Genomic DNA, 144179 nt, shown 5'->3' with positions numbered 1-144179 from the left:
TGGTGTGGTTCCTGTCCCCTAGACACACCAGCTGAAGCACTGCATGGCACCTTTTAGCCTGACTCATTGAATAGCCCTTTGAACACTTAGGGGGTACTTGATGTTCATAGGACAATTCAGCATAGGAAGAGGGCATGGAGGAGGGGGTAGAGCTAACAAATCTCACATCATCACCAGCTGTATGGAGACGTGGGGGCACAACAAGATGCAGCACTGAGCCCTGTCCTGCATCCTTCCGTGTTGCAAGCAAAGTTACCCAGTGTGCTTTGAATGAAATATATCGCCCCGCCCATGCTTGCTGGACCACATGCCAGCAGTAATGTAGACATTGCGGCTGACTGCCTTGCCCAACGATGCCATCACATCGTAATGGTGGAGAGCTGGAATGGCCTTACGTGAAAAGAAATAGCAACTGGGAACCTGCCATTGTGGTTACAGCACATTCTGTAAATTCATGGAAGGGGGCAGAAGTTGTAGAGTCAGCAGCTTTGACAAGCTTGCATTTAGAAGCTGGGCATGTACTGTCAAAAGAATTTCTGCACCTGTTTGACAGGTGCATATATTGCAATTTTTTCGACAGCAAGGCCAATTCTTCCTTTCATCAAGATTACCCCTATAGGGTTACGATGTGAGGGCACCACCGACACCCAAAGAACAATTTTTCCGCACCCATTACAGAAGTAGAAATCCAAAGTCTGTGGTAGAGACACCAGAATTTATCCAAAAAATCTCTAATCTTGTTCCCCGTGCACTACATTGTGGCCTCATCATACAGACTGGCTCCCCAAGCCATTGCTTACAAAATAAAAAAGCTTGCAGGGAAAATTTCATTTTTTGGGCTTTATAAATGCAATTATTGTTGCAGCATCTTCTATACACAGTAGAGATGTGCCACTTTACAGGTGGACTAAGGGGACCCCTCTAGGCACTATATTGAAAGGAATTTTTCATTTTTATACTTTCACTGTAAGCATCAATAAATCACTGCTCATTTAAAAAGAATGTTTTTTATAAACTTTTTTTCATTAAGACATGTCCCCCAGTGCAGTACCCGGACCCCCATAACCATTGAATGCCCAATTACTAGCATATAAGCCTTCAAAATTGGCACTTTTGATTTTTCACGTTCGGGTCCCATAGATTTCAATGGGGTTCATGATTCGGATCCAAACTTTCCCAATGTTTGAAAGTTCTGGTTCGGCCCATCCCTAGACATGAGACTTTTGGCAGCAGAGGTGGAGCAAGCAGGAATATCAAATATCCTTTTACAGAAGGCTACAAACTCGGGGTAATTCTGGACAATGGGTTTTTGTGTCTCCCATAGTGGGTCTGCCCAAGCCAGGGCTTTCTCAGGAAGCAAAGAAATAATAAAGCCTACTTTCTGTTAGTAAGCCTGGAGCTAAATCTCAAAATATATTCCGGCCTGGTTGAGAAACCCTCTGCAGTGAGCTTGATCACCCCCAAAACTCTGGGGAAGCAGAGCATAACCAGTCATACATCTTAAAGTGGTAGTGTTAGAGGTGGTTGCCTGAACCGAGACAGGAGCAGCAGCAGGGATGGCTTGCACCACTGGATATACTAGAGCAGCCAGAGTAGGAGCATCCAGATGAGCAGTTCGAATCAGGAGCGTTTGGGTGGATTGCCTGTATCTTCTGAATTCATGGCCCTTGCGTAATGTCAGGAACCATAAACCAGACAGAAACAAAGTGCAATTAAAATCACACCTTTAATGAAATGGCAAAAATAACACAGTTCAGGTACGTAACCCAAAACAGAAGCCAAGGTTTGGATACCAGAGCTTGTAATCAGATGAGCCGGGTCAGGAAACCAGATGTCTGCGTAGTGAGGAGCCAAAAATCAGGAACAGGAATTGAAGGGAAGTCAGCTAGACCAAGTCATACACAGGAACACAGGAAGAAATGCACTTAGAGATCACAGACCACACAAGGGCAAGGAAGAAATTAGCTAAGCTGTTTAAATGGCAAAAAAGGTCTGGTAGTAGGCTGGACTAATGAGGCAGGTTAATGATAACCAGGTGAGTCACTGTGGTAACAATGAGTGGCTGGTAATTATCCGACAGCTGAGTAGCTTCTGGGCACTGAAAGAAAAGAGCTGCTCACTAGGTTCACATCTATGCAGCTGTACTTGATATGTTTTTCAGGCACATTTTGCACTGCGCTTTATGTTTTTAAACCTGCGTTTTTTATACGTTTTTGCGGTGGTGAAGAAGACAGCAGCGGTGAGGAAGAAGGCAGCTCCATGGGATAAGATAGCACAAGAAGAAGACAACGCCAGAAGGTGGTGGCACCGGGAGATGACGGCTCCCGGAAATGACGGTTTAGGGAGAAGATGGCTCCGGGCTTCTTATTTAATGATAGACTTTTTAAGGCTTTTTAAAATGTCACTTTTTTTTGGTGAATGGGTAGGGGTAAAATGTACCCGATACCCATTCACATGGGGGGGGCGGGATCTATGGGCCTCTTTGTTCCTGGGGGCTTCCAGATTCTAATAAGCCCCCCACCTGCAGACCCCGCCAACCACTGGCCAGGGTTGTTGGGAGGAGGCCCTTATCCTCATCAACATGGGGGCAAGGTGCTTTGGGGTGAGCCCCCACCCCCCCATGTTGAGGGAATGCAGCCTGGTATAGTTCAGGAGGGTGTGGGGAGGGGGTGCGCTCGCTCGTCTTCTACCTTTCCTGACCTACTGGGCGGCATGCTCGGATGAGGGTTTGCTATGGATTTTGGGGGGGACCCAACGCCAAATTAAAAAAAAAATTTGGCATGGGGGGTCCCCTCCAAATCCATACTAGACCGGACGGACCTGGTATGGACCTGGGGGGGAACCTTACGCTGTTTTTTTCAAATTTTGTTTGCCGGTTATTTGTTTTTTTTACATTCAGATTTCACCGGGCAAGCCCACTGACAGCTTATGACTCATTGGTTGTTAAGGATGCGGTGGCAGGCTTCCCGGCCCCCAGTTTAGCAACCAGCTATATACAGTGTTAAAATAAATGCAAAACACATCAAAAATTGCATCACAAACACAACACTTTATCCTTTATTTATGGAAAAAATGTTTAGCCCCAGGAATATTACAGGCACAGAGAGAAGTGCAAATAGGGTACGCTAAAGATTGAGTAAAAAATCTATGAGTTTTATTAATACAAATATACACAATACAATATAAATGTACAAAAATCACCTAAAACAGTGGAATAAAACACCTAGCAATGTAATGGGACAACCGCTAAACTTGGAACACACCGCAGATCAAGACTAGAGGTCAAGCTGATGGGGTGTGTATATCAAGATACCCAACATGTTTCGGAAAGCAAAAGGGATTTTTTGACATGTATATTTCCTTCTTCAGGGGTTACAAGAAAGCGTGCCGTTCCATTTCTATTGAAAAAGAAGGGAGGGAAGTATATCAGTATTAGAGTAACATTTACTATTAATTGCAATAAACTGATTTGGCATAGCAACAATATGGTACATGTAATCGATGGAATTAATGTATCCTGTACTTACAGATCTGTGTTTTAGTTCAACAATACAAGTCAGTAGGCGAAACATCAGGCCCTGGATGTTGCTGAGCTGCACTTCAAAAATGCATTCATATAGATTGGGGTATTTGAAAAATCAGTCCCATGTAGCTGGAGTGCAAACTAGAACAGTTGCAACTGGATAAATGGAGACAGGTCCGGTAGTCGCCCTGAAGCGATCCAACAAAGCTCACGGGGATAACCCCTAACTAATGGAGAAGAATGTCTAGTTAAAAAATATAACAAAATATATGTATAAGGAAAGTAGTATGGTTATATATTAACAGTCCTCCATTGGGTTACGTGAACATAAATTAGTCACAACCCAAAGGAGGGCAATACATTAAAAGAATACGAGAGTAGTAGAAGCTGAGAAATGAACAGATTGCATTACCTGTGATTCAGATGTCATACCACATTCACAGAGATCCCTGGCATTTCCTGGCTGTGTAGCAATTAATGCTCACACTGACAGGAATATATAAGCCCAGGGATCAGAGACAAGCAATCAGAGCTCTGTATTGTTAAGGTCATGGTGGGGGAGAGAGAAAACACAGGTGCCTGGGATCATCAACTGATGTCTCCCCAGATCACCTGTGGCTCAATACCGATCCCTGTTTCCATCTCCAGTGGGAATCCCCCGGGCGATTCGGCGTCACCGCATCTAGCGCGGTGGCGTCAGACGTCGACATGGCTGCCGGCACGGTGGTGGGCGGATGCACTGGACGATGGAGGTGTCCAGTGCGCAAATGCGGAGAACAACTGTCTCCACAGAAGCATTCGCCCATGCAACCCAGAATGGGAAGCTGCCCCAGAATGGCATATAATACCACTGTGGGGCCCCTGTGTGCTGGGGAGCCTCGGTGAGCCACCAAGTGCAGTACAATCTAGACCTGTGAAAAAAATGAAGTGACAAATGCAGCAAAGTTTTCCCAGGGCCCTCGGTTATCGTCTGAACAGTTATATCTGTTATTTGACCGTAATGACTGGTGTCTGTAACAAGAAAAAACAGACAAGTGTCACAATATAATCAATACAATATAATATTTGAATATACTGATGCGCAATAACAATAAGCAACAAGCCTATAATTGTATAGAATAAGGTTCAGAGAACAATACATGTAACCATATATACAATATTATACTGTCACAATTAAAGAAGGAAGGAAGGAAGGGGAGGAGAGAAAAAGGGGGCCACATATGTGTATTTACAAATCTTTGTTGTAGGATCCTGAAGTGAAGACCGGTAAAAAGGGCTTGAGATTAAAGGCCTCATTGAGGCCAGGGGGCAATGTGGCATTAATATTGAATATCCACCTGAGTTCTCGTTGTAGGAGGAGTTTGTCAAGGTCTCCTCCACGAGAACTGGGGTGTACCCGATCCAAGACCAATACCTTTATCTTGGGGCAAATACCATTGTGGGTCTGTAAGACATGTCTGCTTAAAGGTACGTCAGGGTTGCTGGTCTGCTGGTCTGCATAGCTTTGATGTGACGATATAATCTTTGCCATAGATTCTGTACGGTCTTACCCACATAAAAGCAATTTCAGCTGCATGTTAATAGGTAGACAACTGCGCTGGTTTGGCAGTTTGAAAAATGTTTGGGTATGAATCGCATTCCATTCAGTAGATATATATTTCTTCTTGGGTCCATGTATTTGCAGTATGTGCATGAGCCACAAGGAAATATTCCTAATGTTTTACATGGATCTCCTCTCTTCGATCCCTGAAACTCGCTTTTTACCAATAAATCACTCAGGGAGGTGGCACGTCTATATGTTATGTTGGTAGCAGAGGGTACATAAGGTCCCACCACGGGATCTGAAGTCAAAAGGTGCCAATATTTTCTACAAATTTGTGTGATTGAAGTATGATCACTCGAATAAGTGGTGATGATACGATTGTGGGTCTCCGAGGGTTTCTTTTTAACGGTCAGCAAATCATGTCTGTTTTTATTCTCTGCCTGCTTGAAGGCCTTCTTGAGGCATTTGTGACTATACCCCCTTTCCAATAGATGTTGCTTCAAATTATTTGCTTCTCGCTTGAAATCTGAAGAAATTGGAACAGTTGCGCTTAATTCATAAGTATTGTCCATATGGTATGGACTCAACTAGGGGTCTGGGGTGGAAGCTGGACGAGTGGAGGATGGTGTTGCCTGCAGTGGTTTTCCTGTATAGTTTACAAGATAACATATTTGTATCATTTTTAAATATCTCAACATCCAAGAATGTAACCTTGGATGGATCGGAGATCATAGTAAACTTTAGATTAAATTTGTTTTTATTTAAAGCCGATAGGCACTCGTCCAGCAATTTGGAAGGTCCATCCCAGACGATGAAGATGTCATCTATGTACCTGTGCCACATGACAATGTGGCACAGGTACATAGAGAGATCCTCATCGCAGAAAATAGTCCGCTCCCATTCCCCCAGGTACAGATTGGCGTAGCCAGGGGCAGAGCAGGTGTCCCTGGCTACGCCCTGTACCTGGAGGAAAAGTCGATCATCAAATGAAAAGACATTATGTTTCAGTATATAAGCCAAAGAAAGGAGTATAAAGTCATTAAATGAATTTTCATGGTGACTGGTTTGTGAAAAGACTCTTTGCATACATGCAAGTCCCTTGGAATGGGGTATCAAACTGTAGAGAGCTTCCACGTCGATACTTGCAAGTATGCAACCCTCAGAGACCTGTACGCCCTCAATAATCTGTAGCAAATATCACGTATGTATGAAGGTATGGAGAGAACAAAGGGTCTCATATGCTCATCCACAAGGCGTGACAAATTTTCTGTGATAGCCCCATTGCCAGAGATTATTGGTCTCCCTGGGGGATCCGTGGTGTGTTTGTGAATCTTGGGGAGTGAGTAAAAAGTTGCTAACCTAGGATAAGGGGTATGAATGAATTTGAAAGTTTGTTTAGAAATTACCTTGTTTTGGAATGCCTCATCCACAAATGCATAAAATTTACTATTGAATGCCTCAACAACATCAGGACCGACTGGGCGGTACCAGTCACGGTTACTTAAGATTTTCATACACATATGACTATATTTGTCATTGTCCATCAGGACTATGTTTCCCCCTTTGTCGGATGCATTTATAGTGATTTCATGATTGCTTAACAAACTTTTGAGAGCGATTTTTCTAATTTTTTGTAAGATTTAAGTAGGGGATGTGGATTTCAAACTTTTGATTTCTTGACAGGTCATTTTTAAGAATGTTGATACATCCTGATTGAAGCTGGGTGCAGGGTATAGCGAGGATGTTTTTTTAAGGGAGGATTTTTTCCCCGGAAGCGGTGGCTCCCTTGAGGAGGCATTCTAAATCAATAGTGTCAATAAGGTCCTTAGGTTCACTCCGCTCGAGTAACGAGTTGAGATTATCCAAGGCTCGCCTCTCACTTAGGGTTTGAAAACCCTCCATGTCAGGTTTGGTTTTTTCAAACATACTTTTTAAGAGGAGTTTACGTGTGTATAGGTGAAGATCTTTAATCACTTCAAATTTGTACATCTTGTTTGTTGGAACAAAGGTGAGGCCTGAAACTTCATCTTGTGTGAGGGAGTGAGAGGAAAGATTAACAATATTAAGATTAGTGGGGTGGTATGGTGCTAGAGTGGCATTCGTGACCTGGGATTTGGGAAGTTTCCCTTTTTTTTAGGGAAAAACATAGTCAGAATTTTGGGGGTGATAAGAGTTGGCACATCCATTCCAATTGCCTGTCCTGCTCCCGCGCCAACAAAATTTATCCTTTATTTAGTTTATCCAGTTCTCCAACACCCTTTTTTGTGAACAGTGCCCAAAATTGAGCAGCCTTTTCTAGATGAGGTCTTACTAAAGATTTGTACAGGAGAAAAATAATTCTCTCTGGAATCTATACCTTTTTTATTACAAGAAAGTAATAAACTTTCTAACTTTAGAAACTGCAGTTTGGCATTGCATGCTATCATTAATGCTGCGTACACACGAGCGGAACGTCTGTCAGAAAAAGTCCGATGGGAGCTTTTCATCGTATATTCCGAGCGTGTGTATGCCTCATCTGACTTTTTCCGTCGAAAATTCAGACGGACTTAGATAGAGAACATATATATATATATATATTTTTCTGACTGAACTAATTACTATCGGAAAAAAACGCTCGTCTGTATGCTGTTCAGACGCACCAAAAACGATGCATGCTCTGAAGCAAGTACGAGACGGAAGCGCTCGGTCTGGTAAAACTAGCGTTCGTAATCGAGATAGCACATTCCTCACAATGCAAATTCTGCGATCTTAAATGCAGCGCATTCTTTTGTGCTTTATAATGCTAGAATAATGAATTTGTTTTGCTGCTGATATTCACACAGAGTTCGCACAAACTTATTTCTTTATTATTTTGCGTAATCTCATGACTAATCTTTTATTTTTTTAAAGCCAGATCTCCATAATAATGTTTAGAATTATTTTTTATGTTCATCTTTTTTTATTATTTTTTCTTTCATCAAGATCTCCTTTTTTTGGATTATTGAAAAATTATTTTCTAGTGATCTCCATAATTTTTTTTGTCAAGTTACCACAATAACATTATTATCTTGTATTTTTTAACCTCAAGGAGGCTGGTTGGTGTCCCTTGTTAATTTGACATTGTATTTTTGAAATGTACCTGCCTACTCACAAAGAAACTGTCCTATTTTTAGAAAAACACATAGGCAAGTATTTTCAGAAAATAAAATATCCATTTATTCTGGCTAACAAAATAAAGAGGAAGGCAGTGCTGGAGAAACCTTTGGTATTTGCGAAGCCTTTTGGCCCCCAGGGCACACATCAAGTCTGTGGAAAAAAAAATTGCTATCTTGAGGAGTCCATACAATTTGGAGCCCAATCAATATATGTCCCCAGGCTGTGGTACTAAACCAGCCTGTGTCTTCTGTCAGACCAGACTGAACCCAGGCTATCACTATCTTCTCTTCACTGCAGTCTTCCCTCCACGCTTCCCTGCAACCTTCCCTGCAGCCTTCAATGCAGCTTTTCCTGCAGCCTTCCTTGGAGGCTGTGGCTCGGGTGGTGACAGGAGGAGGAGGAGGATGGGCGAGCTCATATACGTGGCTGTTCTCAGTCAGCTGGCCCCTCAACCCCTTCTGAAGGGCCTCACCAAAAATTCCCTCACAGAGGAAGCGTTGGCCCTCCTCCAATTTCATCAATCTAGTAGCTAGATAGCAGCCATAGGCCTCTTCAGCGTCGGGGGGCTTCTGAGGACATCACTTGCTTCCTTAATGAGTCCCAATGCTGCCTCCTCCGTGATCATCCCCTTCCTGGGCCTTTTTGTTGTAAGGCGGAGGGGAGGCACCTGGGATTGGGTGAGGCTCCTACTGGGCCCAGCCACCTCCTGGCTGACACTAGGCCCGCCCACCTCCTGGCTGATACTAAGCCCACCCACCTCCTGGCTGACACTGGGCCCACCCACCTCCTGGCTGACACTGGGCACGGCCTCCTCCTGGGTGACACTGGGCCCGCCCACCTCCTGGCTGACACTGGGCACGGCCTCCTCCTGGGTGACACTGGGCCCGCCCACCTCCTGGCTGACACTGGGCCCGCCCACCTCCTGGCTGACACTGGGCCCGCCCACCTCCTGGCTGACACTGGGCACGGCCTCCTCCTGGGTGACACTGGGCACGGCCTCCTCCTGCCTGCCACTTTCCAGACCCTCCTCCTGGCTGAGCTCATCCTGTGTATAAAAAAGGGACATAGTGTTAGTTTTTGCTTCATCAATCACACACAATTTGTAGCTCATGACTTGCAAATTGAATGCTAATAAATAGAAAAGACTATCATTCTGACCCCAACATTTTTCATTCTTGTCCCAAACATTTTTAGCCACTACTGTCAATTGATATGTAAATCTCTTTTTTTTTAAATCATTAATTTGTTATCAATTATAACATCTAGTTAACATCATTAATATTAGGACAATAAATATGTATAAAAATAATATACCTGGCTCCAGCTGGGTGCATCCACTTCTTCCAGAATGGAAGGCCCAGGTTGTTCCTTGTCAGCCTCTGTTGAGGGAAGGGTGGAGGGAAGGCTGCAGGGAAGGGAAGAAAGTGATTCCCTGGCTTCAGTCTGGTCATCCAGAAACCGCAGTTTGTCGAAGCACCACAGCCTGGGTACATACACTTGCGCTGCTGCTGCTCCTGATCTGAGTGATTTCTGGATCTTATTATGCTCCTTCTTATACATGTTCCTCAAGATCCCAATTTTCTTTTCCAAGAACAGGATGGTTGCATCGGGCACCCGAGTCTTCACAAATTTCAGAAGTTTCTCCAGCGTTGACCTCCTAGCTTGTTTATTATAATATAAGCTGTGTTTCACCTCCTACAAATTCCTCATCTCCCTGTACCTGTCTATAAAACTGGCCATGAATTCTAGGTCCTTAAAGTGATTCATAAGACAATACAAGACAATACACAAGACAAAAACACTAATGTCAGCCTAAACTCTCATAATCTTATCCCAATATAGGCCTCAATCTTGAAGCAGTATAGGCCACCGATGGGCCAAGTTCAAATTTTACCTTTGTTTAGGACGCTCGCCACTTCCGTTCCTCTTTCCACACAGAACATACGTACGACACATGCGTGTTAGCTTGATATACACTGCGCATGCGTGAAACTCCGCCCGCGTCGCCCGCCCCTGACGTTCTTTCTAGAATATTCCCCGCCCCTTCTCTTTAGGCGCTCAGTAGGAGCGACTTGGCGGAGAAAGAGCAGGTGTGTGTTAATTCCAATAACGAGGAGGAGGAAAGCCCGGAGGCAGAAACGTCCCGATCCCGGAGGAGAAGATTTAAGGCCTCAAATATGGCCTTTGTAAAGATGGTGGACCAATTGAGGAGGAACGACTATGATGGGAAGCATGGACCGTACACCAACCCTAATGAGAGAAAGGCCAAGATCATGACTATAGTTGTGAAGAGTCTGCACAGGAATTTTGGGGTATGACGATCCAAGGAGCAATTGAGGAAACGCTGATCAGACCTGAAACTGAGGGAGCAGAATCAGTATAGAAGAATCAAGAGAGTGCTTCTAAAAAGTAAGTAGTTGTCCTGTGTTCCTATTATTATTATTACTTGCATGCTGCGCCGTGTGATTTTTTTAGCTGTTGTACAGTTTAAAATGGCGTCTTTCATGTTCGTGGGCACAGTAATCGGTCGTTGGAAACATTGTTCGCTCATTAAATACGATGTTTTGGGCAGATACAGGTTAAATACATTTGGTCATGCCTATTTGTCTAAAAATACGTTTTGTACATTGCTGTCTAGGAGTGAAATGCAAGCTTAATTCAGTGTAATGTAAGGTGATGACACTCAGCAGCTGTTTACACATCTGGACTCAGGAGCACTAGTGTGGGACACAACAACAAATTTTTTAGGGTGTCCCACACAGGTGCTCCAGTGGATACTTGGGGTGTCTCCATGTGTGAAAATTGTCAGAAAAAGGTAAGTATTCCAGCTTTGGTAAGGTAAAAAATCATGTCTTCAGCTTGGAACTCTGCCCAAAACAGACAATTGTACCCCACTTCCCAGCAATGTTTCATATTCCTATTTCTAGACTCAAATATCTGTGTGCTAAGTATACCTTTTGTTTCATTCTCATAGAGGAGAAAAGACTCAGAGGACACCACTCAGAGGACACCAGGAACCCCACACCTCAAAAAGAAGGGGAACTCAGAACAACACCACACCCCAAGGATCTGGAGGAAGGAGAGGTGGAGGAAGTTGGTGAGATTGTCACCACAACAGGTGAGTGTCTGACACCCCAGCTTCAGGTAATATATGTATGCCTGCATATTTATAATACATGTTTTTCCTCAAATTTTTAGGTGATGTGCTGGTTGTCGAAGAGCAAGCTGAACATTTCACAAATGACAGTGCACAAAGGCTAATCCAGGACATCATAGTGTGGAATGGTGAAATTGACATCATAAGGAATAAACTCAATGTTATGAAACAACAAAGGAAGAACATGATTGATGTGTTGGGGAGAATCTGAATTTCTTCAAAATGCCACCATTTTAACATTTGTTGGACTTTACAAAAACTTTTTTTTGACATTTTAAAAGCCAAATTTTGAAGATGTACACAGTGTGTCAACATGTGCTATCTGCCATCAGGGGATATTAATGTACGTGCTTTGTGGGTGCAACCCCTTCCTCGTAACTCTAGTAGGTGAGAGGAAGGGGTTGCACCCCCAAAACATGTCCATTGATCCCCCATGATGGGAGATAGCACATGTTTACATTAGGCATGGGATCAGGAAGGAAATACCCATTTTGACTCCCAAATTGTGTGCATCTTCAAAATTTGGCTTTTACAGGGGTGACATCAACCCATCTGATGAAGGCAATATCAAGACATTTTTGACACTATAATGTCTGATATTGCCTTCAGTTTTTCTACGTTGAACTTTGTAAGTTCCAGAGTTGGGTATGTTATGTTTAGAAACATGCGTGTTTATAACAAAAAAAAAAATTGTAAAAAACTTGAGGAAGAAAAAAAAAATTTTACAGCAAAATTTTATAACGCACACGTGAATGTGGATAGAGTAAAAAGTTTGCTAATCAACAATGTGTGGCTTCTTCTTTCAATGCTCAATACCAATTTTTGAAGTAATTTTGTGTTTACTGTGACAATGGGGCTTATTTACTAAAGGAAAATCCACTTGACACTACAAGTGCACTAGGAGAACCTAGGAGACAGCCAAAAAGAAACACAAGCAATAAAGAAAAATCAAGATTTTATCAGATATTTTTTTTTTTATTAAAAAAATATTTACACATTGTCTGGCATAGTACTGGCCCCCCTACCCATAAATTAATTTACATATTTCTGCCGAACTTCATGGGCGCTTTGGGGTGCCAAGCCAGGATGGCCAGTATCCAGGCCCATCAGGGGATTCGCAGGAAGTCCGGCCTCAGGCCTAACTGAGGCAAGATAATTGTGGACATTTTTCCTTTAAAAAATGTGCAATATGCAGCAGGATAAGATGATGTGGTTGATTTTGTAGTCTGCTATGTGTATTGCTGTCAGAAACAGGCGGAACCGGCTGGCCATTATCCCGAAGGCATTCTCAACGACTCTTCGGGCTCTGGCCAGCCGGTTCTTAAAAACCCTTCTCTCCGGGTTGAGGGTTCTCTGGGGGAATGGCCTCATCAGGTGCTCGCCCAGACCGAATGCCTTATCAGCAATAAAGACGAACGGGAGTCCTTCAACGTTGTCCGCATCAGGTGGCAATGCCAGGCTACCAGTCTGGAGACATTTATAGAACTCGGTCTGGGCGAAGACTCCTCCATCCGACATCCAGGCATTCTTCCCCACGTCCACATGGAGGAACTCATATTGTGCTGACACCACCGCCATCAATACTATACTATTAAACCCCTTACAGTTATAATAGTAAGACCCCGAATGGGGTGGTGGCACAATGTGGACGTGCTTCCCATCTATAGCCCCTCCACAGTTGGGAAAGTCCCAACGGTCGGCAAAATGGGATGCCACAGTCTGCCATTCCTGTGGCATTGAAGGAAACTGTGGAGTCAAAACAGAAAAAAAAAATTTGTACTTTTGCACATAACATTGCAAGCAGATTAGACACAAACATTCTTGCCCAAAATCAGTATAACATTTATTTTAAGGAGTATTTAAAGACAAAAATATTAGGTCCACTTATCAGATTCCTCACCCCCTCTGATGGCCCATTGTAAAAATTTTAGGGCAAGGGAGGGTTCCAGCTGAGTTTGGGGCCCAAAAAAAAGCCTATGGCACTCTGCCTGAATTTAAGGACAACAATAACATTTGTACACATTTTAGGGGGTGTTTTGGGTAAAGCACTACAATGGAGCTGACAAAATACATTGTTAAGTGACTAGGCTAGGTATATATGGGCTCAGTATAGCATGATGGGGAGGTTAGTGAAGGCAAATATGCATGTAGGCCAAAAAAGGAGCATTAAAAGCTTACAGCATGCATGGGGACAAAGGGGACATTCACAGGAATGATGAAAGAAATACAATACATTAGCAAACATTAAATACATAGAATGTCATGTTAAAGGAGAAAACTTACCTTAATATAGTCCTTCTGCAGGACCTGAATGATAGCAGAACAGGTCTCTGGGATAATGATCCCCAGAGCCTGGGGGAGATGCCTGTTAAGAACTTGAGGCCCTGCAGGCTTCTCCCAGTCGCCAAGTACCGCAAAGTGGCGACTAGCCTCTGCTCCGGAGTAATGGCTGGCCTCATGCAGGTATTCTGCCTGCTAATATAAGGGGTCAGCAAAGCCAACATACGGTGAAAAATGGGGTCCGTCATCCTGAGAAAGTTTCTGAAATCATCAGGATTATTCTCCTGGATCTCACGAAGCAAAGGCATATGAGAGAATTGGTCACGCTGGGGCAATCAATTCTTGGTCCATGAACTCCTCCCCACCCTGTTCATGGACTGGGCTTGGGGCAAAGCAAAAACCCCAACACCAAGCCCCAACACAGCACGAACTCTTGGATGACTACGTCCCTGCAACATGACTTCAAAACGGTCGGCTGGTCAGAACGAGCTAACAGAACGCACTGAAGAACAGCAAGGCCTGTGAAGAGCGAGCTGAAAATCAGAAACGAGCAGACAAGAACACACTGAAAAACAAAAGCGAACTGACTACACGCACTGAAAAGCAGATACAAACCCACAAGCACAAACTGAAGAGCAGTAACGGACTAAAAAAGCACGAAAGCTGAAAAGCGCGAATCGTCTCTCACCAAACTTCTACTAACACAAGATAAACACGAGATTAGCAGGAGTCCAAAGGGTGATGCACTGGCTATTGCACTTCCTTTTTCTAGTCCCGTCGTACGTGTTGTATGTCCCCCTGTTCTTGACGGTCGGACTTTGGTGTGACCGTGTGTATGCAAGACAGCTTGAGCGGATTTCTGTTGGAGAGTTTATTCCAACGGCAAAACCGCTCGTGTGCACGTGGCATTAAGTCTATGATATACCAGAACACCAATATCTTTCTCCACCATATTATAATGTCAAACTTATTTTTATAGTTTTAAAGTTGAAAACTTTTAACCCACAAAACTTTATTGCGTTATGTCAATAAAATTATACTTTAACAGTATGTATATGACTCTTTGGTTATTGATTGAGAGGTAGTACCTTTGTCAAAGTCTAATTTTTTCTTTGGATACATATTCAGAACTCAAAGACTACAAATAAAATCAGACCATTGCATCCCTTGTGGTCCTAATGCAAACACTGTCAAACTCATTCCACTATTAATAGCATACAGAGTGCAGTGGTCAGGAGTTTGCCATATATAGCCTAGCATACAGAGTGCAGTGAGCAGGAGTATGAAATGCACAACAAAGTGTATACAGTACATGGTACAAGAATGCATGTCCTGTAGGGCTCAGGAGTGGGTAAAACTAGGCACAAATTTGAAATTCGTCTGGTTCACCAGGAAAAATAAGATCAATTTCTACCAACAAATATAAAGAAAAATTGTAGTTCCATATGTGCTATAGAGTAAATGGAAAAGCACTCTGCCTACTCCTTGCAAATAAAGGATCTGACATGTCAGAGGGTAAAAGTTACTGTATTAACCTGTGGGTGGGTGCAGAAAAACACTCAGGGGTAGATTTACAAAAATTGATACACTGGTGCAGTTGTGCATGGTAGACAAGCAACTTCTAACTTCAGCTTGTTCAATTAAGCTTTGGCAATGGAACTTGGAAGCTGATTGGTTTCTATGCAGAGCTGGAACAGATTTTGCACTCTCCAGCTGTAGTAAATAAACCCCTCCGAGTCCAAGTACAGAGAAACCGAAATATACTGTAACTGGAGCTCAGCAATACAGAACAGGCCTGGCGGGAAGGCAACCCGACCGGGAGCACTCACAGCAGGAGACAGCGGTGTGTCAGTAGAAGCAGGCATAAGGTGTGCCAAGGGCTTCTGTCTCGAGGGGTGGAATGTACCCTGGCCGGTCCATACCCAAGTGGGAAGGCTTCCAGATAGGATGGCATGTCTCTGCACTTTCCCTAGTCTTAAGGAACCACTCCCTAGCGTTAAGCACATTCCTTGCCAGATGGATGACCTGTCCCCACTTTAGCCACATGTAAAATGTGTGCCAGCCCAGGAAGCTAGGGTCCGAAATATACACTGCCTGACCCAAGATGGCCACCAAAGTCACATGGGTCTCTCTGTGACCGAGAAAACCATAGAGCAGCTAGGTTCTTCTTGACTTCCTCCTCAACCCGCATTGTTGTTGCAGATGGGCACCACCTGCAGTGAAGAAAATAGCACCTGCCTACAAACCCTTTATGATTCAGATTACAAGAAGAAATCATATTGAAGCTGATTATCCAAAGTGAAGGGATGTAGATTTTTCAAACTGCCAACTTTGCCCCAGGGGGAAGAAAATCATAGGTTAAAGATGACAAATGTCAGTGGAGACACTAGGTATCCCTGAACAGGGATATTGATGATAAAAGATGGAGAGTTATCCAGGTGGCCAATTTCAGGGAGGGCAAAGGCCTTTCTTTTAAGCACTATGTAATTTACATACATTTGGTAAGTATTTAGTTGAAGAGACAAGATTTAGGCATCTCAGGCTTAGTACAAAAAAGTGGAACTTGAGGACAATGTGCCCAGGAGGGCCATCTGACTGCCTTCAGGTAAGGGCCCTATGGAACATGACAAACTAACTCTTTGAAGGGAGCCAGAATTGAGCCTTTGGGGTCAGTGATACTCTCCAAGAGTCCTTGTGAGAGCTGGTGAGATGACAACTGCCCCCCCCCCCCCCCCTCTTCTGCACACAAGCCTACAGGACCTGTCAGAGGGTTGTAATCAGTAAGGTATTAGTTCCTCTGTTCTCCTGGTCCAAAATCTGTCTATTCAAATGATAAATTGCGAACATCTGTATAGTTCTCTAATCACTAAATAAATATGAACTTCTGTCTACTACTGGCCAATTAAATGCTAAAATAATGGTGAGATCAGCTTGCCTCTTTATTTTCATATCACACCAGGTCATCCTTCCTGAGTTTGCCCCAGCCTGTGACTGGACAGTAAAAGCAGCAGTGATGATCGTCGCTTTCAGTTTTATCATTTTTGTTCCTATTCCAGTTACATATTTGCATATTATATAAGGATGTGATTGCCTGCCACTATGCTGTAGACATTTTGTTTAGTGCTTGGTACACTTTCAATAAATCTGTGTTTTGTGCAAATATACCAAAGCAAAAGGGTCATTAAACATCATCCTTCCAACAGCACTTTATTACCTTTTTTTATTTGCTTACCTGCCACTCCCTTCTACTGTCAGGGTTGAGAAAATTAAACCCAGAGTCACGCTAGTCAGGGGACTGTCTACAGGACCTGTGGAACAGCACTAGGCCACAAGGTACCAGCACTGTCACATGAGAGGAAAATAAATTAGTTCATCCTAAGAAGTACTGGTTCTTTTCTTGGCTACCAGCGGCTCAACAGATTGCCCACTGAGCAATGGAAGGGTGAGTGTGCCGTTGGGAAAAGGGGGTATTAGGGCTCATTCAGACAGGTGTTAAGACTCATCCTCTGTGCTGAGCTATTTTCTTCTGCCTGTGCATCAACCTCAGACCTGTGAGCAGGCAATCCATAGAAGTGGATGCAAAGGCAGCAGCTGCATGGACGCAGATGCATGTCAAAATTCAACTTGCAGGCACAAGCGGGTGCACAGATCTGAACTGAAGTGTGCATTAGGATTCATGCACCTGCTCCTTTCTGCATACCATTGAAATTTGCACTCCTCTCTTTCTTCATATTGGGCCAATGGTAAATTGTATGTCAGTTCATCAAGTTGCTTCCTGTTGAAGACTTTCATTCAACTTCCAAGTAAAGGGTGAATTCAATCCCCTAGAAAATTGCAATCAAGGAAAAACATGGGAATGGTCAGATCAAAATTTATTTTCAATATTAGATTGGGGAAACCAAGATAAAGCGTAGTATGAAACCCAAAAATTCAGCCATATGAATTATGTACACCAAAGTAATCTGTAAAGTCTTTCATCTGCAGATGTTGAATACGCCAGATGTCTACTAGCTGCATTGCATATAGCCATTTTTCAAATTTTGTCATCGCTAACATTGAGCATGGGGTTTTGCCAGAGGTGCAGTCCAGCACAGAGTCCAGAAAAAATTGAATTCTACCTCTAAAATCACCCTCAGCAAAATCCCCCACCGGAGAGAGCAAAGACAAAAGAAATAGGACCTGTTGTTGATTAGATAGCTATATATTAGCCATTATGATTGGTTTCTGCAACAAAAACCCTTTTATGAAAACATATCTCCTCTTTGGATCACTGTATTGCTGAGCTATTTCAAATGGAAGGTAGGTATGGATCCTCTCTCTCTCTTTTTGATTTTTGCATAGTGTAGTCCATTTAGTAAAATATTTGTGAATCGAGGTATGTTTAATCTGCTTTAAATGTAATAAATGTAATACTTAGAAAACGTACCATTGTTTATTTTTGATCAAGTTATATAATTGTTTTAAAACCTGCAAGCTCCTGTACCTGCCATCTGTTCTATGGTAGCTGTAGTGAACAAGGTTTATTTGTTGAACCGGCCCCTTGTGCTTTCACCGCCATTGCTTCTATTATAATACTATAAAAAGAACAAGTGTACTACTAAGGGTATAATGGCCAAAAATGTGATGGTGACATCAGTGCAGAATTTGGACAGAAGACAATGTAGAATTCTTTGTGTGTTTTTGATACACAATGAATAAGAACTGTGCATTAATCACAAAGGCCTTGAGCTGTCTATGAGATTGTTACAGGCGTTGCATGGTACGGGCTGGGTAAAGCACACATAGGAGTGAATGCAAATTATGCCTGGAGTCGATACACAGATAAGGAGTACGTTAGCAGCCTTGTGATTTGTTTGAAAGTGACACTGTGTTAAAGAGACATGTTACACTGAGACCTGAAGTCCTGAAGTCAGTCCCTCAAGTTGCTTCAGAAGAGACAAAATTACCAAAAGTCCTAAACTAATTAAAATAAAGTAACAAGTACATTATTATTATTATTATTATTATTATTATTATCCTAAAGTAAGAAGTAATTATTGTGACACCTCTTATAGTTTAATCGGGCAGGTTTGGCACATTGGTGGTACTACACAAGAAGTATTACACCAAATTAGGGACAAAGGTGGGAGGTTTGAGCTGGAGTATAGGGGATTTTTAGCCTAGGATTAACCCTTAACTCAGTGTTTGTCAAGACACCACCTGTTTTGAGTGGTAGTGCTGAGCGTTTCTTTCAGCAAATACATCCAGATTGCGCATACAGGCTTTCCTGTAGGGACAGTGGATTTCATGTGTGGAATGTGTGTAGTAATGAAGGGCCTATTTAAAAAGGATTTAAAATGGACAAAGGTCCTCTTATGCATTTTAAGACGTAAACAATTTCACACAATTTCTAATATCAACTGCCAATATGTTTGTAGAAGTATGGACTTTATAGGCACCAATGGTAAAAACAAAAGGTTTTTATTAGTAACAATTCACATATAATAATATAAAAGGACATAAAAGGATATATAAATACATTGCTGCAGCATCCTACAGTTTGACATTGACATCTCCAACTATAGCCACTGAAACGAGGTCATGAAATCTGGCGACCCTGATAATGTTCAGCACGGCTGGAATAGATGGTTGTAATAATAGATAAGCGATATACGCTTCTTCAGGAGCCTATTTGCATTTTTCTAAACGAATAAAGAGACATTAAATAAGTATACATACAACATGTACATTGCATTAACGTTAATTATAAACAGAGTATTACAGCTGTATCTGAAATCGAAAAACCAGAGAGTTACATACACAGTTGGGTTGAGGAGAGATGTGGGGACACGCCTGGTGGTTTTAACCACTTGAATACAGGGCATTTTCACCCCCTTCCTGCCCAAGCCAATTTTCAGTTTTCAGCGCTGTCACATTTTGAATGACAATTGCGCGGTCATGCAACACTGTAACCAAATGAAATTTTTATCATTTTTTCCCCACAAATAGAGCATGCTTTTGGTGGCATTTGATCATCTCTGCGGTTTTTATTTTTTGCTCTATAAACAAAAGAAGAGCGACAAGTTTGAAAAAAAAACATAATATTTTTTACTTTTTGCTATAATAAATATCCAATTTTTTTTAAAAAATAAAATTTTTCCTCAGTTCAGGCCGATATGTATTCTTCTACATATTTTTGGTAACAAAAAATTGCAATAAGCATATATTTATTGGTTTGCGCAAAAGTTATAGTGTCTACAAAATAGGGGATAGTTTTATGGCATTTTTATGATTTATTTATTTTTTTTACTAGTAATGGAGATCTGCGATTTTTATTGTGACTGTGACATTGCAGCGAACATATCGGACACTTTTGACACCATTTTGGGACCATTCACATTTATACAGTGATCAGTGCTATACAAATGCATTGATTACTGTATAAATGTCACTGGCAGTGAAGGGGATAACACTAGGGTGCGATCAAGGGGTTAACTGTGTTACCTAGAGAGTGATTCTAACTGTAGGGGGAGGGGACCGATCGGTGTTCCTCTGTACTGGGAACACATGATCAGTCTCCTCTCACCTGACAGGATGTGGATCTGTGTGTTTACACACACAGATCCACGATCCTGCTTTGTTAATGGGCAATCGCGGGTACCCGGCGGAGATCGCGGCCACCGAGCACGCGCATCAGCTCCCGAGTGACGCAGCGGGGGCACGCGCGTGCCCCCCAGACGGCCCGGGAAGCCCAGGACGTCATATGATGCCCGCCCAGGATGGGAGATCTCTCCTGTGGACGTCATATCATAATGAGCGGGATGGGAAGTGGTTAAAGGTAGAAAAAGTAGTAAGGTTCTACACCAAAAGTGATTTTCCTTAGAATACATATATAAGGACAGAGACCACCACCAAACATGGTAATGCTATACCCTGCACCAGGAGTCAGTATAAACCATACTGCCAAAGGTTGTACTGATAATCACAAAAATACACCTACCTATGACCAATGTCATTGGATACAATATAAATAGTAGCCTCTCAGCATAAATAGTAGAAAAGGGTTGATTAGTGGCAAGTCAATAGTACCAAGTAAGGTGAGACTAAAATCTTCCCTTCCCTTTACTCTTAATATAATGATATTGATTATTGGTGTAGATTTGTGTATTATTTTTTATATACATTTATATATTTATAGATGGTCCTGTTGACAGTCGCCAAATAAGTCCCCCCTTTTCTACTATTTACACTGAGAGGCTACTATTTATATTGTATTCAATGACATTGGTCATAGGTAGGTGTATTTTTGTGACTATCAGTGCAACGTTTGGCAGTATGGTTTAGGCTGACTCCCGATTCAGGGTATAGCATTAACATATTTGGTGGTAGTCGCTGTCCTTATATATGTATTTTAAGGAAAATCACTTTTGGTGTAGAACCTTACTACTTTTTCTACCTTGAAAAGTTATAATTAATGTTAATGCAATGTACATGTTGTATGTATACTTATTTGATGTCTCTTTATTCATTTAGATTAATGCAGATAGTCTCCTGAAGAAGTGTATATCGCAAAACATGTAGAGCTTATCTATCATTACAACCCTCTATTCCAGCCATGCTGAACATTATCAGGGTCACCAGATTTCATGACCCCGTTTCAGTGGCTATAGTTGGAGATGTCAATTTCAAACTGTAGGGTGCTGCAGTAATGTTTTTATATGTTCTTTTATATTTTTATATGTGAATTGTTACTAATGAAAACATTTTGTTTTTACTATTGGTGCCTATAAAGTCCATAGTTCTTCTCCAAACATATACATTCGATATTAGGATGTGGCACTTTATACCATGTTTGTGTACACCCACAGCACCATCCTGTGTTGGTGTACTTGTTTAACCACTTGCTGACCGTCTCACGCTGATATACGTCGGCAAAGTGGCACAGGTGCGCAAAACGACATACCCATATGTCACTCCATCATTGGTGGCTAGCGGGCGAACGCCCGCCGTGGGAACGTGTCCGCGGGTCCCGCGGACTTGATGTCTTACGGTGGCCCACAATCATGGTGCGGAGAGGCAGGACGGGGAGATTTCCCTGTTCTGCCAGGCAACATGACAGGGATCTACTGCTCCCAGTGATCGGGAGCAGTGATCTCTGTCATGTTCTAGTGAGCCCATCCCCGCTACAGTTAGAACACACTGAGGGAACACACTTAACCCCTTGATCGCCCCCTAGTGTTTAACCCCTTCCCTGCCAGTGACATTTTCACAGTAATTAGGGCATTTTTATAGCACTGTTCGCTGTATAAATGCCAATGGTCCCAAAATAGTGCCAAAAGTGTCCAATCTGTCTGCCGCAATGTCGCAGTCATGATAAAAATTGCAGATTGCAGCCATTATTACTAATAAAAAAAGTGAATAATACAAATGCCATACATCTATCCCCTATTTTGTAGACGCGATAACTTTTGCGCAAACCAATCAATATTGCAATTTTTTTTTTACCAAAAATATGTAGAAGAATACATATTGGCCTAAACTGAGGAAGAAATTTGTTTTTTATATACTTTTTTGGGATATTTATTATAGCAAAAAGTAAAAAATATTGCTTTTTTTTTCAAAATGTACGCTCTTTTTTTGTTTATAGTGCAAAATATAAAAAACGCAGAGGTGATCAAATACCATCAAAAGAAAGCTCTATTTGTGGGAAAAAAAGGACGTCAATTTTGTTTGGGTACAATGTTGCATGACTGCAAAATTGTCAGTTAAAGCGACACACCGTTGTATTGCAAAAAAGGGCTTGGTCAGGAAGGGGGTAAATCCTTCCGTGGCTGAAGTGGTTAATTATCTATCATCAGCTGCCTATAGTCTGCTTATAGAATGGGCAAGGATATTACAAACGATGCTGAATAAGTGTTTTAAATACAGAATAAGAAGTAAAAAAAATGTTTGGAAGTGAAAGAAAAAAATAAAGCTGAACTCTAGACAGCTATAAAAGACACAAATAAACCCAGCTCTGCAAAGGCTTTAAAAATCTTTACAGGTTATCAGTTTAGAGTTAACCATAAATTATGGCACTAGAATTATTGCACTCACTCAGACATTTGCAACTATATTTCACATGTTTGTTACAATTGAGGTTTGCATACACATGCTCACCTTATTCTACACTTTTTATATAGGGTGTGATTAGGTGACAGGGGTACTTCATTTTTTTTTTAATTATTTCTATTTATTTTATGAAATTATTTTTACCCTTTTATTTTTATTTACTTTATTGCCATCACAAGGAGGCAAACAATCACCCTATATGATAGCATGGTCAGGTGACAGGTACTCTTTATGGGGACCTCCAAAGTCTCCTTTGCCCTCCAATGCAACTTACTTAGAGGAAGCAGTTTCCTGCAGTCTTGGGCTCCCCAGTGGAACTGGGGAGCCCAAGAACCAGTTTGACTACTGCCCATGGGGGAGGTGGGTTTTTTGAGAGCCCCATAAAAGTGATTGGATGGGTCTAAAGCCACCCAATCAATTTTACCGGAAAGCCCTGCGCTGGCTCTTAAAGTTGGTATCAAGCTCACAGTTGAAGCAGCAGCTGTGAGCTTGGCACTTGTCTACCATGACGTTTTATAAAGTACCTTAGTAGACAAATGGTTAAATGTATTTTTTAATGCAAGCAGTATAATTACCTGAATTTGACCTTATGTCTGCCTCTTTTAGTCCTTGTACAGTAGACCTGGAGTGTTGGAGGATGAAGCAGTACAACAATTAACTAATACGTTAATGTGATGACAAGAAGCATACTGATAATAGTTGTCTGCAGGGTGATAGGGTCACTGTTCTGCTTCTCTTTTTACTGTCCAGTCACAAGCTGGGTGGGTCCAGGCTGACCTGAGCTCTGTTGAAGTGGTTTGAATGATGTTGGTTACTATCAGACTGAGGATATCAGTGACAGGAAAAAATACTGCAAGGGAAATCCCTGGATTGAAGTTCAATTTTGCAGAAAAAACGGGTTTTGTTTTAGCTTTTGAGCAATTCATTTTTATCTTAATGGTTTTGGCTGGAATTTTGCTTTAACGTTTTCTACAGTTATAAAGCAACAGTAGGGCATCATCACAGTCATACTTCTGATTTAAAAAAACAACCAAATAGCACATGTATGAAGCTCATTTGTATGCTTCACAAATGTTCTTACGACTGTGCTCACTTCTGGATTTCAAGGCAAGCAAGCAGAGAGCTGTACAAATTAATGAAGTTTAAAAAAAAAAAGCCTGGAAAAGAGCCCAGTCCCATGGCCATAAAAATCATGTGATCGACCTCCCCTCCAGTTACGGAGTTCTCCTGCTGCATGATGCTCCACACCACAGCCGGCATTTTATGAAGTAAAGCTAGCCATACATTGGTAGATTTTTGTATAAATGTTCATGCAAAAAATGTCATCCGTACATTCAATTATGTCAGCAGAGACTTGACGAATGTTGTTGGAAAGCAGTTTTGGAATGAATGGAAGAATTTCCCAAATAAAAACCGCATTGATTGTTAGAATCCTGTTTATTCAAGATCATTTTTCCATCTTGCTCGTTTGATTTTTTCATCACTGCAGCCAAAAACAATCATCTATTTAACCCTAATAACTATTAGAAAGATCACTCTGTTTGCTTCATGGTAAAGATATGTCTTTTGCCTGAAAGTTTTACACTAAGGCCCAGTTCACACTGATGTGACAACTGCTCCGAGTTTGGAGCACTTGTCGCATCAGAAGTCGGACCCCAGTCTGACCCCATTCTGTGCAATGGAACCGTTCTAATTGGTGCGACTTGAGTCGCTCAGACTTAGAAAAGGTTCCTGCACTACTTTTGGTCCAACTTTGGTACGACTTGCATTGACTTCTGTTAAAGAAGTCGCATGCAGGTCGTGTCGAAAGTCGCGCTGGGGTAACCCCCCCGCTAGCGGCCAAAAAGGGGTTAAATCCACCTGTGGTATCGCAGCGCTGCCCCATTGATTTCAATGGGGAGCAGCGGTGGAGGAGCGGTGAGTTCACCGCTCCTTCACCGCTCCAAAGAAGCTGCTGGCAGGACTTTTTGTGACGCCTTGCCAGCGCACCGCTCCAGTGTGAAAGCCCTCGGGCTATACAGGCGCTATTTTTAGCGCTGTAGCGCCTGAAAAACGCTGGCAGTGTGAAAGGGGTCTAACTGACAATTGCATACTCATGCAACGCTGTACACAAACCTTTTTTCCCACAAATAGAGCTTTCTTTTGGTGGTATTTGATCACCACTGGGTATAAACAAAAAAAAGACTATTTTGAAAAAAATAAAATACAAAATTTGCACTTTCTGCTATGAAACATATCCCATAAAAAAAAAAAAATCAAATCAAATCTCTTAATACATTTTGGCCAACATGTATTCTGCTAAAAAAGATCCCAATAAATGTATATTGATGATTGCATGAAAGTTATAGCGTCTACAAACTATGTGATATATACTGGAATATTTATTTTATACTAGTAATGGCGGTGATCAACGACTTATAGTGGGACCGCATGCAATCTGACACTAGCTGACACTTTGTGGGAACTAAATAACTGCCACTGACATCACCAGTGACATTATTACAGTGATCAGCGCTAATAACATGCACTGTCACTGTACTAAATACACTGGGCGGGACACAGTGGGTTAACATCTAGGGCAATCTAGGGGTTAAATATGTGCTTAACAAATGTTTATGTGTGTACTGTGTGCTGCTTTTACTAGGGATCTAGTTGCTTTCCTTCCCTGCTGTGAGTTTATACTCACAGAGTTGTGTCCTGTGAGACGCCAGGCGGCAGAGGTCAATCACTGGCCAGGACCCGGTGATCGGCATGTGCTGTGACAATTAAAATATATATATGCGCTGTCCCCCCCCCATACTTAAAAACTCCTAACTGGACCCCACCAGCCTGAACAACTTAAGAGCCATCTCCTTGCTCCTGTTTATCTCTAGACTTTTATGACACTTATTCTACAACCGCCTGAGCTTCTACCTCACTGACAACAACCTTCTTGAACCCTTACAGTCTGGCTTTTGCTTACTATACTCCACGGAAACTGCCCAATTAAAACTCACTAATGATTTACTAACGGCTAAAACTAATGGCCACTACTCCATACTCATACTACTAGACCTCTCTGCGACCTTTGATAGTGTTAACATCCTCCTCAAAAATCTCCACTCTCTTGGCCTTCAAGACTCTGCTCTCCACTGGTTCTCCCCCTACCTATCACAGCGCTCCTTCAGTGTTACCTATAACTCTGTCTCCTCCTCTCCTCTTTCTGTAGGGGTCCCCCAAGGTTCTGTCCTCAGACCCCTCCTCTTCTCCTCTCAACTTAGTCAATTGGTAAACTCCCATGGCTTCCAGTACCATCTCTATGCTGATGACACACAAATCTATCTCTCTACTCCGTCCTCACCTCACTCCTTCAGTTTCCTCTGGCATTACTAACTTATTAACTGACATATCAGCATGGACGTCACACCACTTCCTCAAACTCAATCTTTCTAAAACTGAGCTTGTAATATTCAGAGTTCCGTTTTACATCAGAGTCCTTAGGGTTCCCCCTTACAGTGTAAGGGGGAGCTCTGCAGACCCTGATGTAAAGGGAAACACAGTGGACCCTGATGAAAGGGAAAACTTTGTGGACTGTGATGTAAAGGGGAACTGTGTGGAGTCTGATGTTAAGGGGAGCTCTGTGAACTCTTATGTAAAGGGGGGCTCTGGTGGTCAGAGACCCCCTTACATCAGAGTTTCCATTTACATCAGGGTCTGCAGCATCCCCCCTTACAGCAGAGTCCTCAGAGTTCTCCTTTACATCAGAGTACGCACAATTCCCTTTTACATCAGGGGGAGCAGAGTTCTCCCTTGCACTGTAAAAGGTTGGTAGCCAAAGTCCTACCCCACCACTGGTCAAAATTTGGGGCTCTTAGCACATATGGTCCTGGAGATATGGGGCTCCTTGCACAGCCTGTCAGATGCTACATACAGCGCGGCCAGTTTGAATTCAAGCTGGCACATGCTGTTTACAGCAGACTGAAAGAATAATCTTACACTGCTTCTGACATCTTGTCAGAGGCACTGAGCTTAATGGACAGCTTGGAGCCTTGGACCAATAGTAAAGCCCCATTGGTCCAAACTGTCCAATAAAAATGCTGCAGTGAAGGCTCTCCTCTCACTGCAGTGTCATAGAAGTGGGCATGTGTCTAAAAGATACATGCTCCCTTGCAGCCCAGTCCTCTTAGGAAAGAATATTGGTTTATGGGTACACGGTTTACCCATAATCCCATGTTTTTCTCACACAGTTAGGAGGGAGAATCTGCTGCTGAAAGGGTACTTTTTTAATCAAGCTAAATAATATATTATTATGCTATATGTTATAACTAGGGATGAGCTGAACACTCCCCGTTCGGTTCGCACTAGAACTTGCAAACAGGCAAAACATATGTGCGAACACACGAACACCGTTAAAGTCTAAGGGACACGAACATGAAAAATCAAAAGTGCTAATTTTAAAGGCTTATATGCATGTTATTGCCATAAAAAGTGCCCCAGGGGACATGTATCAATACAAGCAGTGATTTTAATAATGCAACAATAAAAATGCTTGATGGCTGCTGATCCAAGACTGATTCATTTTTATGAATGTGAGCCTCTCAACAGAGTCTGTGGACAGGTGCACTCTTTGATCCATTACAAACCCTCCAGCAGCACTGAATGTGTATTCAGAAAACACGCTGGATGCAGGACAGGCCAGTAGCTTGAATGCATATTGATCAAGTTCTGGCCAGTGGTCCATCCTCAAGACCCAGTAACCCAGAGGATGCTCTGTTGGAAAGGTCTCCAAGTCTGCTCTTGCCCCTAGATATTCCTGCACCATAAGTACTCAAATATGCATACATAAATAAAGATGCAAAAAATTATAAGTGAAATTCATAAAAAAGTACATGTGCTGAAGCACTAAGGAAAATGTCAATATAATTTCGAAAGAAAATGAAATCAAATTAAGTGTCCGTGAACCACCACAATAATCTTCTACCATGTGAGTGATGAGAATCCTTGCAATCTGGGTCAGAAAACGTCTTCCACCATCACCAGGCAAACAATCTACTCACCAGAAGGAATTGACACCCATTACAGGTGGTCAAACCAAGCGCAGATACCAGTGGAAGTGTGCCTTCTAAAGGGAGATTGATCCACGGCCCGATATACTCCAATGATTGATCAGCCCAGTATACTCCAACGATTGATCATATGTTAAAAGATAATAAAAAGAAGGGGCTCCTCATTGCGTAGTATAAAAAAATCCCTTTATTCCATACGAGGCATCGGCATAAAACATAGTTAAAACACTTTGCCCGAATCAAAAAACATGCAGGTACACCATTTGCATTCCACCTGCGTTCCAACTAGCGGAAATGACGTATTACATGCCCTATGATCCGATGCATTTCGTCAGTAACGTCTGACGTAATCAGGAGTCATGTGGTTGGATGTGTCACTTCCTTTATATATACACCTATATGCCTAGGGGCGCCCGGCGCTGGTTTCCCTCTGCGTCTGCATGCTCTTCAGGCTGCAGCATGTAATTAGAGGTGCAGCGCAGCACTGGAGCCAGTGCTAGAGGAAGCAGAGCCAATGCTTCCTGTATAGCGGCATCTTCTGTCACATGGGCAGGGCAAAGGGGGTGGAGTCAGGGGTGGAGCCAGTGAGGACGGAAAAATTAGGTTTCGCCTAGGGTGTCAAAAATCCTTGCGCCAGCCCCGAATTTAAGTCAATGTCTACATTAATACCAGCAGAATGTAAAGTATTGAGTTCGTAAATCCATTCTGTTTCATTTTTTTAAATCTTTTGTTTCATATTACCCACCCACCAGTGTGGTACAATTCTGTCAATTCCACAAAAAGAAGCCACACTAGGATCCTGATTGTGGTGGGTTCTGAAATAGTTAGAAAGACTGTGTTTCGGAAACCCAATCTTAATAAAAACTCACCGCCCTCCACGACATCTTCATCACAAATTCCTTTAACCTACTTGCCATTACTGAAACCTGGCTTCACGAATCGGATACTATTTCTCCTGTTTCCCTCTCCCATGGGGGCCTTCTCTGGACTCACTCCCCCAGACCAAGTGGACGGAAGGGAGGTGGAGTGGGAATCCTTCTAGCCCTATGCAGCACCTATCAGGTTCTTCACCCACCTCCCTCTCTGACACTCTCCTCTTTTGAGGCACACTGCATTCGTCTTTTCTCTCCCATTTCTCTAAGAATTGCTGTCATCTACCGGCCCCCTGGACCGGTATCAGCCTTTCTTGATGACTTCTCTGCCTGGCTACCCTACTTTCTCTCTTCTGAAATCCCCACAATTATTCTTGGGGACTTCAACATCCCTGTCAACACTAACACTACTATTACTTCTAAACTTCTCAGTCTAACCTCATCGCTTGACCTGAAGCAATGGATACAGGCTCCTACCCACTCCAATGGCAACACCCTTGACCTTGCCTTCTCCTATCTGTGCACTCCGTGCAACCTTTCCAACAATCCACTCCCACTCTCTGATCACCACCTTATTAGTTTTGCTCTCTCCTTGTCTTCCACCTCTTCTCCCTCCAACCGCCTAACAGTTACACGCAGAAACCTTCACCACCTCAACCCTTCACTTCTCTACTCTGCTACTGATCACCTCTATGACAAAATCTCCCCCCTGTCCTGCCCCAACCTAGCTACTTTCATCTACAACAGCTCACTGTCTTCCTCCCTAGACAAGCTGGCCCCCCTCACTACACGCAGAATTAGGCCCCGACTGCTACAACCCTGGCAAACAGATGACACCAGAAGTCTCAGAAAACGTAGCCGCGCTCTTGAGCGCCTGTGGCATAAGACTAAGACCCAGGAAGACTTCACACAATACAAATCTGCCCTCCTAAAATACTACTCCTGCCTTCACACTGCCAAACAGACCTACTTTATCACACTCATCAACACCTTCTCATCCAGTCCACGTCAACTCTTCTCTACCTTCAACACTCTACTCTGTCCTCCACTGCCTCCACCCACCAACTCACTCACTGCCCAGGAGATTGCCAATCACTTCAAAACTAAGATTGATACAATTCATGAGGAGATCGCCAATGCGCAAAAACCTCCCCCATGCAACACCCCATGTCCACAGATACAATCATTACTTCCCTCATTCAACCCTGCTACTACTACTGAGGTTGCTAAACTTTTATCTAGCACTCATCTAACCACTTGCCCCCTGGATCCTGTTCCCTCGCAAATGCTACGCTCACCCTCTGACTCGATTCTACGCTCTCTAACTCATATTTTCAACCTCTCCCTCTCTTGTGGCATCTTCCCAAACTCTCTAAAACATGCGCTAGTCACCCCCATACTAAAAAAGCCCTCACTGGATCCCACCAATCTCAACAACTTACGTCCCATCTCCTTGCTCTCCTTCTCCTCCAAACTTCTTGAAAGACTGGTCTACAACCGACTAAGCGACCATCTGACCATGAATAAACTTCTTGATCCCCTTCAGTCCGGTTTTCGCCCTCAACACTCCACGGAAACTGCTCTCCTTCAACTCTCAAATGACCTACTAATGGCTAAAGCCAATGGACACTATTCTGTACTACTTCTCCTGGATCTCTCTGCTGCCTTTGACACAGTGGACCACCCCCTCCTCCTCAAAAAACTCCACTCCTTTGGTCTCCGTGACTGTACTCTTCGCTGGTTCTCATCCTACCTATCCCACCGCTCCTTCAGTGTCACTTACAACTCTACTTCCTCCTCTCCTCTTCCTTTTTCCGTTGGGGTCCCCCAAGGTTCTGTTCTCGGACCTCTCCTTTTCTCAATCTACACCACCTCCTTGGGTCAGTTGATTGCCTCCCACTGCTTTAAATATCATCTCTACGCTGATGACACCCAAATCTATCTCTCCACCCCCCAGCTCTCTCCATCTGTCTCCTCACGCATTACCAACTTACTAGCAGACATATCAGCCTGGATGTCACATCACTTTCTCAAACTCAACCTATCCAAAACCGAGCTCATGATATTTCCTCCCTCAGGTGCCACTTCCCCTGATCTCCCTGTCAAGATCAACGGCTCAACTATCAACCCATCTCCCCACGCCAAGGTCCTAGGTGTAATCCTGGACTCTGAACTAACCTTTCGACCCCACATTCTATCACTATCCAAAGCTTGCCGCCTCTGTCTTCGCAACATCTCCAAGATACGCCCCTTCCTAACCAATGACACCACAAAGCTTCTAATCCACTCCCTGGTCATCTCCCGCCTTGACTACTGCAACTCCCTCCTCATTGGTTTACCTCTAAATAGGCTATCCCCACTTCAGTCCATCATGAACGCTGCGGCCAGGCTCATCCACCACACAAACCGCTCAGCGTCTGCTACACCCCTCTGCCAATCCCTCCATTGGCTGCCACTCAGTCACCGAATTAAATTCAAGATACTAACTATAACTTACAAAGCCATCCACAACCTGGCCCCTAGCTACATCTCTAACCTAGTCACAAAATACCAACCTAATCGTTCTCTTCGCTCCTCCCAAGACCTCCTGCTCTCAAACTCCCTTGTCACCTCATCCCATGCTCACCTTCAGGACTTCTCCAGAGCCTCCCCCATCCTCTGGAATGCTCTACCCCAATCCGTCCGATTTTCTCCTACTTTATCCACTTTCAGACGATCCCTGAAAACTCATCTCTTCAGAGAAGCCTATCTGGCCCCCACCTAACAACTGTACATTTATCTTCTCAATCAGCACATCACCCACAGTTATTACCTCTTGTATCTCTTGACCTTCCCTCTTAGATTGTAAGCTCTAAGGAGCAGGGCCCTCTGATTCCTACTGTATCAAATTGTATTGTATTTGTACTGTCTACCCTCAAGTTGTAAAGCGCTACGTAAACTGTTGGCGCTATATAAATACTGTATAATAATAATAATAATAATAATATTGTTGAGGTGTTCATTAATTCTAATTCCCAACCTTCTAGTTGTGCGCCCCATGGGTTGGAGCCCGCACGGACAGGAAATCAGGTAGGTGACAAAGGTAGAATCACAAGAGATGAACTTATCTATATCATATTATCTCCCAGTGCTCGAGGAAGTGAAGGAATCTATCTTTTTCTTTGTTACTTTGATCGTCCTACAAGCCTTACACCTCTTGCAGTGGAAGAAACCAGTTGAATCCAGGAAGCATTATAAATATTAGGTGAGATTCTGTTTATCAAAATAGGAGCTCAGCGATAAATTAAGGTAGGTTGTTTTGGAAGAAGGTCTACCAAAGTATTATTCCTCAAAAGGATAGGCCAATGCTTTCTAACAATCTTTTCTAAAGATCTATAATCTCTATTAGATTCTGTTCGCAATATGGTTCCTATTTAATTAGACTTTTTTAGTTTATCAGTTAACAGCTCCTGTCGATTCATATTTAAAATCTGTGTTTGAACAGGCACCAACGTAGTGTCCGGATAGCCTTTTTCTTTAAACCTATTGATCAGCAATTCAGACTGTTCCACTTAATCCTCTATTATGGCACAATTATGACGAATGCGCATTAGTAGTCCCTTCGGAATCACTCTCAACCACTTAGGGTGGTGGCAACTGGCCGTAGGGATATAACCGTTCCTATCAGTTTCTTTAAAGAATGTTTTTGTGGTAATATACCCATCTGCCTTAGTTAATACTGACCACATGACTCCCAATGATGTTAGACGTTACTGACAAAACGCGTCAGGTCGTATGGCACGTGATACGTCATTTCCGCTACTTGGAACGCAGGTGGAATGCAAACGGCGTACCTGCACAGTTTTTGATTCGGGCATAGTGTTTTTACTATGTTTTATGCCGATGCCTCGTATGGAATAAAGGGATTTTTTTTCTACTACGCAATGAGGAGCCCCTTCTTTTTGTTATCTTTTAACATATGATCAATCGTTGGAGTATACCGGGCCGTGGATCAGTCTCCCTTCAGAAGGCATACTTCCATTGGTATCTGTGCTTGGTCTGACCACCTGTAATGGGTGTCAATTTCTTTTACATAGTTACATAGTAGGTGAGGTTGAAAAAAGACACAAGTCCATCAAGTCCAACCTATGTGTGTGATTATGTGTCAGTATTACATTACATATCCCTGTATATTGCGGTCATTCAGGTGATTATCTAATAGTTTCTTGAAGCTATCAATGCTCCCCACTGAGACCACCGCCTGTGGAAGGGAATTCCACATCCTTGCCGCTCTTACAGTAAAGAACCCTCTACGTAGTTTAAGGTTAAACCTCTTTTCTTCTAATTGTAATGAGTGGCCACGAGTCTTATTAAACTCTCTTCTGCGAAAAAGTTTTATCCCTATTGTGGGGTCACCAGTACAGTATTTGTAAATTGAAATCATATCCCCTCTCAAGCGTCTCTTCTCCAGAGAGAATAAGTTCAGTGCTCGCAACCTTTCCTCATAACTAAGATCCTCCAGACCCTTTATTAGCTTTGTTGCCCTTCTTTGTACTCGCTCCATATCCAGTACGTCCCTCCTGAGGACTGGTGCCCAGAACTGGACAGCATACTCCAGGTGCGGGCGGACCAGAGTCTTGTAGAGCGGGAGAATTATCGTTTTATCTCTGCAGTTGATCCCCCTTTTAATGCATGCCAATATTCTGTTTGCTTTATTAGCAGCAGCTTGGCATTGCATGCCATTGCTGAGCCTATCATCCACTAGGACCCCCAGGTCCTTTTCCATCCTAGATTCCCCCAGAGGTTCTCCCCCCAGTGTATAGATTGCATTCATATTTTTGCCATCCAAATGCATTATTTTACATTTTTCTACATTGAACCTCATTTGCCATGTAGTCGCCCACCCCATTAATTTGTTCAGGTCTTTTTGCAAGATTTCCACATCCTGCGGAGAAGTTATTGCCCTGCTTAGCTTAGTATCGTCTGCAAATACAGAGATTGAACTGTTTATCCCATCCTCCAGGTCGTTTATGAACAAATTAAATAGGATTGGTCCCAGCACAGAACCCTGGAGAACCCCACTACCCACCCCTGACCATTCTGAGTACTCCCCATTTATCACCACCCTCTGAACACGCCCTTGTAGCCAGTTTTCAATCCATGTACTCACCCTATGGTCCATGCCAACGCACCTTATTTTGTACAGTAAACGTTTATGGGGAACTGTGTCAAATGCTTTTGCAAAATCCAGATACACCACGTCTACGGGCCTTCCTTTATCTAGATGGCAACTCACCTCCTCATAGAAGGTTAATAGATTGGTTTGGCAAGAACGATTCTTCATGAATCCATGCTGATTACTGCTAATGATATCATTCTTATTACTAAAATCTTGTATATAGTCCCTTATCATCCCCTCCAAGAGTTTACATACTATTGATGTTAGGCTAACTGGTCTGTAATTCCCAGGGATGTTTTTTGGGCCCTTTTTAAATATTGGTGCTACATTGGCTTTTCTCCAATCAGCTGGTACCATTCCAGTCAATAGACTGTCTGTAAAAATTAGGAACAACAGTCTGGCAATCACCTGACTGAGTTCCCTAAGTACCCTCGGATGCAAGCCATCTGGTCCCGGTGATTTATTAATGTTAAGTTTCTCAAGTCTAATTTTAATTCCGTCCTCTGTTAACCATGTAGGTGCTTCCTGTGTTGTGTCATGAGGATAAACACTGCAGTTTTGGTTACTGAAGCCCCCCGATTCACTCGTGAAGACTGAGGAGAAGAATAAATTCAATACCTTTGCCATCTCCCCATCCTTTGTAACCAGATGTCCTTCCTCATTCTTTATATTCATTCTTTATGATTTTGATCAATCATTGGAGTATATCAGGCCATGGATCAGTCTCCCTTCAGAAGGCACACTTCCATTGGTATCTGCACTTGGTTTGACTACCTGTAATGAGTGTCAATTCCTTCTGGTGAGTAGGTTGTTTGCCTGGTGATAGTGGAAGAAGTTTTCTCACCCAGATCACAAGGATTCTCATCACTCACATTGATAGAAGTTTATGGTGGTGGTTCACGGACACTTAATTTGATTTAATTTTCTTTCGAAAGTATATGGACATTTTCCTTAGTGCTTCAGCACATGTACTTTTTTATGAATTTCACTTATAATTTTTTTCATCTTTATTTATGTATGCATATATGAGTACTTAGAGTGTGGTATTAAATTTATTTGATTTCTTTAACACATCAATAGACTTTTGGTCTCACTAACAGCTGCTCCCTAAAAAAGTTATTTAAAACAATTTACATTTATTCATGTTATTATTTTCCAGGGTGCGCGGCTTAAAGGTTTTTCCTAATATTTTAAAATTCCTGCATCATATAATGCAGACGCTGGCGATGGTTGCTTGAACAGATCAGACCTTGGCGCTGAGGACTGAAAAATAGTTCAAAGGCATCGGTCAGCTGGCCACCTTCTCCACCACTCTTCCTCTGACTGAACAAAGCCTCAGCAACACGTTGTCCAGCACCAGGAAATGGTAATCTCCCAGGGTCTGGAAATGCATTACACAAACCTTTCTTCAAGGCCTCCAAAAGATGTTTCATCCTCTGCTCCCTCTGCGAAGGCAGGATGAGTTCTGCAACTTTACCCTAGTATCGTGGATCAAGAAGAGTTGCCAGCCAGTAATGATCCCTCTCCTTGATACCATGAATCCTAGGGTCCTTTCACAGGCTTTGCAGAATCAGGGAGGCCATGCAGCGTAAGTTTGCAGAGCCATTCAATTCTGAGTCTTCTGGGTCACTAAGGATCACATAATCCATAACTACCTCCTCCCAGCCACGTACAACTCCTTGGGTTTTTGAGGACTGAAAACCCTCCCTTGAAGACTGATGCTGAGTGTTATCCTCTACATCCATGCTGACACAATCCTCCTCCTCCTCCTCTTCTTCATGTGTGTTTGGCTGGCCCGCAGGAATGCTATCTGGATAAAGGGGGCCTTGAGAGGAAAGGAAGTCCTCCTCTTCCTCCCGCTGTTCTGTCTCAAGTGCCCTGTCCATGATTCCATGAAGCATGTGCTCCAGCAGGAAGACTAGAGGGACAGTGTCACTGATGCATGCATTGTCGCTGCCCACCATCCTCGTGGTCTCTTCAAATGGTAACAGGACAGTGCATACATCCTTGATCAGTAGCCACTGGCATGGCGAAAAGAAGCCAAGCTTCCTGGACCCTGTCCTGGTGCCATACTCGCACGGGTACTCATTGATGGCCCTCTGCTGTGTGTGCAGCCGCTGCAGCATTGCCAACATTGAGTTCCACCTGGTGGGCATGTCACAAATGAAGCGGTTGGTGGGCAGGTTGCATTCCCTTTGGATGTCAGCCAGCCGAGCACTGGCATTGTATGACTGGCGGAGATGACCACAGACCTTTCTGGCCTGCCTCAGGAGATCTTGTAAGCCTGGGTATCTGGTCAAGAACCGCTGCACCACCAAATTCAGGACATGTGCCAAACATGGAACATGGGTCAAGTGTCCCTGTCGGAGGGCGGAGAGAAGGTTGGTGCCATTGTCGCATACAACCACTCCTGGCTGAAGCTGGCGTGGCGTCAACCACCTTTGAGCCTGCCCTTGCACAGCTGACAGAATCTCTGCCCGAGTGTAGCTCCTGTCCCCTAGGCAGACCAACTCAAGCACCACATGGCATCTTTTAGCCTGACTGCTTGCGTAGCCCCTTGAACGCTTACGTAGCACTGCTGGTTCAGAGGACAAATCTGCAGAAGAGGCCATAGAGAAGGAAGAAGGGGGGTGGAGGAGAGAGCTGTGGCAGAATTACCACTAGCATTTTGGTGGCGTGGTGGTGGAACAAGCTCCAACAACACTGAACCCTGTCCTGCATCCTTCCCAGCTGCCAGCAGAGTTACCCAGTGCGCCGTGAAGGAAAGGTAACGTCCCTGCCCATGCCTGCTGGACCATGTGTCAGTGGTAATATGAACCTTACTGCTGACCGCCCTGTCCAACGAGGCCAAAACATTGCCTTCCACATGCCAGTAGAGAGCCGGAATGGCCTTCCGTAAAAAAGAAATGGCGTTTTGGAACCTGCCACTGAGGTACAGCACATTCCACAAATTCACGAAAGGGGGCAGAGTCTACCCGCTGAAAAGGCAGAAGTTGCAGTGCTAGCAATTTGGCCAAGCTAGCATTTACACGCTGAGCATGTGGATGGCTGGGACCGAATTTCTTTTTACAGTTCAGCAACTGGGGTAGGGAAATTTGCCTGCTAAAATCAATTGGTGGTATAGTAGGGTTGGAGATCCCAGATGAGGAGCAAGGAGAAGTCTGCCTTTTTCTATGATGTGGGTCTTTCAAGTGCTGTTTCCAATGGACTGCATGGCAGGTCGTCATACGTCTGGTCAAGCATGTGGTGCCCAAACGGCTGTTACATAGTTACATAGTAGGTGAGGTTGAAAAAAGACACAAGTCCATCAAGTCCAACCTATGTGAATGGCTGTTGTTCTGGCCACGCTTGATCCACTTCAGACATATGTTGCAAACAGCAATGGTGCGATCTGCTGCACATGTGTCAGAAAAAGGCCCACACCAAGGAGCTTTTAAAAGTCAGAAGGAAGTCAGCAGCGCCTTGCACCTGCGGAGCTCTGTGGTGTGATGCAATAGGGTGGCTGCCCCCTAGAGGACATCCTCCCTCATTGGAGTTGTGCCTCCTCTTCCTCATCCTCACTTTCCTTCTCTCTTCTCTCAGGCACCCAAGTACAGTCAGTGACCTCATCATCCCCTCCCTCCCCATCACTGGAGCAAACTTAGCAGTATGCTGCAGCTGGGGGAACATGACTGCCAGTTTCTTGTCCTTCTTGGGCACCCCCTCTCTCTAGGCTCACGTTACTCCGTTCCTCAACCTGTGAACCAACATTGGATTCTTCAAATCGCTGAGCATCCTCCAGCAGCATATAACCAACACTGTGGTCGAATAATTCTGGGGACTCTTCTGTGCATGATGGTGGGGCTACGGAAAGAGTGACTGTGGAGAAGGAGCCGGTGGAATAAGCCACTTTGGCAGCTGCGTTGGAAGGCAAACTACTCTGAGCCTGGGTGACAGAAAATGAGGAGGATGAGGACGGCTTCATTATCCACTCCACCAACTCTTCTGCATGTTGTGGCTCAAAAACACAGCCAGCAACAGCAAAAAAGGACAAGCGTGCTACAAGGCCCCTGCAGAGGATGCACCATGTCCACGACCACCACTGTTTACTGTAAAAACAGAGGCTGCTTGCCCTCTTTTAGTGGCCTGTGAGTGTCTGCCTCTCCTTGGTGGCCTTCTGGACATGATGTATTTTTTGTTTTGCAACACCACACTACACTGTATTAGATACTGTGTACACCGCCTGAAGTGTATTAGAAAGTATACACCACCGAATGCACTTTACATATAGGCTACACTGAATGCAGAGTATATATGTATATATATATATATATATATATATATATATATATATATTGTACATTAGATTTTATATATATATATATATATATATATATATATATATATTAATATGCCGCCTGAAGTGTATTAGAAATTGTACACACTGTATTAGATACTGTGGACACCGCCTGCACTGTATTAGAAACTGTACAATGGCTGCACTGTATTGTATACTGTGTACACCACCAGAAGTGTAGTAGAAACTGTACACACTGTATTAGATACTGTGTACACCACCTGCACTTTCCTAGAAACTGAACAATGGCTGCACTGTATTGTATACTGTGTATACCCCCTGAAGTGTATTAGAAACTGTACACACTGTATTAGATACTGTGTACACCACCTGCACTGTATTAGAAACTGTACAATGGCTGCACTGTATTGTATACTGTGTACACCACCAGAAGTGTAGTTGAAACTGTACACACTATATTAAATACTGTGTACACTGCCTGCACTGTATTGGAAACTGTACAATGGCTGCACTGTATTGTATACTGTGTACACCACAAGAAGTGTAGTAGAAACTGTACACACTGTATTATATACTGTGTACACCGCCTGCACTTTATTAGCAACTGTACAAATGTACAGATGCACTCCATAGATCCTCATGAAAAGACAATGAAGGCTGTTTCATAGTCCAGAGGGATCTGTGATGTCTCTGTGATGTCTCCAAAGGGGATGAAGGCTGAAGCCTTCATCCCCTTTGGAGACATCACAGATATACAGATCCCTCTGGACTATAAGGCAACCTTTATTTTCTTTTCATGAGGATGTATGGAATGCATCTGTACATGAGGCTTTATATATGGTGATGACGTTGGGAGCATTGGCGCACTGTATAGAGACCCGAGGCGGGGGAATAAGCCACCATTTTTAGCATATGAACTTTCTTGGCTCTCTTTTTTTCATCAAGGACTCAATAATGTTTTTTTAAGTAAATGCACCATTTTGCATCACCTTTTGTTCACAAGACTGTTCACTCTTTTGTTTTACTCAAATGGCATTTTCACTTTAATTATTATTAATCAGCGCAACCTAAACTTTTCGAATTAGAAACTGTACACACTGTTTTAGATACTGTGTACACAGCCTGCACTGTATTAGAAACTGTACAACGGCTGCACTGTATTGTATACTGTGTACCCCACCAGAAGTGTATTAGAAACAGTACACCACTGAATGCACTGTAAATATAGGCTACACTGAATGCAGACTATATATATATATATATATATATATATATATATATATATATATCTACTAGACTATATATATATATATTAATACACCGTCTGAAATGTATTAGAAACAGTACACCATGAAATGCACTGTAGATATAGGCTACACTGAATGCAGAGTAATATATATATATATATATATATATATATATATATATACTACTCAGCCTACACTGACTGAATATAGGGTAAACACTGAATATATATAGTCTATGCTAAATGCAGAGTATATATAAATATATATATATATCAAATACACTGCCACTAACACTAACTGAATAACCTACCTGCTTAATCTAACTGAAGCTATCTCTCTGTCCACGCCAACAACACTACACACGGCCACTATGCAAGCAGCCTTATATAGTGTGGGGAATGGACTTAGTCCTCCCCCTGAGCCATGATTGGCCAAAGGCACCCTGCATTTGGCCAATTATGGCTCTCTCAGCAGAGTGCTCTGTGATTGGCCAAAGCATGCAGGTCAGGTGCATGCTTTGGCCAATCATCATACAGCAATGCACTGCGATCTCGCAGTGCATTATGGGGCATTCCATGGCACTCAAATTTCCCGCGAACGTCCCATAATATTCGCTGTTCGGTGAATGGGTGAACACCCGATGTTCGACCCGAACATCGAGCTCATCCCTAGTTATAACATAATAATGTATTATTTATCTATTTACTGTGAAATTACTGGGTTGAAGTTATAACTTCAAACTTCAGTAATTTGTCCGTTAAGCCACCTGCTTGAGTACAGTTTTTGAAAATATAGTAAATTACCTTAAAAAAAATATTTAATAATTATTTGTATATTACTTACTTCTGACACTTCTCACCTACATGTAAAAATCATAATTTTTTTGCAAAAATTACATCTAAGGGACAGCATTTGTAAATATTTTTGTTAAATGAGTATAACTAGTAGAACTGCAATCGCCTACATATTGAGAATAGAATACATAACTTGTGAATATATAACCTGTGTGTATCTGGCTCTGATACTTGCCAGTGTCTCACCAGCCACTGACCTCACCGCATGTCCCTGCTGGGTTATAGTACTGGGGATGCTTCCTCAGTGACCCAGAAAACCATGGCTGACAACCGGCGCGCTGACACCACCAACACAACGTGTAGTCCTGGAAGTTACGGGCGATCTTCTGAATGAGCCGGCCGGCTCGGATGTTTTACTAGATGCCACTCTTTTTCGCATATTCTGTAAGTGCAATACTTTTTATAAATAAAGACGTTTTACAGTTTTACATTATGGTAGTTTTCTCCTTTTCATTGAGTTAACTGCTGACCGGGAGATATTCAGGACAAACCAGAGAGGAGGAGAGCTGCCATCTGACGGTTAAACAGAGAGACTGTGGCTGGGTTATAAGCCTACAAGCAGAACTGATCTCCTTAAAAAAGAGATCTGAGCAGCTGGTAAGAGGTAGTTATTTTCCAGGTGGAAGGACTTTCCTATCCCATATCACTTTTTCCTATGGTGTTTTCCTGTTTGAAGTCACTATTATCTATGAAGGAGAGACATCCCTCTAATGTGACCATTCAGTGACCAGCAACAATACCAGTTCAGACAATTTTTGTGAACATTAATATCTTCATTTGCCTTTTTATGATTTTATCATGTGATTATTTGCATAATACATTTCGGATCGATTACTGTGATGTAAATTGATTTTCTCCAGGTATTAGAATCCTCCTATTGCTAGGGAATAAATATGTCCCTTACAGGATAAGGTCATTGCATCATTTGCAGTGAATTATTACCACGTATATGGTCTCATATAGCGCAGTTTTCTTTCCTTGGCCCATAGCAACTGCATTCCTTTTGTAGTGGCTTTGTTTCATACCCAACATGTGCTTTACTGACCCTGTTTTTCATACGCCAGAAACCATCTTCTAACCTAGGGATATGCAATTAGTGGAGCTCCAGCTGTTGCAAAACTACAAGTACCATCATGCCTCTGCCTCTGGGTGTCATGCTTGTGGCTGTCAGAGTCTTGCTATGCCTCATGGGACTTGTAGTTCTGCAACAGCTGGTTGTCCGCTAATTACATATCCCTGGGATTCTAACCCTTTAAATTACTTCAGACCAGGCTTAGAACAATTTGACAACTTTTTCTGTGTTTCCCATGGCAGAACAAACAGTGAGCATAACAAGCCTAGAACCTAAACTGACAAACGGAGGTGGCTGCCCAGACATACATTTAAAGGTGAAATAGTTATTATTTAACTGATTTAGGAAAATCCACTCTCCGCTATTGTGATTACAATTAAAAAATTCAATTCAACCAAAAAAATTTCATAAAGAATTATTATGAAGGCTGCAGTTATACAGTGCCTTGAAAAAGTATTCATACCCCTTGAAATGTTCCACATTTTATCATGTTACGACCAAAAATGTAAATGTATTTTATTGGGATTTTATGTGATAGACCAACACAAAGTGGCACATAATTGTGAAGTGGAAGGAAAATGATAAATGTTTTCCTTTTTTTACAAATAAATATCTGAAAAGTGTGGTGTGCATTTGTATTCAGCCCCCTTTACTCTGATATCCCTAACTAAAATCTAGTGAAACCAGAAGTCACCTAATTAGTAAATAGAGTCCTCCTGTGTGTAATTTAATCTCAATATAAATACAGCTGTTCTGTGAAGCGCTCAGAGTCCAAGGAACACACCAGACAGGTCAGGGATAAAGTTGTTGAGAATTTTAAAGCAGAGTTAAGTTATAAAAAAATATCCCAAGCTTTGAACATCTCACGGGGCACTGTTCAATCCATCATCTGAAAATTGAAAGGGTATGGCACAACTGCAAACCTACCAAGACATGGCCATCCACCTAAACTGACAATCTGGGCAAGGAGAGCATTAATCAGAGAAGCAGCCAAGAGTCCCATGGTAACCGGAGAAGCTGCAGAGATCCACAGCTCAGGTGAGAGAATCTGTCCACAGGACAACTATTAGATGTGCACTCCACAAATGTGGCCTTTATGAAAGAGCAGCCAGAAGAAAGCCATTGTTGAAAGAAAGCCATAAGGAGTCCCATTTGCAAATTGCGAGAAGCCATGTGGGGGACACAGCAAACATGTGGAAGAAGGTGCTCTGCTCAGATGAGACCAAAATTGAACTTTTTGGCCTAAAAGCAAAACGCTATGTGTGGTGTAAAACTAACACTGCACATCACCCTGAACACAGCATCCCAACCATGAAGCATGGTGGTGGCAGTATTATGTTGTGGGGATGCTTTTCTTCAGCAGGGACAGGGAAGCTGGTCAGGGTTGATGGGAGGATCGATGGAGCGAAATACAGGCCAATCCTATGCCCCATATGCCACGATTGGATTTTCCAACAACAAATGTTGGATGTGAGCTTGTTGGAGGAAAGTCCGACCGTGTGTATGCTCCATCGAACATTTGTTGTCGGACTTTCCGCCAACAAATGATGGCTAGCAGGTTCTCAAATTTTCCACCAACAAATTTTTGTTGTCAGACTTTCCGATCGTATGTACATGAGTCCGTCACACAAAAGTCCATGCATGCTCAGAAGCAGAAGCGGCCGGTTATGTAAACTAGCGTTCGTAATGGAGAATTAACATTGGTGACGTGGCAAATTAGGAAATCTCCAAATGCAGCGCATAATTCTCTTCTTCTTTAATGGGATAATAATGAAGCTGCTTTGCTGGTGATATTGATGGAGTTATTGCAAACAAATTTTCAAAGGCTTTTTTTTTCAAGTGATATCAAGAATAATAATAATAATAATAATAGTGCTAAATGAAAAATGCAAAAAGAAAAGCAATGCAATTCAATACTCACCAAACTTCTACTAACACGCAATTAGCAGAAGGAGCCCAAAGGGTGGTGCTAAAAAGCTGAAAAACCATGTAGTACATCTAGTACGTCACTACGTTCATACTTGTTGGCCAACATTTGTGTGACCGTGTGAATGCAAGACAAGTTGGAGCCAACAACCTTCCAACAAAATTCCTCGTTTTTGTTGTCGGAAAGTTTGAACGCATGTACGGGGCATTAGAAGAAAACCTGTTAGAGTCTGAAAAAAAATTGAGAATGGGGCGAAGGTTCACCTTCCAGCAGGACAACGACCCTAAACATACAGCCAGAGATACAATGGAATGGTTTAAATCAAAGCATATTTATGTGTTTGAATGGCCCAGCCAAAGTCCAGACCTAAATCCAATTGAGAATCTGTGGCAAGACATGAAAATTGCTGTTCACACACTCTCTCCATCCAATCTGACAGAGCTTGAGATATTTTGCAAAGAATGGGCAAAAATGTTACTCTCTAGATGTGCAAAACTGGTAGAGACATCCCCAAAAAGACTTGCAGCTGTAATTGCAGCGAAAGGTGGTTCTACAAAGTATTGACTCAGGGTGTCTGAATAAAAATGCACGCCACTCTTTTCACATATTTATTTGTAAAAAAAAAAAAATCAAAACCATGTATCATTCTCCTTCCACTTCACAAATATGTGCCACTTTGTGTTGATCTAGCAGAAAAAAAATCCCTTGAAAACACATTCATGTTTTTGTTTGTAACATGACAAAATGTGAAAAATTTCAAGGGGTATGCAGAGAAGGAATACAGGCCCCCAGCAATACCAAGGCACCAGCACTCCAAGCATTTATGACTATTATTTTCATATGTAAGAGTCTACAGCTGTTGGTGAGTGTGGGAACACAGGAGGGGAAAAGCATCACCAAAGGCTTCCGAGAACTGTGGTGTTTATTCGTTCTCTTAGCTACCAATGGACTCTCAGCTCTCCCCAACATGCCCGAACCAGACCTTCCCCCTATTTAATCTAACACAGTGTGGAAGGCTGGCCCACGACAAAAAACCTGGGAACTGAAGTGCTAACAGTCAACCCCTTCCCCAGCCTGGGCAAGCCAACCATCTAACTATTACATAACACTGCAGGCAACCTGCCTACAAGTACATCTGCAGACCTTCATATAGCCATTTACAGTATCTTCTCACTCTCTGCAAAACGTTGAAGCAGTTTGAAAAAGAGCGTCGATGATCGGCTTTACATAAAGTCGCTAGTTCTGAAAATTATGTATGCTTGTGGTAAACCTACCCCTCATTGCTCATCTTCCTTTCTGCCTCCCAATGCTATAAAGGCATTTATCTTATGTATTAGTTTGACCAGAATCACCGTGTGTGGGCAGCACTTGGTGAAGCCAGGGATCCTGCTTTTGTTGGCGGTGTATGGCATGCTGACACTGTCACAGGTGTAAAGTCTATATAATGGAGCAAGGACAGCACATCAAGACCATTTGTAAACTAGAAGCAAGCCAAGGGGAATCCTTGTTTAACTTATTGTTGCTGGTGAGTATAGTTAATGGGGTGTACATGGGGTTAATTATTAGGATCCTATTTAAGGTTAGGCTGGAAGCTTCCATTCTGCCCTGACCTGCCTTGTGAGCCTAAATGAGAGAAATAGAGAGAGGGAGACAAACAGGGACCAAGCATACTTGTGAAGATAAGCTGGAGATAGGCAACAAAGGCCTGCATAACCCTATTAAGCCTACAAGCATGTTTTCTATGATGAAATACTATTTAGATATACAAATGTTCGGTTTAAAACCTGTACAGAGAGGAATATTTGCTTGTCAAGTTAAGAATTTGCCTGTTTAAATTAAATTTAAATTTAGCTAAGAATGTAACTGAGGAGAATGATGGCAGTTTAATTTATCTATTTAGTTTAGTTTATTAAACTGGACCTTTCCTTCGCTTTACTAGTCTCTAAATGTAAAAAGTTAAAAATTGCAAACAGGCTGGCTTTTTATTGCAGAAGAGAAACGCAATGTCTCTTCTACAATAAAATACAATGAACTGACTTTTCACAAACATCTGCAAAATGTACACTGAGCTGCATGTTCACAGCACAGTTTACATTCCAGCACACTGCCAGTGTGTTGGGATGACTACACTCCCGTGCAAGCGTGGGAGTGACATTATCCCATGCCAGCCAATCAAAATGGCTGAAGACCAGGACTTGAGGAAGAAGTTGGAGAGAAGATGCTAGCGAGGGACCTTACAAGTTTTGGACCATTGGAAGTAAGGTAAGTGTGTTTTTTTTGTAATTCCACTTAAAGGATACAACATATACTGCAGCTATTGACAAAAAGCTGTTCTTAACCCCTTCCCACATGCCTGCCACAACCCTTTTTAACTGGGTCAGAATGTGGGGTAGGTGGAATGGACTTGCTGATCAAGTGATAATTGTGTTTGGCTGTTAAAGCATCCAAGGTAGACAGTACTGCCTAAGAACTGCGTCTCTCCTCTGCTTTGGACAGTATTGGTGCTGGCACAAGAGCTCATCTGTGCTTACAACCCAAAGACACCGATAATCATAAGCTGCACTCTGAAATCTACTACATCATGTGCCTTTATTTGACCACAAATGTCATGACAACTTGGGTGGGGATGTTTTGCATGTTGTCATGCTGTTTGTGGTCGAATAAAGATACATAATGGAGTGGATTTCAGAGTGTGGGTTCTGACTATCAGTGTATTTGCACTGTGATTGGCTGCAACGGTGTGGTCGCATGTTTGGGAGCCCATCTCAACGGCTCCTGATCATAACTAGAGGTGGGTAGTTGTCGGTGACAGCTCGGTCACTGTGCTGGAAGCACTCTTTCAGCACAGAAACCTCAGCCACGATACTTACTGTATGTGTGGCATGTGGGCATAAAGGCCCACCCCCATTACCAACATACATAAGCCTACATGGTAGGCAAGAGGTAAAAGCTGAACTTTAGGTATGATTTCTATTGCATAGTTACATGGGCCCAGCTTAGACCATTGTAAGTATGCTTAATTCATATCTGAGGCACAACTGTGGAAATTGCAAGCTAATGTGTTAGTCTGCACTACTACAGTGATAGCAGCACTTCTGGGTCCTGTGCCAAACATCTCCCCCCCCCCCACCCTCCTTTTTTAATGAATTCAAGGTGTTCTTTGATGGAGGAGATGGAGATTGTGGTGTCAGCCCCACTTCTAGCCCCCTGTGTCTAAGAAGACACATTGAATGCATTCAAACTAAATACAAGGCATTCTGTGAATGGCTGCAGTGCACAAAAGGAACTGTTCGGCATGGGCCCTGGGAGGTTGCTGCTATCACTGTACCAGCACTGACTACTATAATGATTTGCAGGTTCCACAGAAATCACTCAGGTATGAGATATGTATACCTTCATTATTCCAAGCTGGATACATTCAACTATGCAATCAAAACCACACCTAGAGTTCAGCTTTAATCTGCAGTCAGGAGACTTTGCCTTGGCTGGGCTGCTGAGCTTAGTCTGCTGGTAAAAGAAGGGAACATTTCCTCATTTTCCTCTCCCCTGGTTATTGAACTTCAAGGCTGATAAGAGATCGGTGAACTACTCAAAAGTTTCATCAGTTTTGCCTTGGCCAAATCTTTTTGAAATATTTCAACCCTCCAAAATTCAGAATTTCTGATTAGAAAATCTCACTGAAATCAATGGGAATCTGAACTAGGCTCCAAAAAAGGGTGTGCAAGGATGTGTAACAAAGCAGCAAATTATACAAAATAGTGCTCCTGGCTGCCTTGCCTGATGACATGAGAGGGCCAAAACTGAAGCCACTTCATTTTAAAAAGAAGGGTGGGATCTGGTGGCATTTGAAGCTTGGGGTGCCTAGACAAAATCAGAAGCAGGCATAAGCCAGAATAGCCTTTGGAGCAGCCTTTGGTCCCTTACTTCCCAGAGGCCTTGTTTGAAATCCAAAATTTAAAATATAACACTAAAATTCATATTCAGCTTGGGATATCTGAATTCATGAAATTCGGTCTGAATTGAACGCCATCTGAATTTTACAATCAACTCCAGGGCTGATCTGTGTCAGACATTTCTGAACATAGCTAAGAACTGTACAGATATCCGAATTTATATGACTGTGTTGCCTCTGATACCTGAACACAAATGGCACTATTGATGTTGTAGAAAAGATCCAGCTCTGTCTAAATACCATTTTATCACTTCAGGCAAATTATTAACTGGAAAGCTTTTGATTCAATAGCTGAAAAATATCTGTAGTTTAGGGTTAATGGAAAAGTGCAAATACTTTATGTCTACACTAAAGAAACACGTTTAAGAAAGAAGTGCATGTACGCCTTAAAGTTAAAGTGGAACTATAGGCAACATTTTTTTTTTCTCATTTTGGATAGAGCAAGGGAGGGTTATAACCCCTGTCAGATTTTGTTTTGCTATCTATGTCCTATTGTGGAGATTTCCCTTCACTTCCTTTCCCATAGCCAAACAGGAAGTGAGAGGAAATCCCTGAAAATGAAGGGAATTCTTTGGGGACCCCCAGGTCACCAGAATTAGTGTCCTCATTGGAAGATGTCTCATCTATTACTTTTCTTGAGACAACCCAAAATTTGGGATTTTATTTAACTTTCACTTATAATGATAAACAGGACAAATAGAGAGGGTGAATCTTAATATCGGGGGGCACAGACAGCAATAAAAACTGACAAGCGGCAGTCTCCACTCTATCCAAAACTAAAAATGCCTTTAGTTATACTTTAAGCATCAACACTTTTGCATGTGAGTAAATCAACTTTTTGTATTACTTTAAGAGTGAATTAAAGTCCTTGTTACTATCACCCCGTGCATTGTGCTGGCAAAATAGGGTGCTGTCAGTTCTCAAGTGATGACAGAAGCCACATGCCCAGCTGTTTATGTGAAAATAACATGCATAAACCTCTTTGTAATTACTCCCTGTCTCCTTGCAATTTGCTTTTTAGGATTTGTGGCTCTCAGCTATTTTGAAAGTAGCATATTTGTGAAAACCATACATATTTGAAAATTATTATAGGACATTTGCTCCTATATTGGAACTTTGGATGCTCATTTAAAATAAAGTATAGCAGCACTCTTTTAAATTAGGCGTAAATATCTATAAACCATAAAAAAAATAAAAAAAAATAAAAATAAACAGGCTTTATTTCAGTTGGCAGAAAAAAAAACATGGCATAAAACAATCATCCCTCTGGTGCCACCCATTTATTGTATTTAGTCATGTGATCTTGTCCCTTAATTTGAGTTTGGCCAATCCATAAGAACAGCCTTGGGCTAGGTGGATCCATGAAGACTTTGGATCCACCCAGTTGCCTCTTCTTTTACACCACTGGCAGTGATGTCTACACAAGCTGCCATTTGAGCCCAAGAGACTGCTGGGAGGTATATTTTTATTATTATTATTATACAGGATTTATATAGCGCCGACAGTTTAAGCAGCGCTTTACAACTTTAGCGCAAACAGTACAATAACAATACAATTCAATACAGGAGGAATCAGAGAGCCCTGCTCGTTAGAGCTTACAATCTAGGAGGGAGAGTCAAGTTATACAAAAGGGTAATAGCTGTGGGGGATGTGCTAATGGAGAAAATAGTGCAGTTGTTAGATGGAGGCAGGATAGGCTTCTCTGAAGAGGAAAGTTTTCAGGGATCGCCTAAAAGTGGATACATTTGGAGACAGTCTGACAGATTGGGGTAGGGAATTCCTGAGGATGGGCGAGGCTCGGGAGAAGTCCTGGAGGCGGATATGGGAGGAGGTGATGAGGGAGCTAGAGAGCAGGAGGTCTTGGGAGGAATGAAGAGGGCGATTAAGTTGGTATTTTGAGACTAGGTTAGTGATGTAACTGGGGGCAGAGTTGTGGATGGCTTTGTAACTTATCGTTAGTATTTTGAATTTAATTCGTTGGGCGAGTGCCAGCCAATGGAGGGATTGGCAGAGAGGGGTAGCAGACACTGAGCGGTTTGTAAGGTGGATGAGTCTGGCAGCAGCATTCATGATGGACTGAAGGGGGGATAGTCTATTTAAAGGTAAGCCAATGAGGAGGGAGTTGCAGTAGCCAAGGCGAGAGATAAACAGGGAGTAAATCAGGAGCTTTGTGGTTTCATTGGTTAGAAAGGGACGTAGTTTAGAGATGTTGCGGAGGTTGGGGCCGCAAGCTTTGGAAAGTGTTTGGATGTTGGGTCGAAAGGAGATTTCAGAATCCAGGATAACACCTAGCACCCTGACATGTGGGGATGGGTGGATAGTTGTGCCATTGCACTTGACAGATAAAACAGGGGAAGAGGCATGTGGGGGAGGAAATATTATAAGCTCGGTTTTGGACAAGTTGAGTTTGAGGAAGTGGTGTGACATCCATACAGATATGTCGGTTAGTAAGTTAGTGATGCGTGAGGAGACTGATGGAGTGACTTGAGGGGTGGAGAGATAGATTTGTGTGTTGTCAGCGTAGAAATGATATTGAAAGCCGTGAGAGGCTATCAGCTGACCCAGGGAAGAGGTGTAGATTGAAAATAAAAGAGGCCCAAGAACAGAACCTTGGGGGACCCCGACGGAGAAGGGAAGAGGAGTGGAGGAAGTAGAATTGTAAGTGACACTGAAGGTGCATTGGGATAGGTAGGATGAGAGCCACTGAAGAGCACAGTCACAGAGACCGAGGGAGTAAAGTTTTTTGAGGAGGAGGGGGTGGTCAACCGTGTCAAAGGCAGCTGAAAGGTCCAGAAGTAGGAGTACAGAATCATGTCCATTGGTTTTTGCAGATAGCAGATCATTTGTGATTTTTAAAAGAGCAGTTTCTGTGGAGTGTTGAGGGCGAAATCCAGATTGGAGGGGATCAAGAAGGTTATTCTTAATAAGGTGGTCACTCAGTTGGTTGTAAACCAGGCGTTCAAGGAGTTTATAGGAAAAGGGGAGCAAGGAGATAGGGCATAGGTTGGTAGGGTCCAAGGATGGCTATTTAAGTAGGGGGGTGACCAGTGCATGTTTTAGAGCATTGGGGAAGATGCCAGAGGTGAGGGAGAGATTGAAGATGTGGGTAAGAGAGTGTAGGAGGGAGTCAGAGGGCAACCGTAGCATTTGAGAGGGAATGGGGTCCAGGGGACAGGTGGTTAGGTGGGCGATAGAAAGGAGTTTAGCAACTTTGTCTGTAGTAGCAGATTTGAATAAGGGGAGTGTCAGTTGTACCTGTTGACATGGGGTCTTAAGTGGGGGAGATACCTGTAGAGTGGAGATTTCATCACAGATTGTATCAATCTTGTTTTTGAAGTGACTAGCAATCTCCTGGGCAGTGAGTGAGTCCGTGGGTGGAGGCTGTGGAGGACGAAGTAGAGAGTTGAAGGTAGAGAAGGGTTTACGGGGACTGGATGAGAAGGCGTTAATAAGAGTTGTAAAATAGATCTGCTTGGCATTGTGGAGGAAAGAATAGTATTTTTGGAGGGCAGATTTGTATTGGTTGAAGTCTTTGAGAGACTAATGCCCCGTACACACGGTCGGATTTTCCGACGGAAAATGTGTGATAGGACCTTGTTGTCGGAAATTCCTACCGTGTGTAGGCTCCATCACACATTTTCCATCGGATTTTCCGACACACAAAGTTTGAGAGCAGGATATAAAATTTTCCGACAACAAAATCCGTTGTCGGAAATTCCGATCGTGTGTACACAAATCCGACGGACAAAGTGCCACGCATGTTTAGAATAAATAAAGAGATGAAAGCTATTGGCCACTGAACCGTTTATAGTCCCGACATACATGTTTTACTTCACCGCGTTCAGAATGATCGGATTTTCCGACAACTTTGTGTGACCATGTGTATGCAAGACAAGTTTGAGCCAACATCCGTCGGAAAAAATCCTAGGATTTTGTTGTCGGAATGTCCGAACAAAGTCTGACCGTGTGTACGGGGCATTAGTCTTGTGCCACAGACGCTCAAGAGCGCGACTACGTTTTTTGAGACCATTTTGCACCATTGGTGCTTTGTCATTAGGTAGGTCACTCTGTCCAATTCTGAAACCAGCATCATTCAAGCTTCTGACTATAAGAAGGCAAAGGTAGGCAGATTTTTTTTTAGGTTTGCAGGTATAAGAGGTTAATATACAAGGCAACATTTTACCCCTACATGTCCATAGTTTCTCTGTAATGAAGCAAGAAAAACACACAAAATATAGTTTCCGTACGCTGTGTGTAATTCCTGCATATGCTCTACAATTAATGTGGAGTTAATTTTACAACACAGTTGTAGTAAGGTACTATATATGTACTACTATAAAGAGTAAGGGTGACCCCTGCTAATGAGAGGCAGTTGTCAAAACTAGAAGCATAAGAATGAGTAGTGTGGTTTTGAATGCTGCCTTGTTCACTAACAGCTGAGTGTGTATTTTGTACAGAAATAGCAGAAAGAGCAGGACACAGCACTGGGTGTAATGGAATAAGTTGCCAATATCACATCAGAGTGATTGACGGGCACTGCTGTGATGTTGACCCACTGATATGGGTCTGGCTGAGTGACAGCTGGGAGCAGCTCAAGTAAAGCCTAGCAGGGAGGGGGAAGGCGAGGGGGGAGAGTAGGATTTAAAGAGACGCCCTAATCCCTCAGAGCTCTCTGTGTGCTGGTCTGTCTCGTGAGGTCCTTCTTTACCTGTCGTTCCTTCTGCGAGGACATTTAGAGGTGAGAATTGATCTTTCTAGACATAATGCACCCTTGACCCTCAATGTACAATGAAAAAGGCAATCACAGGAGCTTTTTAAATCAAATATGCCTACATTGCTTATTTTACCCTCTGCTTCTTTTTTTAGAATACAATATATAGGCAGATCTTGTACCAAGAACAAGTGGTTAGAGATCTCTCCATGTTCTTCTAGATGATGAAATGATGAGGGCCTTTTGCAACTTTTTTTTCCCAACTTCGTTTGTCAGTGATGCATGTGTGGTTCTATGTGGACTTTTATTCAGTTATGAGCAATTCTGCTGGTACTTGTTACCACTCGACAATTAACTCCTATGTAGCCTATCGCAAGTGGTGCTTGGACTAGTTGCATCACTAGCAGACATACCTTGGTGGCCCGTGGGCTTGCAATAATTGGGCAAGTTTTTCATTAAATTTGAAAAGAGAGCTGTATGTTTGTGTTACAATCACAACATCTCAGAAAACGACTAAATGTTTCTGTTTTAGGCATATACAGTGAATTTTTTTTTTTTGTTATAAAAAAAAAATGTCAAACATGTTGATAACTGGTGCTGATAAATCATTACTTATAAATGCTCATTGTTGCTGCTTGTTATATTACAACATCTATAAATCTATAGCGATACTCAAATGGCTCGAATTTGTAAACTAAATTTACATTACCCTAGATTAGATTATCTTAATTTGAAGCATGGGAAAAGGAAGGATTGTTTTTTTTAATATGTGGAATATTTAGTGATGTCTTAAGCTGGTTGTACCACTAGCATTAACCCAATTGTCTATAGCTGGCTCTAGATTGTTTTTGTGATTTTTAGTAAGTGATGTTGTTACATACCCTCTAAACTGCAAATTTAAGAGCCCAGTGCCATTTTATCATGGATTTGTGTGGTAGAGTTGGAGCTAGTAAAATGGAGGGACAACTATGGCAGAGTAGAAGGTCGTGTAAAGAAGGAATGGGTTCAAATAGGGCCACACTTATTGTAACCTGAGATCAACATACATAATTTGTTTCTTATTAGGTATCCTTGCAGTGGCCATTTGAGCTACTTTTTTATAATTATTTTTATTGTTTTGGTTTTAATTTATAATAACACTGTGTTCAGCCAAAGCATCTTGGTGTTGATTTGAGTAAATATTATTGTATTATTATTATTACAATAATAATTATACATTTATTAACTAGCTTAAAAGCAACGGTAATCTACAAAGTGCTGTAATTCTTAAGAACCGTTTAGCTTTTAGTATACTGTAGTCTGATCTGGTAAGAAATGATTGGAGATTGCTGTGAATTTCTCAGTACTGTATTGTTTTGCCACATAGGGTCTCAGATAGTGCTACATTTCATAAAGCCATAGTTGCAATATTGCTGTGGTATTAGCATCTGCTGAGAGTTGCATTTACATTTTTGCATAATAGTAAAGAACTAATATAATATTTCAATTGTAAGTACATGAGCCATGATTTGTCTGTTAGGAGATGCAGTTACCGCACCATCTATTCTCTGGAAGGATAAAGCGGGTTTTATATATTTGGAAGACGAGTGAAATCAAAGATAACAGTCTTGAGTTCACCCAATGTCTGATCTTGGGGTCACAGACAAATATTTGACAAGATTAAAACTGCTAAAAATTGTGAATTTAACAGTAAGGATCTCAAGCCTAGAGATGAAATATTTTAAGCATGACCAAACCTACTTTGAAACATAGGCAGCTGTCCCTAGTATAAGAACAGAGAGTGTTGGGTCATCCGATTGGAGTATAATTGAAGCTATAAGTACGGTTTACACTATGGGTGTCTTTATAAAATATCTGTATAGCAATCTACCCAGCAAAAGTGCCTGTGCAAAATAAATTATTAGGTTATTTCCTGTAATGTTAAATGTTTTTCATTTATTTAAAATTGAAATACTGCCATCGGCCACTAGATGGCACTAGGTATCATACAAAAACAGTTCCCTCTAGTGGCCAAATATGATATAGTTCTTTTTTATTCCCTCGTTCACACCAATGCGATTTGACAGTTCCAAATCGCATGACAAGTCATGGCCCATTGCCGGCAATGGGACTGTTCAAATCATGGCGACTCATGTCGCAGCAACTTTGAAAAAGGTTTGTGCACCTCTTTTTGTTCATTTCATTGCGACTTGCATAGACTTCTGTTGACCCCTCCGGAAGATTTACCCTGACCAGGCCATTTTTTGCGATACGGCACTGCATTATTTTAACTCACAATTGAGCAGTCGTGTGACACTGTACCCAAATAAAATTTATCTCCTTTTTTTCCCCACAAATAAAGCTTTCTTTTGGTGCATTTTTTATTTTTTGCGCTATAAACAAAAAACAAACATTTTCAATTTTGAAAAATATATATTTTTCACTTTCTGCTCTAAAACATATCCAATAAAAAAAATGCAAAAATCTAATTTCTTCACCAGTTTAGGTCAATATGTATTCTGCTACATATTTTTGGTAAAAAAAAAAAAAGAAAAACCCCAAAAGGCGTATATTGATTGGTTTGCACAAAAGTTACAGCGTCTAAAAACTATGGGATATATTTATGAAATTTTTATTTTTTTAATTTTTTTTTACTAGTAATGGCGGAAATCAGCGGCTTGTAGCGGGACTGCGATATTGTGATGGACAAATCGGACACAAACTGGCACTTTTGACACTTTTTGGGAACCAGTGACACTAATACAGTGATCAGTGCTAAAAACATGCACTGTCACTGTGCTAATGACACTGGCTGGGAAGGGGTTAACATCAGGGGCGATCAAAGGGTTAACTGTGTGCCTAGCTGGTGTTTCAGTGTAGTGGGGGAGGTGCTTTTACTAGTGGAAGGTATGGATTGGTGTTCCCGCTTTACAGGAACACAGGATCCATGCCTTCTGTACTCACAGAACAGCAATCTGCCTTGTTTACATAAGCAGATTACCGTTCTGCCTGTGTACAGAACGATCAGCGGGTGTCGGCAGGCATCGGGTCCACGGGAGCCGCTGATCAGCTCCCGCTGTGTAGATTTACAGCGGGAGCAAACCCCCACTGGCACGCACTGGCGCCTGATACCCAGACGTGCAGGATCACTTATATATACAGGTGATCCTATGCAGCGCAGGCGCCCTGTAGCAGTAAACGTGCTATAGGGTGGTCGGCAAAAGGTTAAATGAAGTCGCAAGCCGCAATGAAATCAGTGGTGCAAATCACACTGATCTGCGGCTTTGAAATCGCACTGAAGTAGTGCGATTGCAAAGCTTTACTGGTGTGAACCAGGGCTTAATCCAATAAAAACATTTGAGCAACACCGTTAAGTAGCCTAATGAAATAGCGAACTGTTATGCAGTTTTTTATTAATACACCCCCTAGAGAAGATCGTCTCAGTGAATGCAAATGCCCAAAGTATTTATTAGGAGGACTAGACCTGCAGACCACCATTTTAGAAATCAGTAACAAAAGGCATAGGCCAATACAATGCTCAGCCTACACAGGAACATTTTGTAAGTGTGGAGGAAATAGGATTGTGCAGAAAGCAGGAATAGACCAGCAAGCTTTCAGGGAGTGTCAGTGATTTTCCTGTTGGAAATAATGGCAGGTTTTTGGAGGCTGCTGCAGGTAAATGCACGCACCTATAGGTTTATATCTGCAGCCATTTTGGATTTTCTTTAAAATAGTTTTAAACCCTTACATATACCCAATGATGTGACTGGCCTCAGGTGATACACAGAAATGAAACAAATCAATTCCTCCTACATAAGTTGTACCTGTTTGTCTGCAGCCCTCTCACCTCTACATATAAAAATTGATGCGCTCTAATAAATGGTCAATCAGTGGGCATCTAAAACACTGTGCTAAATACAAATGTGCAAAAAATGGAAAAATACCATTGTGCAAAATCATTATCAATAAATAAATAAATTACTGACAAGTGCAAATAGATGTTGAAGTTCCCTAACGATTACTTAGTGTTAATAAATGCAAAAATTCCCCATAGTGCTAGGTAGCAGAAAAAAGTAATAAATAATAAATGCCAATCTAATGAATATATACTGGCTGCCAATGAAATGCAATCATAAGATAAAAATTCAGCGGAGATAAATTAGTTCAGAATATAAGTGTGATTAGCCCAGCAGTTCATTCCTTATTAGAATAAAGTGATTTGACTTCTGTGGTAATTGTTGTTCATGATTTTTTCTACATCCCGCTTCAGCCACAATAGTGTTGGTAGTTTGGTTCTCAACACAGGATGATTTATGAAAAGCAAACAAAGAAATAGATCATTTCGTGATGAACTAGAAGAAAGTACACAAGCAAACAGCACAGAGATACACTTACGTGCGCCCGGTTTAGTTAAGGCATACAAGCATGCAGATCGCAGTCAGCCGCTGTGGACGAGGTTTATCAAAAAAGCAGTGCCTTGAAAAAGTATTCATATCCCTTGAAATTTTCCAGATTTTGTCATGTTACAACCAAAAAGATAAATGTATTTTATTGGGATTTTATGTGATAGACCAACACAAAGTGGCACATAATTGTGAAGTGGAAGGAAAATGATAAATGGTTTTCCAGATTTTTTTTACAAATAAATATCTGAAAAGTGTGGCGTGCATTTGTATTCAGCCCCCTTTACTTTGATACTCCTAACTAAAATCTAGTGGAACCAATTGATTTCAGAAGTGACCTAATTAGTAAACAGAGTCCACCTGTGTGTGATTTATTCTCAGTATAAATACAGCTATTCTGTGAAGCCCTCAGAGGTTAGTTAGAAAACCTTAGTGAACAAACAGCATCACAAAAGCCAAGGAACACACCAGACAGGTCAGGGATAACGTTATGGAGAAGTTTAAAGCAGGGCTACCTTATAAAAAAAAATATCCCAAGCTTTGAACATCTCACGGAGCACTGTTCAATCCATCATCCGAAAATGGAAAAAGTATGGCACAACTGCAAACCTACCAAGACATGGCCATCCACCTAAACTGACAGGCCAGGCAAGGAGAGCATTAATCAGGAAAGCAGCCAAGAGGCCCATGGTAACTCTGGAGGAGCTGCAAAGATCCACAGCTCAGGTGGGACAATCTGTCTACAGGACAACTATTAGTCGTGCACTCTACAAATCTGGCCTTTATGGAAGAGTGGCAAGAGGAAAGCCATTGTTAAAAGAAAGCCAAATTCCCATTTGCAGTTAGCGAGGAGCCATGTGGGGGACACAGCAAACATATGGAAGAAGGTGCTTTGCTCAGATGAGACCAAAATTTAACTTTTTGGCCTAAAAGAAAAACGTTATGTGTGGTGGAAAACTAACACTGCACATCACCCTGAACACACCATCCTCACTGTGAAACATGGCGGGGGGCAGCATCATGTTGTGGAGATGTTTTTCTTCAGTAGGGACAGGGAAGCTGGTCAAAGTTGATGGGAAGATAGAAGGAGCCAAATACAGAGCAATCTTAGAATAAAACCGCGTAATGCCGCGTACACACGCGTACACACGATCAGTTTTCTTGTCGGAAAAAGATGTAATGGCTTTTCTGACGGAATTCCGCTCAAGTTTGCCTTGCATATACACGGTCATGCAAAAGTTTGCTGAAATTACGACCGTCAAGAACACAGTGACATACAACACTACGATGAGCCAAGAAAATGACGTTCAAATGCTTCCAAACATGCGTAGGGATTTTGTGCGTTGGAATTGCCACAGGCGATCACATTTTCAGATAGGAACTTTTCCTGACTGAAAAATTGAGAGTATGCTCTCAATCTTTTGCTGGCTGAAATTCCGCCAGCAAAAAATGATGGAGCATACACACGGTCACATTTTCCGACGAAAAACTCTCATCTGTCTTTTGCGGGCCGAAATTCTGACCGTGTGTACGCGTCATTAGAGTCTGCAAAAGGCTTGAGACTGGGGTGGAGGTTCACCTTCCAGCAGGACAACAACCCTAAACATACAGCCAGAGCTACAATGGAATAGTTTAGATCAAAGCATATTCATGTGTTAGAATGACCCAGTCAAATTTCAGACCTAGATCCAAATGAGAATCTGTGGAAAGACTTGAAAATTGCTGTTCACAGACGCTCTCCACCCGAACTGAGAGAGCTTGAGCTATTTCTCAAAGAAGAATGGGCAAAAATGTCACTCTCTAGATATGCAAAGCTGGTAGAAACATCCCCAAAAAGACTTGCAGCTGTAATTGCAGCGAAAGGAGGTTCTACAAAGTATTGACTCGGGGGGGCTGAATACAAATGCACGCCACACTTTTCACATACTTATTTGTAAAAAAAAATTGAAAACCATTTATCATTTTTCTCCAACTTCACAATTTTGTGCCACTTTGTGTTGGTCTATCACAAAAAAATCCAAATAAAATAAAAAATTTTGGTGGTAACATGACAAAATGTGGAAAATTTCAAGGGGTATGAATACTTTTTCAAGGCACTGTAAGTTGATTTCTAAAGCATGCACAAGGTCGAAAGTAACTATGAAAGGCAATAGGGCCACAAATCATAAAAGAAGTACAAGATAATATTCTTTTGGGAACAGTTAAAGACAAACACAAATTGCAGGATTTATGGTATTGCATGTGTCACTATCTATTGCTGATTACCTACTAATTTCAGGTGACAGAATGAGTAAATCACTTTCTTGGCATTTGTGACGTTTGTTTTAATTTATGAGAGATATGTAATTTTCATCCCAGCTAGCAGTTCTAACTAGATGATTTCTCGAATTCATTGCACGGTGAGATGATGATTCAGGCAGTAGACCATTTTCAAGAAGTCACACATACCATATTAATTCACACATACTGTAACAGTTCAACTGCAGAACACTCCTCCCATGCAAATGTAACACCCACTCAGCTACTGATATCAAAGAGAGTTGAAGTGTTCACCAAAGATTATTTGACAAAATCCTAGGCAAAACTCACAAAACACAGTTTAAGTGAAACTATGGATAAAAAAAAAAATAAAAAAAATAACATATGCCATGATGCAGTCTGTTGCTAGCAGGATTCATTTTCTTTCAGTCCCCTGAAACATAATTTTATAATCTCTTCATTCTTCCAGTAGATCTGTTATTTTCCTACTTCCTGTAATAGGGTGACAACGCTGATGCCAACGAGCACTGTCACCCTGTGGACAGGGTTGTCTTGGATGGATATATAGTTTTAAACTGACTTTAAAGTTTAAATAAACGCTCTTATACTTTGCAGTAATAAGACAAAAATCTGCAAAAAAAAAAAAATCTGTGTTGAAGGCTCAAAAATAAAAGATTTTTTTTAAAACATTTTCATGCTATGACTCTCCCTACCTGCCAAAGATGGTGCCATCGGCAAATGTGATCTGCTATGACATCAGCTTAAAAAGACCATTGAGAACTGACATACTGAGTGTTATCACAAGAGGCATGCCTTGAATGTAGTATGCACTGCCCATGCACTTTTAGGCTAAATATTACTGAATCTACAAATAATATCAGGTTGCTTTCTCCTGTGAAGAGGGCAAGCGCTAGCTGAAATATTATTTGTAGATTTATTTTATATGGGATAATTGGAGGTATATCCAGTTCAGCAAGACAGCTATTGATATAACATATAGAGCAGCCTTTCTCAACTCCAGAGGAACCCCTACATTTTTTTTTTTTAGGTCTTGCTTGGAGAACCCCCTACTAAAACCAATTCAAAAGGGATCAATGGGAAAACTCCCCTTACATTGGTGTTCTGTAGGAACGATGCAGCCCTAACATTGGTGTTCAGAGTGCCACCCTTACAGACAGCTAAAAAAGATCACTGAGACATGCTGCTGGCTCTGTTAAGTGGCAGGACCAGCATTGCCTACAGGCAAGGTAGGTGCCGGCCTAGAGCGCACATCAGTCGGGGGCGCTGGTAGTGTCTCCTCCTCAATGGCCAACTGTGCAGGTTAGGGACAGCTTGAGAAGGAAAGGGGACTTCATATCACTCCGAACACAGTGCAGACTGAAATGGCTGCTGGAGGGAGGATTTTTTTACCCCCCTTTCTCCAGCTGCGGGACTGGATCTCCTCTGCCTTTGCGTCTTGTTGTGTGGGCGGGATGGGGATGCGGCCAGCTTTGGAGATCCCGCCCGCCTGATCTGCCTGCCGCCTGCACGCTCACATGTGTGAACCGCCCGCCTAAACCACCTGCCCTCTGCCTACATGTCTGAACCGTCCCCTCAACTGGCACTCGGAGGGAGATGTTAGATGACCAGGAGCAAGTGTGTGCTGAGGTAAGGTCAGCTGACTGTACCTAATCACCAGAGCACTAGGGGAATGGGACTGCAGCAGGCTGGAAGTGAGGAAGGGGTTAACATTGCCCTGTCCACCGATGCAAGTGGGGAATGGAGGGAGTCAGTGGCAGTGAAAGTTACCCCTCCAAACCCCCACCTTGCATTGTCCTCATGGCAGTAACATTTTAACCCACCTCCCCCTTGGGCTACCCGCGATTGCTCCCAGGAGGGATAGAACGGAGATCTGTCAATGTAAACAGACAGATCTCCATTCTGTCAGGGGTGAGGAGAGCAATCTGTTGTTCCTAATGCTTAGGAACAACAATCGGTCTCCTCCCCCAGGCAGTACCATATTTATTATAGCAAAAAGTACAAAATATTGCTTTTTTTATCAAAATTATCGCTCTTTTTTTTGTTTATAGCACAAAAAATAAAAATTGCAGAGGTGATCAAATACCACTAAAAGAAAGCTCTATTTTTGGGAAAAAAAGGACCTCAAATTTTATTTGGGTACAACGTCGCACAACCGGGCAATTGTCAGTTAAAGCGACGCAGTGCCGTATCGCAAAAAATGGCCTGGTCAGGAAGGGGGTAAATTCTTTCGGTGCTGAAGTGGTTAAATTCTGTGACACGTATTCAATATGTCCTGTGAGTGGTGTGTCACACATTTCACAGAGCCTACATTCTGAACTACGAGATGTTGAGAGGAGGAGTTTCAGGAGATGGAGTCAGTATATAGGAATCGCTGCTTGCAGGCAGCAAGGTACCATGGGATATGTACTGCTTGGAAAATAAACAGTTAACAGCAGAGCAGATGCTGCAACACATGCACAGAATCCAGATTGTTGTGGAAAGAGATGGCCAGCAGACAGGCAGTGCTCATAACATCAGATGAGATATTTCAAGTAAGCTTTTATTGGATTGTCAAATACAGTGCTGTGCAGACGTTTTAGGCAGGTGTGAAGAAACGTTGTATTGTAAGAATACTTTCAAGAATACATGTTTTTAAAGGAGAAGTCCAGCTTTTTAGACTGGGCTTCTCCTCTGAGTCACAGGAGTGCAATTCGTTTTGCACTTCTGTGACCCGTTTTCAGCAAAGAGCGGTCTGAAGTCTGCTCTCCACTGACGTCACTGCTATAAGTCGAGGCACCACATCATCCCGACTTCAGAAGTCTGGATCCACCAGGTGCCTTGACTGATGAGTATCAGAGCAGGAGAGATGCTGACTGACAGGCTGCATCCACCTAGGTAAGTATGAATATATATATATATATATATTAAAAAAAACTTCTCTTTTAATTGTTTATTTTTATCAATTTACAAGATGCAAAGTGAGCGAAAAGAAGAAAATCTAAATCAAATCAATATTTGGTGTGACCATTCTTTGGCTTCAAACCAGCATTAATTCTTACACTTGCACACTTTTTACACTTGCACAAAGTCAGGGATTTTGTAGGATTAAAGTGAGGTGTGTGATTAATCAATTAAACCAAGCAGGTGCTAATGATTATCAATTTTATATGTAGGTTGAAACACAGGCATTAACTGAAACAGAAACAGCTGTGTAGGAGGCTTAAAACTGGGTAAGGAACAGCCAAACTCTACTGCTAAGGTTAGATTGTGGAAGACAGTTTCATGTTACAGGTCATGCACCATGGCAAGACTAAGCACAGCAACAAGACACAAGATAGGTATACTGTATCAGCGAGATCTCTCCAAGGTATAGATTTTAAAGCAGACTGGGGTTTCAAGATGTGCTGTTCAAGCTCTTTTGAGCAAGGACAAAGAAACAAGCAATACTGAGAACCATAGATAGAAAGGCACATCATACTTACTTCCAGTAGATGTCCCAACAGTGCCATCCGAACAGAACTGGTGAAAACCAGTCAGACCCAGGTACACCCATCTTCTGTCTGGAGAAGTCTGGTCAGAAGTGGTCTTCATGGAGGAATTATGGCCAAAAAGCTATACCTCCAACATAGAAACAAGGCTAAGCGATTCAACTACGCACGAAAACATAGGAACTGGGGTGCAGAAAAATGGCAGCAGGTGCTGTGGACTGATGAGTCAAAATTTTAAATACTTGGCTGTAGGAGGTAATTTGTTGGCAGTAGGGCTGGAGAGTGGTAAAATAATGAGTGTCTGCAGGCAACAGTGAAGCATGGTGGAGGTTCCTTGCAAGTTTGGGGGTGCATTTCTGCAAATGGAGTTGGAGATCTGGTAAGGATCAATGGTGTTCTCAATGCTAAGAAATACGGGCAGATACTTATCCATCATACCATACCATCAGGGAGGCGTGTGATTGGCCCCAAATATATTCTGCAGCAGGACAAGGACCCCAAACATACAGCCAATGTCATTAAGAACTAGCTTCAGCATTAAGAAGAACAAGGAGTCTTGGAAGTAGTGGATGGCCCCCATAGAACCCTGATCTCAACATCATTGAATCTGTCTGCGATTATATGAAGAGACAGAAGGATTTGAGGTAGCCTACATCAACAACAGATCTACACATGGTTAGTTCTCCAAGATGTTTGGAAAAACCTACCTGCAAAGTTCCTTCAAAAACTGTGTGCAAGTGTACCTAGAAGAATTGATGCTGTTTTGAAGGCAAAGGGTGGTCACATCAAATATTGATTTTATTTGGATTTCTGTTCATTTACTTTCCATTTTGTTAATTGATAAAAATAAACTATTAACACTTCTATTTAATTTTAAATTTTCAGCAGTTTTCACACCTGCCTAAAACTTTTGTACAATAGCGTATAACTATTGTTTGTATTGCTAATACAATGCTGATGCTATAAAATGAAAGTGTATGCAGTGAACTTATTGGTTACCATTTATTGAACATGTGTAACCCCAGCTTTCTTTTGCTTAAAAATGCTACATTGGTTAGTTTTTTTTTTTTTTTTTTTTTAGAAAAAAACTTTTGCTAACACTTTTAAATTAGTAACTGCCACTTTTGCTGGACAGCTTAGCTTGTTAAGGGAAGTAGGAATTGATTTACTGACAAACAGGTAATAAAACTTCAGGGTGGGCTCGGAAAATGAAAAACTGCTGTGATAATGCTATTGACTGACTGCGTCATATATGAAAGCAAAGATAACCATTTTTCCAAAGACACATTCAGGGGGCAGAGTACAAATGCAATAAAAGAGTGGATGACAACAAGGGGTATTTGTAATTTTTATTCTAGACCAACAGTCAAATACTATCATTACTGCTTGAGTCACACGTTCTAAGAGAGAAAGAGGCCATATGAGCCTTAAAAGTGCTATTAAAGTCTTAGTCTTGTTTTTTTTTTTTAATAACATACATGTTATACTTACCTGCTCTGTGCAGTGGTTTTGCACAGAGCAGCATGGCTCCTCCTCTTCTCGGGTCACCTGCCAGCGCTCCTGGCCCCTCTCTTCTGCCAAGTGCACCCAAGCAGGCTCGCTCCTGAACCGCAGGATCAAAGGTTGACAACACTAGACAGAAAGGGACATTTTCATGTTAAGTTGTGGGATGAATTTGGGGTCAGGCACTACAACTAGTAAAGTCAGAAACAGAGAAATGAGAATTAAAACACAATACTTTATATGTTGTCAGAGAGGGAAGATGGGATGAGCACTGTGGCTGCCCGTCTGATCATAGAAGCTAGATATAAAGGATATCTGAACAAAATAAGGAAAGCAGAATTTAGGCAGGGAAATAAAAAGAGTTGAAAGAAAGTGAGAGAATGATATACATGTGTTGTGTACAAATGGGAAAAATGTAAGTGATTTAAGAGAGATATTTGTGTATGTGTGTGTGAATGCTGGAACCTTTAGTTCTATCTCTTGTGTGTGTCATGTACGCAGATGTGCCCCCTTCCTTTGTGCTCTCATGAAAGAATGTGGCTGGGATGAGAGGTCAGTTATAAGCTGGAAGGACACCATGCCAATTCCATTTTTTTAGACAAAAAAATTATAACAAAATGTGTCGAGTTAACGAATCTTATGATAAACAATGGGATCACAATTATTTTTTTAATCTGTTTTCCAGACATGGTAAAATGAAGGTTACATTTAACCGTGTATTACACAAATTGAATATCCTTTGATAGTGGAAACAGTGCATTTAAAAAAGGGAAATTAAGTAAAATTAAGTAATAATGAGTATTCATTTCTAATATGAGTTTAACAATTTTATTAATAATATAGATATATTGAAACTGGTTTAGACAACCTTTGGTTGGAAATGAAATCCAGGTTATTGGGGAAATTTGTAAAAATGGGATTAGTTTACATTAAGATAACAATTTTGTAATTTTACATTTATACAATAAGCCCTTATTGAGAGGAAAAAAGATTAAGATGAGGTTGTTATTTGGAATAAAGCTGCCATAATATTTAACAAAGCCAAGATGGATGGGATACATAAGAAGTTCTTCTACAAAAATGAAATTTTAAGGTTTTTGATAATAACTTGATGTGTGGTCCATGATGTGAGAGTAATAATAAATAAAATTTAAATATAACAGACCCATCACATCAAGTCCACACACCCTGTTAGGATAGATGCCACCTGCAGCCAGTTGTTTTATAGTTTTGATGCTTTCTGGTCCATCATACAGATTCTTGGTCCTTTTGTTTTTATTCATTTTTATTTTTGAAATCCAAAGCAGAATGTGTGGATTGTGAAATGATGTGCCCCTTTTTCTTGTAAGTACAGTGGTATAAGCAGAAGAATATTTTGGATTTATGGACATCTCTCCATGACGGCAGGGTATTGTTATCATTTGTTATAATATTGCCAGGAAAAAGTTGTCTTTTTGAAACATGAAACTGGAGTTCTTACACAAACAGCGTAATAGAAAACAAGCCATTGTAATATATATATATATATTTATGCAAGCTGGACCCAGTAATATCAGAGCTGTAGCTTTATGCAAAGGTGCTATTAGACAAAGTTAGATATTGTTTTGGTTAAACACTTAATTTTTAATGGTCTGACATTCTGCGCAGCAAATATACAGCTAACTAAATGTTTGTCTAATGAAAGGTTTAAAATATGAGTTTATTTATGTACAAATCTAACAATGAAAAATGCGTACATTTGAATCCAGCCACCTTATTTCCTGTATTGGAGGAGGCTGGAGACAAAGGAAGCCACATATGTTAAATTGATGGTATAGGAATCAGCTGCTGTGAGCCCAGTGCGGGACACACTCCCTGAAGACCCAGATATTTAATTTTTTGTAGATTTGAGTATGCAGTTTATCACCCAGAAGGATACTCTGCATTCAAAGTCATTGGATCCTTTTTCCCCAGCTCAAGAAGCAGAGCTCCATGTTTTAGCAAAGCCTGTGAGCTATAAAAAGAGTGTATATTTATATAGATAATCGAGATATCGAGAGCTTTTGGTTCCATTTGAAGGGCCAGAAGTTTGTTTTTACTTCAGAAGGTAAACCAATCAAGCATGCCAAGTTAATCTGATTGGCTGTTAATAATTGCAATATTAATGTGATACCTACGTAATCATGTGTATAAAAACCTTCAACTGCGTCATAATAAAGCAGAACAGTTATTTGGAAAGATGCTGAGCGTATCTTTTGTGTCTGTTCCCTACTGCAGTAGTTATTATTATTTTGGAACCACTAATCAATATGAGGATAGGAGTTGCCTATCAACAAATTGTCCAAGTCAGGAGCGACAATTTTGAAAAAAACACAATATTTTGTACTTTTTGCTATAATAAATATCTCCATTTTTTTTTTTTAAAGCAAATTTTTTCTCAGGTTTGGCCGCTATGAATTCCTCTACATATTTTTGGTAAAAAAAAAAAATCGCAATAACCGTATATTGACTGGTTTGCGCAAAAGTTATAGCGTCTACAAAATAGGGGATAGATTTATAACATTTTTATTATTTTTTTTTTTTTTTACTAGTAATGGCAGCGATCTGCAATTTTTATCGGAACTGCGACATTATTGCGGACACATCGGACACTTTTGACACATTTTTGGGACCATTGGCATTTATACAGCGATCAGTGCTATAAAAAAAATGCACTGATTACTGTAAAAATATCACTGGCAGGGAAGGGGTTAACACTAGGGGTGATCAAGGGGTTAACTGTGTTCCCTAGTGTGTGTTCCTAACTGTAGGGGGAGGGGACTGACCTAGAGGAAATTACATATCGTGGTTCCTAGCTATTAGGAACTCACGATCTGTCTCTCCTTACAGAACAGGGATTTGTGTTTTTACACACACGCGTCCCTGTTCTGCCTCTCATGCCCACGATCGCTCGCGGCCGGCAGTTATCGCGACCATCTGCCATGAGCATCAGCACCCCAGTAGTGCAGCGGGGGCGCGCGCCTGCTATCCTGCTTAAAGGAGCCGACGTATAGCTACGACAGATCGCGGGATCGTGCCGACCTGCCGCAGCATAATGACACCGGCTGGTCGGCAATCAGTTAACGTGAAACAATAAAAATGAAATATTCCTTTAAATATCGTGCCTGGGGGGTGTCTATAGTATGCCTGTAAAGTGGCACAGTTTTCCCATGTTTAGAACAGTACCACAGCAAAATGACATTTCTAAAGGAAAAAAAGTCATTTAAAACTGATCGCGGCTGTAATGAATTGTCAGGTCTCGGCAATATAGATAAAACTCATTACAAAAATGGCATGCCCCCCCAGTCTATTACCAGGCCCTTTGGGTCTGGTATGAATATTAAGGGGAACCCTAAACCAAACATTTAAAAAAAAATAGTGTGGGGGTCCTCCCAAAATCATACCAGGCCCTTCAGGGCTGGTATGGATTTTAAGGGGAACCCTGCACCAAATTTAAAAAAAAATGGCATAGGGGTCCCCCCCAAAATCCATACCAGACCTGAGGGTCTGGTATGGCTTTTAAGGGGAACCCTGCGCCAAAATTGAAAAAAAAATGGTGTAGGGGTCCCCCCAAAATACATACCAGACCCTTATCCGAGCACACAGTCTGGCAGGCCGCAGGAAAAGAGGGGGGGCAAGAGAGCGCCCCCCCCTGAACCATACCAGGCCACATGCCCTCAACATGGGGAGGATGCTTTTGGGTCCCCAAAGCACCTTGTCTCCATGTTGATGGGAACAAAGTCTTCATCCCCACAACTCCTGCCAGGGTGGTTGTGGGGGTCTGTGGGTGTGGGTCTTATTGGAATCTGGAAGCCCCCTTTAACAAGGGGACCCCCAGATCCTGCCCCCCCATGTGAATTGGTAACGGGTACATTGTACCCCTACCATTTCACAAAAAATGTGTCAAAAATAGTAAAAAAGACAGGAGACACTTTGGGACAAGTCCTTTATTAAAAAACTTTAACCAGAGGGACTTGTAGAAGTCCTACGTCATATTTTCCCTTGGCCCAGAGAATATCAAGTATTTGAGCAATACAGAACACATGTACACAGAAGACTTTTGACCCTTTAGAACCACTTTATTGATGCAACTGCTGTCATCAATGAGCAGGAGATAAATACACAAAGAGATTTAAACAACGTTATCCCATCTGAATCCAGTCCACATTTCTGGAAAAGAAACCTGCAGACCCTCTCGTATCTGCATAAAGCTGGCCATACACTGTTAGTTTTTTTTTTCTGTTCAGCCAGGGGACCGAAAAAAAAACTAGCAGGTTCCTCCATCTACACAAACAAGGTAGATGGCGGAATCTTCCCCCACCGAGAATTGTATTCTCACAGCTGGACCAGCAGCTGTCAGAATACACTGATCAATGGCTGCAGACCAAAATCGAGCAAATAAACATCCAGAAAAAAACACGCATCAATGGAAAGAGCACCAGACCAGGATAAGAAAGACTAAATCCATTTATTGGTTTACACTAAAAAACAGCTAACGCATTTCAGAGGTCAGTAAACAACTCCCCCTTCATCAGGGCTACAACAAATACAACAAATATGTGTGCATGTGCACATGTATGGGGTTGATTTACTAAAACTGGAGGGTGCAAAATCTGGTGCACCTCTGCATAGAAACCAATCAGCTTCCAGTTTTTTTTGTCAACCATTCATTTAATAAGCTGAAGTTAGAAGCTGATTGGCTACAGTGCACAGCTGCATCAGATTTTGCACTCTCCAATTTTAGTAAATCAACCTCTGTGTGTATTTATGTATGCACGTGTATGTACTCGTATATAGCCCTGATTGTTGTGAGCCAGTGAGCTCTCCAAAGGTTTTTGTCCATTCACTACATTTTATGAACTCACACCAAAGTCTCAGTGCTTCTAGGGTGTTTTTTTCTTCATTGGATCAAATGAACAACAGCTGTTAAGCAGGGATTGCCACACACTGATCATTGTCAAACAGGTCTAATTTCAATCAGTATGTGGCTAGCTTTAGCCTTGCTGGTTCAACAGCCAGCTAGTTTACAGCATTGTGCTCATAGCAGAAGAACAAGAAACCTAAACTTTGTTTGCATACTATACTGTCTTATAGCTGGACTATAAAATTTACAATATTATAATTCAATTCTAATCATGTTGAAGGAAAAAGTTACAACAGTAATATATACGTAATATATATGTATTAAATTAGATATCATCGCCAAAGTCTTCTGGATAACGTTAAAACAACATTTTTACTAAACAAAATAAAATATATGTTAAACAAGAACATACTCTGACCTTTTTTTCAATGTGTGCACTTATTTGGTCCCTAGACTTTTTCAAAAGTTATGTTGCAAAGAAAGCTACCTTGTTTAACTGCTTTAAAACCGATGTACTATATGATCCAGCTTTTTTCCTTATTAAGTATAAGCAACTCCTGGTTATATGAAAGTTCCAGATCCTACGAGGCCTATTTATGGAGTGTTATAAGCTTCCAAATGACCCCCTGTTAGAAGCTTTACAACACTCCATATATAGGCTTCACAGGATCTGGAATTTTTACATAACCATGAGTTTCCAGTGGATATCAGTTGCCTCCATCTCAACTGTGAATCCTCACTACTTGCATCTGATGGGAACAAGTGCATGTAGCTGTTATATATTATATGGCACTGTACATCGTATGTAAAAGGTGAGCACATTTTTTTTCTTTCACTCTCTCTCTTTTTAACCAGCACGTGTGCTCCCAGATACAGTATAGCCCCTACCTGGATATGTTTTTTTGGAACCAATGGAACTGTGTTTTTTACGAGGTGCTGCTCCACCACCTTGTCTGGATTATTTTATGTGGAAATTCTTTGCGCTCTAAAGGAGATCTTCTCTTGCATCGGAAATATGCTATTGCAGAGCCTGACTGCCAGAAATTGGATTTTTTTTCACCAATTTTATTAAATCATATCTCCTGCAAACAAAAGAGTAGGTGGTGTAGCAGCTATACATGTTATGAAAGTGGAGTTCATTTAGGCAGCTCTAGGTCATATTGCCTATTGTTCGAAAAATTGCTGTGATTCTAAAGTCTGTTGAGTGTTTCTCTTTCTTCTGCAAAATTTCTGCTACAGTTAAAGCACAATCATTTTTTTTCTATTTTTTCTTGGTGCAGGGCTACTGACTTCTAAAACAAAAACGTAATAATGTGGAAATGAACTTTAAAACCTTTATCAAATAAATTATAATAGAACTCCAGACCTGACAGGACATAAGATAATTTGAAAACAGTTGGTAGAGGCTACTGCACTTTCAAACCCACCTATGAACCAGACTGTGGCCCTTGTAGTTCTAATATTGCATGTAATAGAAATGTTAAAGATTAGCTAGCAGTTAGTGTTGATGGGGGAATCATGCAGTTGTCTTACTTTCCACCCTTGGTGGAAAGAAAGAAAATTGCATAATCTATTTCCTACCTATGTTTGAACTTACAAATAATTTACACAATTTTATCATAGAACTACAATTTGTGTGATGCATAAAAAATCGGAACTGTTTGTTACATGTAGTAGCATAATACTTACAGTGGGTCGTACTTACCTGATTATAAAGGACACAGTTTTAGTGATGATAATATAAGAAACCGTAGCTGCAGTATTTTATCCATGGTTAAAATCCCGGTCATTTTTTGCTGCCTGTGTTGGGAAGACTTCTTTCCTCGAGGCGTAACAGGAAGTAAGAAACAATTTGTACAAAAAAGAGGAATTTGTTTGTCAGATTCATGTTGCTGAAATAGCTGTAACCAGTGGAACAGTTATCCTTGTCTCTTATTTTTTTGACAACTTTGACAAATCACTTTCCTGTCTCTGTGATAATGGTCGCCTAGATTAATTGAGAGGGAACATAGACAGCACTAAAAATCGGATGGGTCCTAATCTTTCCTGACTCTATCCAAAAGTAAAAAAAAGCATAGCATAGACCTTGGCACAATTAAAATTCACAAAATTTGGGCACATATTTTCACATCTGGTGGTCATGTCCATTAGCTCAAACATTTTGGAAGGGAATATTTAAAATTGCAACTAAACTGCTTGGGAAAACAATTCCTTTTGCATCCAGCAACTGCCCTTCTTAACTTGAAACCTAAATTTATAACGCATACCCAATTTAAATTGTTAGTGCAACTCTTCACGGCAACTAAACAGACTTTAGCAAAGGCTTGGAGATCACCAACATTAGTTATAAACGAAGCAAAAGCTAAGATGAATTATTTTATGACCCATGCCAAGATGATAGCTATTGAAATGGACACGATCCCTAGATTTGAAGCGAATGGCAGCCTTGGATTACATATACCATGCCAACCCTTAACAATAATGTGCTACTGCCATGGTAGCTCTAACAATAAGACATAAGTTTTAAACTATTTTAGCTCTAGTTGTAGCGGTGGCTCTCGGCCTGGCCTCGCGGACTTCTTTACTTTTTCTTTCAATCCCTTTTTCCTACTATTCTTCTTTTCCATTGTTTTCTGTGTACTACCCTCTTTTATGAATTTGAATCTCCAATCTTTATCTAGATAATAATCTTTTTTGTTGTCTAGAAATAAAACAAGGCAATTGTTTTTGTAGAATTTACAATATATTTTTTAAATCTCTTAATTCTAAATGGAAATAGTATCCACATTTTTTTTTCTTCTCTCTTTTTTTTCATTATAAATTATCTTGTTCTATTTTACTATAAATGATTTTACTTTTGTATAAATGCAAACGAGCTTCCTCACATCTAATGTATGATATTCACTCTATGTTAATTGTGCATAATCTTTTTACTTAATAAAATACTTTTGACAAGGAAAAACTCAAACTTGAGATGTCTTCTGTAGAATCATAATGGAAGTAGGCAAATGATTTATACTTTTTGCAAAGTTGACCAATACCTGATCTCATTAGGGGCAAATTACGATTTATGGTTTTAATTATGCAATCAACGAACAGCATGGTCTGCAGTTAATAGTACCAAGTATCTAATAAGGGCAACCTAGGTTTATTGATTTGTATAAGTTGATGAAAATGTGAAAAATAATTAATTTTAAGTGTCCGATTTTCATTATTGGAATTGAATCTCAAATATATTTTCAATAACAAGGTTCTGTATGTAATGTAACATTAACTGTAATGTGTGTTTGTTTTTCAGGACAAGACCAGCAATGGTAAGTAGAGTATAATGCCTAATCGTCCTATGCCTGTCTTACTTTGTCCGACTCTTTCTCACACTTGTCAGCTTGTGTTTGCTTTCCTCTATCTGTCGTCTCTCTCTTAAGCTGATTATCTGGTAATGTTACTGTGTCATCTTCTTCGACATAAATACTTCTCAGAAAGGGGCATGTCCTATGTCATTGAAAGGCAATGTTGAATGTGCCTGTTCTTCCAAATACAGTGAAAACAGGTGTCAGTGCTCTGTGACATTATTCTTCTAAAGTGCTTCCAATCAAACTGAGCTAAATCTATAAACAGGGTATAAAAGCACTGAGATTTGCCCGAATGTCATTCCTAAGCACTCCAGAAATCACTGAAATATGTGCTGAGTTTTTTTAACTCCCCAGTTTCATCAGCGCAATACATGCAGTCTCTCTAACATGTTGGTGGTTCACATTTAAAGGGAAGAGACAGAGCTCAGAGTTGCAGTTCGTATATCAGTTTGTTCTTAAAAGTCTAGTCAAGTAAAAACATTCTAGCTTTGAGTAGAGTGGGGTTAGATTAAAACTACACTATATTACTAAAAGTATTGGGATGCCTGCCTTTACATGCACATGAATTGTAATGGCATCCCAGTCTTAGTCCCCGTTGGGTTTAATATTGAGTTGGCCCACCCTTTGCAGCTATAACAGCTTCAGCTCTTCTGGAAAGGCTGTCCACAAGGTTTGGGAGTGTGTCTATGGGAATGTTTGAACATTCTTCCAGGAGCGCATATGTGAGATCAGGCATTGATGTGGACGAGAAGGTCTGCTCGCAGTCTCTGCTCTAATTCATCCCAAAGGTGTTCTATCAGGTTGAGGTCAGGACTCTGTGCAGGCCAGTCAAGTTCCTCCACCCCAAACTCGCTCATCCACATCTTTATGGACCTTGTTTGTGCACTGGTGCGTAGTCATGTTGGAACAGGAAGGGGCCATCCCCAAACTGTTTCCACAAATTTGGGAGCCTGAAATTGTCCAAAATATCTTGGTATGCTGATCCCTTAAGAGTTCCCTTCACTGGAACTAAAGGGCCAAGCCCAGCCCCTGAAAAAAATGACACCACACCACAATCCCCCGTCCACCAATTCATTTGGACTAGCACACAAAGCAAGGTCCATAAACACATGAATGAGCGAGTTTGGGGTGGAGGAACTTGACTGGCCTGCACAGAGGCCTCACCTCAACCCCTAAGAACACCTTTTAGATGAATTAGAGTGGAGACTACGAGCCAGGCCTTCTCATCCACATTAGGGCCTGACCTCACAAATGCACTTCTAGAAGAATGGTCAAACATTTCCATAGACACACTCCTGAGTCTTGAGGCAAATGGGGGGAATATGGAACTTTTCGGGTGCATGGACACATAAATACACAGAGGAATATTTTATATAAAAATTTGTTACAAAGTGACAAAAAAAATTTAGATTAAAAGCATACTGTACAGTCAAATAATGTCATTCATCACACATGTTATTCAACATGTTTCTCCTCTTCAGGCTTCTTCAGGAAAATGCGTGGTGATACTACTGGCAAAATAAACAAATATAAATCAAAACATAATCACACAAACATTGTTATATCCACATAATTTGTTTACTATACCTGTGTGACAATAAAGGCTACGTCTACCTATTGAAAAATAGTTTCCCAAAACAGGATCCCTACCTCCAAGTGATGAAGAGGCAAGGAGGTGTTGTAACGAATGTAAATATGAGATGTCCAGGAGTGCAAACGTGTATCCACCAGGTGGGGCCAAAGCCCAACAGCTGGACTTCCCACAGAGAAGAGCATAGAACCGCAATGATTTTAATATGGATCTAGATGCAATAAGAAAACACATCATAATACATTTTCCAAAAGAGTTCTAGTATTTTTTCTATTATATGATACTACAAGCTTAAGTTCCTGTGTTTGTCAAATTAATCAGTAATGAGCACTCACTTCTTAAATCTGTGTTGAAAGACATACAGGGAGTCTGTATGTCAACAAGATGGCAGCCAAGGGGTCTAATAAAGGTGCACGCACATCACAGTCACATAAGTTGAACAAACTTGCCTGCAATAAAATCGCTTACTGAATTCAAGGCAATGAATTCTAAACCTTGTGGGCAGCCTTTTAAGAAGAGCTGAAGCTGTTATAGCTGCAAAGGCACTCAATATTGAACTCTACAGACTAAGACTGAGATGCCATTTCTCACCAGCCCTCTTGGTTGTTCCTGATCCTCCTGGAGACTTGCCCGTTTGTGTTCTCCGGCTGTCCTCTCCTTGCTCCCACTGCCTCCTGGCCAAGACACCTCCATGGTCCCGTCCGTACACGAGGTCAGGCGCAAGGTCACCCCCCAGACTGGGGAGCTCCCTCAAACGTCACAACAGCCTAACACCCAAACTCTCCTCCCCAGCTAGGCTGACCCAGAATATTTGAGGGGGGCCTGCACCCTGCCAACCCAAGTTGGAGATTGGTCAGGGCCCTCAGAATACTCCAGGCAGCTCCACCTTATTTCCCCTCCCACCTTTTTGAAGGTTCCAGTACATTCTAAAAAAAGAGGGGAGGTCTCAGTGATGCTGTCTGTGAGTCATCCAGCTCTCCCTGGATCTCTGCCTAACCCAGGAAAAACACAGACAAGCTTGGCTGCCTGCCAGTGGCATCACTAGGGGGTGGCTATTGAGGCTGGAGCCCAGAATCTGGGGCCCATACCCCCGTGACCAGGGATAGCCCTACCGTGAGAGTGTTGCGGGCTGCCTGACACAGCGCTGTCCCACACAGCCACGGCACTCTCAGTCTGCACTCTGTGCTTCACTGCCAGCCAGGGCCAGGAGATCAGTGTGTGTGAGTCTCCTCCCTTGCTCCGCCCATAGCATAGAGTCGGGAGGAATTTTTTCACATGAGCTCCTGAGCAGGTGACTGCTGACCATGGGGGAGGGGGGAAACTATATACACCAGCCTCTCTGTATATGCACCAGCCACTCTGTATACACCAGCCTGTCTGTATATACACCAGTCTCTCTGTATATACACCAGTCTCTCTGTATATACTAGCCTCTCTGTATATGCACCAGCCTTTCTGTATATGCACCAGCCTCTCTGTATACACTAGCCTCTCTGTATATACACCAGCCTCTCTGTATATACACTGACCTCTCTGTTTATACACCAGCCTCTCTGTATATACACCAGCCTCTCTCTATATATACACCAGCCTCTCTGTATACACCAGCCACTCTGTATACCCAGCCTCTCTGTATATACACCAGCCTCTCTGTATATACACCTGCCTCTCTGTATATACACCAGCCTCTCTGTATACAAAAACATATTTGGGGGGGCACACCCTACAATGCGTTTAAATTCAAGATGGTGCTGCTATAAGACCTACACACAGTACAAAACATATTCCAGCGCACACATTCAAGAATTACATTTCCTGCAGGGCTAGTTAAAAACACCTGAACATATTAAAAAAATACAGGGGTTTGGTCACACTATATGGTCATATAGTGCTAAGCCCACTTACTGCGACAAAGTACCCCGAATTAGTGGGTCCTACTCTAGTAATAGAATGAAAGATCCTTTGTCTCAACCATGGGAGCTGAACTCCTCTATGTGAGAGAACTGAAGGGGATACATCCTATACACTGGTGGCCACTAAATAAAAGGTAATGAGGAGGGGGAGGGGTGCTCCAGCCCAAAAAACCTGGTCAAGGTCTATTACAATATACAAAAACATATTTGGGGGGCACACCCTACAATGCGTTTAGATTCAAGATGGTGCTGCTATAAGACCTACAAACAGTACAAAACATATTACAGCACACACATTCAAGAATGATATTTCCAGCAAGGCTAGTTAAAAACACCTAAACATATTCAAAAAATACAGGGGTTTGGTCACACTATATGGTCATATAGTGCTAAGCCCACTTACTGCGACAAAGTACCCCAAATTAGTGGGTCCTACTCTAGTAATAGAATGGAAGATCCTTTGTCTCAACCATGGGAGCTGAACTCCTCTATGTGGGAGAACTGAAGGGGATACATCCTATGCACTGGTGGCCACTAAATAAGAGGTAATGAGGAGGGGGAGGGGTACTCCAGCCCAAAAAACCTGGTCAAGGTCTCTGTATACACTAGCCTCTCTGTGTATACACCTACTCTCCGTATACCCCGCATCTCTGTATATACACCAGACTCTCTGTATATACACCAGCGTCTCTGTATACACCAGCCTCTCTGTATACCCCAGCCTCTCTGTATACACTAGTCTCTATGTATACACTAGCCTGTCTTCTATATACCCTAACCTTTCTGTATGTAACAATCCACATCTGGTGGCAGGTGACGTGGCAAGCTCTCTGCAGACCCTGAAGTAAGGGGGAGGCTCTCTGAGGACCCAGATGTAATGAGGGGGGCTTTGGGGACCCTGATGTAATGATACTATATAATGTTTTTTATATATATATATATATATATATATATATATATATATATATATATATACACACACACACAAACACACACGCGTATATTATATACATGTGTATGCCCGCCCAAGTGTATGACTTTCTTTACTTTGCTGCTCTGGGCTCTAGCCCCAGATCTTTTGTAGACCTAGCAACGCCCCTGCTGCCAGCCAAGCCTGCACAAATGTACCTATTTTTAAACACACAAAAACTATCTACACGTCTAGCACTAGAGGATGCTACACAAGTAACATGTGCTTCCATTATTGACCATAAACTAGATTTCCAAAAGTTGCTTACCAGTTGAATGTTTTATTTGCTTTGGTTACTGGGCTTCTGAGATTGTTAAACCGTCTTGGTAAAATAAAACTGTTTTTGTTCTGTTGTGTTTTTTAATTATTTCAGCTGTCACTTGATCAACTTATACTGGATCACCCCATGTACTCCAAAGATGGAGACATAAATAAGGGGTGGGCTCCAGGAGTTGCTCCTGATGGTCCACCATGGGAAAAAGGCTCATCTGCCAATTCACAAGACCTGAAGAATAGCAGCAATGGAATGGACCATCAACCAAATGTCACTGAGTGGTATAAGGAGCTACAGAGAATTCTTATTAATGCAGGATTGCCAGAGACCGAAGACAGGACCAAGCAACCACGCACAGGTATGTTAAATCATTTTCAGGACAAGTTTAGTCAAACAGAATGACCTAACTAACAACAAAAATAGCATGACGAACAAATATCTGAGCTCTGGGCTCAATTGTAGAAAAAGTAATAAAAAAGTAATAATTATCTCACCTAGCTATCACCTTGTACTACTAGAAATCTACACGCAGATGTTAACTTTGAAAGCATACCATTAGGCTGAAAATGGAGGTCTGGTAAGTTTTTCAAAATAAAATTGGAAATATAGCCTCAGGTTTTAATAGACTGGTTCTGTTAAAATGAATACATTTTGCAGCTGGAACTGCCATAGTTACATATGGGTCAATTCACTAAGAGTTAAGTAACAGCTAATAAACTAGTAAAATACGGTAACAATTGTGCAAGTGTTCAATTCATTAAAAATGTTGCGTTAAATAGCAAATGTGTTATTTAGTTTATATAGTTATTCAATTTTGCACTAATTACCGAATTATTTAATGCAGTAATTTACCACATTGAGCTGGTTGCTACTGAGCAGCCTGGGAAGCCGGCCACCGCGTCCTTAACAATGGATGATTTATCAGCTGAATGTAAAAAAAAAAGCAGACAATTAAAAATAATGAAAAAAACCCAGTGTGGGGACCCCCCCCTCCCAATGCATACCAGGCCCTTTGCCCGTTTTTGCTCTTCTTTTAAACATTTTGGCATGGGGTTCCCCTGAAGGGCGTGGTATGCATGGGGGAGGACCCCACGCTATTTTTTTTTAATCAATTTTAATTGTCTGCTTTTTAAAAATAAATTCAGCTGTCAGTTGACAGCTGTTGAGTCATCCATTCTTAAGAACACGGTGGCCGGCTTCCCGGCCCGCTCCTTGGCAACCAATTATTTGTCAAAAAACAGCGTGGGTTTTTTTTGACAAATACCACATGTGATACTGCCAGCAAAACTCTGGTGGTAAATATTGCATGATTTTTTACTCTCTAGTTCGATTGTGAATTGGACTTAAAGGGGTTGTAAACCCTCATGTTTTTTCACCTTAATGCATTCTATGCATTAAGGTGAAAAACCTTCTGTCACTCAGCAGCCACCCCAAGCCCCGTTATACTTACCTGAGCCCTGTTTTTCCCACAACGGGAACGAGCACACCAGCTCTGGCCAGTGTCTCGTGTCCTGATTGGATAGATTGATAGCAGCGCAGCCATTGGCTCCCGCTGCTGTCAATCAAATCCAATAATGCAGGCGCAGGAGGACGGGGCTGAGTCCTGGTTCTGTGTGAATAGACACAGAAGCAGGATACGGGTGTCCATGAACGAGAACGCTTCTCCGATGGGGCACTCGAGAAGAGTAGGAGCCAGGAGCGCCGCTGAGGGACCCCAGAAGAGGAGGATTGGGGACACTCTGTGCAAAACCAACTGCACAGCGGAGGTAAGTATGACATGTTTATTTGTTTTTTATTTTAAACTGAACCTTTACAACCCCTTTAAGAAGAGTTTTTAAAGCGATATTTACCTGCACATTTTTTCTTTTTGGTAAATACCGCATAATCATTATTTTTTTTTGTTATGAATTGGATTTCATTTACCGCATGCTATAATGTATGCAAATGAGTCTCGTGACTGCGTTATCACATTCGGTAAACATTAGTGAATTGACCCCATAGGTTAAAAACAATGATCTAGTTCAACTAGCATTTAAAAAAAATAGGCTATAAAATGGCTATTAAGTAAGAAAAAAATATTAAAAATGCACAGCATTGTACAGCTGTACAGCAGGAAGCAGAGCCTGCATATGTATGTTTGCGTTCATATTTGAAAAATTCTAATTTGTTAATGTCTTCCACATGTACCATCTATATTAAAACATAGAAACGATTCTCTACTTAACTTATACTATACTAATAATGTCAATCAATAATATTTTGTTTTCTATCCAGGCCATAAAGAGGACACCACCACAATTTGTGTTGCTGGGGCTCCAAGCTTTACTATATCCATCCTTCTGGAAGGTGTGAGACAGTGTCCAGGTAGGATGATATCATTACAAAAATAAAATCATTGGGCCATGGGAAGAGATGGAAGTTTGAAAGTGAACTTCCTGAAAGGCAGAATATTAAAAAATTTTTGTGAGAACAGAATTATTGTGGGGTTCCCTAATTAATCCTGGAGTCCTCAGAATATTAAATACAACAATTCTATAAAATGATACTTAAAAAAGGGTCTGGAATGATGTTCTAACAGTTTTGGTATTTGTCCAAAAATGTGGTGAATTTGAAAATATTTTTGAGTAGATGAAAGTTTAAGGTTTCTTCTATTTGGTGCAGTCTTTTTTTTTTTTTATAATGCTGATATGTGCCTATTTGTGCCTATTTGATACAATGTTCCAAAATATTCTTAAAAAAATGTTTTAACATAAAAATCAATGTACAGTATACTGTATAATTCAAAACACATAAAATGATGAACGGTCCCCAGTCACTGTGCTCTTGTGATAAATAGTGTGAGAACTGTCTCTTCTTTAAATGTGAAAAGGTGTTTATCCACGTGTCCAGGTTAAGTGTACACTTACCAGATGTATGCGGCTAACAAAGCAGCCCACACGCCTTGTGGGGTAAACCCTGCAACTGTATTATCAGATCTTCTCCGTAAAGATTCCAATGTCTCCCAGATTGATGATGTCACTAGTATAAATTCTCATTCACTCATATGACTCATAAATAAGAAACACAGAGATAAATCATAGCGTAATACGTTTATTTAAAGAGGAACTGCAGTCTGCCCACATAATTTGTAATAAAAACATCTTTGCCATTCTGAAGCTTTCCTCCAACCACTTTGCATATCATTCTATATATACTGTGATTCTGTACTTGCCAAATATGCTGCAGAAATCTCCCTCCACTGAGTCTAGCTGCAACCATTTTAACTGTGGGCAGCTGAAGCTGCTGACTGTTCACTTCCTGGATTTACACAGACACACAGAGACACATCTCCAGCTCTGCAGCGCTCATTGACCCTCTTTTGACTGATCCTCCCTCCCTTCCTGGCAAATTCTCACGAGAGTGAGAGAGAGAGCTGTGCATGATGTCATACGCCTAGGCTTTTTACCAGACATAAAACAGGAAGTGGGCTGTATGAGGTAATTACTGGCAGAAATAAAATGTTTTACTATCCAAAGTTAAAACAACAAGGGCAGAAGATTTAATAGATGGAAAGATGGAAAATGACTGAAGTTCCTCTTTAAAAGGTAAACAGATAATGTTATAAAAGTCACTCACATTCTGTAGGTGCCAATTGGTCACCAACACAATCAGCTCCACTGCTATGTACTCCTGCACCACTGCTCCCATTTATGTATTTTCTATTTTTACAAAGTACTAAGATGTCAATGTTGTTTAAACAATAATTAAATAAAAACAAGGATTTGGGGCATGTTAGTATGAACAAGAGCGATATACAAGGTCTAATAGAATTTATTTGTATTGTGTCATCACAAGTGTTTTAAAAGAATATAAAATTTGTCTGATTTAAATAGTTTTGGTCCCATGAAGGGAATAAAGCACCAACACACACAGCTCCTACTGAGTCATAGCCAATATTCTAGAATATTCCCTCTTTTTGGGTAGTAAACTATGATCCCACCAATCGGCTTTAATCTTAGGTTATATAAGGCTCCAACAAAATGGCGCCGGTTGAACTTCCTGAAGACTCTCCTGAAATGAATAGAGGCTGAGCCGCAATCTCCACATCTGGTTTTTCACCCTTTGGAACGCATACCATCTCTGGGAATATGAGCAGCAGTACAGGAGTACATAGCAGTCAAGCTGATTGTGTGGGTGCCCTATTGGCACCTACAGAATGTGAGGGACTTTTATTACATTATCTGTTTACCTTTTAAATAAACGTATTATACTATGATCTATCTCTGGGTTTCTTATTTACTCATATGGGTGAATGTGAATTTACAACAGTGACATCTCCAAGCTGGGAGACATTGGAATCTTTATGAAGAAGATCTGATAACACGGCTACAGGGTTTACCCCAAAAGGCATGTAGGCTACTTTGTCAGCCGCATACATCTGGTGAGTGTACACTTCACCTGGGCACATGGACAAACACCTTTTCACATCTAAAGAAGAGACAGTTATCACACTATTTAACAGCGCACGGTGACTGGGGACCTTTCATCATTTTATGTGTTTTGAACTTCATATATACATATATTTTTATGTTAATTTTTTTTAGAATATTTTGAAACATTGTGTCACAGGACATGGGAATATTATGTATTGAAGGGCTAGCGCTTGCTTTTAGGTGTTTCACACTTAACCTCCCTGGCGGTATGATTATTTCATATTTTTGATGCGGAAAGCGGTACAATTATTTTGCATGGAAATTTGGCGTTTTATATTGTAGGCCTGTAATTTTTAGGAATAACTCACTTAAATCTGTCCAAACCAGAGTCTAGTAGACATCTCGGTATGATAAAGTTTGAAACATGAAATCATAAATTATAATATAATAAATAACTATAAATAATTATACCAAATAATAATATAATAATAATAAAATTTATTCAATAATGTAATCAAATCAAAAACACTGAAATTTGCTCAGTTGCAGAATTGTTGCTTTCGTTACTTTTCAGTGTTTGATGACAGATCTCCCCACAAATCACTATCGCTCAATTCTGCGAGTGATTCTAATTTATTATCGCTGTTTTCTAGCTGGTCTAAAACCACTTTTGATGTAAGGGGGTGGTTTTGGCTGCTATGGACAATCTCCAGTTTCCAGGCAGAAAGAACAGTTTTTATAATATAAAACTGCATGCAGGGCACTGGAGAAACCACTGAGGACAAAAGGGATGTGAAATAATTTCATACATTAATGTAATCTGTAAGATTACAGTATACTGTATGTATTGTGTGTTTCACTTTTTGAATTTGGCGCTGTTTTCCACCCCTGTGCGTTGCAATGCTCGCAGGGAATGGAGCTCGTGATAAATCGAGCGGAGGACGAGCCGCTCACACTGCGGGGAGACATTGCAGGATCCTGGGGACAAGGTATGTAAGCTCTTCCTGGATCCTGCGATGCGATCCCGAGTCTGGCTCGGGGTTACCGCTTTTGGTTCTGAAATTCCACCCTGAGCCAGACTTGGGAATACCGCCAGGGAGGTTAAAAGGGTTGCTAGGTCTACCCATCTATATATCATTTAAATACTGGCTAAAAGAAAATAAAGTGGTTCTAAAGGTTCTAAAGTGCATTCTATGCGATAAGATAAATTTCTGTGTGCACCAGCCCCCTCAGCCCCCCTAATACTTACCTGAGCCCCATCTTGATCCAGTGATGTTGCAGGAGAGACTCAGCTGTCCAGGACTCTCAGCTGTCCAGGAATCAAAGTCAGTGAGCCAATGAGGAGGGGGGGGGGGCGCAAGCTGCGGCTTCGTGTCTGAATGGACACACGGAGCATCGGTTCGGCTCAGCTGCTTGCTGTGGGCGCACTCGGGAGGAGGGGAGGGGCCAGGAGCACCACTGAGGGACCCGGGAAGAGGAGGACCCGGGCTGCTCTTGGCAAAACCACTGCATAAAGTAGGTAAGTATAACAGGTTAGTTATTTAAACAGAAAGAAACAAGGCTTTAACCACTTGCCGCCCGCCCACCGTCAAATGACGGAGGGACGGTGCGGCTCTCGTTCTGGGTAGACATTATATAAATGGATTCTATTAAACTTTGTACAGTTATTCTTTGGGCCACCTTGGGTCTAGTCACGCTTTTTTAGTAATAATCCAGATAATCAGCCAAACAAGGAGCGACAGATGTCAGCTGTTTGATTCAGCATCTAGCAAACTTCTCTCTCCCCAAATGATGGAATCAAAATTCCCACATATAAATTCTTAAAGCAAACAAAAAGATCATCATCGCACAAGATTGTATATAATGCCTAATTTATTTATACACCTCAGCCCCGGAAGAATTTAGCCCCTTCCTGACCAGGCCATTTTTTGCGATACGGCACTGTGTGGCTTTAACTGACAATTGCGCAGTTGTGCAACGTTGTACCCAAACAAAATTTATGTCCCTTTTTCCCCACAAATAGAGCTTTCTTTTGGTGGTATTTGATCACCTCTGCGGTTTTTATTGTTTGCGCTATAAACAAAAAAAGAGTGACAATTTTGAAAAAAAAACTACTTTTAAAGAAAAGCTACGTTTTTCCTCAGTTTAGACTGATATGTACTCTTCTACATATTTTTGGTAATAAGAAATCGCAAAAAACGTATATTGATTGGTTTGTGCAAAAGTTATAGCGTCTACAAAATAGGGAATAGATTTATGGCATTTTTATTATTATTTTTTTTTTACTAGTAATGGCGGCGATCTGCGATTTTTATTGGGTCTGCGACATTATGGCGGACACATCGGACACTTCTGACACATTTTTGGGACGATTCACAATTATACAGTGATCAGTGATATAAAAATGCACTGATTACAGTATAAATGTCACTGGCAGGGAAGGGGTTAAAACTAGGGGGCGATCAAGGGGTTAACTGTGTTCCCTATGTGTGTGTTCTAACTGTAGAGGATGGGACTGACAAAAGAATATGAGAGATCGTGGTTCACAGCTTGTAGGAACTCACAATTTCTCTCTCCTCACAGACCTGGGATGTGTGTCCCGGTCCTGTTCTTCCTCTCATTCCCGTGATGGCTCGTGGCCGCCGGTCATCGCTACCGCTGGTCATGAGCATCGCCCCCCCCCCCCCCCCTGCTGTGCAGCAGGTGCGCACACCTGCTATCCCACTTAAAGGGACCACCATATAGCTACGACGATTTGTGGGATTGTGCCGATCTGCCGCAGTATAATGACGATGGCTGGTTGGCAAGTGGTTAATGTAGAAAAGTGTAAAATAATGCATTTGGGTGGCAAAAATATGAATGCAATCTATACACTGGAGGAGAACCTCTGGGGGAATCTTGGATGGAAAAGGACCTGGGGGTCCTAGGAGATGATAAGCTTAGCAATGGCATGCAATGCCAAGCTGCTGCTAACAAAGCAAACAGAATATTGGCATTAAAAAGGGGATCAACTCCAGAGATAAAACGATAATTCTCCCGCTCTACAAGACTCTGGTCCGGCCGCACCTAGAGTATGCTGTCCAGTTCTGGGCACCAGTCCTCAGGAAGGATGTACTGGAAATGGAGCGAGTACAAAGAAGGGCAACAAAGCTAATAAAGGGTCTGGAGGAAAAATAATTATGAGGAAAGGTTGCAAGCACTGAACTTATTCTCTCTGGAGAAGAGACGCTTGAAAGGGGATATGATTTCAATTTATAAATACCATACTGATAACCCCACAATAGCGATAAAACTTTTCGTGGAAGGGAGTCTAACAAGACATGTGGCCACTCATTAAAATTAGAAGAAAAGAAGTTTAACCTTAAACTACATAGAGGGTTCTTTACTGTAAGAGCGGCAAGGATGTGGAATTCCTTCCACAGGCGGTGGTTTCAGCGGGGAGCATCAATAGTTTCAAAAAAACGATTAGATAAGCACCTGAACGACTGCAACATACAGGGATATACAATGTAATACTGACATATAATCACACACATAGGTTGGACTTGATGGACTTGTGTCTTTTTTCAACCTCACCTACTATGTAACTATGACACTGAGCAAAGTATCTAGAGACACTATGTTTCGGAAAAAGATTTCTAATATTCTGTATAGATTTTTTCTAATATGCCTACCCAACTGGTGTTGTACAAAAGATTTATAGACAATCTTATAATAATATGGAATGGCAACCAGGAGAGTTTGATTCAATTTTTTTTCAGAAACGTAATACTAATCAGAAAAATATTAATCTAACTTATGAATATTATGAAAAAGCTATCGCTTTTTTGGATCTTGATATTATATTAGGAGAAAACTCAATAATTACTAAAACAATTTTTAAACCGGTTGAGAGAAATAGTTATATACCAGTGGATAGCTGCCATTATGATCCATGGCTTAGCAATATTCCAAAGGGACAACTGATATGTCTGAGAAGAAACTGTAGAAGTCAGAGTGATGTTATAGAACAAGCACAATTGATAGGAAAGAAATTTATCCATAGGGGTTATAATGAAGATTTTACAATGGAAAAGATTTAGGAAGTATCAAGACTACCAAGGGAAGATCTAATTAAGGATAAGGAAACAAATGAGATACCAACGAGTACCTATGATTTTAAATGATAATATTCAACATAAGCAGGTAGAAAAAATATTTTAAAAATATTGGTCAATTCTCAGAGCGGATAGACAATTGCGGAATATCTTACCGCAACAACCGAAGTTTGTATACAGAAGGGTATCCATATTAGGAGACCTAATAGCTAAAAATGTTCCGGATCCACCGATAAAATCACAACAATTCACTTTTTTTCAAGGAAAAGGTTTATTCCCCTGTAGAAGATACTATGCGTGTAGAAATACAAATCTGAATGGTCAAAAATGTACAAAATGTGGAGGAGGAGGTGAACAGGCAGCAGCTTCAGCTGCCCACATTTAAAATGGATGCAGCCAGACTCAGTGGAGGGAGATTTCTGCAGCATATTTGGCAAGTGCAGAATCACAGTATATATAAAATAATATGCAAAGTGGTTGGAGGGAAGCTTCAGAATGGCAAATATGTGTTTATTACAAATTATGTGAGCAGACTGCAGTTTCTCTTTAATGAAATTTACAGGTTTTCTCTTACAGACTTTTCTTTTTATTACAGGCAAAATATTCCTCTGTCTGTCCTCTTCATGGTTCTGCCCACGGCCTCCTGCCTCAGCGTGCCCACCTCCTGTCTTCATCAGACAGGCTATAACTTTTGATCATGGGGGTCAAACCTACTTGGATACCTTCTATCCTCCTCGAAAAGTTACATATCTCTCCTGGTTAGGAGAGCAGTTCTTGCTGGAAGACCAGTGGGACTGCCCGATGGGAGGATCTCCCCAGCTTTCCTGCATCCTTGCTGATACGTTGGGGGTGCGACTGTTGCTAGATCACAAAGATATTCCACTTCCTCCTGCCCTGATTCTTAATTCTTCTCACCAGTTAGACCCTTGGGAACCACATAATGGGGAGGCTAAATTAACAAAAGTGGTGGAGCTCTTTCAAAAGGAAGGTCGAGAACGAAGAGTACAGCAAGAGATCTCTGCATTTCTTACATCACTGAAATTAAGGGGACATCATAAGGTAGGAAAGACATGTCTCATAATTTTATGACTCAGCTATATAGTTTGTTTATGCAGATTCTATAAATTGTTTTATTTTATCTCAGGTTGTGGTGAAGATTTGCTGGCCTAGTCCAAACCCTTCTTCTTCACCAACCTTCTATTCCACTCATGACCCAAGTCCTGTGTCTGATGCTGTGCTGGACATTCTATCTGAGTATCCAGAGGGTCAAGCAGTTCTGCTTGAGGGGTTTATAACCACGGTGCCCCCACGCAGACTCAAGCCACCACAGCCTCCTGCCTGTATACCGCGTAAGCATGGGGATGTAATGGGAGGGTAAATCTATTTGCTTTTTATGGGAGGGGCAAAGAGAGAGTGATACTCTGCAGCATCCTCTCCTGATACCCCTTTCCTTCTGTCTCTTCCTTCCCATCTCTCTCTCTCTATCTACGTTTTGTCTCATTATTTATTTATTTATTTTTACTGCTTTTGTTTTTCTTTTTTTTTTTTTTTTTTTTTTACATCTTTCATCTTCACCTTGATTTCCTGTTTTCCTGTTCTTGATTTATACTCAATCTGCATTTTTTTTCATGTTCTGTATTAAACATGTTCCTCTCTTATTGCACACCCTGTCACACTTGTCCTTTTTGACCTCCTCTGTATCTCGCTGGGCCCTTACTCAATCATAAGGCCTGTCTCCTGTGCTGGGTAATATTTCACATCTTTTCTAGGTATATAGAGGTGACATTTTTTCCAGCACAGGACAGCAGCTTCATAGAAATCTGAGAAGAGGCTTCCCTCTTCTTATCCCAAATATTTTTTTATTGTGAGATATATTGCTTCTGTATTGAAGGAGGGTCAGTTCTTTCTTTCTCTCTTCCTTGTACATCTTTACTTCTATCATTCTCCACTTTCTTCGACTTCTGCCTCCCCTTCCTTTCTCCCCCTCTTTCTTCCTGTATTACTGTCTCTGCCCCACCCCCCAGGCTGCTCCGTGCGCCCCCCAGAGCTGGCGATTCGTCTCTGTGCCGTTGTCTGCCGATCTCGCGGAGACCAACCAATTCTAAGCAAGGTAACGGGGCTGCCCCCTATTCTCCTGGGGCTTGTAACCCCTCCAATCTACAAACCCTTATCCTGAGCCCCTGAAGACAAGAATTCTTTTAGATTTTCTCATAATGGAAAATCACTATCTCAAATTTCATGAGCAAATAGTGTATTTTTGGCTAATCAGCAATTGTTTTATCTTGTGCTGCTGGTCTTATCTTTTCTGTTATTGAGAAGAGTTTTGGTGCTTCGGTTCTAGGTGGTATGTTCTGTGGGCCGGGCAGAAAAACCTCTCTGCCATCGATCGGCTCTTCCCCAGTCACTGGACACAACCTTGGAATTATGGGGAATACAGGATGAGGGACAGAAGAACAATATTCGGGTCCAACTCAAAGAGACCTCAGAAAAGGTCATGAAAGCGATAATAGAGGAAGAGAAAAAGCTGAGCCCAAAAATAAGAGGAGGGAGCAAGGTGCAAACTGATGTACTTGGTAAGAATTACAAAAGTTCTTAAAAAATGTAGCATGTAGCATTAAAAAATAGAAGACCGTTTTACAAAGATAAGAACACAGGCTTTAATTTTAAATGTATTTGAAGGTAGATCAATTTTGTTGCTTCTCAATCAGATCTACCATTCTCCCTGAACACCCGTTTTTAATTTTATAATACTAACAATAAATCATGTTTATTGTACTCACCAGTATTGTCCATGGCATCCCTGAAGAATTAGACTGTGTTGGTAAATGAAAGCTTAAATGGCCTAGTTCATGTGGATCACGGATATGCAATTGCATACCCACTGAAAAACTTTTACCACCTAAGGCCATTACTAATATGAGCATAGTGCTCTTGAATACTTTGGAGACAGTGGCAGACTGCACACTTCCTAATAATAAATAATAGATCCTAACACCACCGTGACCCACCCAATGGATGCTAAGTTTAAAACTCTTCTTAGGTATTACATTTTAGGCTATTCTGGTAAAACAAAGGTTAAACTAACTTAGTTTTTTAAGAATGGGCGTGTGCAGAAAACAGGGAAACTTCTGAATACCTACTGACCAGATACTGTTAACCTCTCCAGAATAAAACTATATTTATCTCTTTATTTGAACTCTAGGAGTTGATCTTCTGCTTACTTGCATGGACTACATGGTAACCCCAGTGGTTCTTGGCATCACCACTGCCCTCTGCCTGGAGAGCTGTGGAATACATGAGTGTCTTCTGGGAAGCTTGGCTGCAGCGAAATCTATAACTGTTAAGTCTGCATCAAGTCCTTTGATAGAGACCATGCTGAGACGCTCCATGACCTATATGATGGAAGGGAAAGAGGTCCTGGTGATTGGAGCTGGTGGCATTAGTAAAGGATTTATCTGGCAAGCAGCTCGTGACTATGGAATAAAGGTGTGTAAAGATGTTACTGTCTTTATACTGTAAATACAACATTCTATTTGATTTAAGACTCATACATTTTGTTTTGTTTTTCTGTGGTGTGGGACCACCTGTCTCCAATGTTTCTGTCACAGCCTTGCCTCTCGACCTCGTCCAATCAGAAAACATTTTGCATTTATTGAGAAATTGCAAAGTATTCTCCGAATAGTGCCAGTGTCGGGCAACCAACCACCTTTGTTCAGACTGCAACAGGGCAACCGTTTGGCATGGGATGCAGCAGCTAGTTGAGATCACTGGAGTAGCTCTGCCTACTACAGTGATATCCAGCTTCTAGAGGGATCTCACGGTATGGTATATGCATAGGTACATTGATCCAGGTTGAACCAATGTGCTATGAATAAAATGCCATACCTGGAGTTTTTTTTAATATAATAAACAATAAACTGTTTCAGTTAAACTCCAAACTATTAATTCTTCTTAGTGCAGTTTTAATGATCAGAAGGACTTTAGGATCTTTGGGTTCTTGGTTTTAGAATAGTCATTAAAGGGCAAAGGAACTCTGCAGAGAGTTCCACTCTCCTAGGGTCCTTGAGAAATACAGCAGTGCATACCAGCATGAGTGGTCCATTTACATCCACCTATACCTAAAATATAAATTTCTGGTGGATTTAAGGACTCTGTCAGAAAGAAAAACACCCATTCATGATATCTCTCATGGAAGCAGCTGTTCCCCATCTAACAAATGACATACTAGTTTCAGGGCAGAGTTTGAACATTCAGTTAGGTATTTACAAAAACAATTACAAAGTTGTAGAGCAAAGCAATGCACTTTCCAATGGTCTTAGGTCATCTGTTTTTTTACAGTAGGCCAGGGTTAGGCCCGATACACGCTTTAAGTTTTTTTTTTTTGTTCAACCAAAAAAACTGAGGAGCACGGGAGGAACTGGCTGTACTAACTATGCAATGTTAGTACAGCGATCTCCCCACTGAGCGATTGTGCTTTGACAGGGGACTGCCCCCCCCCAACAGAACACATCGGTCAGCGCTCACAGCCATTGGCTGCCAGTGCTGATAGGATGCTGATCAGATGCTGGTTTTCCAGCATGCCCATTCAACAGAAGCCAGCTGTTCGGCTGGCTTCTGTCGAACAGGCTGATGTACACACAGGCCGAATATTGACCGGTTTCTGTTGAACCTGCTGATGTTTGGACCGTATGTACCAGGCTTTAGTCTCTAGAACATTACAGGCACACAGATGTTTGAAGGCCCTGTATTTATATCTGTTCCATGTTCTTGACAATGGTTGCATCTGCCAGTAATGGACATACAAATGTAATTTTATTGTGTGTACTGGTATACTGACTGTTTTGATTCCTTTGTTTTTAATGATGTTTTCATAAACCTGTTACTTCTTTTCACACCCCTGTTTCTTTCAGATCCATTTAGTGGAGTCAAATCCAAACCATTTTGCCTCTTCTCTTGTGGCCTCATTCATCCACTATGACTACGATGACCGCTCCTGTGAAGATGAGGAACATGCTCAGAATATCTTGACAATAGTTAAGGAGAGAGCTCTACATTTTTCTGGCTGTATGGCATTCTGGGATGAATGCACTATCCTCGCTGCCATACTATGCCGCTTACTAGGTCTTCCTGGTCCTCCTCCAAGCGCAGTGAGACTTGCCAAACGCAAGACACAAACACAACTATGTCTCCTCAACATGGCCTCAAAGTTGCCACCATATCCATATGCTAAGGCATTTGCTGTGCCCTGTTTCCCTCTGGGTCCAGGAACTGGTGGAATAGAAGCTGCGGAATCTGTTCTTTCCTACCCTTTGGTTATAAAACCAGAATCTGGTGCAGGTGCTGTTGGTGTACGCTTAGTGCAGGGTGCAGAAGAGTGTAGGAAGTTAGTTAAAAAAATGGGAGTGGATCCTGAAACTTGCAAGCCAAAAAATGAAACAGATGTTGGAATAGACAAAAGTAAAATCTGTAACGGTGAAGTGGGGTTAAGTTTGAGACAAGAAATAGCTGGTGTAGTAGTACAGAATGGAGAAACCAATCTTAACCAAAACCAGCCTGCCAGAGATATTATTCAAACTACACCCCTGCCTCTTCTTGCTGAGTACATTACTGGCACTGAGCATGATGTGGATCTGGTTTTAGGTCCTAATGGCCGTCTTTTGGCTGCATATGTGTCCGATAATGGGCCAACACTCCTTCCTGGTTTTACTGAAACAGCAGCAGCACTTCCCTCCCGTCTAAATGAAGAAAGACGCTGCCAATTAGTTCAGGCTGCTTTGCGCAGTTGCCAGGCACTAAACCTTTACCCTGGGGTTTTTAATGTAGAACTTAAACTGACTGAATCTGGTCCAAGGTTACTAGAAATTAATCCTCGCATGGGTGGGTTTTATTTACGAGACTGGATTCGCCATATTTATGGCACTGACCTAGTGCTTGTGGCTCTGGCACTGTCTTGTGGTATAGAGCCAGCATTGCCTGAAAAAGGTGCGCTAGAGTCTACAGTACTTGTTGGGCTGATGTGTACAGGGGACTCTCATGAGGAAGCTTTAAGTAGCACAGCAAACCCACAGAGGTTGGTAGAGCTTCATAATGCTGGGCACATCCGCTTCAACCGCCTGGAGGGTAGCTCAGTGCATGGACCAGATCAGGAACCTTTCTGCAATGTGGCTTGTGAGGGAAAGAATCAGAAGGAAGCAAGACAAAAACTTCTTGGGGTATGCTCAGTGCTCGGGTTTGACAAACTGGACTACCCAGTACCGTATTTAACTGGAGAGTTTCAATAAGAAATCCATTAGAGGAACTCTAAGTACCATTTCTAATATGGCCATATCATAACAGCATTATAACGTTAAAAAAGCAACAAGCCATTTAGCAAAGAACAACAATGTTGGTTCCCCTATTCCTTGTGAGGGTAACTTGACTATAGCTGTTTTCCTGTTTTCAAGTAAATTTAAATAAGGTTGATCATTTGATATAACAAATTGAACTTATATAAATTTTTAAGATGGATAGATCACAAATTGTATATTTGCAATTCTACTACTTACTTGCTTTAGCAGTTCATGGTGAAGTTTAAACTCTAAATCTGCATACTTGTTCCAGGTCACTGACATACATTAATGTGATTGTAACCTTTCACTTTGTAAAACAACCCATTCAGTTTAAAATTAATATGAAAGGCAAAACATTTATGTACAGATATAAAAAAAAATCCCCTTTTTTATAAGTGATCACATTCCCTCTGTTCTCAGCTGCATAAGAGCTGGGGGGGAGAAGCAGCAGCTTCCCAGTGAATGGCGGCTGTGCGGGGGGGGGGGGGGTGTCAGGACAAGTCTGGTCATTGCAGGAGAGCAGACTGAGTTCCCAGCACGGCTAGGGGATGGACCACGTTGTGCTCTTGTGCCTAGCGTGGTTAGTTTTTAATAGGAAAGCAGAGGGACTGGCAGGAACACCAGGGATTTCACACAAAGGAGTATAACACAATGTGAAATACAGAACAGATGTTGTAAAAAAATGGAAATAAGCATTCATCAGTATAGTGTTGTCATATCAATAAAAATTGCTCAGCATTCGGCTTCTAAGATTGATTACAAACTGTTATTCTCGTTAAATTTAAACCCCAGTTTAAATACAAATGTACAATTTATGTGTGACCCCCCCCCCCCCCATCTTAAACACAAGAACATGGAACATCTGTCAATTTTCCTAGCTGCCCAGTGATTCCAGAATCAGGAACTGTCAACCCACCAACTAGGGATGTGTCCAGTATTGCAGCTTTTCCAGGTTGATGCAATGGCAATGAGCACATCAACTTAGCAATGAATATGCATGTGCAATGTACTGTAATGTATTGTATTTGACAGATCTTTGGTCACTAAGCCTTGTAAACAACACAGGGGAAAGACGTCCTCCTGTTCTTTATAATGTCACTGTGAAACAAATAAACTACTCTGTCGTTAGACACTTAAACTGTACATCCTCTTTAAGTAACTATGTTTAATACCCTTTACACTGAATTGTCAGTCTTGGAAGGATTGTTGGTCATTGTAATAAAGTTTTATTGTATCTTAATTGTATAGTCACTATGTAGATGCTTTGGCTTGCCTATGTATGATCAAAACAAATTAAAATTTTTATTCCTAATTAGGAATGCTTAGTTGTTTATTGTTTGGTATCTCAGATAATCTTGTATGTGCCAAGTGCAGAAAATATTATTCCTATGAGCCTATACTAAAATGGTAACATAAAATAAGTTATTACACACCTTTCAACTTTGTGGGATGGAAAACAGGGTGTACATGAATGTATACATTTTAATACATTAAGGCTGGGTTCACACTTTTGCGATTGCAGACATTGCATGTGATTCACACCGCATTTCTGTGCACATCACTTGCGATGTCTGTGCAGTGCAAATTCACCCGTGTTTGGCTAACATCGCATCACTTTCACACCAAAATGGTGCAAGACCCTTTTTTTTTTGTCCATGATGGAATCAGATTTGCATGGGTGTTCAGACCCATGTGATCCGATTCCATCTGATTCCACAGTTCACTGCATTCTGAAAAACGATTTGGGGGTGTCATTAACTTTATATTGACAGCCGCATCGGTTTGCCGATTCAGATGCGATGCAGGAACCCGCACAGGAATTGCTGTGGTTCCTGCATTGCACCAGTATGAACCTAGCCTTAATCACAAAGTATACAGGTAAAGGACACACTCCTTCGATTTTTTAGTATTAAGGACCGTGAGGATGAATGCACAAAAATAATTGGTTTAACAACTTTTTTTTTAAATCACTACTTTTCCTTTTATTTTGGCTCTTCAAAATAACAAATAAAAAAATTAAAATTTTGGATAAAAGATTTTTGCAGTTTAGTGCAGTAAAACACTTTTGATAGTTTTATGAAATTCTTTACATTAGGCCACAAAGAGGGACAACTGAGAAATAAAAAGGGACCCAAGGGATTTGTTTCCAAAATAGGGAGGCTGGAGGTGCCTTTTTCACAATACTGGTAACATTTTTTTGGTTTATTCTGGGCACAGGTTTGACTTAAAGCGGGAGTCCGGCAACCAATCCTTTTTCTTTTTTTTTTTTTTTTTTTTTTTTTAGGTCATTGAGAAACTTTGCTAATCCCAAAATAATACTCACAGTTTGGGTGTAACATTTCCGCCTCTGTCTGATTACGTACTGAAGAATAACTTATAAATGCTGGCCGTTTTCATCTTGCTTGTGGGCATGTGAAGCCCACAAGCATTGATTTCCGGGATGCGGTGAATGCTGCTCCCAGCATACACCGCTCTTTCCTGCGCATGCTCATTGGTTACAGCGAGCAGCGCCGGAAAATTCCACTCGGATCTCTCGAGATTTTAGCATGGCGGTGTTCCACACTAAATCTTGGGAAGCCTGACACTAAGCTCCCAGGAGACAGTGCGGCGCCGGGGAAAGGCAATAAACATGCCTACTCCCATGGGAGGAGAGACAGGAAGTGCCACAATAAAGTACAATATAAAAGGTAATTACGGCGATAAAAAATTTTCATGCGGCGTTTGAATATCTATGCAATTGACTGAAGGGGGTAAGATTTAGGCCCTTTTCACACTGGGGCGGTGGGGGCGTCGGCGGTACAACAGCGCTATTTTTAGCGCTGCTGTACCGTCGTTCTTGTAGCGGTATTCGGCCGCTAGCGGTGCGGTTTTAACCCTCGCTGGCGGCCGAAAAAGGGTTCAAATCCCTCGTACATCGCGGCTATAGCCGCGGTATTACCGCGGTATAGCCGCGCTGTCCCATTGATTCCAATGGGCAGGAGTGGTGAAGGAGCGGTGAATACACCGCTCCTTCACCGCTCCAAAAAAGCGGTTTGCAGGACTTTTTTTACCGCCCTGCCTGCGCACCGCTTCAGTGTGAAAGCCCTCGGTCTTTCACACTGAACAAACAGCGGAGGCTGTTTAGGGGTGGTTTTCAGGCGGTATTTTTAGCGCAATAGCGCCTGAAAACCGCTCCAGTGTGAAAGGGGCCTAAGTTAAAAATTTGTGTGAACCTCCGCTTTAAGGTTTATTTTTACCTTTACCACTTCAGCCCCTGAAGATTTGGCTGCTGAATGACCAGAGCATTTTTTGCGATTCGGCACTGCGCCGCTTTAACTGACAATTGCGTGGTCGTGCGACGCTGTACCCAAACAAAATTGATGTCCCTTTTTTCTCACAAATAGAGCTTTCTTTTGGTAGCATTTATTCGCCTCAGTGCTTTTTTTTTTTTTTTTTTTGCGCTATAAACAAAAAAAGAGAAACAATTTTGAAAAAAGCACAATATTTTGTACTTTTTGCTATAATAAATATCCCTATTTTTTATTAAAAAAAGCTAATTTTTTCTCAGTTTAGGCCGATATGTATTCTTCTACATATTTTTGGTAATAAAAATCGCAATAAGCGTATATTTGATTGGTTTGCGCAAATGTTATAGCATTTACATAATAGGTGATAGATTTATAGTATTTTTATTATTTTTTTTTACTAGTAATGGCGGCAATCTGCGATTTTTATCATGACTGCGACATTATGGCGGACACATCGGACAATTTTGACACATTTTTGGGATCATTGGCATTTATACAGCGATCAGTGCTATAAAAATGCATCGATTACTGTAAAAATGTCACTGACAGTGAAGGGGTTAACTCTAGGGGGTGATCAAGGGGTTAACTGTGTTCCCTATTGTGTGTTCTAACTGAAAGGAGGATGGGATTAGCTGGGGGAAGAGATAGATCGGTGTTCATACTTTGTATGAACACATGATCTGTCTCTTCTCCCCTCAGAGAACCGGGATCTCTGTGTTTACACACAGAGATCCCGGTTCTCGCCGGGTCACGAGTGATCGCGTGAGCACGGCGGTCATCGCAACCGCCGGGCACTCGCATCGGCTCACCTAGTGGCCACAAATAGAAGCGACATGACGGCGATTCGCGCAGCCGAGCCATGTTGCCGTAGTACAACTACGACGGTTGGTCGGCAAGCGGTTAATGCATTCTCTGCGTTAAAGTAAAAAAAACTTCAAGCTCCCCCAGCCCCCCTCTGAATACTTATCTGAGCCCAATCTCGATCCAACACTTTGGCTTAGACCCATTGGCTCCTGCTGCTGTCAATTACATTTTGTAAGGAGACTCATGATTGAGCCCGTATGTGTGTCACCATAAAAAGCAGCTTTCTATGGTGGCACATGGAAAAGACAAGGAGCCAAGAGCACTGGTGGAGGACCCCAGTAGAGGAGGATCAGGCTGCTCTGTGCAAAATCATTGCACAAAGCAGGTAAGTATAACATGTGTGTTTTTTTTTTTTTTTTTTTTTAAAGAAAGAAAAACTAACCTTTAGTATCACTTTGACTATTAGGCAAAAACATCATTAACCCAAGATAACTTGTTCTTTACTCTCTTTTGGGTCTGCTAAATATACCACTAAAAAAATGTTGTTATATATGTTCTATAAGAAAAAAAAATACCTGCTGATACTGTTGAAAAAACAGTGGGCTTGTAACTTCCTGTATACTATGTCTCTGATGCACTGAAACACCAAGCAGTGCTATTAGCCCTACTCAATTCACCTTTGTAAAAGTGAAAACACCTCTTCCCTGTGTTATGGAAATGAGGAGCGGGGACAGTGTTGTATATTTCAGAGCAGGAGTGAGCTGCCTAGGGTGAGGACACTGCTTCTTTATACATACAGTAAAGTGAGCATGCACATCACATATCCCAGGAGGCACCAGCTTTTTCACACAACAGCTGGAGGAGGAAGGACCTGGTGGCATGTCGCCAGGGAGTTGGCTGCAAGAACCAGAAAGAGACAACCAGCTCCCAATGATGTCATAGAGGAAAATAACACTGCAAGATCCAGAGTGTGGTAGCAAAATGGCTTATTACTGCAGGGATTTGCTGGGTGGGTAACTATATGAAATTAGGATAAAAGAAAGAAGAAACTCAAGAAAAAAAAATGAACACGGGGGAAAATAGGTGGGTAAAATTTCCCCTTAAGCTAACCACCTTAACTTATTTGCTGTTAAATAAACTATTGAAAGCGTTCTATTTAAAAAAAAAAAAAATGTCGATCCTGCCAATAACTTCCTGTACATTCTGTTGATCATTTGTTTTTTGCTATTCCTGTTTGCAAAAATACTCAAGCTTCCTCAGGTTACATGGAGATTGTGGATAAATGGTCTTTTGCAAGTCCAGCCTCAAATTCTCAATTGGAGATTGAGATTGTGGCTAGACCATTCCTTGACACAAGAACGGAAAATTTTCTATCAAATACTTACTGTAATTTTCCTTTCCTGATAGACTCCATGGTAGCATACGTGTGGGTTAGCCTACGCTATAGGACACCTCTCCCGTAAATCTTTGCTCCGGATTATAGGCTGTGTTCCGTAGCTAGCCTACTCCAGGCATTGGGAGGGGACTTCTACTGCAATGGAGTCTATCAGGAAAGGAAAATGACGGCAAGTATTTGATAGGAAATTTTCCATTTTCCTTACAGAAGGTGATATCCTATACAGTGTTGCATTCATTCTACCCTCTACAGTCACAAGCCTGCTACAGGACATAGCTGCTGCCATAACAAATGGCATGACAGGGATTGTATGTTTATGATGAAAAGTTTCTGGTCTATTATGGTCCCATCAGACTACAGAACCTACTTTTAGCTGATTTCATGCAAGGTTTAATTTACAGTGGCCTTATTCATACCACTCTCTCGTAAAATTGTGGCTAGGTAAATTAGAGAACCATATATAGTCTCTCCAGTCTCAGTCAATGAGGCTTTAACTCCCTCAGAGCTGTCATAGGTCTGTTGATGGTGGCCTACCTTACTAGACTGATTTACTTACTAGACGTTTTTTGGCAGATATGCAGCTGTGTCATACTCTATTCTTAAAGGGTAACTTCCCTTTCGTGGGGAACAAAAATAGCAAATAAAGAAAAAATAGTATAGCACATATAATTGTGACACTAATCCTATTGTAATTGAATGTTATTAAAAATTACCTTTTCTTTTTAATCTGCAGCCACTGTAATTTTCTGAGAAAGCATTGCAATATGGCTACCTGGAGTTGTTCTGTACACAGAGTGTGTACTGACCACTGCCCAGAAACATCATTTCCTGCTTGTGTGATTGGCTCACCAATTTTCCCAGAAGTCTGCCTAAGATACAAGTCAGATTGCAGGCATCCCCTGCAACAAAAATGTAATTTTTGGAGAGATACTTTCAATAGGAGCACGTCTAAAGGGATGCAGGCCCAGCAGATTTCCTCATTAGTGCCCTACAGCTGCACACCTGATAGTTAATTATGAAACCACTCTCATTAGACCCACTCAGTACAGAGGCACAGACAAGCACACAGGGATTTCTTCAGAATAACAAAAGGTAGGAATCTGCAACAAAGGTTGTTATAATCCTTGCAATGTACATAGATCATCCAGGGGGGAATTTTTTTTAGAGTTACCCCTTAAAGATTAATATAACTTTATTTATATACTGTATTCCAATGTATATTTAGGGAAACATTCTTATACCATTCCCCAACTTTAACATTTCAATAATAAAGAATACTAATAATAAAGAAAACCAGACACTTTTACATACTATGGTGTTACATTAAATATACAGTGCCTTGAAAAAATGTTCCTACCCCTTGCAATTTTCCACATTTTGTCATGTTACAACCAAAAACGTAAATGTATTTTATTGGGATTTTATGTGATAGACCAACACAAAGTGGCACGTAATTGTGAAGTGGAGGGAAAATGATAAATGGTTTTCACATTTTTTTACAAATAAATATCTGAAGAGTGTGGCATGCATTTGTATTCAGCCCCCTTTACTCTGATACCCCTAACTAAAATCTAGTGGAACTAACTGCTTCAGAAGTCACCTAATTAGTAAATAGTCCACCTGTGTGTAAATTAATCTCAGTATAAATACAGCTGTTCTGTGAACCCTCAGAGATTTGTTAGAGAACCTTAGGCCAAGCAACACACCAGACAGGTCAGGGATAAAGTTGTGGACAAGTTAAAACCTGGTTAGATTATAAAAAAATATCCCAAGCTTTGAACATCTCACGGAGCACTGTTCAATCCAAACCCACCCAGATATGGCTGTCCACCTAAACTGACAGGCCAGGCAAGGAGAGCATTAATCAGAGAAGGGGTTTGAATACCTTTTCAAGGCACTGTATATATGTGGGTGGTTCGGAGCTGGCACATCCTTGCTGACTCCTCGGAGCTGTAAGTCGATTGGGTTGTTGGGCTTTGCCAGGCAGTGTGCAATACATGCAGGGGTACCTTTTTGCGCAGAGAATGCAAATCAATGCCCAGGACCAGGCGGAGACTGCGGCCATGTGAAGAATCTAACAATAAGGCAGTAGCTCTTCTATTGGATAGGACTACATGGGCCAGCGTTCGCTTTCCCACGTGCATCGATGAGTCTTGGCTGCTTATGACCATGTCACCGGTTCATCAGTTTTCCTTCCTTGTACCACTTTTGGTAAGTCTTGACCTATGCAAACTGGGGACATCCCACAAGGGCTCAAATTTTGGAGTTGCTCTGACCCAGTTATCTAGCCATTACAGCTTCCCCTTGTCAATATCATTCAAATCCTAGCTTTTTTTCTTTTTTTATATATCAAAGAACTTTATTAAACATTGTGCACAAACAGTACAAACAGCACAAATTCCAGAGCATATGCATACCAGCAGTACAAAATAATCTGTACAACACTCAAAGAATGCTAGATCAACAGCAATACAATGCAGTCATTCACCAGGGTATGCAGAAACCCACATTTGATAATACATCCAATTGTGTTGCTCCTTACCAATACAGCGACAAGATGAACAAATCTTCACCCCTACCAATCAGCAGTCAATCCATCCATGATCAGGTCCACTGGCGCCAGATCTGGTGTATTCAACCACGGGGCCCAAAGTTTATCAAATTTACCAGAGCTCCCCCTATGCTGGAATAAATACTTTTCTAGTCTAAGGGTATCTCCCTTTTGAGCTATCCACTCCTTCACTGTAGGGGGGTCAGTGGATGACCAGTGTCTTAATATATGCTTGCAGGCCTGGAACAGTGTGACAGACCTAGCCAGGACAGAGGCTTTTGGAGGGGACTGAATGCAAGCCTCTTGGCCACCGATTATGGGCCCAGGCATTTGGGGGGATGGTGCTCTCTGTGAGCTGTATGCCTGGGGACCCTGGAGTTGGTGTTACTTTGAATTCAGGTCCATGTCCCCCCAAGACACACAGACTCTGGGAACCCTTTATATGCCATATTAGAATAGTGACTGATTCATACCGTTGGGACTCATACTGTTAGATGCTAATGTCATCAACTCCACTCACCTGTCTGTTGTCTGCTATAATGTGCTATTGTAAATAAGGCTAGTGTGGCTCTAAGCCTGGGTTCACACATGTGCGGTGCGAATTGAAGCTCAGGTTTCACTGGGGAGATAAAAATCTCCTGTTCAAAGGCTCATCTGCGTTTTAGCTCAGAATCAGTGAGCAGGGAGAGGGGGAGGGAGGGGGGGGGAGGGGGAGGTGTAGTGAGGAGAAGGAGAAAATCCATGTTCAGAACGCAATGCATCTGCAAAGCAGATGCGTTCCCATAGAAGATAAGGGGCTCGTAATTCGCACCGCAATGCCCAGAAAACGCACACGTTTTTTGTGCAATGCGCAGTGCGAATGCACAGCACATATGTGAACCAGATGCATTCATATGAATGTATTTTAAAATGTCCTGCGAATAAGATGCGGTGTAAGCCGCATCTAATTCGCATAGGTGTGAACGGGGGCTAAGAGTCTTTTCACCCATTGTTGTTTGTGTTAATTACCTCTGCTACTGTGTGAAGCTCGGTGACCACAAGTCTGCCTAAAGGTTATGTCTCTTAGTCACCTAGGCTGTCTAAAGGATTAGATAATTAGCTCATGTTAATTAGGTTAGGTTTTAGTCATCCTGCTGTATATATTTGTGTGAGATCTCAAATAAAAGGGCCATTCCTGATGTACTCCAAGACTGGTGTTATCTGGTTCTTGGGGGTTCCTATAGCCAGATCCATTGGACTTGTGTTCTAGGACCTAGGAAGCGATATCCTGACGGAAGCACTCAAGAGGAGCGTGGGACATTCTGTGACATTGGTGGCAAGATGTGGGATGCTTCCTGCAGTCTGGGACATCCAAACCTCCACCTGGATCCAAGATCAGGATAGCAGACTTCGGTCACCCCAGCGGAGATATGGACCTGGCATCAGAGTTCCCAGGGCTGCTGCGCATCGTCCTTTCAGCATACACTAGGACTGTGTCTGAGGATGAATACCTGGAGCTTAGGCAGCAAATTCGGGTGGAGCTCTGGATTGGAGCCCTCCAGCTCGCTGGTATAAAACAGAGCAAGTGCTTTCCAACCCAAGAGCAAAGGGCCAGTGACCAATGGGCATTGCGGATGGCATTCCTGGGAGAGCGGCCCCAGGAGCAATGGGTGACTGAGTTGGACAGGCTGGTCCAGCAGGAGATAGAGCTGGACAATCATTATCGGGCTCTGCAATGGCACGCAGAGCAGGGATATTTAGGGGAGACAATAGAATGCTCTCCGGAGGGATATGACTTTGGAGGCCCTGGATTGCTGTGGGAGAGCATTACAGATCGTTTTGTGTTTGGCGATGAAGGGGAACCTACCCTTGAGGACCTGCGAGAATATAGAGAGGCTATGCTCGGTCTTGCAGGGGTCTCAGAGCTTAAACCTGATCTGGACCATTTGCTAAGGAAGGAACAGCATCTGGAAAGAGCATACAGGAAACTGCTAGAACACGTTCAGCAGCATGCCAGAGAATCGGCAGTGGAAAATCAGGAGATTGCCATCCCCAAAGCTGAAGTGCTGACAACAGGGCAGAGCTCTGCTAACCTCTGCCCAGCACTGATAGCATCTTCTGAGTTCCATGGAAAGGAGATGGTGAACCTCTTTCCCCAGACACCAGTTGCAGGGACAGGGGATTTGATAGACTTTTCTGCTGAGGAAGAACAACCTGATGAGCCTCCAGCAGAAGAGCTGGTATCAGGGCCAAAGTTCACTGTGCTCTGCCCAGCACCAACAGCAGTATCTGTGGCATTACAAGGAACTTCCCCAGCTAAAGCGCTGGCCACCGGACAGAGGGTCCAAGACCTCTGCACCACACTTGTGGCAGTTTCGGAGGCTCAGGGTGAGAAGGTGGCAATCACTTCCCAGCAACAGATACAGGGGGAGAAGGGAGAGGAGGTGTTCGTCATCCCTCCTCAACAGTTGGCCAGGGTGGAGGAAGCAGTCTTTCCTCCCCAGCAAAGATCCCTGCACCTGGGAGACAGTACCATAGACATGTCGTCCCAGCAGCCAGATGAGGGAACAGAAAAGGAAGCAGCCAGCTGACCTCCCCAATGGCAGCTACACAGTTTGGGAGTGGAGGAAGCCAGCCTCCTGCCCCAACGGTTAGCCAGAGCGAAGGTTGTGGAGTTTCCAGCAGAAGGGCTGGCAACAGGGCAGAGTGCTGCTGGCCTCTGCCCACAACTAACAGGGGTCGGGATTAACTGTAAAGGTGGATGGGACTTCAGTCTCCACCTGTATACCCCAGGCATGCTGAGTAGTCGGCCCAGATGCCCAGCAGCATGACAGACTGAGCCTGGCCACTCTGTCTTCTCTCCTGTGGCTAAAGGGACTCCAGGGGGAAGGACCAATCTGCACTTCCCCCCAGCAGTGGGTATGTTCTATGAGAGAGGCAGAGGTTGGCTGGGTGAGTAATGCTTTGTTTGGAACAATTTGTTTGGGGTATTGTGTGGGTACAGGCATTAGAGGACTGGAACTTTGGACTAACTTCGGAGTCAACCCGTCTGGGGTCTCCTCCTGTGTTAGTCTTCTGCCGAAAGGGGAGAAATGTGACAGACCTAGCCAGGACAGAGGCTTTTGGAGGGGACTGAATGCAAGCCTCTTGGCCACCAATTATGGGCCCTGGAATTTGGGGGAATGGGGCTCTCTGTGAGCTGTATGCCTGGGGACCCTGGAGTTGGTGTTACTTTGAATTCAGGTCCATGTCCCCCCAAGACACACAGACTCTGGGAACCCTTTATATGTCATATTAGAATAGTGACTGATTCATACCGTTGGGACTCATACTGTTAGATGCTAATGTCATCAACTCCACTACCCTGTCTGTTGTCTGCTATAATGTGCTATTGTAAATAAGGCTAGTGTGGGCTCTAAGAGTCTTTTCACCCATTGTTGTTTGTGTTAATTAACTCTGCTACTGTGTGAAGCTTGGTGACCACAAGTCTGCTTAAAGGTTATGTCTCTTAGTCACCTAGGCTGTCTAAAGGATTAGATAATTAGATCATGTTAATTAGGTTAGGTTTTAGTCATCCTGCTGTATATAATTGTGTGAGATCTCAAATAAAAGGGCCATTCCTGATGTACTTCAAGACTGGTGTTGTCTGGTTCTTGGGGGTTCCTATAGCCAAATCCATTGGACTCGTGTTCCAGGACTTAGGAAGCGATATCCTGACGGAAGCACTCAAGCGGAGTGTGGGACATTCTGTCACAAACAGCACCCTGGCTATAGCCTGTTTTGGAATATCCTCTCCTGGGAGATCACACAAAATTCCCAACAAACATTGTTTGGGTTCCTCAGGCAGCTGGACCTGAAATACCTTATTTGTGCAGTTTTAACTCCCTTACAATAGAAATGTAGCTTTGAGCACCACCACATAAGGTGAATTAAATCACTGTGATCTCTGCTGCACCTTGCGCAGATGGGGCTTTCCCACCTTCCCATACAGTACAGTCTAGCAGGTGTGTAATGCACCCTAAGGAGCAGATACAGTTGAGAGAGGCATTGAGCTACATTCAGACAACACTGTTGGACTGCCAAGAGGGCCTCCTCCCCTAGCTTTTTTTCTGCTTTCAATACATCAACTTCAGTGACAACTTAACAACTCTTGCCTAATATATCTCACCCACCTTTAGGTGCCATTGTCACAAGATAATCAGTGTTATTCATGTAGCGCCAACCCCGAAGGAGCCGCTTGGTAATTTTGGGTTCTCTGTTCTGTGCCTCAACCCCAACAACAACAACCTCAGCCTCTCTGGCACACCTAGTTAAAAAAAATCACTGCAAACACAAGTGCAAAGGACACCAGACTGTAGCAAAGCAAATTAGTATTTTACTAAGGATGTTTAAGGCAACAAAAAGAAAGGAACGTTAATGCAGATATATTCAATCTCAAACTTTGGTCTTAGCAAATATACAAAAAGGTATACAACACAAAGGAAGATCGCTGTAAATCAAACAGTATTACCAGTAGACCCTGGAAGAAGCTATGACTCCAAATATAAAAGGGAAGAGAATGACCTTTCTATGTCAAACTGCTCCCCTAAAATCTTAATGCCATGGGTCCAGACAGTAAATAGCACAATTTATAAAACAATTTGTAAATAATGCAATAATCCCCAGCCACCTTGTGTCCTCTCTCCTTCCTGGTTAACTCTTCCCTCTCCTTTGTGAGTTCCTAGCTCTTTCTCCTCCTTCTGCTGCTTGGCGTGCTGGGGCTGTAGTCTGCCCCTGTGGTCCACAGTGGGGCCGTTTGTCCTTTGGGACTACATGTCCACGATCTTCTATTTTGCCTACCCTTGATTGGTCTTTTTTTATATAGCTAATGGTGAGGGAGGGGAAAGAAACAGCTGGCTGGGCAGCGATCCCAGCAAGCGCAGCTTTCCTGTGTAGCAGCATGAGAAATGGGGAAGCCTACAGCTGCTCCGGTCTCCCACTGTTCGGCTGTCCTTCACTGACAGGAGGAGGGAGGGGATGGGAAAGCAACAGAGAGCTGCTCTTCCTGCAGTAGACAGTGGCGGCTGGCTGAGCTGGGGGGATTCGGCACCCGCTACACACTCCCCCCACCAAAGAACCTTTGGTCCCCAAAGGAGGGAAAGGGTCCATTGACACATAATGTCGGTAACCTGTTACATAAAAGATACATCGGGAGGAAAAGCAAGTTAGTACATGTAAGAAAACAAACAATTAGACCTCTTGCACACAATACTCCTGCTTGAGCATCTACTTTTTCACACTTTTTATTAATGTATTTTCGCGCATATGCATTCGTGCAATTTTCTACCAAATTTGCGCACATTTTTGCGAATGCGCGGAAGCTTGTTTCCGGATTGACAATGTCAGTGGACAAATCTGTGTGCATTTGAGTGTAAACATGTGGGAATGCTCGCATTTGCGCGCATGAGGCGTAAATTACTGTCCAAGAATGCAGATTTTTCTATTTTTTTTTACTGAAGAATATACGGCGCTTGTTTACATGCCTGTGTGCATAGGCACATTACAATTAATGGGCTGTATTTTAGCTCAGTAAAAAAATAAGCTGTACTGAGCATTTTCAAGCTGCAGTGTGCAAGAGGCCTTAGCATGTACATTTGAATCTGGCAGAGGAACCTCCCACCATTTGTCTCACCCACAAGCCACCGATTTTGGGATGGCCCATCTAGATTTGCCAGGGGGTGAGTTGGAGTCACCTTCCACTGAATCTGTAATGGGAAGGGTCAGCATGTTGAAAGTTCTTTGAGAGGTGAGGACAGTTTCTTCACAACTTTCACTTAAAGCAGGGGTGCCCAACCTTTTGAAGAGCGAAGGCCACTTAAGCGACTTGGCAACCAGTCGTGGGCCACAATGAGCGGAGCGAGAAGATGACAGGCCCACGTCCACATTGCATATGCAGAGAAAACATGGACACAGCCCAATCTACTCTATGGACCATCCGATCTGCCCAGACGGAAGGGGACAGATACATCTGACGCTCCATAGAGGTAAATGGAGGGTCAGATTGGGTTGGACTGATCATGTGAAAGTGCACCAAACCCGCAGCTAATAACAGAAGTCTATGGCACAGTGCAGGTAACCTGCAGATACGTCCATATATACATTCTGATTTTAGTACTATACTTGCCTTTATTTAACAGGCTTCCATTCTAGTTCTCCAGCAGTTGCTGTCCCTGGCAGAGTGCATTTGGTATCACTCCACCTGTGACAGGAGCTGGCGCTATACAGGAAGCAACAGCTTATACGGCTCTGCTCCCCCCACAGCCACTTGCTTTCTCTATGGGCAGCTTCATTCACAACACTGATGCTCTGAGGGTCGGCAACCCGCGATCTGGGCTTTGTAACCCACCATCCCAAAACAGGAGGTCGCGGGCCACATCAGAGGGCTCCGCGGGCCACATGTGGCCCCCAGGCCACTGGTTGGGCACCCCTGACCTAAAGTATCATAAGTCAGTCTTTTAGGTGGGAGAAATGTACACTTCTCTCTCTGCACAAGTGTTTCAGGTACAACAGGCTCTTCATCTTGTACACATGTAAAACCTCCTGCGCTTGAGAGTGGGGATGCCAGTTGTCTAGATTCCCATTTTGGCTTAAATGGACATGCTGTGCCATAAAACAAAACAGAGGGCGCACCAGCCTAGCACATTATCCTCAAAACATACAGTATATTTTATTTTTAAAATCCGTACGTATAATACTCACAAACCAACAGGTGTATAGAAGCTTGTCATGCTACAAAAACAGCATTTAAGGAGGGGGAAACAATTCTGGCGGGTGACTTTAATTTCTGTTTGGACCCGGCCTTAGATAGGTCCTCTGGGACCCGGGATACTGGGAAGGGATCACTGATGAGATTAGGGAGGAACCTGCACAATAGTCAGCTTATCGATGTCTGGTACAGAACCCCAAAGTGAGAGACTACTCCTTCTTTTCCCCGGTCCATGGGACCTATTCAAGGCTGGATTACCTGATGGTTGACCACAGCCTGTTGGAGTGTATAGCAGAGTCAAAGATAGAGGCTATAACCTTATCAGACCATGCACCAGTTTCCATGTCGGTAAAGCTTAGGGGTCTTGTAAGGGTCCCATTCTCTTGGAGGTTTAATGAGGCCCTTCTTATGAAAGATACAGTTGTTGAGAAAATTCAGAGGGAAATTGATGAGTTTTTTTACACATAATGAGTCAAGCGAGACAACGGGGGTGGTTCTGTGGGAGACCTTCAAGGCATACATAAGGGGGGTCATAATTTCCATAGACTCAGGTGAAAATAGAGAGGGGAGATTAAAGAAAGAAAATCTTGTCGCTAAAATTTATCAGCTTGAACAACTCCATAAAGCATCGCTAGGAAGGGATGAGGATACATTCAAAGAACTGATACTAATAAGAGAAGAGCTCAGGGAGTTATTAGAAGAAGAGTTGGCGAAATCTAGGAATATACAGTTAAAAAGGTTTCATATGAAAGGTAATAAGGTGGGAAAACATCTAGCGTCAGTCATTAGGAAAAAAAAAGACGAGAATTATATAGAGAGGATCAAAAATAGTAAAGGTGAAATGAGATATACTACAAAAGAGATAGCAGAGGAATTCAGACAGTTTTATGCATCGCTTTATTTGGTTGGCAAAGAAGGAAAAAATAAGGGAAACAAGGAAGAGAAGACGAAGGAGTATTTAAAAGGGGCAGGACTTCCCACGCTGTCGGAAGTCGATACATTAGAGCTAGAACGCCAGATAACAGAAGAGGAGATTTATCAGGCACTAAAGTCTTCCCCCACAGGCAAAAGTCCCGGGCCCGACGGCTTCACAAACAATTTTTACAAGAAATTTAGCAGATCCCTGGTTCCTAGGCTGTGCCACATTTGGAATGGTCTAGGGAAGCAGGGAGTTTTCTGTAAAGACGCCCTGTTGGCAGCAGTAACGCTTATTCCAAAGGAGGGGAGAGACCGGACTTTATGCTCGAGTTATAGGCTGATCGTGCTTTTAAACGCGGACACCAAACTATACGCGAAGGTGCTGGCATCTCGGCTGAGAGAGAAAATGTCCTTTCTGGTCCATTCAGACCAGGTGGGATTTGTCCCTGGGAGGGAGGGAAGGGACAATGGGGTGAGGTCTCTCCTGATAATGGAGGCATTTAGAACGAGCGGGGTCCCCAGTCTACTCCTGTCAATTGACGCCGAAAAAGCGTTCGACAGGGTAGACTGGGGATTCATGTTTCATACACTTGAAGTAATGGGAATAGGGCCCACAATGCTAAATTGGATAAAAATTTTATATAATCAACCCGCAGCATTTGTAAAGGTTAATAAGACCCCCTCAGCACAATTTGTTATGAAAAACGGGACAAGGCAAGGTTGTCCTCTGTCGCCCCTATTGTTTGTCCTGGCCTTAGAACCCCTCCTAGCTATGATTAGGAAGAACCCTGACATAAGCGGCTGTATAGTGGGCGGGGAGGAACACAAACTAGCCGCCTTTGCGGATGATGTGCTTTTCTATGTTTCTAACCCTAGAATTACGATTCCAAACTTGCTAACCAGCCTGAGGAATTATAGTGAGCTCTCAAATTTTAAAATAAATTTAGAAAAATCAGAAGCCCTAAAAATAAATATCAAAAAACTGGAAGCGCTTAGACTGGGCGAAGTATTCCATTTCCCATGGAAAGATTGCCTAAAGTACCTAGGGGTTAACTTAATATGCGATAGAGCGAAGCTATATAAGCAGAATTTTATTCCTTTGTTAAATGAAATAAAAAGGGAAATTCTCCCAGAGAATTTTTTCAGAGTGTTATCCAGTCTTATAAATAAATATGTCTGGGACAATAAAAAACCAAGGATTGCTCTAAAGATATTGAGGAGGGAAAAAGTAAGTGGAGGGCTGGCCCTCTCAGATTTTAGGTTATACCACAAAGCTGTGGTCCTAGCACGAGCACTGGATTGGGCACATAGTAGAGAAACTAAAAGATGGGTTAGTTTAGAAGAAAGGATGAGTAATACACAATTAAATCACGCGATTTGGAATCCCCCACACTCTAGGGGGCTGGGAAAGGATACACATTATATCACACATTTCACATATAAAATTTGGGATCAGATACACACAAAAACAAATGGGATTACAATTCCCCTTTAATGTTTTTAAAAGAGAACTTACTCTTCCCTCCAGGGATGGAAAAAGTGGGGGTAATTGGATACTGGACAGTGAGGCACAGGTAAGGGGTATAATTAAACGGGGAAAAAATAATCACTTTTCACGAAATGGCAGCACAAGATGGGGTCTGGATTTTAAACGGGTGGAGATATGGCCAGTTAGCACACTTTATTGCTAGTCTCCCTGGACCTTTAAGGGAGGAAGCAGAGTATAGACCGATAGAGAAACTTTTTAGCAAAGAACTGAAGAAGGAAAAATTGCAGTTGGGGACGGAGTTACCCTTGTTTATCAGGAAATGGGAAGAGGAATTGGGAGCTTATGGTGATAACGAGTAAGTAAGGCGTATCTTAGAGGCAACACATGGAACGGTAGTGGACTCAAAAACCAGAGAGAGCAACTACAAGTGTCTCACTAGATGGTATATGACCCCGGTCAGAGTTAGTACATTTTCTCCAGATAAGTCCCCGAACTGCTGGAGAGGCTGTGCACTTCCAGGAACCATGTCGCACTTGTGGTGGGAATGCCCAAAAATAAAAAACTTCTGGCAAGAAGTGACCAAAATAATTGAGGAAATAACAGGCAAGGCGATCCCCCTTGACCCTTGGGACTGTTTGTTCCATAGGTCGGAAGGGGGAATGAGAGGGTATAAAACCTCAATAGTCCCGGTATTAATAAACTCAGCTAAAAATATAATTCCAAAGAAATGGCAGAAACAAGAAGCGCACAGGATAGGAGAGTGGGTAGCTAGAGTCAATGAAATATATCTCCTGGAGCGATTTGAGGCAAGAGATCTTACGGGAAAGGACCATAATACACAAGGGGGTAAATGGGATTGTTGGACCAAATTTTGAAAATCTGAGCGCTATATTGGTAACCACATTGTAGGACGAGAACTGAAACATTAGAAATCGCCATAGCTTAAAGAGACGAGAGGGACAGCTGCAGGGGCCAGGGAGGGAGGCGGGAATTTTTGTAAAGGATAAATAAAGAATTGTAAAATTGTAAAATTCACAAAAAAGTAAAGGATATGCTACTATGATGTGATGATAATGAGATGGGATAAAAATGAGCTAATTATGGTGATTTAAACCTCTCAAATGAACTCGCTGAAGTAGCAAAAAAAAAAGAAAAAACAAAAAAAAACAAAAAAAAAAAAAAACAGCATCAAGCCCACGTTACTTCATAAATCGTACAAGGATATCATGAGTCTAACAGGTAACACGTTTTGAGAGGTTTCCCTCTTCCTCAGAGCCAACTCATGAACTCTTCTTCTTGTACAACTGATTGCTCCTCTTCCACTATAGAAGGCTGAAAAGTTTCTGCCTCCTCTGCAGTCAGGGGGGCTTAAGAGACTCTTTGGGTTTGGGGTATGAACTCTTTAGCCTCAGGCCGAGGATCCCAGTATCTGTCTCTCTAGGAGGAGAATAGGGGGTGACAGTTTCTGACATTGGAGACGGCCACAGCCAGTCCATGTCCAGTTCTTCATCCTCAATGTCCTCTTCATCTGTGTTCGGTGGCACAGACTGAGACCTGGTTACTGGACAGGATCTCTGAGAGGTTGTTCGGGTAAACTACGAATCTGGCTGTTGCAGCACATAAACTGCTTCTGATAGGGGCAGTAGGTGATTACAGTGCCAAGTCTTTAGTGGGCCTGTGCTTTCTTTTGGGCGGATCTGGTACACTGGCAGCCCCTGGCAGCTGCTTACAGATGATAGACTGTGACACCCAACGATCAGCCAACTTGTGTTTTCCAGGGACACCCAAGTTTCTCAGTCACCAGGCTGCAGATCATGTACCCTCACCTTCAAGTCAAAGTTTCTTTTGTTTCATTGCCCTCAGGCATCTGAATCAGCCTGAGCTTTCTTGTAAGCTGTTTTTAGACTCTTCCTCAAGCGGTCCACATATCCTCTGTGGGACATCATCGCGGTATGGTCCAGGGATGTGCTAAATGCTAAGTCAACTGGCAATCAAGCTTCTCTTCCGAACATCGGCCAGTATGCTGAATAGCCTGTGGCATCATTTTCAATGCTATTGTAGGCTACATAGTTACATAGTTAGCCAGGTTGAAAAAAGACACAAGTCCATCCAGTTCAACCAAAAAAAATAAAAAAATAAAATCCCACATACACAAATCTTTCACCCACAGTTGATCCAGAGGAAGGCAAAAAACCCCAGCAAAGCATGCTCCAATTTCGTAGGCATGTATGATGGCTGCAATGTGCCCACTTCAATGGTGCTTCTACTCTGAAGTAAGAGTCTCAAACATATCTAGGAGGGGGCGATTAAACCTTTCCAGCTGAGGGTCCACTTAAGACTGGTAGGGAGTTGTTCTTGATTTCTGAATGCCCAAAAGGTCTGTTGCTGCGTACACACGATCGCACATTCCGACAACAAAACCGTGGATTTATTTCCAACGGATGTTGGCTCAAACTTGTCTTGCATACACATGGTCGCACAAATGTTGTCGGAAATTCCGAATGTCAAGAACGCGGTGACATACAACACGTACGACGAGCCAAGAAAAATGAAGTCTCTCCCCTGGTCAGAGTGAATACATTAAGGGAGGTGGTAGTGGACGAAGAACTTTTCTACTAGAATTTTGGCCACCATAGATGCTTGCTGGTCCTTGGTTGGGAATGACTGAGCATACCAGGTGAAGTGGTCGGTTACCACCAGTACATTTCCCTGTCCATTTGAGTCAGGCTCCAGGCATAGAAAGTCAATGCACACCAATTCCATTGGCTCCCAACTTTGAAGATGGCCCATGGGGGCAGCTCTGCGGGGTAATGTCTTACTCTATATACATCGTATGCAAGCGTGACAGTATCCCTCAACTTTAGCCTGCATAGAAAGCCAATAGAAACGATCTCTCACCAGATTGAATGTTCTCTCAGGCCCTAGGTGGTCATGATTGTCATGTAAGGCAGCCAGGACAATCTCTCTGTGCTTTCTTGGCAAGAATAGCTGTCACTTTTCTTCAGGATCATCTGAGGGACCCTTCGGTAGACCACCCTATTGCACAGCTGCAACCAATCCCATTCTTTGTGTACCAGGCGTGATTCTTTTGGAGAGTCTGTCAGCAGTAGACAGTGGCGGCTGGTGAAGTTTTAGGATGGGGGGGGCCAGACTCCGCCCTTCCTTTTTGAACCCTCCCACTTGGTAAAAATGGGCATGGTTTCAGCAAAATAGTGGGCGTGGCTCTAAGGTGATGTGGTTAGCATCTGAGATGAATGAGGGATGGAGGGAGAGGGAGGGATGGAGGGAGGGACAGCAGGCCCAGATCCTACACAACAATAGAAATATGTGTATTCTAGAAAGTTTAACAATCAGCAGATAAAGATACTCCAAACACCTGGTGTTAGCACTTCAATCATCCCGGCACCATGGTTGTTATGGTGTCAGGTTGATTGAAGCGCAATATTTCTTTTATCACATTGTAATATAAAATGAAATCATTCAACTCACCATAATGCAGAATCAGTGGGAGCCCTGAGCCCTTGCCACGTTGCCTGCCATCAGATGCCATCAGGTGTCCCCAGCGGAGTCTGTCCTTACATCAGGTGCCCCCAACGGAGTCCGTTCTTACATCAGGTGCACCCAGTGGAGTCCCTCCTTACATCAGGTGCCCCCAGCGGAGTCCCTCCTTACATCTGTGTCCCCATCAGCGGAGTCCCTCCTTACATCTGTGTCCCCATCAACGGAGCCCCTCCTTACATCTGTGTCCCCGTCAGCGGAGCCCCTCCTTACATCTGTGTCCCCAGCGGATTTGACTTATTCTAGTATGCCAAGAGAGAGAGAGAGAGATCTTCAGATTTTACCAAAAGGTCTGTTTGCAGCAATCTATATTTTTTGTACACTTTGTAATGTAAAATTAAATACAGCATTATTACTAAGTAAATTATCACAAAATATAAAACACCATGAAAAGTGGCTGATATATAAAAGACACATTTTACACTACTACAAAGCTAGAAAAAAAAGCAGACTATCGAAATTTTAATATAAAGAGAAAAAACTGCGCTTAGAAAGAAAAAAAAGAAGAAAAGAACAAGCTGCGGTTATAAGTGTAGCCCACCAAATCAAATTAAAAAAGAGAGAAAACCGCGCTATAAGTGATATAAGAGTCCAATTATGAAGTCCCATATAACATAAAATGAATAGTCCCAATGGTAGTCCAGACAAGCAGGATCAATAGGTGATAAAATTCTTTCAAAGGAAACAGTAATAGTGGACACAATCAGCGGAACACTCCAACATATATCGTGCTTACCAGAAGTAAGGCTTTAAAGGGCGAGTGGCTTAAACCCAGCCTGGGCCTTTAGATGTACACTCCAGGTGAAGCAGGAAGGGCGCCCTCGTCCCGTGTATCCACAGATATAATACAAAAGAATATAACAAAAATATAGCGTAATATTGTTTTAAAAAATACGCCACACCAGAAAGAGAAAATGACACTCAAATACCCTTAAATCACGTGTGATCATATGAAATCCTGCGCTAAATAGCTAGGACAATGGGGTGGGTGTCATGCAATCATGCAAACATAAGTGGAAAAAATATTTTTTAAAGTGAAGGTAAATAGTATAGGTGTAAACTGCAACGACTTCCAAAATCTACTTACCAGATATAATTGGACAGTCGGCGTGTGTAAAGCACTCCAAAATACGTGAAGGGTTGTGGAAAGAACTCCCAACAGGTGCTGGGACAACTAATAGTGCGAGCTGCTTACCAGAGGGCAAACCCTCGTATGCAGATATAGTGAAAAAACGGAACCAACACCAAAGAATAGATATTAAACGGACCTTCGGGATTGTCCCCTTACCAGACAAATAAGCAAAAAGGCAGATGTACTACGATCCCAGCCATACTCCCGACCTCGTCTTGCCCTCTCTGTCCAGACTCGGCAGCACATATATAATGAAGAGCCAATAGTGTGATACTCGTCTGCTGCCACTTCCAGCAGTTTCCTTTCTCAAATTTTCAAATTTCTCATTGAAATTTTAAAATGATAAGCAATGCAGTTTTAGAAATGTGAGTAACATGGCAGCAGACAGAACCCATGGATATTTGCCCTTTAATTTCACCTGTGGAAACTGGCTATAAAACATTACACAGCTCAACTAGCTTAGTTGTTGGAATCACTGGTAGTTTATTAATTCATAGTAGTGCCAAGCCCTAACTGGATGACATTTTGTTTTCTAAGGTTGCACTGCAAACAATTCCCATGCTTTTTTTTTTTTTTTTTTTTTTTTTTTTTTTACAAAATTTGAGTTTTTACTTTGTTTTTCTTCTTGCAATTTAGCACTACTGATGTCCACCAGCCTTTTTAAGCCTCTTTTTGCCTACATTCATTTGCTCTAGCAGCAGCTGAACACCTTTGCCCAGGATCGGTTTACTAATAGTGATACAATACTGACTTAGTAACTGTGCCAATATGATGATATGTTCGCTTGTTGTCTCAGGCAAGTGTGCATGAGTAGAGCATTTAATATACACTTTTGCATGTCTCTCTAATCAGTTTACTAAAATAACAATAGCTGGGTGTTAACTGAAAGCTGAGCCTCTGCAAGATGGGATTTTAGGACACTTCTTGCAATACTGGTGGTCTGAAGTCCTTGAATGTGTTTATTTCAAAAACAAAGGGTATAGGGAGGGCTTTAATACACAACAATAGCAAAAATCTTATTACAGTTAGCAACTCCTGCATAAAGCCCAGACTTCACCTGTACACAACAGACAGAAACGACATCCATTACAACAGAGGTACATGTGTTTTCTCCATACCAGGTATCAGTGGCGGCCCATCCATTCCTTCCTGGTTTTCTCCGTGTGTTCAGTGAGGAGGGGCCTCCCCTCTCCACTGAACACAAGGGGATTAGTCCTCACGGTGGCCATCTTTTTGTAGCCCGCCGGAAGTGGCTTTGTTCTCACACTGAGAACAAAGCACCCTGCCGGGCGGATGCTGGACGGCGCAATCGATTGCGCCGCAAAGCATCTCCAAACCCCACCAAAGAATCGCCGCGTTTGCAATCTCGTGATCTCGCAATCTCGAGCATCCCTGTTTCCAACCGCTAGGCAGTACTTTGAGCTGAACTATAACCCTGATAGGGCAGCCAACCAACCAACTGTGCCCCGTGGCATCCAGCTTGGAGGTGGCAAGGATATATGTGAGCAGGTTGTTGTCAGTCTTGACTATGAAGTCTGCTCCATACAAGTAGTCTTTCAGCTTGTCCAACACTGCCCACTTCAGAGCAAAGAATTCTAACTTGTGGGTAGGGTAGTTTTTCTCAGCGAGTGTAAGACTTGCGCTCACATAAGCGACAGGGAGCAGGTGTCCATCTTGTTCTTGATATAACACCCCACCTAACCCATCTAGGCTGGCATCGACATGTAACTCATATGTTTTGGCTGGATCAGCATAGGCCAGAACAGGAGCAGTCGTTAAGCTTCACTTCAACTGTCGAAAAGGTTGCTCACATGAGTTAGTCCACTGGGCTTGGATTGACTCCTGGGCCCTTTGATCCGCCTAGTTGATTTTGACGAAACGGGGTCATCATCATCATCATCCTCATTCTTCAATAACTCATTGAGGGGCTGAGCTATTTCAGCAAACCTTTTGACAGACCTTCTGTGATATGAGCAAAACCCCAGGAATGACCTAAGCTCAGTCGCATTAGTGGGTTTTGGCCAGGAAGTGATAGCTTCCATCTTCTGGGGGTCAGTAGTTGATGCACATCCTCGGGGAACCATTCTTATTCCACACCACAACTATGGTGGAGGCATAAGGGCTCCTAGACTCCCGGATGATTCCTGCTCTCTTCAATTCTGCCAGCTGTTCACATAGATCTTCAAGGTCCCCAATGGGATTCGTGAGACTCTTCCTAAATGGCTTGGGCATCGAACTCATTCTTCAAAAACATATCCTGCCATCTCAGAAGCTGGGCTTTGACTCTTTCTTTTCTTTTTTTGTAGGTAGAAATTTTCTATAGGGATTCCTTCCCCCACCAAATCAGATGGTGAGACTGGGGTGGCTGGATTCACTTGTACTCTACGTATTTGGGCCCGCAATTTCAATGGTGAGGCCGTAACATTTCAGACACTGACTGGAATCTTCCCATGGCTTTGTTGCAACACCCTAGTTGATATCACTCTGGGATTACTTCCACCCCCTTTCCTCTCCCTGACAGTCAGATTTAAGGACAAGGGGCCCAGTTGCTCCCAATTGAACTTGACTGAAGCCTGTAGACATGCCACCTCTTCAGGTTGTAGTATCTTCTCACTTCTGTCTAGTCGCCATATATTCCCTGCTCCTTCAGCTGGGGTTTTCTGTTCTTGAACTAAGTATTGGTATACTTGTCGCAGATTGGGGTGTATACCCTCGGCTTGAGTGTCGGGCTTCGAGATAAGAGGAATAAGCAGTCTCCTGATGAGGTCAGTGTTGGTCCCAATGATCAGGGAACTCTTGTTGGCTCTTGGTGAGCGAGGACAAACCACTGCTAGTATATTGAATGTCTCTGATTGCCCAGCCCCAGAGGGGTCAAAGGTTAACCTGATTGCTAACTAGCCATCATAAGGGAAGTTCTGTGTTCCAAGGCCCTGTATTTCTAATTCCTCCAAATTAAGGGCAAATGTTTGAGGTGGTTGTCATAGAAGTCTCAGTATAGAAGGGTCACTTGTGCCCCTTGTGTCCAGAAGGGCCTTTGCATAGATGCCTTACACTTGACTGGGCACAACAGGAGAAGGTCCCACTAGCTCGAAAGGGAATTTACAAGAAGTAGTAGAATTAGTCTGTCCAGTGGCCTGCATCCATGCTCCCTTCCTGCAAGTATTCTGATTTTGCTTGTGTCTCAGTCGAGCCCCAGAGGGCTGGTGTGCACTGACTTTCCGAGGCCGGGCACCAAAGGTTGAAGAGAGCGTGATCTTTGGTCACTCAGAGGCAACAGTGAGGCCCCTCTGCGAGGGTTTGGGCTTCCACTGTGGTCTGCTGCGTCTTTGACTTTGGAGCTATCTGCTATAAATGTGCACCTGGTTGGCTCATTCACTGGGGCCCTCTGAAGTTTCCCACTAGCTTTGGATGTTGGGTTTCAAACTTCGGTGGACTTGGACAAACACTCTAATAATGCCCCACTCCTTAACAGTTGAAGCAAACCTCTTGATTTACTGGCTTCTCGACTTGGACAACTATAGGGTTTGAGGACTGCTTGGACTCCAAGAATTCCTCATCAGGAGAGACAGTGATCCTGGTTGTCAGTATAGCCATCATCTCCATCAATTGTGACACCTGTGTTTTCAAAAGCTCTATGGCTGTGCTGCCATCCGTTGCACCAGCCACTCTAACCCCAGCAAGAGGCTCTGATTTTTGGATCTTTTTGCTTTCCAGCATGGCCTCCTCTTCTCGTAAAACCCAGATTAGGTCAGGATACTTTAAGACTTCTCTTTCTCCCTGAGTTCTTAGCTGTTTTAATCTGGGTCGGGTGAGTGACTCAGGAAGGGCTGGGTGACTCACAGTCAGCATCTCTGAGACCTCCTCCTACTTCTAGAACCTTGCAGAAGAGTCTACCTAGCATTAGATCCGCCAAGCTCCGCCCTCACCGCTCTACGCCGCCTCGGCCCGCTGGAACGCTGTGCACAGCAGCCTCCCGGAGCAGCTCATAGGACACACCGCGGCTCAGGCCAGCCCTCAGTGCTGGCTGCTGCTCACCCCCAGCCTCATCGGCGCTCCATCCATCCAGGGCTAATCCCAGCAACCATGGACGGGACCTCAGCACCGAGAAGCCTAGCATCAGGCAAGCCCGCGGCTCGGGCCTAGCCAGTCGGCCATCTTGGTCCACCCTGTGCAGCAGCTACCACCACCTCCACCCGAAGCTCATCCCCGGACTCCCCCCAGCAGGTAGCATCGGGACCCTACCCCACCATCAACAAACAGGACCTAGCCACTGCGGGGGTCGAGGATCAGGACAGCCTGCGGCCCGGGCCCAGCCCGTCGGCCATCTTGGTCCAGCCAGTTGCGGCCGTAACCCACTACCTCCACCCGGAGCTCCCCAGACCCCCCCCCAGCAGGTTAGTACCAGAACCCGGTACCTCCCGGCCCCCCCAGGCTGCACCGGCCCACCTCCAGGCAGGACCACCATCCCACCGTCCACTTATCATGGTCCCACCCCCCTCGGGGCACCACCGCAGCTGCCGTCCAATCACCTCGTTCTTTAGCCATTAAACTCGGGGGACAGACCACGGCTGCAGCCTAGATCCAGAGGCTCCTCACCCCCACCAACAACTGTCCAGCGGGCCCTTGTGCCCCTCACCTGGATCACCCCCTCCTCGGCACTGGACTTCACTGCGTGGGCACAAATGACCGCAGGAAACTCTGGACCTGACTAGCATCCATCTGAGATCCGCCTAGACCCAGCCACAGCACCATTCCAACTAGTAAGTAGCGGTCAGATCCCCTACCCTCAAGCCAGCCTCCAGACCACCCGTACAGGTAAGCCCACGGGGACCCTAGCAGTTTGATCCAGGGTCCTTGAGTCCGATCGCCCCTCTGGGGGTCAAGAAGGAATTTTTCCTCTGCTGCAGCAATTGGCCAGCTCAGCTAGGGGTTTTTTCGCCTTCCTCTGGATCAACAGGAGGGCGATAGGTAGCCGCCATCACCCTCCCTCAGCAACTTGGGCTCTCACCATGTGCAATTTCAAGTACACAGTGGACGCCCTCCACAGGCTAAGAAACATCGCTTCAACTTTATCAGCCGGCACTCAAAAAAGACTAAAAAAAGAAAAACTACTAAGGACCAACCTACAAGCAACCATCAAATACAGGGAGAAACCAATCCAACCACAAACAACTAGCATGTGCCCTGATCAACACCAGTTCTGCAGTCAAGCACAGACTGGAAATCCATGACTTCATCATCGAAAACAACATAGATTGCCTCTTCATTACGGAAAGCTGGCTAACATCCGACTGCAACACTATCCTAACTGAATTAGTGCCTGAGAACTACAGCATCCTAACCGAGCATAGAATAGGAAAAAAAGGAGGAGGCCTAGCAGTGATCTTCAAATTGCACCTTGCCTTCACCAAACCAACTTCACAGAACTCAGTGCCTTTCATGGAGATACCCCCCTGCATCTTCAAACAACACCCCAAGACACCATTCACATACTACTATGCTACAGACCACCAAGACCAAAGACCAATCTCCTTACACCACTCACTGAATTAATTTCAATGCACACCTTGAAAACCAAAAACCTTCTGGTACTTGGAGACTTCAACCTCTGGGGAAACTCTACCCAAGACCCTATTGCGACCGCCTGCATCAACCAACTAGAAGAACTAGGTCTCCAACAGCTTATAAATACTCCCACACATGGCTCAGGACACACTCTAGACCTCATCTTCCAACAGAATATGGACATCAACATATTCGACAACACACCGCTACCATGGACGGACCACCACGTCATCAAATTTAAAATCACCACTAACACCACCCTCCAAAAACAGAAACATGCAACACACTGGCACAGATCTCAGAAGAAACTGCACTCCGAACTCTTCAAAACCACATTGTCAAGAAAAATACAATCGCTAAACTCAAGCCTCTCAACAGAACAAACACTCAACTCCCTAAATGAGGCATTACTACAAACAGCAGACTCAGTAGCGCCAAAACACAGAACACTCATCCGCAAAAAAAAACTCAAGATGGTTTAATGGCACGCTCACCCTACTCAAGTAAGAACGTAGAAGAGCCGAAAGAGCGTGGAGAAGAAACCCCACCAAGGAAAACCACACAAACTACAAAGTACTCACTGGGAAATACCACAAAGCAATCTTCAAAGCCAAAAAAGAACATTTCTCGAACACCATTTCAACTGCCTTAAACCGGCCACGGGAACTTTTCAAAATAGTCGCCCAGTCAATGAACCCAACCTGCTTAGAGCCCCCAGCAAACGATACTCAAGAATTCTGCAATGAGTTATCAAATTTCTTCATTGACAAAATCGACAACATTCGGAAATCAATTCAACAGAAAAAAAACAACCAACTTTACCCAACCAAAGCAAAAAGAGGATATCAACACAAACATCACACAACCACCGGACGTCTTCCTGACCCCAATCACCACTGACAAGACTAAAGACATTATGAGAAGCTTCGAGACAGCACATCACCAAATGACATCATCCCCACGAAACTCCTTAAAGCATGCTCCGACATCCTGGCTCCCACTATAACACACCTCATAAATCAGTCATTCAAAGAAGGGATTGTGCCAACCACCCTCAAGCAAGGCATCATCAAACCCCTGCTAAAGAAACCCAATCTCGACCCTAAGGACCCTAACCACCGCAGACCAATAACAAGCCTCAACACCATCTCCAGGATTATGGAGAAAGCGGTAGTACAACAGCTACAACGCCACCTGGACACACATCAACTTCTGGACACTCTACAATCAGGCTTCCGCCCTGGCCATGGCACAGAAACTGCACTTCTAAAAATATGGGATGATGCCCTCGAAGCAGCAGATGACGGAGAATCATGCCTCTTGGTACTGTTAGACCTCAGTGCAGCCTTTGATACAGTGGACCACAATACTCTACTTGTCCGCCTCACAGAAGTAACAGGTTTCTCCCTGTATTAGTCTAAAATGGTTTGCATCCTTCTTAGAGAATCGGTCTCAGACAGTGAAACTAGGAGCATTCACCTCTGAAACATGAACAATCTCCTGTGGAGTCCCTCAGGGTTCACCCCTGTCGCCAGTGTTATTCAACATCTACATCCGCCCACTCCTCAAAATCATCAAAAAATCAGACCTCTGCTTCCACTCATACGCTGGCGACACCCAAATCTACTTTCGCATCACCGGACAAAAAGACCACCATCAGCAATTAGAGAAATGCCTCACTTTGATAGATGACTGGATGACCTTTAATTCCCTCAAACTCAACGGGTCAAAAACAGAACTTCTTCTCCTACATGCTAACCAAAGTGCCAAAACCAAGACCCCGTGGACTCCTCCCACCATCTTAGGACAAACCATCTCTCCGAGCACCAAAGCCAAGAGTCTTGGAGTTATCGTTGACTCAGAAATGACAATGGATGCACAAATAGGATCAGTAGTTAGCGAATCTCACCATCACCTCCGCCTGCTACGCAGACTCATCCCCTTCATCCCAGAAGAGGACAAAGCAGCAGTAGTCGGAACAATCATCAATTCCCGACTCAACTACGCAAACTCACTTTACATAGGATTACCCCAATATCAGCTTGCGCGCCTACAGGCCATCCAAAACGCGGCGGCAAGACTGCTAACAGGAAAAAAACCCTGGGAGTCCATCTCCCCATCCCTGAGGAGCCTACATTGGCTAACCGTAAAGAATAGGATCACATTTAAGACCCTCTGCCTCACCCACAAATGCATACAAGGTAACGTCCCTCAATACCTCCGAGAGAAAATAAAACACTACACTCCCAATCGCAATCTGCGGTAACCAAAACCTCCTCCTCATTCCCAAATACAAAGCAAGGGGAGAACGAAGATTCGCAGTCCAGGGACCTCGGCAATGGAACGCTCTTCCGACTCACATCCGCATGGAAGAAAACTATCTGGTTTTCAGGAAAAAACTCAAGACCTTCCTCTTCTAAGAGGATGACAGCACAAAAACGCATTAGCGCCTTGAGGCGATTCAGTTCGCATTTGCAGTGCTTTACAAAATTATTCATTCATTCATTCAGTCTAGAAGAATGGGAGTGGGGGTGAGGAGATGCTGCCTGGAGTATTCTGAGGGCCTTGACCAATCCCCAACAGATGGTTTGGCAGGGGGCAGGCCCCCTCAAAGACTCAGGGTCAGCCCAGCTGGGGCAGTGGAGCTCAGGTGGAAGCTGGAATGGAGTGTTTGGCTGTTGGTGCCCCTTGGGGGTAGCCCCCTATTCTGGGGGCAGCTGTCCTCGGGCCTGGGCTTGGGTGTGGAAGGGACCCTCTTCACGACACAGAGGGGTGTCCTGGCCGGAGGAATGGGAGCAGGAGAAGGACAGCAGGAGAACACTGCCAGGAAAATCTCCAAGGAGGAAGACAGCCAGGAGGGCTGGTGAGTGTTTCAGTCAAAGAGGACTGAGAGGCATGCCTGAGAGGACTGGAAGAGAGCAGTCTGGGATGGATGCAGAGTCAGTCTGGGAGGATTGTGGAGAAGTAGCCAGGAGGGCTAGAGAATGGGGCAGCTGCAGCCAGGTGGGCTGGCAGTGCCTGAAAAGGTGGTGCTGGGATCAGTAGCCACAGGAGGAGGACAGCTGGGCACTAGGACTTTGCTACACAAACAAGGAGCCCGCAGTCCTTGCCTATAAATGGAATTTTCTACAGGTCTGACTGAGCCTTTGTCAGGTCATCCAAACAGTGCCAGCTGGTCCTGGGAGTTGTAGTTCTACAAGCAAGATTTGTGCTGGAGGTAGAGGAGAAGTGTATATTTGGACTGTATATAGTTGTGTCCCTGAAGAGTTCTACTACTTTGTTCAAGTGGGCATGCCATAATAACCCTATCCATATCCAAGTTTATTCCCCTCAATGAAATATAAAAACAAAGCACTGGACTGTTCTTCTGACTTAAGTGTGCTGTGAAGATGCAGTGTGCCTGACTGTGCAGGGTGGGGAATCCCTTTCTACTTGTGGTTCCTTAGGGGGGGTGCACTACATTTGTATAATATCGCATCTCACTGGATGTGTCTGCATGTCACCGCACAGCAAATGCAATGCACCATGCTGCCATGCGGTGACATGAATGAAGTGTCACTTTGTGCAGGCACACAAAAAAAGGGCACTATTTGATATGCTTAAAAGTGCATCACATTGCATCACACTTTCCCCTATCGCCGGCTCACTGCAGCCGAAACGACAGCTGCCCACACACTAAACCACTACGGTTTAGTGTGCGATCAGTGTGAACAGGCCCTTAAAGAAATTAACTATCAAGGCCCCAATAAAAAGTATGGACAGGCTAATGAAAACTTAAAAACTTATAATAAAACAGATGTCACTGTAAAAATATAAACTTAGCCCACCTTAAAAATGAGCTTCAGTGACAGAGTTCAGTGGGATGTATTGCAGTGTACAGCTGTCAGTAGGGCAGGGGACGGTGTCAGTGGGGCAGTGGATGGTGTCAGTGGGGCAGAGGACAGTATCAGTGGGGCAGAGGAAGGTGTCAGTAAGGCAGTGGATGGTGTAAGTAAAGCATTGGATAGTGTCAATAGGGCAGAGGACCGTATCAGCAGGGTAATGGAGTATGTCACTAGTGCAGTGGAAGTGTCAGTCAGTAGGGCAGGAGATGGTGACAGTGGGGCAGAGGATGGTGACAGTGTTTTTGGGGTGGTTCATGGTGTTTGTAGGACAGAGGGTGGGGACAGTACGGCAGTGATATATGTCTACAGGGGGTCATAGAAGGACCGTTTCTCACATGCAGAGGAGGGAAGCAGCAGTGATACTGTACTACTTTTTCCTGGTGCGTTGATTCCTGCCAGCATACCCCCACTGCCCCCAGACTGACACCCCTATCCCTAACTACCGACCCCCACTCCCCCCAAACTACTGACCCTGCCCTCCCACTGACAGATCCCCACCCTCCCAATTACTGCATGTCACCCCCCACTGACAGAACCCCACCCCTTTTCCTCTCCCTGTACATTAATCAGTGGATGCTTAAAGTAGAGCCCGCTTGAAACATGGTTAAGGTGCCTTTTTCATGGGTTAATTGTGATCCACCCACTCAGCTCTTTCCTCGGCAGCTGTGGGGTTAAATCTGTGTGTGGCCACTCGGTTCCCCTCTCCTCACACAGACTGCCCATAAAATCCTGTGTCTCCCTGTGTATACCCGGGGGAATTGCTGCTGTTAATACTGATGAAATTATTTTTCCCCATGCCTCTGATTTTGCTCGTCATAAATAATTGTTCTGCATGAGCTCGGAGCTCAACTTAATCCCCGATCATGTGTCCTCTTGGGAGTGGGCACATGCGCAGAGGGTGCAGGAGCGAGAGCCGACACATGCACAGAGGGTGCAGAAATTCACAGTTCAGACAGGGGGTCAGCAACGTAGGGACACGTTCTACCCATCTCCTACTGGCGAACGACTGGTAGCTCGTGATTGACAGGTAGCCGGCCCCTGTTCTAGGGGTTAAGCTCCCCACAAAACCTGTTGTGGCCAGACCTCATCTACTGACCTGGGATCAAGGCCCTTTTTTAGTAGTATCTGGTGGATTATCTTGTCTAGCCACCACATATAGTCAGATAGCTTCTCCCCATTATTTTGATAAGTATGCTGATACATGAGGTCAAAGGCATTTTCTGTTAGCTCAAATACGTCTTGCAAAATGCTCAAGTAGTCATAATCAGTACAATCCTGTTTGCTAATTTTTTTATTGCGAATGGCTTCTGAGGCAGGCCCACTTAAGCAATTCTGTTTTTACTGCACCTCGGGAACGTCCCATTCATCTAAAGCTTGCGTGGCTTGCTTCAGCCACTCTTCAAAACTTGTCTCCCCAGGCAGGCACTGGTTGCTTCCCTGAGAAGGTTCTCCATTTCCGAGATCCTGACCCAGTGTATGTCAGGTGATTCTTTTGCTAAGCAAAGTATCCCAAACAGAAGGGGAAAAAGGAGAGCGGGGCTTACAGAAGGGCAATACACATGTAGATAATAACAAAAATAAGAAATTGTATTGGTACATACAAAAATGCAGGTAAAAGGGCAAAAACCCCATGCTATATACACACGGCCACCCGTGTGGGCTGGTCTGTCGCAACCACAGAAAGGGGGAAAGACAACATAAAACAAAAAACATGAACAAAAACAGCGTCCGGACACAAAGGAAATTGGTGTCAGCCTTGCTGTCCACCATGGGGAGTATCCAGCACAATGCTGGGTATGGCCCCAGGTCATTCTTTTGGCACCACTCCACAAAGTCTCTCAAGGCAGCGATAAACATTCATGGCTACAGGTGCCAGGAAGGTAGCTTCTTCCTAAGCTGCTTTGTCTGAACTTTATGAGCTCACATCCGATACATTCAGCTGGATTAGACGAGCTTCGACATCACTGGTCAACCATAAGCTGGCCCTTTGAAAACAGGTAGGGATTCCTTTCCTCCGCTTTATTAGGGCATAAGTGCGGGAGTTCTCTTGATCGGGTTTGAAGTCTATCACCCACACCTTCTGGTCAGGAACTAGTGCCTTCACTGCCTGATCGACTTCCCCCTCTGTCCAGGCCTCCCCAGTAATGCTAATCACCACACATGACTCCCGGCAGCCATTTTCCTCCTCACAACACTGGATTGCAGCAGCAAGACCCATCTTAATGTTCCCTGGGGTGTTGTCTTTGTGGTTTGCTAGTAGAACAGATTTCCCGAACGAGCTCCCACGTGTAGCGCCACCCCCAAAGGACCCGCTTGGTAATTTTGGGTTCTTTGTTCTGTGCCTTAACCCCAAGAACAACTTCAACCTCTCTGGCACACTTGGTTAAAAAAAAAACACAACAAACACAAGTGCAAAGGACACCAGACTGTGGCAAAGCAAATTAGTATTTTACTAAGAATTTTTAGGGCAAAAAAAAGAAAGGAATGTTAAGGCAGATATATTCAATCTCAAACTTTGGTCTTAGCAAATATACAAAAAAGGTATACAATGCATAACAAGATCACTTTAAATCAAACGGTAAAACCAGTAGGCCCTGGAAGAACCTATGATCCCAGATAAAAAAAAAGGAAGAGAATGACAAACTGTCAAACTGCTGTCAAACTGCTCCCTTAAAATCCTGATGTCATGGGCACAATTTATAAAACAACAATTTGTAAGGAATGCAATAATCAGCTTTTGTGTAAGAGTTCCCCTTAATGTGCACAAATGTTATACACCGAGTCCTTTCAGTGGGGGGGGAAGAAAAAGTAGAGTATCTACCCTTGTAGGGTATATGTTCAGAATCTTCAGCTAGCTCAACAAGGGCCCAGAAAGGTTGCTGTGGAATGGTGACCAGCAATAGTAGAAGGCATATGCAAAGTGTTTTCTGTTAGGAGCTTTATGTAAAGAGATGGGTAAAGGTGTCTGCATGCAGTGTCTTTTGTAGGTTGTACACAGGGTGGGCTTCCGCCCGCTCACTAATCCTAATGATACCAAGGCTCAAGGGAATAGGATGTGTCGGAACAGGCTCTTGAAGGATGCCTGACTGGCAACTCGATGACCCAGGGATCCAGCGATGTCTGTACGGGTGCACCAGGAGATGTCCTGGGTATTCACACAGCCGATGGTGTGTCTGTGATGGTTGACCTGCGCCCAGTGATGGTGCTTGCTGGCGGGAAGAACTATCACTCTGTCCAGGCCACGATGTCCCCACACAACAGGCAGAGGGGGGAGAGCTTTTTTCCTGCAGCTGGTCGTGTGGTCCTTCCTCTCTCTCCGTGATCCCCGGCTGCCTCATGTCTTCTCTCTTTTTACTGGGTAACTCTTCCCCTTCCTTCCTGGGCTCCAGGCTCTCTCTCCTCCTACTGCTCTGCGTGCTGGGGACTGTAGTCTGCCCCCTGTGGTCCACAGTGGGGCCACTTGTCCTCTGGGACTATATGTCCCATGATCCTCTATTCTGCCTCCCCTTGATTGGTCCTTTTTTCGTAGCCAATGGGGAGGGAGGAAACAGTAGAACGGGCGGCGATCCCAGCAAGGGATCCTTTGTAGCAGCTCAAGAAGGATGGGGGAAGAGCCCTCAGCTGCAACAGAGAGACGTTCTTCCCACAGGTGATAGCGGTGGCTGGCTGAGTGGGACAGCGGTGGCTGGCTGAATGGGGGGGGATTTGGCACCCGCTACATTCAACTTACTTCTCAGTAGCCAAAATGTTATATTTGCATTCCCATTATAGGTTCATCCAAAAAATGTCAAGCACATTTATAAGGGGTGTTTACACTTTTTTAGTCCTTTTTTCTCCCACTGTAGTGTGACTCTGAACTAATGGGGGGGGTGTCTCTAAGGGTGGCACTGATATAAGGGGGACTCAGATATAATGGGGGGGTCTCTAAACTCTTTCCTTGTAGGGTGAAAAAGCTTACTAGATGTCTACGTTTTACTCATTGCATACAATATATTTGCTTTCTTGTCTTACAAAGCACAAATAGTGTCTTTCTACAGCAAATCATTTGGGAAGTTGTGATTAACTCCATATAATTAGAAATGGTATTTAGCCACTTGATAACTGGGCACTTAAACCCCCTTTCTGCCCAGGCCAATTTCCAGCTTTAGCAATGTCAATCTTTGAATGACAATTGCGTGGTCACACTACTCATATGAAATTTCTATAATTTTTTTTCCACACAAATAGAGCTTTCTTTTGGTGGTATTTAATCACTGGGTTTTTTTGCTAAACAAAAAACCCCTGAAAATTTAGAAGAAAAAATAAAATAAAACATTTTCATAGTTTGTTATAAAGTTTTGCAAACAGGTAATTTTTCTCCTTCATTGATGTGCGCTGATGAGGCTGCACTGATGGGCACTGATAGGCTGCATTGATGGGCACTAATAGGCAGCACTGATGGGCACTGATGAGGCTGCACTGATCAGGAGGCACTGATGAGGCTGCACTGATCAGGAGGCACTGATGAGGCTGCACTGATGGGCACTGATAGGCGGCACTGATGGGCGACACTGAGAGGTGACGCTGATAGGCAGCACTGATTGGCGGCACTAATGGACACTGATTGGCAGCACTGATGGGCACTGATTGGCAGCACTCATGGGCATTGATAGGTGGCACTGGTGGGCACTGATAGGTGTCATGGTGTGCACTGCTTAGTAGTGCTGATATGCACTGGTAGGTGGCACTGGTGGGCAATGGTAGGTGGCACTGGTGGGCACTGCTTAGCATGTCCAAATTACAGCATGGGGAGAAAAAAAAAGCCAATTACAGGCTTCTATTTACATCACGTGATCAGCTGTCATTGTCTGCCGCCAGTGAAAGAGTGAGAGGGGAAGATGTGAGCCTGGTGATCCTAGGTTATACATATGAACTTAACCTGCCAAAATCATTGCCTTGGATCTCGCCTAGCACATAGATGCCAACATTGTAAAAAAAAGTCTTATTATAATTAGGAGGCGGGGCATACGTTTGTAGGTGTGGCACAGGGGAAAAGTAAAAACGTGAATGGGCGTGGTCTACGCAAAATAGTGGGTGTGTCTTAAATGGGAGTGGCTCAAAGGGGGTGTGGTTAGTGTCTGAGATGAACGAGGGATGGAGGGAGAGGGAGGGAGGGATGGAGGGACAGCAGCCCCAGATCCTACACAACAATAGAAATATGTGTATTCCAGAAAGTTTAACAATCAGCAGATAAAGATACTCCAAACACCTGGTGTTAGCACTTAAATCATCCCGGCACCATGGTTGTTATGGTGTCAGGATGATTGAAGTGCATTATTTCTATTATTACATTGTAATATAAAATGAAATCATTCACCTCACCATAATGCCGAATCAGTGGGATCCCTGAGCGTGTCACCTGCCACGTCGCCTGCCACCAGCCATTCGTCCTTGCATCAGGTGCCCCCAGCAGAGTCCGTCCTTGCATCAGGTGCCCCCAGCAGAGCCCCCCTTACATCAGATGTCCCCAGCAGAGCCCCCCCTTACATCAGATGTCCCCAGCAGGGCCCCCCTTACATCAGATGTCCCCAGCAGGGCCCCCCTTACATCAGATGTTCCCAGCAGGGCCCCCCTTACATCACGTTTCCCCAGCGGAGCCCCATTACATCAGATGTCCCCAGCATTGCCCCCTTACATCAGGTTTCCCCAGCGGAGCCCTCCCTTACATCAGGTTTCCCCAGCGGTGCCCCCCTTACATTAGGTTTCCCCAGCGGTGCCCCCCCTTACATCAGGTTTCCCCAGCGGTGCCCCCCCTTACATCAGGTGTCCCCAGCGGTGCCCCCATTACATCAGGTTTCCTAGTCTCCGCCGGCCGCGTGGGGGGTGGAAGCGAAGCGGGGCTGGGGGGTAGGAAGGGCGGGGCGGAGCGGGGCAGAGGGTGGGCGGCGACACAGGAGCTCCGTCTAGCCGCCCAGCCGTGTTCCCGGTCTTCTAAAAAATGGCAGCCGGCGGAGGCCGCGGACCTCTAGCGGCGGAGGCAGAAAATCAAGGAAAAAACAAATTTCTTGGGACATTTCCAGGGAAGCAATAAATTCGAGAAAATAGTGAAAATCCCGGGTAATTCGGGACAGTTGGTAAGTATGCTAGCATAGGCAGTCACCATTTGTCCCCTTGGCGTATTATGCTGGCTTTCTACTGCAAATTTGTCCTCTGCCATAACACAACTCCTAAATACAGCTTGCAAAAAAGTCACATCCCATCTCATTTCTGCTATGGTTTTGTCCTTGTTCTTTCAAGAGATACATTCACAGTCTTAAGATTTAGTGCATGTTTGAATTTGTGTAAGAGTTTATGCATGCAATAATGCTGCAGATGATTGTGGATTCCTCCTGGATCACTCCATAGGATTAAGGATAATGTGTCCCTGCATCAGTGTCAGATGACCTTCCAGTCCACTACTCTACTCACCCCAAAGCACACCACACCATAATGTAAAACAAAAACAGGTAATATAGAAGGAAAATGCTATATTAATAGACATTGCCATCTTGTGGTCAAAACTGAGGACTGCATCATTTTACATTGAAGTCCAAGATACATACTGTATATATCAAAGATTTACCTGCTCTGTTTTATCTGCTTACCACTGTAACCAGGACATAATGTGAGGAGCAATTCCGAATTTTACAGATGCTCCCAGACCAGAAGAAACCAGTGCTTGTGACAACTTTGCAAAAGTAAAGGGAAATCCTTTGTTTTCCATACACTAACCAAAGCTGAAAAAAAGTTTCAAGGTTCACTTTAAATAAAATATGTAGATGAAATGGAAATGAAGGAACAAAACTACAGTATATGTAAGCCACAAGTTACAGCGACTGAGTATCCTTGGCCTCCCATATGTGACAGCACCAGATGCCTAAGTGACTAGATGTCCTCTGCACTATTACTTAGAAGATAGGGGATGAAGTTAACCCGAATCCCCAAATGCTGTATGTGAATGTCAGCTCCAGCTGTTGCCCATAATGCCCAGTTTCCCAACAAACAATTCTCCACTAACTGGTGTGGTATTGAAGAATAGAGCATGGATAGGCAGCAGAAAATGTGAAATGTGGAGAATCATCTGCTATACAAAGACAGCCTTGTACAATAAAACAAGATTGGTTAAACCCACAATTGTTTTTTTTTTACCACTACTATTCCTTTATTTTGGCTTTTGAAATTTTCAAATGCATGAATTTAGAAATCAGATGAAAGGTTTAGCGCTGGAAAACACTTTTAGATAGATAAAAAGTGCATTTTATATACAACTATATAGATCAGACCAAAATGAGGGACAAATGAGGAGGAAAGAGGGACAGAGGGACATTGCACCAAATCAGGGACAGTCACTCGAAATCAGGGACTGTTGGGAGCTATGCTTACCAGTAGTGCGCTCTTTCGTTTCATGCTCTCACTCCCACCTACAATAACTTATGAATCATTAGGAGAAGACGTGTATTTATGGGAGAAGCACCAGACCAAAAGATAAGAGTCCAAATTAATTTATTGATGTTGTGTTAAAAGACAGCAAAGCGTTTTGTGGGTCAAAAGAACTCCCCCTTTATCCGGGCTACAATAAAACATAATAGAATGTAATAATAATTGTGATTGATAAAATCATGAGCCTAACAATTGTAAAACATTGTATGTTAACATATGATAACATACATATACATGTGCATACACATACATGCATCCAAAATTAACAGCATTTTCACAAACATGCATACATGTAATAAAATAAAAATGAAGTGATGAGTGAATATCTGATATTGAGTGATAAGGTGCAATGGGTTCATGTTCAAAATTAATAATATCAGATGCCACATGGTTAGTAGATGCCATTGTACCATTATACAGTATATATATATATATATATATTATAAACGCAACACTTTTGTGTTTGTCCCTATTTATCATGAGTTGAACTCAAAGATCTACAATTTTTTTATGTACACAAAAGGCCTATTTCTCTCAAATATTGTTCACAAATTTGTTTAAATCTGTGTTAGTGAGCACTTCTCCTTTGCTGAGATAATCCATCCACCTCACAGGTGTGGCATATCAAGATACTGATTAGACAGCATGATTATTGCACAGGTCTGCTTTAGGCTGGCCACAATAAAAGGCCACTCTAAAATGTGCAGTTTTACTGTATTGGGTGGTCCCAAAACCAGTCAGTATCTGGTGTGACCACCATTTGCCTCACGCAGTGCAGCACATCACCTTTGCATAGAGTTGATCAGGTTGTTGATTGTGGCCTGTGGAATGTTGGTCTATTCCTCTTCAATGGCTGTGCGAAGTTGCTGGACATTGTCAGGAACTGGAACCCGCTGTCGTATACGCCGATCCAGAGCATTGCAAACATGCTCAATGGGTGACATGTCCGGGGAATATGCTGGCCGTGCAAGAACTGGGATGTTTTCAGTTTCCCGGAACTATGTACAGATCCTTGCAACATGGGGCCGTGCATTATCATGTTGCAACATGAGGTGATGGTCGTGGATGAATGGCACAGCAATGGGCCTCAGGATGTCGTCACGGTATCTCTGTGCATTTAAAATGCCAAAAAAATGCACCTGTGTTCATTATCCATAGCATACGCCTGCCCATACCATAACCCCACCGCCACCATGGGCCACTCGATCCACAACGTTCACAAACCGCTCATCCACACGATGCCACACACACTCTGACATCTGCCCTGTACAGTGAAAACCGGGATTTATCCTTGAAGTGAACACCTCTCCAAAGTGCCAGACGCCATCGAATGTGAGCATTTGTCCACTCAAGATGGGTACGACGACTAACTGCAGTCAGGTCGAGACCCCGATGAGGACGACGACCATGCAGATGAGCTTCCCTGAGACGGGTTCTGACAGTTTGTGCAGAAATTCTTTGGTTATGCAAACCAACTGTTGCAGCAGCTGTCCGGTGGCTGGTCTCAGATGAACTTGGAGGTGAAGATGTTGGATGTGGAAGTCCTGGGATGGTGTGGTTACACGTGGTCTGTGGCTGTGTGGCCAGTTGGATGTACTGCCAAATTCTCTGAAACGCCTTTGGAGACTGCTTATGGTAGAGAAATGGGCGTTCAATTCAAGAGCAACAGCTCTGGTGGACATTCCTGCAGTCAACATGCTAATTGGACTCTCCCTCAAAACTTGCAACATCTGTGGCATTGTGCTGTGTGATAAAACTGCACATTTTAGGGTGGCTTTTTATTGTGGCCAGCCTAAGGCACACCTGTGCAATAATCATACTGTCTAATCAGCATCTTGATATGCCACACCTGTGAGGTGGGTGGATTATCTCGGCAAAGGAGAAGTGCTCACTAACATAGATTTAGGCAGATTTGTGAAAAATATTTGAGCAAAATAGGCCTTTTGTGTACATAGAAAAAGTCGTAGATCTTTGAGTTCAGCTCATGATAAATAGGGGCAAACACAAAAGTGTTGCGTTTATAATTTTGCTCAGTGTATATATGTGTGTGTATTTATTATTAATTTTGAAAACTTATCACTTGACCACTTGACCCCCGGAAAATTTACCCCCTTCATGACCAGGCCATTTTTTGTGATACGGCACTGCGTTGCTTTAACTGACAATTGCACGGTTGTGCGATGCTGTACCCAAATAAAATTTATTACCTTTTTTCGCACAAATAGAGTTTTCTTTTGGTGGTATTAGATTATCTCTGCGATTTTTAATTTTTTGCTCAATAAACAGAAAAATTTTGAAAAAAAACAAAACATTTTTTTTACTTTCTGTTATAAAACATATCCAATAAAAAAAAATATAAAAATTCAAATTTCTTCATCAGTTTAGGCCAATATATATTCTGCTACATATTTTTGGTAAACAAAACCCCAATAAGCCTTTATTAATTGGTTTGCACAAATGCAATAGCGTCTTCAAACTATGATATATATTTATGGAGTTTTTATTTTTTTATTATTTTTTTACTAGTAGTTACATTAGTAGTAGTAGTTAGTCAGGTTGAAAAAAAGACACAAGTCTATCTAGTTCAACCAAAAAAAAAAAAAAGAAATCATACAATCCCATATACACAATCCTATACCCACAGTTGATCCAGTGGAAGGCGAAAAACCCCAGCAAAGCATGATGCAATTTGCTACAGCAGGGGAAAAATTCCTTCCTGATCCCCCGAGAGGCAATCGGATATTCCCTGGATCAACTTTACCTTATAAATGTTAGTACCCAGTTATATTATGTACATTTGGCGGCGATCAGCAACTTATAGTGGGACTGCGATATTGCGACAGATAAATTGGACACTAACTGACACCTTTTGGGGACTAGTGACACTAATACAGTGATTAATGCTAAAAAAAATGCACTGCCACTGTACTAATGACACTGGCTGGGAAGGGGTTAACATCAGGGGCCATCATATGGTTAACTGTGTGTCTAGCCAGTGCTTGTGTACTGTGTGGGAGGTGCTTTTACAAGGGGAAAGCATTGGTCCATGTTCCTGCTTTGCAGGAACACAAGATCAATGCCTTTCCTACTGATAGGCAGATCGTCGTTCTGGCTCACTGCCTAATGATTGGCAGGTGTCGGCCGACATCAAGTCCACGGTACCCTCAGGTCAGCTCCCACTGTGTAGAAACACAGCAGGAGCGGATTTCCGGCGGCACGCATGCACGTCCCAGACCTGGAACTGTAGAATCACATACTTTGTACGTATTTCTGTGCAGCAGAGCCGCCTTGTCGCCTTGCAGCCGTATATGTAAGTTCCAATGTCCACCAGCAGGTGTCTCCCAGAAGTCACCAGGTTTCAGTGATCAGCTCCACCTGGTATCAGCTGCTAGATGGCTATATAAAGCCCCATACACACTATTAGATTTTCTGCAGATTTTTGTCTTCAGATTTACCAAAACCATATAATATGAGGTCAAACCTTAAGAGCTTCAATTTGTATGCAATCAGGCAGACCCTTGCACTACACGGTTTTGGTAAATCTGAAGACAAAAATCTGCAGAAAATCTAATAGTGTGTATGGGGCTTTAGGCTGCTCCCACTAGCACACGGCTGTGTTTGCCCCTGTTTGCCGTGTTGCTGCCAGACTCTGTTGCCATTTATCCCTTATCTTGCCCTGTATCCAGTACCCTGTTGCCTTGTTCCTTTGTCAGTCTTGTTTCCCTTCATCCCATCTGCTCCCCCAGATTTCCTCCTGCCTTGTATATTTCACATGTATATAGTAAGTTGTTTAGGTTGCTGCATTTAGTTATGATTTTCATGCACTCTCATGTTTAATGCTTGCTGGTATGTAGTTATCTTTCTTTTGCTATAATATAGCACCCTCTAGTGTGCTACTAGATTAGCACAGGCAAATTTATGTGAATGAAATTGGGTCAAGGGTTTACTGCCGGTCATGCTGGATGACTCACAGAGGCAGGTCTCTGGTATCTCCACCTGGGCCTGGAAGTTTGGAGAAACTTCTAGAAGCTAGTGGGTGGAGGCCAGGAGGGCTGATCTGCATACTTGAGGCTGCATTCACACCTGAGCGTTTCAAAGCTGCCGTGATTTTGTACAGGTCACCAATGTAAAAAGCAGAAAAACACCTGTAATCTGCCCTAAAGAAGCTCATGTTCTTTTTTGAGCATAAGGCTTTTTTCAGGCATTTTGCTTCAGGTGACAAAAAGCTCAGACGTGAACAGGAGCCATTGAAATGAATAGGATTTTGCTTGTTGGGCGTTTTCAGGCGTGTTTTATGAGTGTTTTATGAGCTGAAAATGCTCAGGTGTGAATGCAGCTTGAGGGAATTAGGCCAATTCCCAGGCAGAATTCCTGGCAGGGTGGCCGAGTAAGCCCTTAAATATGGTAGAGCCATGGCAGCATGGGGAGTTGGGTGGTAGATGGAGTGCTGTTGGTGGCCTGGAAGGGACCCCCAAGGTGTAGGGGGGCCTTTGCCTCCAACCTAGGCTCGGACTGGTTTAGGAAGATCCATTCAGCATCACAATTTGAACAGGATTCTTGGCTGAGAGCAAGGAACACATAGTGAGTACATCAGCACACCCAGGGAATCACCAGGGAAGAGACTGCCGCATATAGCAAGCTTTCAAAGGACAGCACCATGCTTAACCCTTTATCCCTTGTCCTGGGAGATCTGCGGAGCAGCTGGATGGGCTGGTAGACACGCAGCTGGGAGGGCTGGTATTTTCTGCAGGCAGTGGAGCTGGGAGCAGCTCAACAAGAGGGGAGGAGATACTCCTGCATGCAGCTTTTCAACATTTTGTGCTACTTTCCAAAGTGGCTGAGAGCTCCTGTCAATAAGGGACTTTGCCACTGAACCAAGAGACTGGGTGTTTTTAGCAAGGAGAGCAGTCTAGGATCTTTTTTCTGTACATAGGAAGGAAGTTGTCCTCATCTGTTGGGCATCCCATAATCCTTATACCCTATCCAAGTTGTTTTCCCCAATTAAACAACAAAAACAAGCCCATGGACTGATTTCTTGTGTCTGGATGCAAGTTGGAAATGCGTGTTGCCTGGCTGTGCAGGAATAGGGGTGCCAGTTACTAGCAGCTCTTGCAGGGGTAGTGCTACAGTAAATAAATCTCACTTTAAAGATATATATATATATATATATATATATATATATATATATATATATATATGTACATATATATATATATATATATATATAGTCTGATCCCAGTTTCTGTGTGTAGCTACATGTATCTGATCATCTCCTGTGCTGACTCCTGACATAACATTAACGCCCACTTATGACTAGATCAGCTACACCTGGGAATGGAGCCATTTGCTTTGCATATTTTTTTTTTAAAGGTGTTATTTTATTATACACACATCATATCTCAATTTGTATAGTGGGAGTGCTTGGTTGATAATAATAAGCCAGAAAGTTGTAGTGGGTGAAGATTAGGACTTCCGGTGCATAGTTATAGATTTCTTTGCATAGAACAAGACTATACATTAAAAGATTTGTACATTTTTAGATAGACCTTCATCATCTTTATATCCCAGTAGACATCTCAAGGGGTTACAAATGCTGGGTATTTGGGTTAGCGAGCTAACAAAGGCAGTGACTTCTGACCAAAATTTCCTGATCGGTGGTCATTCCCACATCATATGTATAAATGTGCCATCAGATGTATTACTTCTAGTACAAATTGCGGAGGGTGTTCTATGCAAGCGATGGAGTAAACAGGGAGTGTAGTAGGACCTATACAACAGTTTGGTTTGTATGACTTTATCTCGAGAAGATACAACAGAAGAGACCTTGAGAGGAAGAACCTCCTGCCAGATATCCTCCATCAACTCCGGTATATCAGAGCGCCATCTACTCTCGGTATTTCTAGTCCTATTAGCTGAGGAATAAAGAGGAGATTTGTAGTATGTGGAAACCAGTTTTGTGTGGGATGGGTCAGTCAATAGACACTCAAGTGGGGAAGGTTGATGTGCCGCAGCGGTGTGGCGTATCTGCATATATTGAAAGTAAGCTGTGGAAGGGAGACCAAAGTCCCTACAAAAGTCCTCAAAGGATCGGAAAGTGTCCTCTAAAAATAAATGTGAGATCAGTTTCACCCCATGTTTGAACCAAAACCTGCCGTCTGTCATATGGAAAAACTCCCTTAGACATGGATTCAGAGGCGGTGCATCCATTAGGGGCGCCTGGGTGCTGCCCCCTCTATCACGCTACCCCCTCTGTGCAGAATGGATAGATTCATGCATAGCATGAATCTATCCATGGCCACTGTAGCCACCCCTATTCAGTTGTCTGGCCCCTTTTTGGACGCCAGGCGCCTGAATTACAGCGGTTGATTTTTTGAAGCACCTGATTAGAGCCATAGGTTCCAAAAAAGGTGGACTCAGAGCGCAAAGCATTGCACAGGTGCTCCAATTGGATGCCTAGCAGAACGAAGAAGAGACAAATGGAGGAAACAGGAGCCACCGCTTGACCCGCTGCTCATCCCACAGCTCGCCGCCGTCACCCGCTGCCTGATCCCCCACCAAGATGGGGTAAGTGCCGGGCAGTAAGCGAGTGAGGGGGGCACATTGGCTGCATATGACGGGAACAGTGGTGGTATTTGACGGGCACAAGTGGCTGCATTTGATAGCTAGGCACAGTGGCTGCATTTGACGGTCACAAATGGCTGCATTTGACGGGCGCAGTGGCTGCATTTGACGTGCTCAAGTGGCTGCATTTGATGGGGCACGAATGGCGGCATTTGACGCCACAGTGTCTACATTTGATGGGCACAAGGTCTACATTTGATGGGCATAAGTGGCGGCATTTGACGGGCACAGGTGGCTCCATTTGACGGGCACAAGTGGCTCCATTTGATGGGGCGCAAGTGACTGCATATGACGGGCACAGTGGCGGCATTTGACAGGCACAGTGGCGGCATTTGATGGGGCACAAGTGGCTGTATCTGATGGGGCACAAGTGGCTGCATTTGATGGGGCACAAGTGGCTGCATTTGATGGGTTTTTTTTCAGTATTTTTTTATAATTTTTTTAGTTTGCTTGCACCCCCCCAAAAATTTTGAGCACCAGCCGTCACTTCATGGATTGCCCCATAATGGGGTATTAGGTGAGTATACGGTATGAGAACCGGAGGGCATTCATTTTGAAAGCTTAAATATCCGCAGTGTCATAGATACGATGCTAGTGACTTTCATACCCTTGGTAGATTGACAATTAATTTGATTCTGTAGGGATTCATATGAGGTAAGGATGGCTGCCTCCAAGGCTGTGGCCGCATTATTATGCCGCGTACACATGACCGGTCTTTCAACGTTTTTTTCGACGGAGTTCCGCTGAAACGGACTTGCCTACACACGATCACACCAAAGTCCGTTCGTTTAGAACATGATGACGTACGACGGGACTAGAAAGAGGAAGTTCAATAGCCAGTGGCCAATAGCTGCCCTTGCGTCGTTTTTGGTCCGTCGGAATAGCATACAGACGAATGGGTTTCCTGATAGAATTTGAGTCCGTTGGAAAGATTTGAAACATGTTCTATTTCTAGGTCCATCAGAATTTTAGAAAGAGAAAGTCCGATGAGGCCCACACACGATCGGAGTGTCCGATGGAATTATTCCATCTGACCTTTTCTGCCGGAAAGTCCGTTGTGTGTACGCGGCATTAGACTCCGGGTGGAACCACCAATAAGTATGCGCTAACTGCAAGGCCACATAATAGATCTGGAGATTAGGAAGCGTCAATCCCCCTTCCCTAACTGGTAATTGTAGTGTATCTTTTGCAATTCGGACTGCTCTTCCTCCCCAGATAAAATTGGTAATAAACGAGTCTCCTTCTCTTTAAATTTACTGCTTTGAGTATTTGCTTTCCTTTTTCAGGATGCTTCAAGTGCAGGTTATTTGTCGTTTGCAATTTGCATTAGGAAAATAAAATCTTTGGCGCTCATTCTGGCAGGATCTCACTGGTGAGGAACTATTGGGAAGCATTCTGATGGCACATGCTTTGGTTGATGAGGGCAGGTTTACACTTATGCCCCGTACACACGGTCAGAGTTTCCGACGGAAAATGTGTGATAGGACTTGTTGTCGGAAATTCGGACCGTGTGTGGGCTCCATCACACATTTTCCATAGGAATTTCCGACACACAAAGTTTGAGAGCTTGCTATAAAATTTTCCGACAACAAAATCTGTTGTCCGAAATTCCGATCGTGTGTACACAAATCCGACGCACAAAGCGCCACACATGCATCAGAATAAATTAAGAGACGAAAGCTATTGGCTACTGCCCCGTTTATAGTCCCGACGTACGTATTTTACGTCACCGCGTTTAGAACGATCGGATTTTCCGACAACTTTGTGTGACCGTGTGTATGCAAGACAAGTTTGAGCCAACGTCGGAAAAAATCCATGGATTTTGTTGTCGGAATGTCCGATCAATGTCTGACCGTGTGTACAGGGCAATACAGTACAACCTTTGGTTCAGGTCTGTTCTGAACTATTATTTCTGACTACATCTCTTGACCAAGATGTTTTCACTCATTTTATTATGCTGCAGGTTGAGTTTTTGGGATGGCTACTGAACTATTGTACAGGTTCCTTTCTCCAGCAGCATTCAGGTTATTCACAACAGGTGCTGTTAGATTGTGTTGCTGCTGTGAATTATTTGGTTGAGCAAAGGAAATGCAAACTGACCTTAGTTCAGCCTCTGCTCCAAGCCTGGTCAGAGATCCTATCCCCAGTGTTAGATGAGGCTGGGTTCACACTATTGCGAATTGGATGCAGGTTCCCCCCCCCCGCATCCAATTTGCATGACAGGAGAGTGTGACCGGCTCTCACATCTCCGGGGCGGTCACGGAGCGCATTGCACAAGGGCCCTGTGCGTCTTTGGCTCCGTTTCAGGTCCGAATTCAGGCAAAAATTCGGGCCTGATTTGTCCCTGAAACAGAAAAGCATGCTGCCTGTTAACGCTTATAATAGACAGCACATTGTGCTGTTCATACTATCTTGTGCATAGGCATTTGAGGGGCATTTTTAACACCTGTCAAATGTCTGCTCTTAATACCAGTGTGAACTCAGCCTAAAAGAAAATCCCACATTTGGGGTTGTCTCCAGAAGAGTAATAGAGGGAAAATCTTCCAATGGGGACACTAGTTCTGGTGACCTGGGGGTCCTCAAGGAATTCCCTTAATTTGCAGGGATTTCCTCTCACTTCCTGTTTGGCTATGGGACAGAAGTGAGGGGAAATCTCCGCAATGGGACACAGATGGCAAAAAAAAATATGACAGTGGTTATAACTCTCCTTTACTCTATCCAAAATGGGGGGAAAAAAATGTTTTGCCTATAGTTCTACTTTAAGGCGGGGAAAGTGTCAGGATTTGGTTCTGTGGTTCTCAGGGCTGATAGCTGCAGTTCCAGTATCCACCAGCAGGTGTCTCCCAGAAGCCAGCAGGTTTCAGTGGTAAGCTCTACCTGGATTCAGCTACTAGGTGGCTATATAAGGCTGCTCCCTCTAGCACATGGCGTGTCGGTGTTTTGGCTGTTCCTGCCTTGTTTGCTGTCAGACCCTTGATCTGTATGCAGTACCCTGTTGCTTTGTTTCTTGCTCGGTCTTGTTTCCCTTCTTCCCATCTGCTTCCCCAGTTTTTCCCCTGCCTTGTATATTTCGTGTGCAGGGGTGGACTGACCACTCGGGCACTGCCAGAGGGCCCCATGCCACTACTGGGCCCCATCAGGTTTGCCAGCCTAAAAAAAAACAGGGACAGTATGTAAAAATCTGTGTGTATGTGTATATTGTGTGTATACCTGGGGGCCCCATAATCTTTTATTGCCCGGGGGTCCCATAATCTTCTCCTATTGCCCGGGGGTTCCATGAGTTGTCAGTCCGCCCCTGTTCGTGTGTATATATTTAGTTAGTTGTTTAGGTTGCTGCATTTTGTTATTTACGGTAGTTCTGATTTTCATGCACTCTCGTGTTTATTGCTTGCTGATGTGTACTTATCTTTCTTTCAAACTAACTAAATCTCACTTTAACTACTCCGGAAGGTTTACCCCCCTTCATGACCAGGCCATTTTTTGCAATACGGCACTGCATCACTTTAGCTGACAAATACATTTTTCCCACAAAAGCTTTCTCTTGGTGGTATATGATCACCTCTACGTTTTTTTTTTATTTTTTGCGTTATAAACAATAAAAAAAGACTGACAATTTTGAAAAAAAAAAACAATATTTTTCACTTTCTGCTATAAAACACATCCAATAAAAAAAAATGTAAAAAAATTCCTTCATCAATTTAAGCCAATATGCAATATTGATTGGTTTGTGCAAAAGTTATAGCATCTACAAACTATGGGATATTTTTATAGAATTTTTATTTATTTTTTACTAGTAATGTCGGTGATTAGCGAATTATAGTGGGACTGCGACATTGTGGCGGACACATCGGATACTAAGTGACACCTTTGATAATTTTTTGGGGACCAGTGACACCAATACAGTGATCAGAGCTAAAAAATATGCACTGTACTAATGACACTGGTAGGGAAGGGGTTAACATCAGGGGCGATCAAAGGGTTAAATGTGATCCTTGGGAGTGCTTGCTAACTTTGTGGGGGTTGCTTTAACTGTGAGAAGACAGAGATCCGTGTTCCTGCTTAGCAGAAACACAGGTTCTCTGTCTTCCCTACTAACAGCACTGCACACTGCTGAGGCAGCAGCCAAAGGTGTACACATGCTGCAGCAGGAATTAAGCAGCCTGTTGCTTTTGGTTGGGGTACTGCCTGCCTATCACATCCCATTCAAGTGAATGAGGCCACTCTGCAAGCTCCCCGCAACTGCATGTTTCTGTAACCAAGGGGTTAAAGCAGGTGGTGAGAAAGCAACATAACGCTGCCTGCTTTAACCCCTTGTTTGCTGTACTGTACAAGGTTGCAGGGTGCTACACCCACCAACCATGACAGGGCGTATAACTCTTGCTGCAACATGTGTACACCCCTGGCCACTGCAGCAAAAGGGGTGTGGTTGGGGCGGGGGTGATAAAAACACATCTTAACTATGGGGTTTTACCACCCCCCCCCCAACAACCCTTAGGCCTCATGTACACTGCTGCTGCTAAATGGACGTTTAGGAGTAGTTGGGCATTTTTTTCAACTGATCCTGAACTCTCCTTTATGTTATCTTATCTAAAAAAGTGCTTCTAAATGCAAAACACGGCTAAACGCGGCATGTAAATGCGGCAAAACTGACGTTTTAAATGTGGGTTACTATCTGTCAAGCTATATTGTTCAGGAGAGGTTGTAAAAACGTACCGCGTACATGAAGCCTTATGCCCCGTACACACGGTCGGACTTTCCGACATAAAATGTGCGATCGGAGGTTGTTGTCAGAAATTCCGACCGTGTGTAGACTCGGGCAGTTTCCATCGGAATTTCGGTCGCACAAAATTTGAGATCTGGTTCTCCAACTTTCCGACCACAAAATCCGTTCGCGTAAATTCCGATCGTGTGTACACAATTCCGACACATAAAGTTCCACGCATGCTCGGAATCAAGCGGAAGAGCAGCACTGGCTATTGTACTTCATTTTTCTCGGCTCGTCATACATGTTGTACGTCACCGCGTTCTTGACGTTCGGAAATTCCGACAACTTTGTGTGACCGTGTGTATGCAAGACAAGTTTGAGCAAACATCCGTCGGAAAAAAAACATGGATTTTGTTGTCGGAATGTCCGATCGTGTGTACGGGGCAATACTGTTCTAAACCCCCTATAAGCCTGCTTTCATACTGATGTGGTGCGGTTTACCCATACTGTGGGTGCAGAGTAGGGTTGCCACCTCATCCCTTTAAACCTGAACACAAATTAATTACACAGGTTCTGATTAAGGTGGTAATTAAACTCACTTGTTGCCTTATCTGTATTTAATTAGCCTCAGAACCTGTGTAATTCATATGTGTTCGGGTTTAAAAGGATGAGGTGGCAACTCTAGTGCAGAGCAGTGCATCTACAACTTTCCTGGGTTAGCTGTGCTTTGCCATAGACTTCTATTCTATCCTGCTGGTGTGGTGCACTTTATGAAAGTGCACCAAAACTCCTGCATTGAGGGCAGAGAATAAGGTTAGCAGTGTACAGAGACTATTAGTTTGTAGGGCAGTGTACAGGGGCCAGCAGGGCAGTGTACAGGGTGTTGGCAGTGTACAGGGGTCAGCAGGGCAAAGGATGGGAAGTCAGCAGGGAATGTATGGGCATTGGTTTGGCAGTATACAGGGGATCAGCAAAGCAGTATACAGAGATTAGCAGGGTGTAGGACAGGAGTCATTGGGGGTGGCGCAGATGAAATCTGGGGAGGGGGGCACAGCCCAAGCCCAGCACCCCCACAGATCTGAGCATGAAGCGGACAGGGCAGCCCTGCAGTTAAGATTCCTACAGAACCCAGCAGCCTGAACATAATGGGATATACTTCATTGCAGGTAAGGATGAGCTCCGGCGTGTTCGCACAGCCCATGTGCAGAGCCCGCCAGGAAGTTGGCACTGCGCTGCGCTAATCACAGGCAGTGAGACATTTCCCAATCTCTGCAGCCGCACATCGGGACAATGTCTCACTGCCTGTGATTAGAGCAGCGCAGTGCCGACTTGCTGGCGGGCTCTACACGTGGGCTGTGTGAACACGCCGGAGCTCATCCGTAATTACAGGTAAGTAATGTAAACAATAGTAGTTTAAAATTACTGCGCTATCCCTAGTCATATGTGACACAAATTTGTGATTAATAACAAATAAGTGAATAAAAAAAGCTGCGACTTCTCTGTAAGATGCACACATCATTCAACAATTCCCAATATCAACGCTATATTGTGAGTCCGTGCTGAAAAATAAGATACTTCAACCTTATTATAGTGAAAAAAAAAATTTTTGATTGATCAAATTCTACATAATAAATAGTCCATTCAGATTGCTAGTTGATCTCCACTGTGAAGGTAATGCACAATACACCCAAGAGTGGTGAAGAAAGAAAAGATCTGCCTTCCACCTGAACACACACTGCCGCTTATCGACTCCTGTTGATCTCTTAATTATAGGAGATCACACGCGCCTGTGGCTTGATACCCAGCCTGGGCCTTTACTTGCACACAGCCAAGATCCCAGCGTCTTCACAGGGGCTGCAACTCTTAGGCTCGGTTCACACAGGGGCGGCACGACTTGCAGGTCGCCTCACCGAGGCGACCTGCACACGACATCCATGGCGACTTGCAAAACGACTTCTGTATAGAAGTCTATGCAAGTCGCATCAAGTCGCCCCAAAAGAAGTACAGGAACCTTTTTCTGAGTCGGAGCGACTTGCGTCGCTCCTATTAGAACGGTTCCATTGTACAGAACGGGAGGCGACTTGTCAGGCGACTAGGTCGCCTGACAAGTCGCCCCTGTGTGAACCGGCACTTACCGGTATAATGTACCAGATGTTTCCCAAAAGAGAGTAATAAAGGCTTCCATAGCGTAAAACCATTGGATATTTAATTTCATTAAAAATTAAAAAGTATTGCACTTACATTTATGAAAAGCATCACATGCAGTATAAAACATTGAGCCGGCGTTGTAAACAATGTAAACAAAGCTGTAGAGAAAAATGTTTAGCTGAATCAGCTTTAGGGTCCTTTCACACGGGCGGTCCGCCCGGCGGACTCCGTTTTGAGCCCCCCGCTGAGCAGGAGGATGACAGGTCTGTCTCCGCTCACTGTGCTGAGACAGACCTGTCAGAGCCCCGCTCTCCTCTATAGGGAAATTTGGATAAAAATGGACCGCCTGTCCATTTTCATCTGATCCGATCCACCAGACCGATGGAAAATATGGGTCACCATCTGTTTAATCACGGTCACGTAATACTTTATGTTCTTTCAGGTTTTTTTTTTTAGATATGTGCAAAGAGAGATCACACAAATACTTAAAAGTATAACATTTATTAAAAGTAATGACAGATAAAGAAAATATCAAGAATACTTAACTAGAGGGGCTTTTTCTCCCATGGAGTCCCATAACATGGCACAGGTGATCAGGACCAGACACTTGCTTCATGGAAATT

General features: G+C 42.9%; 1 protein-coding gene across 1 annotated transcript; it reads left to right on the top strand.

The window, feature by feature from the left end:
• The first annotated feature begins 51757 nt into the window (after positions 1-51757).
• CARNS1 (carnosine synthase 1) lies at positions 51758-92628 on the top strand. The gene is made up of 10 exons (XM_073597286.1): positions 51758-51890; positions 71676-71691; positions 76578-76836; positions 78753-78842; positions 85583-86046; positions 86132-86336; positions 87012-87097; positions 87329-87560; positions 88190-88473; positions 89898-92628. The coding sequence occupies exons 2-10, from the start codon at positions 71689-71691 to the stop codon at positions 91266-91268; spliced, it is 2994 nt and encodes a 997-aa protein (XP_073453387.1). The 5' UTR covers positions 51758-51890; positions 71676-71688; the 3' UTR covers positions 91269-92628.
• Positions 92629-144179: the final 51551 nt, after the last annotated feature.

Source organism: Aquarana catesbeiana, linkage group LG08 (assembly GCF_042186555.1).
Source record: "Aquarana catesbeiana isolate 2022-GZ linkage group LG08, ASM4218655v1, whole genome shotgun sequence".
Taxonomy (NCBI): Eukaryota; Metazoa; Chordata; class Amphibia; order Anura; family Ranidae; genus Aquarana; species Aquarana catesbeiana.
Note: the sequence above shows the minus strand (reverse complement) of the source record. Positions and strands in the feature narration are given on the sequence as shown.

Bases quoted from the DNA above. Each gene is read 5' to 3' on its own strand.
- CARNS1 (XM_073597286.1), top strand. The intron at 78,843-85,582 runs GTAGGATGATAT...TTTTTATTACAG, and splicing joins AGGTGTGAGACAGTGTCCAG to GCAAAATATTCCTCTGTCTG. The intron at 88,474-89,897 runs GTGTGTAAAGAT...TGTTTCTTTCAG, and splicing joins CTCGTGACTATGGAATAAAG to ATCCATTTAGTGGAGTCAAA.